At 46.6% G+C, this 142,555-nt stretch overlaps 4 protein-coding genes across 6 annotated transcripts in view; 2 read left to right on the top strand and 2 right to left on the bottom strand.

The window, feature by feature from the left end:
* LOC144271058 (cytochrome P450 1A5-like) overlaps window positions 1-1,829 on the bottom strand; it is a 5,218-nt gene extending 3,389 nt beyond the window's left edge. The window contains exons 1-2 of the mRNA XM_077828125.1: window positions 996-1,829; window positions 3-129 (exon numbers count right to left, since the gene is read on the bottom strand). Of these exons, the coding sequence (XP_077684251.1) occupies window positions 3-129; window positions 996-1,829 (961 nt within the window). The remainder of the gene's footprint in view (window positions 1-2; window positions 130-995) is intronic.
* A 34,497-nt stretch (window positions 1,830-36,326) lies between these two features.
* On the top strand, window positions 36,327-41,996 carry CYP1A1 (cytochrome P450 family 1 subfamily A member 1). The gene is made up of 6 exons (XM_077828123.1): window positions 36,327-37,172; window positions 37,743-37,869; window positions 38,413-38,502; window positions 38,594-38,717; window positions 39,664-39,750; window positions 41,690-41,996. The coding sequence occupies exons 1-6, from the start codon at window positions 36,327-36,329 to the stop codon at window positions 41,994-41,996; spliced, it is 1,581 nt and encodes a 526-aa protein (XP_077684249.1).
* Window positions 41,997-50,084: 8,088 nt separating this feature from the next.
* EDC3 (enhancer of mRNA decapping 3) lies at window positions 50,085-111,976 on the top strand. Of its 2 annotated transcripts, none has more exons than XM_077828570.1 (7): window positions 50,085-50,172; window positions 56,827-57,008; window positions 58,886-59,205; window positions 81,136-81,471; window positions 98,349-98,502; window positions 103,229-103,446; window positions 108,690-111,976. In XM_077828570.1, the coding sequence occupies exons 2-7, from the start codon at window positions 56,845-56,847 to the stop codon at window positions 109,022-109,024; spliced, it is 1,527 nt and encodes a 508-aa protein (XP_077684696.1). In that variant the 5' UTR covers window positions 50,085-50,172; window positions 56,827-56,844; the 3' UTR covers window positions 109,025-111,976. The 2 variants fall into 2 exon arrangements, with proteins under 2 accessions (XP_077684696.1, XP_077684697.1); XM_077828571.1 differs by lacking the exon at window positions 50,085-50,172 and adding an exon at window positions 50,706-50,779.
* A 1,524-nt stretch (window positions 111,977-113,500) lies between these two features.
* On the bottom strand, window positions 113,501-140,997 carry CLK3 (CDC like kinase 3). Of its 2 annotated transcripts, none has more exons than XM_077827744.1 (13): window positions 140,858-140,997; window positions 137,211-137,359; window positions 124,950-125,163; window positions 122,632-122,725; window positions 122,301-122,367; window positions 119,852-119,968; window positions 119,107-119,273; window positions 118,410-118,504; window positions 117,888-118,017; window positions 117,162-117,244; window positions 116,791-116,870; window positions 115,819-115,909; window positions 113,501-113,918 (listed from the first exon to the last, which is right to left on the bottom strand). In XM_077827744.1, exons 2-13 carry the CDS (start codon window positions 137,357-137,359, stop codon window positions 113,733-113,735), a joined length of 1,473 nt encoding a protein of 490 aa, XP_077683870.1. In that variant the 5' UTR covers window positions 140,858-140,997; the 3' UTR covers window positions 113,501-113,732. The 2 variants fall into 2 exon arrangements, with proteins under 2 accessions (XP_077683870.1, XP_077683872.1); XM_077827746.1 differs by lacking the exon at window positions 140,858-140,997 and adding an exon at window positions 140,688-140,758.
* Window positions 140,998-142,555: the final 1,558 nt, after the last annotated feature.

Below are 142,555 nucleotides of genomic sequence, written 5' to 3'. Positions count from 1 at the left end.
ACCGGCTCCGAAGAGGTCATTGACCAGATTGACAATTTTTCCCTTCGGGAGCTGAATGTTGGCATTGGCTTCCACTTTATTCTCCTGACTTTGCTCAATCAAGGAGTCAGTGATGTCTCGAATGTTGTCCTGAAAGAGGAAAGTCCAGAGGAAGATGGCATGAAATTCCAGATCACCAGGCAGGTAAACTGAGAGGTAATGAAGAGCAATCTACTACTGAAGGGATGCTGTGCTGGAAAGTCCAGTACTCCCATGTCACAGAAGTGCGAGTAAATTCCAGTCATGATAGGACAAGGAGGTCAGGAGAATATTTTCTTCCCCTACAGTCAGTAGGTAACATTTCACCGAGCCATAAAAATAAGGAGATGAGAATATACAGTTTGGAAGTGCAGGATGTCAGAATGATCCTCTTCTTGGAAAATACAAGACAAACGTGCTAAGCAAATTAACTCTTAATATGTGCCTAGGGAGAGAAACTTATTAATATAGAAACTAGGGTAATTTGGGTCCTAAGATGCTCCCATAATAGATAAGATGAAGATTCATTTGTAAAATTCCTAGAGATAATAAAATGCTATTTTGGCTAGGCAGGTTGTCAAAAAAGCAGCATAACATCCATTCACTGTGCACCTTTCCTGACTTTTATTTAGGTGGATGGTGGAATGAACAGGCTAGTGTGTGGACGCACCATTGCCCTCTGTTGATTGACATCAGTACTGTTCAACAGTGTGTCATAGGTACTAGGCCCTGTGTTGCTAACAGCTAATGGATGTTCTTCTTTAGCTCAGTTGGTAGGGACCTGTGCATTTGGACAAGGGTATAAATTCTATCCCAACCTTTCTATGAAGTTTTGAATGGCCATCATAGTAACACTGGTGAGTGCTTAGATTTGCTACAGGACAGCCTGCTGCAAGAGGAAAAGTAACTTGCAGAAGCTGAAGGACACAGCACAGAAGCTCATCTCAGGTGTGAGCAGATTCCCCCTAGGCTCTTACCTTCTCAAAGCTCTCGTAATGCTCTTTGACAATGTCCTGCAGGAGCCTGAGGAACCTCGTGTTGAATTCCATAAATTTCTTCATGGTGCGGTTCGGGAGATACTGGAGCACTGGGATGAAATCCACTGGATTGCCGGAGGCAGCCATATCCCCAAATTCCTCCGTCACATTCACTATGCTGAGCAGCTCCTGGTCATCATGGTCATAACGGTTGCCAAAGCACATGGCAGAGATGACATTGGCCACAGAGACCACCACATACCGAAAGGGGTCGAACCTCTTCTTCTCTTCCATCAGTTGCAGCAACTTTCTTATTAGGTAGTCAGATTCTTTGGAGACGTGCTCCTCGAGGAGGCAGGTGGACGAAGAGTTGGGGCTGGGCAAGGCAGAGAAGGTCTTCAGAGCATTCTGGGCCAACTTCCTGCGAGCTCTCCACACCTCCCCTGAATCAGTGCTGAAGGTCAAGCTCTGGCCATCTGTAATATGGTGAAAGCTGTAGAGATCAGGGCGCCCCATGAAGTCCTCCCCTTGCTTCACCAGGGCTTGTCTGATGGTGTCCAAACCACTCAGCACCAGCACAGGTCTGGTGCCGATCCGTATCTGCATCACATCTCCATACTTCTGGCTCATCTGAGTCAAGGTCAGGTGTAGATTGCTCCCCAGCTCCAGCACGTTGCCTATCAGGGGGTAACCCCTTGGTCCTGGGAGCCTCTTCAACCCCTTGGGGATCTGCTGCCGGAAGGATCTGATGACCATGAACGTCAGACAGAAGACAGCAGAGGCAATAAGGATCTCGGTGACTGAGATAATGCTCTGACTTCCCAGTAGTGACATTGCAGCCTTCCTCTTCAAGGGACTAAGAAGCCTGAGAAAATTAAACAAAAGGAGGGTGTTGGGTGTCTAACTTCCTCAGGCTGCTAAGGAAATGCTAGCCTTATACCTCAAGTGGACCAGACTCCACACAGGGCCATGACACACTCAGGCCTCCTTGCATTAGAACTTTGGGGGATCCTTTCTTCATAAACCCTTCCTGTGGGTTGGCCATTAGCGGGGATCCAGCCCTTTGACCCTAGAGCCTCTTACCTGCTGGGATATTCCTCCTACACTAGTTCTAGTTCCAAGAGCACAGGACAGGAGTCAGGAGATCTGGGTCCAAATCCTGGTTCTGCCACAAACTTCCTGGGGAACCTTGGGCAAGTCACTTCATCCCATTGTGCCTCTGCTTCCCATTGGCAAAATGGGACTAATCATACTTATTAGCTCAGGGGTGTTGTGGAGCTAAATTTATTAACAAAATGTTTGTGATGCTCTTGGGGATCTGCAGGTGGAAAGAGCTCAAGAACTGCAGAGACTTGAAGTGCCAATTAACATTTCACTTTTCTCTTTGTGGAGTTGATTGGTTTACTGCAGCCCTGCCATGGAATGAAGAGAAATTGACAGGGCAGTTTGAAATACACAAGACCCATCAGCATTATCTGAACCCTGGGAGACATGGGGGAGGAATCTACTGCTCCATCATTATCCTCTCTGGCCACTGATTGTTAGGAATCGGGACATAGACAGTCTGGCCTAAGGTCAGAGTCAGGAGCTGAGCCAATGATTAGAGAGGACATTAGCAGGCAATGATCAGGTGCAGGACATACGGGCAGGAACCAGAGATGAGGCAAGGAACAGGAGCAAGGCAGGAACTGGGAGCGAGGGCAGGAGCCAAGGACAAGACGGGAGTGGAGCAGGGTTGGATGCAGATTGCAGGAGAGAGGCAAGGAGCAGTGTCCAATGCAGATGCAACAAGGAGTCTACAGAGATGCTCAGACAATCCAACCAGCCATAGTGATTCGTGCCTCGTGATACTGGGGGGGGCACAATGTAAAGGGAGGGGTCACATGAGGCCCTGGTGTCGCCTCAGGGAGGAAATTCCAGCCACACCTCCCTGGGCCACAGTGGCCATTCCTGCTGGCTCCTGGGGGGCTGGGGCCACAGGAGTGGGGAACATATGTCTCTGGGCCTGGCTGGGGCCCGGAGACTCACAGCACCAGTGTCTCCCTGGAGCTTACGGACACCTCAGCAGGGGCGGTGCAGGGCACAGGCAATGCTCCTACCTCCAGCTGAGCAAAAACCAGGAAACCTTCTCCCAGCACCTTCCCCAGTGACCCCTGTGCCCAGCCCAGGGACCACCATGCTCTCCTCATCCCACCAGAGTTACCAGCAGAGGGGCAAGAGGTTCTGTCCTTCTTTCACTGCACCTCCCACTGGCAAGTTTAGGGCTCACTCAGCCACTCTCCCAGGCAACTGGACCTGGGTGGGGAGTAGAAGGGATGGGCTGCTGCCAAGTCCCCAGCTGGGTTCTTGCAGGCAGCCACCACACTGGACAGAGCAGTGACCCAGAGCCACCATCTTCAGCCAATGTGATAATCGACTCCATCCCACCCCTTCCACTCCCCGTCCGGGCCTGGCTGCCAGGAACAGGGGCCGAGTGTGCCAGGGGACAGGCACAGTGGGAAAAGGACGGAGCCCCTCTCCCCCAGCAGGCCGAGCAGAAATCTGAGGAGAGGGGGCAGGGACGACTTGACCGCACACACCCCACCACCCACATGTGTCGCCTATGCAGCCAGCTCACTGCCTGACTTAAGTAGTGGATGTGAGCCAATCAAGTGATCCAGGGAGTCCCTCTAGGACTTCCTGTGGGGCCCGACTTTGCAGGAGCAGTAAGGGGCTACTTTGTCTGTCTGTCTCCCATGGTGGCGATGCAGCAGTGTCTGTAACCCAGGGCCTAGGCCCTAGACCCTCTACAGCAGAACACTCAGATCCTTCCATTGATTGCCCTTAACAAGTTGGGGCAAGATCCTCAGCTGGGTTAAACCAGTTCAGCTTAATTGATTTAATGGAGTTGGCCCAGGATCTGGCCCTAACATTTACCCACAGTCCTACAGGAGACACAACAGTTATTCCTTCAAGCCAGGGTGCCACTGTGAGGCAACTGGTGGCTTTGACAGCGCTGCACTTCTGAAATGCATCCGATGAAGTGAGCTGTAGCTCACGAAAGCTTATGCTCAAATAAATTGGTTAGTCACTAAGGTGCCACAAGTCCTCCTGTTCTTTTTGCGGATACAGACTAACACGGCTGCTACTCTGAAACTTCTGAAACTGGAGATCCTGGGCTGGAGTCTCACTAACTGGTCTCTTTATCCTTCTCCCAGCTGGGAGAGGGACACCTGACACCTGGGAGAGGGACACCTGCTGGCTGAGTGAAAACCCAGAGCTCAGCTACGGGCCCTAGGGTTGTATGCTGCCCCCACAATTACTCCTTTTCTTATTCCGCTTCGGATACCATCACCCTACTGAAACCATTGCTCTGACCCAGCCCTTTTGCAGAGCTAATAGAACCAATATCGAAGGTGGCCACTATACTGTTGAGTTCAAAGGGATCTTAATCCAAGTATTTTCTGTGCCTAAATTGGGTGTCAGAGTAGCAGCCGTGTTAGTCTGTATCTGCAAAAAGAAAAGGAGGACTTGTGGCACCATAGAGACTAACAAATTTATAAATTATAACAAATTTATAAATTTGTTAGTCTCTAAGGTGCCACAAGTCCTCCTTTTCTTTTTTAAATCGAGTGTGTATTTCACTGTCGGAATTAATGCTAACGATTTATTATTTGCATTGCAGGAGCACCCAACAGCTGTCGTCAGGACCAGGGTCCCATTGTTCTAGTACAGAAAGACACAGGCCCTGCCCTAAAGAGTTGACGAGTTTGAAACAAGACGTAAATGTAACCAGATGAGGGAACTGGGGACAAAGCATTAGCGGAGCAATGAGAAGATCACACTGTGGCATAGACCAGATAGTGCTTACCTGAATCATTAACAAGGTGCATTGGTTGAAAAATGGAGGAAAGAAGGAAATTGCAAATCAAATCAAATCAAACAAATAAATCCAAGAAAATGGTCTCCGTTTTTGATCAACATTTTGAAGCCGTTGAAATTTTTCAGCAAGCTGATTTGTTTGATCTCTATAATCTCAGGGCTCCATGAATGTCAGTGACCCCGAGCCATCTAAAATTGGCTAGTTTCTTGAAGGTGGCCCAGGCTGAGAGGCTGAAGGAGGAAAGGATTGTGACTCAGTTCAGGGAGGGTGTTTTGTGCCTGGAAGGAATTGCAGAGATATTTGTGGGACGAGTGGAGAAATGTCTGGGTGACGGATGAGCCAAGCCCATGAAAACTGATGTTTTGTTGCGCAGCGTAGTGCATTGAACTGTATTGACTGATCTAGGATTGATTTCCTGCTGTCTAACTCAGGACTAAAAGTAAAACCTATTCTACCTCCCATATGGACAGATCCTGTCAACTGCATTATCAAATGATCTCCTTCCCATCGGTTTTGGATCATCCTCTAGAATTTAATCCAAAATGAGATCTCTGCTAGAGAATTCTGTGAGGGGGCAGTCCCAAAAACATATAGAAAAGCTCTCTCTGTTAAATTCTATTGGTTTTTACAGGGATTTTTATTGAACTCTCTTAGATTGCTATAGAATCCTATTGGTTTCTTCCCTGCTAAATTCTATAGGGATTTGCATAAAGGCAGGTCTGCTGAGTTCTGAATAAGTTTTGTCTTGAAAGAGCCCCAGTTATTTAGGCTATTTGATGCATAATTACAGCCTTCACATACGTTCTTTGAGCTGAACGGTTAGCGTTATTTGCACCCTTGTTATCAGAATACTGGCCAAGCTTTTCCAAAGTGACTAGTGGTTTTGGATGTGCCCTGGTTTTGGGTGCCCCGGAGGGCTGGTTTTCAGAGAGTGGGTGCTCAGCACTTTCTGAACATCCGACCCCCTTTTAAGAAGTCTCAGATTGGGCTCCTGTAAAATGGAAGTCCCCAAAATTGCTTTGGAATACCTGGACCAGCGATGCACACATACAACACATCTGAGAGAGACCAGCCCTGGACAGCCACTTCCCACTGTCCCCCACAAGTATTTAAACTAACCCTTGTTTTTTAATATATTACAAAGATAAGGGCTGTGTGAAGCAGCCTACAGTACCTGTGTGTCCCAGAGGAGGGATGGTGCTTAGGTTGGAGTTGCCACCTGTGGCGAGAAGTTCTTTGGTGACGGCGTGAGGAGTCTCTCCCCAAGGGGTCTGGAACTCGCTCTTCTGAACAGTGAACTAGGTTCTCCCCCCAGGCAGGTTGGAGGATCACTTTCAGACAGCTTTCTATGCACCTCCCCTGAAACCTGATTGGTCAACCATCCTCCTATCGCACTGCAAAAGTATCCTCCAAGCCACCTGTTTTGGAACTCCAGGCTGACTAAGGGTGAGGGGCTAGCTCAGTGGTTTGAACATTAGCCTGTTAAACCCAAGGTTGTGAGTTCAATCCTTGAGGGGGCCGTTTAGGGATACAGGGCAAAAATCTATTGGACTAGATGATCTCCTGTGGTGTCCCTTCCAACCCTGGTATTCTATGATACAAAATAATCAACAGAGTCTCCTCCTTGTGCTGGACCTGATCCAGAACCCATCAAAGAATTCCGCTGGACATCTTTCCATTGACTTTAGTGGGACAGACCCTTAGTCTCCATGGCCAGCCTCCAGCTGACCAATGCATATTTCACTCTCAGCAGCAAAGGCTGGATGGCAGAGACTGTGGTCAAGAGGACCAGAACATGCTCTTGCCCAGCCTGGCAGTTCTTTTCAGTAAAGAACTTCATTAAAAGACCATCTTCTCTGGATGTGGTTGTGAACTGATTCATAAAGAGTTTGTTCTCTCCCAACACAACTCTAGTGTCTGTGGTGCTGGAGGGCAGAGTGAGCATGCGGGCGGGGGTAGGCAGCGAGGGGGAGGTGAGGTCAGGATGTCAGAGACAGAGGGCAGGATGGTGCAGAGTGGTTTGTGGTCTGCAATCAGGACAGGAGATTGTTGCGTGTCAGGAGCCCATTCAGAGGCAGCCCTCCCTTGCCCCCAGCTCAGTATCAGGTTAAAGATTGCCCAGGTTCGCGTGAGAAGCCATTTGGCTGAATTTCACCACTGTTTCCCCTGCAGCCAAACAGAGTGAGTTTGGGAACAGAAGGAGTGGAGAGTTCAAGGGGGACTGGGAGGTGGGGTAGGGAGCAGAGCCATTCGTTCCTCTGCAAGCACCTTTGACACATGGCAGGATGTGATTTGCGTGAGAAGGCAGTAGGGCCAGATAAGCAAGAGCTGCACTTTGGGAAAGTCCAGGGCAAGGTGCAACCAGCAGAAAGACCCTGACTCCTCCATGCCTCTCACACACTGAGTGAAAACCCACTGCAGACACAGAAGCAAAAGAAGCCTACCTGACCTGTTCCTTATAGGAGAAAAAAATCCTCCAGAGCACAGGGGACGTGTGTTGACTTTGCAGCCTCCAGCTCCACCGAGGGGCAAGTTTTCAGCCCCAGTCTCTGGGCTGACTTGCCCACCCTGTCTGATATGGCTACACTACTACAGCCCCCATATAAATGAGTAGCTGTAATGTGGGGACGGAGAGGGGAGATTTCCCTTGCCTGTTAGATATAAGATACTTGAAAACCCTGTCTGCAAAAACTAGCTTCCACTCCTGGGCTTCTAGAAATTGGTTGGGCCATATGCTGTGTTTTGCGACATGGAATCAGCTGGGGAAAGGCCAGCGGAGGGGAGAACAAATATTGATTTTATTTGATGGAGAACTTAGAGGAAACGCAGATGCGAGAACTGCAGCCTGTGAGGCAGATTTCATGGGAGCGGCCTCTGGCTTTGAACATCTCCATATTTTGGTTGCTCAGTTGAGGCCATCTTGCGATTGATGTTCAGAGGTAGAGTGTAAGGCAGTGGTCCCCGAACTGTAGGGGGAACAGTAAGGGAGGCACAGTGGCACCCGGGACAGCCCGGACAGGGGATGGGGAGTGGGGCCACCCAGCCCCGCTCTGCCCCCAGCTCCGGTCCTGGCCCCGACCACAGTCCTGCTCCCGGCCGTGGCTCCTGGCTTCTGGTCCCCAGACGCGGCTCCCAGTTCCTGGCTCCTGGTTCCTGGACGTGGCCCCACTCCCAGTTTCTGGCTCCTGACAGTGGCTCGAGCCCTGGTCCCAACTCCCCACCGTGGCTCTGGTCCCACATCCGGCCCCGGCTCCCTTCTGCAGTTCCGAGGGACCTGGTAAGGGAGGTGCAGGAGCAAAAAAGCTTGGGGACCACTGGTGTAAGTGGTTTGGGGCAGGGACTGTCTGTGTTTGTACAGCACCTAGCACGGGGGGGTCAAAGTCCAGGACTGGGACCCCTAGGTGCTACCGCAATACAAATCATAACTAAATGCTGATCACCGGCAGCTCAAATTACTCCAATTAAGCTCCTTTGGGGGAAAATCTGACCCAAGATGTCTTACAAAATCAGACTGTTATTTAAGGTTTCTGCTTGGTTATACCTCACTGATTGAGCTTTTCCAAGTGGTACAGATCAGGCCCCACTCAGGTGCGCCCCCCCGCATAGCAGACAGGTGTCCCGCAGGCACCCTGCCACAGTCCTTCCCCCCCACACACACCCTCAAGGGTCCTGCCAAACACTCTTCTCGTACTCTCTCAGGCTGAGAATCTCACAGGTGAAAGTCCCCCGTCGCAACTCAGAACACTGCGGGCTCTGCCACCGTGCATCACTTTGGACTCTTCTCCAGCCCCCAACGTTCTTTCAAATGAAGGGCTCCTGTGCGTACCCCTATATCCCCAACAAGAACTCAAAGGCAGCAGTAATGCAAATCACATCCACCCACCATGAGCCTAACTCAAGTCTCACGTCCCTCCTGGGTTCATCTCCCGACTCCTGGGACAGTGGCCACATGACCGCTGACCTGGGCCTTCACCCCGGCATTCCTAGAGATTGGCAGGAAATGCCCCCACTACTACTGTGCAGGCCCTTAGCTGCCTTTAGCATCTGTTCTCTCCCAGTTCTCTGCTCCTTTACTGGATAGTGGCACCGCCTGGCCCTTTCTCTGGCCTGAGTCTCCAACACCCAGGCCTCCCTGCTCCTGGCCTGACTCTCCTTCTCCCTGGCTCCCAAGCCTCCTTATATATGTCCTGACCACAGGTGCTGCCCTGCCCCTAGTCAGGTCTAGCCAGGGCACCCCTTTGCAGTCAGGAACCCAAGTCAGTCTTTTGACATTTGCGCTTACCCTGGGAGGAAAGGAGTCTGAGTAACATGGAGGCCGAGGCTCCAACAGATGCTCTTCTACAGAGATCACAGGACTATAGTGGCTGGGTCATTACACATATTGAATCTATTTCCCCATGTTAAGTACCCTCACACCTTCTTGTCAACTGTCTAAATGGGCAATCTTGATTATCACTACAAAAGTTTTTTTCTCCTGCTGATAATAGCACATCTTAATAAATTAGCCTCTTACAGTTTGTATGGCAACTTCCACCTTCTTTGTATGTGTATATATATATCTTCTTACTATATGTTCCATTCTATGCATGCGATGCAGTGAGCTGTAGCCCATGAAAGCTGACGTGCTAATAAATTTGTTAGTCTCTAAGGTGCCACAAGTCCTCCTGTTCTTTTCACAGGACTGTATCAGTGAAGGAAACAGAGCCCAAAGGCGAAGAATGATTTGGTGCCCGTAGGGGCTTAAGGGGTTGCTGCTCAAATGTGTGATGTTCATGCCGGGCCTCTGAGCAGCAGCACCTAAGTTAACAGGTAACCAGATCTGCAGTGGGAATCAGAGCAGAATTGCCTGAGCAGCCAGTGTGAGGGCAGCTTTCACATGGCCCCTCTCTTGTCCACGTCAAGGGCAGAGAGGTGTGCGTGTGATGGGGTTTCGCGATCCCACACAGCGACTGAGGGAGGGAAGAAGCAGTGCTGGGCCCTTCAGCTGCTCCAAAGGGAAGAGCTGCTCCAAAGGGGACTCTGACAATCAAGCAGGGAAGGAGAGTGGAGAGGCTGGTTGAAGGGAGGAAGCTGGTTTGTAGCTTCTGGGGACAAAGCAATCCCCAGGAGAGGGTCTGGACCATGGGCAAGACCCAACCAGGAGGGTAGGGGTCTCCCCCTTTTTCCCCTCCCCCACTCCCTGCTGAGGGAGGATGTTGGGACATAGGAAGAGAGCTGGGGAATGCTCATTTGACAGACTGAGTTGCTGGAAAGTCTAGCTGTGGGGATAGCAGGCTGTGACCACTCCCCAGACTAAAGAGAGAGCAGAGAGGTAGGAAACAGCCCAGCTGATGGTCAGCTGCAGTGACCAAGGCACTCCAGGCCTCTCCCGCTTGGGTCCTGGGCTGAGACCCAGTGGAGAGAGAAGGGAGAGGGACCTACCTCCCTTTCCATACAGGAGAACTCTGGAGCACTGGGAACTGATGGGCCAGGGCCTGCCCCCCAGGCCAGCTGACCTCTGAGTGAAACCTGCCACAGGGTGTCAAAGCTTCTCAGAGACCCCAGTTCACTTTCTGCCCAGGCCCCAGCTCAGACTCAGGTTAACGATTTCCCAGGTTTGCATGAGAAGCCATTTGGCGGAGTTTCCCCAGCTGTTCCCTGGCAAAGGGGGCAGTGAAGGGGAGGAGGAGCAGCAGGAGGTGAGCTGGAGAGATAGGGGAGGTGAAAGGGGCAGCACAGGGAGAGGGCAGAAGAGTTCATTCTTCCAACAACCCTGCCTGAAACATGGTAGGGCTGGCCAGTGGGTGAGAAGGGAGCAGGGACAGATTAGCAGCAGCTTCACCCAGAGGGGAGGCTCAGGACAATGTACAGCCTTGACCATCCCCCACCCTCACTCTTGGTTGGCACTGTTAATCTCTCTGTGTCTTCAGTGGGCTTCCACAAGGGCTGGATTTTCCTTGCTCAAGCACAGTGAAACTCTGGGGGAAATTCTTGCCCCACTGAAGTCAACGGCAAAACTCTGGAGCCTGGATTTCCCTCTCCATGCACAGAATAGTAGAAGTACATTCTGTCATTTTCATTTCCCTAAGGGAAAAATTTACAGGAGGCAGGTGGGGTTTGGACTTTTCAGCTTCTAATCACATATTTTAAAAATCCCGTTCGTTCCAAACACCCTCTTGTTTCCATGTAGCTCTGTGTGCCTGGGATCCGCTCCCATCCGTGGGGCCTGATCCTCCAGTCCCTGCCCCAGATATGAGGGGCTCGTGACAAATCCTGTGAAATAAGTAAGAATTGCCTGAGTAAAAACTGCCTCAAGATCTGGCCTAATAATGATCATTAATACCAGCGAATAAATGAGTTGGCACTTGTGATTTTGTGAAGGCAAAGGAAGAATTGAATGGAGAGAAAAGCCAGAGGGAAATTCAATGCACTATTTCAATAGAAATATTTTCACTTGATCTAGCTGCAAAATGTGGCCCTGATCCTGCATTGGGATTTACTAGCACAGCCTGCTAGGATTCCATGCAGCAGATCCCCAAATAGGAGGTCTACCTTAAGCAAGGTAGATAGATGGCACCAGGCCCATAGGAAGAATGAAAGCAATAAAACAAGGAGAGAGGTGGGAGAATGACAGCCCAGGGGCTGTTACTTCCCAAGACAGAGAAAAAGTGAATAACTAGTTAACTGGAGAGTCCGGAAGGGGCATGAGCAGGGAGCCTGCCCCGGTGGAAAGAGATGTGTATTCCAGTGCCTTTGCCTCTCATTGCCCTGGGGGATTTGCAGGGCCAGCTGTCAGCTCCTTGGGAGGTGAAAGGGCAGCTTCTTAGTGTAGCCACCTGGCATTGGGGGACAGTGTGAGAAATGGCAGAGATGATTTAACTCTCTGGACAAACCTGCAATGTCCTGAGTATTTATGCTGTTGGAGAGATCTTAAAGGGCCAATGGGCTCTTAAGGGCAAACCAAACTAACTGAAAAGCCAAAAATTATCCAAAAATCAGTGACAGAAACATCAAAAGAAGAGGCAAGGGACTATGGGCCCAGGCCTGCAGCCTTTATTCATCTAAGAAGTCCCGCGTAAGTCCATTGAACTACTTGGATGAGTAAGGACTTCAGGATCAAGGAGAAGGACAGACAGGTAACACTGTATTATGAACAGACAATTCTTGGATTAATTCTTTGTGCATTACAGAATAGTGACCTGCTGATGGGAACAATTTCAAGGCCTGAACAGTTTATTAGTATATGAACAGTTGTACAAACTCATGGCAGGTGTCACTCTGTAATACCAGACTATGACTTCTTGTCTACAATAGGAGTTGAAGTAAAGTGCAGACAAGGCAGTGTACAGCTTAATATATGCTAAGATGGTTGAGTTAAACCCTAAGCTTTGACTTGGCCATTTTAGCACATGTTAAAAGCCGTGTCCCTTGTCTACATGAGACTTTTCAAACATGTGTTAGCTAGCATATTCTAACACAGCTTTTATCCCCATCTGGACAAAAGTCATAGAGCCAGAGGATTATGCCACATTACACCTGCTGAATAGCTGGCACAGAGTCTTCAGTGGAAAAACAAATCAACAACAACACAAACAAAAAGTAACCGTAACATTAAGGTTTCAGAGTAACAGCCGTGTTAGTCTGTATTCGCAAAAAGAAAAGGAGTACTTGTGGCACCTTAGAGACTAACCAATTTATTTGAGCATGAGCTTTCGTGAGCTACAGCTCACTTCATCAGATACATACCGTGGAAACTGCAGCAGACTTTATATATACACAGAGAATATGAAACAATACCTCCTCCCACCCCACTGTCCTGCTGGTAATAGCTTATCTAAAGTAATCGTCAGGTTAGGCCATTTCCAGCACAAATTCGAAAACCTGGATTTGTGCTGGAAATGGCCTAACCTGACGATTACTTTAGATAAGCTATTACCAGCAGGACAGTGGGGTGGGAGGAGGTATTGTTTCATATTCTCTGTGTATATATAAAGTCTGCTGCAGTTTCCACGGTATGTATCTGATGAAGTGAGCTGTAGCTCACGAAAGCTCATGCTCAAATAAATTGGTTAGTCTCTAAGGTGCCACAAGTACTCCTTTTCTTTTTGCGTAACATTAAGGTTGCACAGTTAGAGCCCAATCCTGATCCCACTGAAGTCAATGCAAGTTTGCTCATTTACTTAACTGGGATCAGGATCTTGCCCTTAAAGCAGACAGAGCCAGCAAATACTTTGTTAAGTCTTAATGGTTAACTAAACAACGTTGTGCCTATAAATTACAAATGTACAGTCTTTCATTTTAAAGGCACATGGGACTAGAGTTTGATCTCAGTTAAACCAATGTCAATCCAGAATAAGTCCATGGGCTCAAACAGACCCACACCTGTGTAAGTGACAGGAGAACTGGGTGCACAATGTTTTACAAGTCATACTTTATCGCAAGAGATTTTTTCCTATAATCTTAGTCATACATAGATTGATTTACATAAAAAGGAAGAATTTATCTTATAGTGATATTGATCTTATTGTGACAAACTCTCTTTCACATTAGTGTGCCTTAGTGCAATGGCTCTCAACCTTTCCAGACTATTGTTCCCCTTTCAGGAGTCTGATTTGTCTTGCGTACCCCCAAGTTACGCTTCACTTAAAAATCTACTTGCTTACAAAAACAGACATAAAAATACAAAAGTGTCACAGCACACGATTACTGAAAAATTGCTTCCTTTCTCATTTTTACCATATAATTATAAAATAAATCAATTGGAATATAAATAGTGTACTTACATTTCAGTGTACAGTATATAGAGCAGTATAGACAAGTCATTGTCTGGATGAAATTTTAGCTTGTACTGACTTCACTAGTGCTTTTTATGTAGCCTGTTGTAAAACTAGGAAAATATCTAGATGAGTTGATGGACCCTCTGGAAGACCTCTGCGCACCCCCGGGGTACACATACCCCTGGTGGAGAACCACTGCTGTAGTGCACTCGAAGTGCATTTTACCAACATCTTTTTATAAAAATGATGTGCATTTTCTTTTTTAGTCATAATGCGCCTACAGTATTGCACAGGAAGACAAATACAGCACATCCGTGTAGCTAAGACTGTGGGGGGAAATGTATTTTTCATTATTTGAGAAAGGGATGTGTTCACACAATTAGAGATTATATGGTAAGGCACAGGACCAAGGGGACCAAGCGGAAGCTGCATTTCCACATTGACTGCACTTTGAGGAGTTTGTGTGAATAACTGTGCAGCCAGTACTTAGCATTAACATAGGTTTCTTGGCATGGAATTTCCTTGGTTGATTCGTTTATTCTAAACGTAGAGAGAAAAGTAAAACTAAAGGAAACAAATGGTCCAGCGTGTGCACAGATACCAGGACAGTGCTGGGCTGGGAATACAGCTGAGGCCTCTTAATCATGTCCAAGTGGAGTCCAAGGGGGGAGAGACATCTGAAGTGGGCCGGGGGGGGGGGGAGGGGCTTCAGATTGGTGCCGATGGGTATGCATGGAATTGTGTCTGCAGGCAGGCTGTGTGAGACAGGATGTGGGGGGTTCTTCTCCAGTGAATGCGGATGTATGATTGTAAAGGATCACCAGGCATATCCCTTGCTCTGCCCACCCCATCACACTCACCCAAAGGAGCTGTACTCTTCGCTCCTTCATGCCAGCTGCAGCTGGGAGTCTCTGCTGAGCCCATATAGGCCGGGCTGCTGAGGTTTATGGGGGGAGAGGCCAAGAATCAGACCTGCCTGCCCTGAGCCTCGGTTGCCTGACTGTCTCCTCCCCTTGAGGCAGATTTCAAATGGAGACACCGCGCCTTGAAGAGACACTTTTGTTGCGTGGCACATTCCATCCTTCCCTGGGGCTCTCCTTTCTTCTGCAGGTCCCCCCTCCCAGGTTATATCACAAAGCACTGCTGGGATGGTCTGCTAAGGGTAGTGTGTATGTGGGAGACCGATCACTCTGTGTGTGTGTGTGTGTGTGTGTGAGAGAGAGAGAGACCAATCGCAGAGTGTGTGTGTGTTACTCCTGGGGGAATTCTGCACCACTATGCATGCGCAGAATGTATGATCCCAGCAGATTTCTTTGCTTCTCTGCAGAAAAATGACTTTCTGGTGGGGAAGCAAAGGGAAGACACAAGAGCACTCATGCGACCCTCCCCAGCAGTATGTTTCAGGTGCCCAGGGTAGCTGGCAGAGAGGTAAATCACTGTGGGGCAGGAGGCAGGACTGGGGAAGACCTGGCTGGTGCTCCCAGCCAGCACAGGGCTCAGCTGCTAGTCCAGGCTGAGCTGAGGAGGCTGGGACATCCTCTTCCCCTGCAAGGCATCCAGGGCTGGGTCAGACCAACCCCCAGATTTCTCCCCCAGCTGCAGGAAGCTCTGCAAAGTTCCCCATCCCCGCTTCCTGCACCCATCACTCCTCAGCTGTGGGGGGAGGGATCCCTGTACAGGAAGCTGCTCCCCCATCCACCCAACTCCCGTGCATCCAGACTCCCTCATACCCAGACCCTCCCACTGAGCCTCACACCCCCCTGCACCCAAAACCCCCCAATGAGCCCCACTCCCCTATACCTGCACCACCCTGATGAGTCACCCACACCTGGATCCCCACCCCACTGAGCCCCAACCAGTCGCACCTGGATCCCCACCCCACTGAGTCCCACTCTCCCAGCACCTGGACCCCCTACTGAGCTCCCCACAGCCAGACCTCCCTACCAAGCTCTATCCCCCTGACATCCAGACACCCCCCCCCGCTGAGCCCCAACCACCTTCACCTGGACCCCCTTGCAGAGCCCCATTACCCTTGCACCCAAAAAAACCCAAGAAGCCCCTGTGCATCCAGATCCCCTCTGCACCCAGATCCCCCATGGAGCTGCCCACACCCAGATTGCCCCACACAGAACCCTCTCAGCCCACACCTGGTTCCCCCCACACTAAGCCCCTCCACACTTGGAGCCTGCTTTGCTGAGCCTGCCTGCCCACATGGAGGGGCAGGGCCCTAGGGTGTTTCTGGGGCAAGCCTGGTCTTGCACTGTGTCAGGGTTGGGTGCAGCCTCATAGCTGAGTCGGTGTCTGGGGGTGGGGGAGCTGCACAGCCATCTCCTACCTCCTTGCAGCCAGTGGCCTGTGCGCCCCAGTGCCATGCTGGAGCCTTCGCATTTATTTGACAAACAAAATTTGCAGAATTTTTAAATATTATGCACAGAATTAATTTTTTTGGTGCAGAATGCCCTCAGGAGTAGTGTGTGTATGTGTGTGAGGGACCGATTGCAGTGTGTGTGTGTGTGTCACTGCGCGTGTGGGGCCAATCACAGTGAGTGTGTGTCACTGTGTGTGGTGTATGTGTGTCGGTGTGTGGGGGGGGGCGATCGCAGTGTGTGTGTCACTGTGTGTGTGTCGGTGGGGGCACGGATCGCAGTGTGTGTGTGTGTCACTGCGCGTGTGGGGCCAATCACAGTGAGTGTGTGTCACTGTGTGTGGTGTATGTGTGTCGGTGTGTGTGGGGGGGCGATCGCAGTGTGTGTGTCACTGTGTGTGTGTCGGTGGGGGCACGGATCGCAGTGTGTGTGTGTGTGTCACTGCGCGTGTGGGACCAATCACAGTGAGTGTGTGTCACTGTGTGTGGTGTATGTGTGTCGGTGCGGGGGGGCGATCGCAGTGTGTGTGTCACCGTGTGTGTGTCGGTGGGGGGCACCGATCGCAGTGTGTGCGTGTGTGAATACGTGTGTGTGTCGGTGTTGGGGAGGCAATCGCGGGGTGTGTGTGTGTCACTGTGTGTGTGTGTACCTGTGTGTGTCGGTGGGAGGGACCGATCGCAGTGTGTGTCACTGTGTGTGTATCTGTGTGTGTCGGTGTGTGGGGGCGATCGCGGTGTGTGGGTCATTGTGTGTGGTGTATGTGTGTCAGGTGTGTGGGGGGGGCGATCGCAGTGTGTGTGTCACTGTGTGTGTGTCGGTGGGGGGCACCGATCGCAGTGTGTGTGTGTGTGTCACTGCGCGTGTGGGACCAATCACAGTGAGTGTGTGTCACTGTGTGTGGTGTATGTGTGTCGGTGCGGGGGGGCGATCGCAGTGTGTGTGTCACCGTGTGTGTGTCGGTGGGGGGCACCGATCGCAGTGTGTGCGTGTGTGAATACGTGTGTGTGTCGGTGTTGGGGAGGCAATCGCGGGGTGTGTGTGTGTCACTGTGTGTGTGTGTACCTGTGTGTGTCGGTGGGAGGGACCGATCGCAGTGTGTGTCACTGTATGTGTATCTGTGTGTGTCGGTGTGTGGGGGCGATCGCGGGGTGTGTGTGTGTCACTGTGTGTGTGTATCTGTGTGTGTCGGTGGGAGGGACCGATCGCAGTGTGTGTCACTGTGTGTGTGTCGGTGTGTGGGGGCGATCGCAGTGTGTGTGTGTCGGTGTGTGGGGGCGATCGCGGTGTGTGGGTCACTGTGTGTGGTGTATGTGTGTCAGGTGTGTGTGTGTGGGGCGATCGCAGTGTGTGTGTCACTGTGTGTGTCGGTGGGGGGCACCGATCGCAGTGTGTGTGTGTGTGTCACTGCGCGTGTGGGACCAATCACAGTGAGTGTGTGTCACTGTGTGTGGTGTATGTGTGTCAGTGCGGGGGGGCGATCGCAGTGTGTGTGTCACCGTGTGTGTGTCGGTGGGGGGCACCGATCGCAGTGTGTGCGTGTGTGAATACGTGTGTGTGTCGGTGTTGGGGAGGCAATCGCGGGGTGTGTGTGTGTCACTGTGTGTGTGTGTACCTGTGTGTGTCGGTGGGAGGGACCGATCGCAGTGTGTGTCACTGTGTGTGTATCTGTGTGTGTCGGTGTGTGGGGGCGATTGCGGTGTGTGTGTCACTGTGTGTGGTGTATGTGTGTCGGTGTGTGTGGGGGGGCGATCGCAGTGTGTGTGTCACCGTGTGTGTGTCGGTGGGGGGCACCGATCGCAGTGTGTGCGTGTGTGAATACGTGTGTGTGTCGGTGTTGGGGAGGCAATCGCGGGGTGTGTGTGTGTCACTGTGTGTGTGTGTATCTGTGTGTGTCGGTGGGAGGGACCGATCGCAGTGTGTGTCACTGTGTGTGTATCTGTGTGTGTCGGTGTGTGGGGGCGATCGCGGGGTGTGTGTGTGTCACTGTGTGTGTGTATCTGTGTGTGTCGGTGGGAGGGACCGATCGCAGTGTGTGTCACTGTGTGTGTATCTGTGTGTGTCGGTGTGTGGGGGCGATCGCAGTGTGTGTGTGTCGGTGTGTGGGGGCGATCGCGGTGTGTGGGTCACTGTGTGTGGTGTATGTGTGTCAGGTGTGTGTGTGTGGGGCGATCGCAGTGTGTGTGTCACTGTGTGTGTCGGTGGGGGGCACCGATCGCAGTGTGTGTGTGTGTGTCACTGCGCGTGTGGGACCAATCACAGTGAGTGTGTGTCACTGTGTGTGGTGTATGTGTGTCGGTGCGGGGGGGCGATCGCAGTGTGTGTGTCACCGTGTGTGTGTCGGTGGGGGGCACCGATCGCAGTGTGTGCGTGTGTGAATACGTGTGTGTGTCGGTGTTGGGGAGGCAATCGCGGGGTGTGTGTGTGTCACTGTGTGTGTGTGTACCTGTGTGTGTCGGTGGGAGGGACCGATCGCAGTGTGTGTCACTGTGTGTGTATCTGTGTGTGTCGGTGTGTGGGGGCGATTGCGGTGTGTGTGTCACTGTGTGTGGTGTATGTGTGTCGGTGTGTGTGGGGGGGCGATCGCAGTGTGTGTGTCACCGTGTGTGTGTCGGTGGGGGGCACCGATCGCAGTGTGTGCGTGTGTGAATACGTGTGTGTGTCGGTGTTGGGGAGGCAATCGCGGGGTGTGTGTGTGTCACTGTGTGTGTGTGTATCTGTGTGTGTCGGTGGGAGGGACCGATCGCAGTGTGTGTCACTGTGTGTGTATCTGTGTGTGTCGGTGTGTGGGGGCGATCGCGGGGTGTGTGTGTGTCACTGTGTGTGTGTATCTGTGTGTGTCGGTGGGAGGGACCGATCGCAGTGTGTGTCACTGTGTGTGTATCTGTGTGTGTCGGTGTGTGGGGGCGATCGCAGTGTGTGTGTGTCGGTGTGTGGGGGCGATCGCGGTGTGTGGGTCACTGTGTGTGGTGTATGTGTGTCAGGTGTGTGTGTGTGGGGCGATCGCAGTGTGTGTGTCACTGTGTGTGTCGGTGGGGGGCACCGATCGCAGTGTGTGCGTGTGTGAATACGTGTGTGTGTCGGTGTTGGGGAGGCAATCGCGGGGTGTGTGTGTGTCACTGTGTGTGTGTGTATCTGTGTGTGTCGGTGGGAGGGACCGATCGCAGTGTGTGTCACTGTGTGTGTATCTGTGTGTGTCGGTGTGTGGGGGCGATCGCGGGGTGTGTGTGTGTCACTGTGTGTGTGTATCTGTGTGTGTCGGTGGGAGGGACCGATCGCAGTGTGTGTCACTGTGTGTGTATCTGTGTGTGTCGGTGTGTGGGGGCGATCGCAGTGTGTGTGTGTCGGTGTGTGGGGGCGATCGCGGTGTGTGGGTCACTGTGTGTGGTGTATGTGTGTCAGGTGTGTGTGTGTGGGGCGATCGCAGTGTGTGTGTCACTGTGTGTGTCGGTGGGGGGCACCGATCGCAGTGTGTGTGTGTGTGTCACTGCGCGTGTGGGACCAATCACAGTGAGTGTGTGTCACTGTGTGTGGTGTATGTGTGTCGGTGCGGGGGGGCGATCGCAGTGTGTGTGTCACCGTGTGTGTGTCGGTGGGGGACACCGATCGCAGTGTGTGCGTGTGTGAATACGTGTGTGTGTCGGTGTTGGGGAGGCAATCGCGGGGTGTGTGTGTGTCACTGTGCGTGTGTGTACCTGTGTGTGTCGGTGGGAGGGACCGATCGCAGTGTGTGTCACTGTGTGTGTATCTGTGTGTGTCGGTGTCTGGGGGCGATCGCGGGGTGTGGGTCCGTGTGTGTGTTTCCGTCTTCATCAAACGGCAGGTTTTAGTTTAACGTCTCCTTCCCCTCCACTACCCAACCTGCCCCGTTTCTCTCCATTGATTATCCGCCTCTTTGATCCAAACCCTCAACGAAACCCACCTCCCTCCCCAGCAGAAACGCGCGGGGGAGGCTTTACTCGTGGAAGACCCGCCCCGCGAAACGAAACGGGAAAGGGCCGCTACCAAACCCGCCCCCCGCCCTCCCAAATAGCGGCGCCCCGGTTCCCCGGGGACACGGGACACCTGGGCGCACTGCACCTGCCTCCGAAAGGGCGAGGGGTTGCCCGGGGTCCCTGGGAAGCCCCGCTCTGCCCTGGGCGTGCAGCACTTTCCCCTCGCGCCCAGGTGCACCCGGGCGGACTCTGGGTGAAGAAACAGGGTCAAACCCGGCCTCGCGTCGGTGACTTTCCGAGCCAAAATCTGGCCCCCAGCGCCCGCCGCGGTGCCAGTCAGAAAACCTGCCCGTTGGTCGCCGGAGCCCCTTGGCTGTTCATTCCTCGCCTGTCCCTGGCTGAGCCCCGGAGAGGGCAGGGGAAGGGGCGCTCAGCCCCGCACGGGATCGGGCCCTGGCTGGCTCTTCCGAGCCAGCTCGAAGGACTCGGCTCTCGCCCAGTGAAAGGGAGCCCGCGGTCCGTCTCCGGAGCTGGAGCTGGTTAGTAACCAGGAGGGCAGGTAACAAGGTACTTTGTCAAGCCGTTTGCCATGACAGGCACGGTAGTCATTCAAACATGACCCCTGCTGTACGCAGGAGTGATCTCGGCCTCCTGTGATCCCCCACCACCCAGGGAGCTTAGAGCCTCCAGGACAAAAAGCCATCTGAGCTCAACAATTACTCCTGGTGTCCCTCTCCTCCGCACACAGGCCCCCAAGAAGGGGTGGCAGCAGGAAAGCCAGGGTGTCAACAGACGTTAAAATTATTAGTCCCCACTCTGGGCACGTGTACTGTCACTGCACTCAAAGCAAATTGAATGTACTCTGCTATTGTGTCAATATAGAACAAATTAGCCCACTCTCCATTGTTTCTGGACATTTCAGTACAGGAAGATAGGGTTTTTAAAAGAAATTCTAAATTCCCTACTGTGGTTGCCATGACGTAGGTTTTGCTGCAGGTCTGTAACTACAAACTCCGTCCCCCACCCCCTTTTCTTTTCTTTTTTTTTTTTTGCAAAGGATAAGACTGGGGGAGATGTCGAATGTTATGCTAGACCCGTCTGCCCATTATTTGGAGACGTCAGGTAACTGGTGAATTTCAAGAGAAAGTGGGAATCAGTATTATTAGCTACAACCTGCCAAGAATGATTAAAGTCCTGACACACAGAGAGCTGAGTTTTGAGAGGCAGCACCATCTGCTCTTCCAGTGTCAAGCCACTGCTGAGCACAGGCTGGAAACTGGTTAGTGCCAGGTGGATATAGAAGTGTCCTTCCTTCAGACAGATCTGCCAGTGTAACCGCCCTGAACATGATTCCAATCTTGGTTACCTGAAAAAAGGCGGAGGAAAGGCATTAGAAATCAGACTTAGTTCTACTGTTAGGTACCCTTAGGTGAATTTCATACTCCAGAGCAGCAGCTGTTAAAGGCATATCACCAGGCGTCATTCTCCATCCTGGGACCTGGCCCAGATGACAGAACACCTGTTTTCCAAAGGCCCCTTTACTGATCTCACTGCCTACAATGAAGTGACTGCTGTAAAAGACAATCAACTCAAGGACACTTTAAAGGTCCTAACCTTTATTATATGTTTGATAAGCACATGGTACATTCTGTGTGCTTCCATAAGCAAAATGTTCATAAGTAATCATAATATAATTACACTCACAGATGCAAATGCCATACAAACATCAATGCATCTTCACAGTAAATAAACAAGTATAATTACCCCCATTTTACAAACAGAGACCTACAGACACAGCTCAGGCAATACTGGTGTAAATCCATACATACTTCAGTGGAGTGGAGATTTTCACCAAAGTTCAGGATCTGGCCCACAAAGAGGTTAGGGCCAGAATTTTCAACAGTTGGGTCTCGATTTTGGTTGCCTCTGTATTTAGATGCCCAATTCAAGACACCAGGGATCTGATTTTCAGAAAAAAGCTGAGTACTCACAACTCCATCAGAAGGCAAAAGGAATGGCAGGAGATCAAAGCCTCTGGGAATCTGGGCCAAAGTGTCTCAGATTGGTTGTTTCAGCATTGCCCTTGCCAGATAAGTGAGCATTTTTTGAAAGGATGTGAGCAGCCCAAGACCAAATAAGAAATTTATCAGAGCCAGAATTCAGCAGTTCCTGATTCCAAGCCTCATGATCTGTCCTCTAGACCAGGGTTCTCAATCATGAAGCACCATTCAAATTGGTGACACCAGAATTATATATAAAAAAAATCACATGGGAGACTGGGGTGGGGGAGTGTTGTTCTTGGGGTACCCAGGAGTGGGAGTCATCTTGTTATCCCTCCCTGCCTCCAGTGTGAGGGAGGCTTGCTTGTGCTTAACTGGGTACCAACTCTCTGACACCATCAGCCTATTAGCCCCTCAAGAACTCTCTCTCTGGGCTATGCCTTGCAGGTTACAGTAGAGGCATGCCAGTCCCCAAGTTCCTTTTAAAATGTCCCCTGTAGTGCTCAGCCCCTTATCCACTGAACACTCACAGGAATACCAGGTCTGCTGACCCAAAGGAACAGTGTACACACCAGCTTGAATGTTTCAGTTCAGGATTAGTACCTGGCTTATTATCACAGCACTGAGATATATTTATAATGAAAACAGCAATACATTTATTATTAAAGATTCAACATTCAGGTGATCATGAGTAAGGAAATGGGAAACAGAAGTGTTACATACAAAACAAAATCATAACAGCTTTCTAGAGATTAAACTTAATTTACAACATACTCTGCTGTCTAAAGAAGCTTCTCTCACCCAAAGTTTTCCGCAGCGTCTTCAACCAAGGTTGGTGATGACCCTGTGTCCATGAACGTAAATGCACTGCCTGTTTACATCCTAGAGGCAGGATAAGGGGGTGGCTTCTTTGCCTCCTACTATATGCCCAAAATTCATTGTCTGTATTCAGAGACTACATAAACCCCCACGTGGGTTATTTTTCCTGAGTGCTGCTTTCCTGATGACTTCACATCTTTTGATAATTTCCTATGGAAATGGGCATCCATTGTGCTAGTTTATAATGTTTACTTCACATCCAGTGGAGATACAGCTGAATAAACATCTCTTGTCTAACAGAAAACCTGTTTCTCCACCTCTGCTCTGTTAGAGAATCTAAGACAATATTTTCAGTAGACATACATAGCTCCTTACATAGCATCTGTGCATACATTTCACAATGATCAGTGTGACCTGGCTTTCATTTAAGACCTCATCTGACATTCTTTAATGAACCAGAATGTAGATTATAGTCTGGGATGGGGAGGAGAGAATCAGGATATTCTTGTAATCCCCTTACCAGTTGGCATTAAGTGGTTCTTAGGTCATGGGGAGGGGGCAAGTCTTGCCCCCGGGGACACGTGGGGGGAGGTTGCAGAGCTTGCCCCATACTCTATCCTGCAGCTGCAGCAGCTTCTGCAGCTCCAGTCCCATGAGGCCAGCTGAGTTTGGCTCCCCACTCCAGACACTGTGACCTGGTACACAGGTTTACAGTGACACTCGGTTTGGCACCGATGCCCCTCCATTGGGATGACAGGGGTCGGGCTAAATTTGAGTGAGTCGCACTGCAACCCCATACACAAGACTGCTATGCCACTCATACAAATTTGGCCCAGTCGGTCCTCCATCACAAGGTCCAGGACAAACCTGAGAAGTGCTGCAACACTGGAGGAGACAACACCTGGAGTGGGGAGCTGAGCCCAGCCAGCCATGTAAAACAGGAGCTGCCAGTATGGGAAATACCGTGTCCTTATTTGGTGCTCATTTTGTTCATATGTATAGCATATATCTCGGAGAAGAAATATTCAGTAAGCCAGACAGTTTTGCACTAAAGCTATTTACTGGGTGGCAACTGTCCTTGGCAGTTTACAAACGGCTCCTGAGCTCCCAAAAGGCCGAGAACCACTGCTCATGGCCATGATGCTCCTTTTCTCTTTACTCTGAAATGGGCCACTCTCATTACCACATCAAAAGTTATTTTTCCTCCCTTGGTATCCTGCTGTCAATTGAATTGTCTCATTAGACTGACCTCACACTTGGTAAGGCAACTCATATATTTTCATGTATTTATACTTACTCCTGTATTTTCCACTCCATGCATCTGACGAAGTGGGTTCTAGCCCATGAAAAGTTTATGCCCAATCAAATTTATTAGTCTCTAAGGTGCCACAAGGACTCCTTGTTGTCTTTTCTCTTCTATTATTTTAACAAAGCCTCTCACGACCAACACTTTGTGCTTTTATTTCCCCTTCCCTCAGAAGATTTAAAAGCTCTTCAACAGACCTTAATAAAATACAATTCCCTGCTCCCCTCCCCAGCCCAGACTATAATCTACATTTTACAGTGGGGAAAACTAAGGCATAGAAAGATTAGGAGAAGTGGCCAGGGTCACAAAGGAAATATGTGGCAAAGTAGGGAACTGAAGCCAGATCTCTTGAGTCCCAGTGGTTTGCTTTGACGTCTAGAGTTAACATGCTTCCTCCAAGAGGGGATATCTCAGAGGGGGACTCCTTTAAGAGACAGGCAGTTGGCCTTTCTCCCTTAAAGAGATAGGCCCCAACCAACTGCGGTCCCTAAACAGGAGAGAAGGAATGGCTCTGTCAGCCAGTGTAGGGCAGGGAGACCTTTGCGTGACAGTTTGAAACAGCAGAAGATTACAGAGCACGTCAATCAGCTGCCTGAGCCTTATGAAATTGCTCCCACCCCCTGCTATAAACAACCTGGCCTTTAATTTGTGGCTGTGGTGCAGCCAGCTCTACCCAAGAGGTGCCAGGTGTTTGGACTGGAGCAAGGGCTTGTAAATAGTCCTTCCCTCGCCCCAACATGTTGTAACTCGCCCTCTGCCTTTGTTAGCTCTGACCTGGGCCGCTCCCTCTATAACCCAGGGCTCCATGGGCTCCCAGATCAGCAGTCCAGCCGCCAAAGTGTAGGTGCTGGCCTCCTTTGGGCGCTTCTGGGCCTCGGCCTGAGTTCTGGACGTGCCTCGGAGGCCACTGCAAAGTGCGCTGCCCCTTTAAGAGCGCTCAGCGCGTGACTGAGTGACCAGGGAGTGAGCTGCAGGTTTGCCCGCGGAGTTCGGGCATCCCGGGCCCTTCTCACGCGATCCCTCGCAGCCAAGTGGCTGCAGCCAAGGGCTGCCGCGGCACGTCCCCCGGAGCCGGCCCGGTGCCCCCTGCGGACTCCCTGCTCGGCTCCCAGGTGTCCAGCGCTGCTCACGGGATACTTTTCAGACCCGGCGTCTCCTTTCACGTTGGGAGAACACGGATCGCACGGCTGGGGATCGCACGGATCGCCCCTTTGCCTGCCGAGCCCCGCTGAATCTCCCAGGGTGTGATCGGTGCCCCGGGAAGTGCCAGGGCCCGGGATGGGGTGGGGGGGATTCTCTGTGAGGAGAGCCAGGGCTTCCCTCAGGTTGCACATTGGCATCGCCCTTCCCGCAGCGCAGCCTTCTGCCCCTGCCCATCTCCTTTCTCACGCGATGCCCCGTCCTGCCAAGGTTTCAGAAAGCGCCTCTAAGTCTGGAGCAGTGACCTCCCTTGTCCTCTGCCCCTCAGCTGCCTTTGACTTGTGCCCCCCCCAGTCTCCCCTACACGCAGCGCCCCAGTCCTGTTTGTGCCTGCACGGGAAAAGCGGGGGAACGCAGCCAAACGACTTCGCACGCGAACCTGGGCAATCTTTAACCCGAGCGAGGACAGGGGCAGAAAGTGCCGCGACCTGATAAACTTTAACCCGCTGCCGCGGACCCTGCTCATCCCTCCGCTTTCCCCCTCCACTCCATCCCTCTCCCCTTCACTGCTGTCCGTCTGGCCTCCTGGGCCTCCCGCGCAGCCCCCAGCCTCTGGCACCGGAGTCCCCAGGGGGTGAGAAAGGGACAAGCCAAGCCTGGGGAAGAAGGGCAGCCCCTGGGACTATGCCCGGGGGTCTCACTCACCATTTCGAACTGCTTCTTTGGGTGCGGTTTCTCTGCGGACGTTATAGACAGAGGGGGTGAAACCCTGGCCCCACTGAAATCAATGGGGAGTTTTGAAATTGTCTTCGATGGGGCGAGCGTTTCACTGGCGGAGATTAGTGCTTTAGAGAGAGAGAGTTTTGCTGCCCTGGTTATTTTTGTTTCACAAACTGAGCAGAGGTAACTGTTATCCCATGCACTCGCCTATAGTCTATAGAAACCAGTGCATATTTAGCCACAGGAATCTCTGGTCAGGTTCACTCAGTTCTGCAAACGGGGGACCCAGAGTTTCTGCGATCTCGAGTTACATGTGACAGGGGAAATTCCCCTTTCTTGAGGCTCCTGCTCCCACCCCAAATCCAACAGGGTGAAATGCTGTAGGAAAGATTCCACCCCGTGGTACACCTGTGTGGTTTCTATGACGATGCTGCTGCAGATGTTGTCCGACACTGCCCCAGAATTCCGGATGGGTAACCCTATAAACTTCCCCCCCCCCCATCTGACAAAGTCCTTCAGAGTGGAGACTGGATTCCACCTCTCCCTGTAATAATGTAATTCCCATGCTGCTCTCCTGTTCTTTTACCTTCAGCGCAACTCCGGCTGCAATCTGGCTGTAAATTCGCCACAGCTGCAAATGTGATTTGGCCATTTCCAAGCAAGGGCACATTCTAACAGTCCCTGCTAGCAGCAGTATCTCCCCTTAGCAGCGGAGATGCCTGTCCTGATAAAAACTTCAGGAAGGGACATTTGCAGGATGCGGGGAGGTGGGGAGAGAGTAAACAGAGGAACTGTAGGGTCCTGATTCAGTCACCATTGAAGGAGAATTTCTGCCTGAATCCAGCCCTCACCCTCAATCCGCCGTCAGCCTGGGCCTCCGCCACTTTATGAAATAGAGTTGCTCCAGCTCCTTTGATGCTGGAGAGGTCAATGTCTTTGCATGGAATCCTGGAAGAGCTAATGGCCTAGGTCAGTGGTTCTCAAACTTTTTTTTCCGCAGACCACTTGAAAGTTGCTGAGGGTCTCAGCAGACCACTTAATGATCTTTCCAAATGTTGTTTGTATCATTAGCTAAGTATTGAAAAGTGCTTTGTATAAAAGTGCTATATATAAAAAAAATAATTAAAGCACACAACTCATATTTTAATATCAGTAGTCTTACCTTTCTAATGCAATGGATGTGCCTTCTCTTCCCAGCCGTGGCAGCCCCTGAGCTGGGGCTGGGAACGAGGGCTGTCTCTCCCTGGCATCTGCAGCCCTGGAGCTGGGGAAAGTCACGTCTTTCTCTGGCTGCCACAGCCCTGCACATCCCAAATTCCCCCCACCCTCTGCGTGGCTCCAATAATTAGGTGGGTGGCCCTTCATTGTCTCATGTACAGCCGCCCAGGCGCGCACCTTAGCGGGAACTATCCGTGGACCACCTGAATGGAGCTTGTGGACCACTGGTGGTCCACAGACCACAATTTGAGAATCTCTGGCCTACTTCATCCTTCGAGAGTTGCATCCCCCGCTTGTTTATGTCCAGGTCTTTCTGAAGAATGCATCACATTGGAGTTAGGAGTCAGCAGATCTTAATCAACCCGTTAAGTGTTGTGATCATCATTCCTTAGAACCCCCAGCACTGTAGTAAATAGGTGCAATATGGAAATGTTTTTAAAATCCAGGAATGTGCACAATGTATGAAAAAGTTTCTGCACATCAAGTACAATCCCTTTGGCCTGTGGAAGATGAGGATGAGATAATAACATAGTTCATGGGATGTGGGATGTAACCCAAATATAGTTTCTGGGATGAGGTACAGAGAAACCCAGCACATACATATAATCAGTTCTCCTGTTACTAATTGGTTGTGTGACTTTACAAATGAATGACATAAGAGAAACAGACAAAACCAAACTCAGCTCCAGAAGCAAGTGAACCAGACTGGAAGTGGAGCAAAGCAGCTTCTTCTATCTGTTTTGCCAGCCTTTATGTTCACTTGCTGTTTTTTTTTCAGGAATGAAGTTAATTTTAAGTCAAAGGGGAGAAAAGACTGAAGAGACCCTGTCCACACTAGAACTTGCACTGTAACTACCTGAGGTTTGCAACCATGTGCACATAGGATTTTAGGGCCAAACAGGCATAATATTTGCTTTCACATTCAATAGGGTTACAATGTGTTCATAGATTTTAAGGCCAGAAGGGACAATTATGACCCTCTAATCTGACCTCCTGCATGACACAGACCACAGAACATCCTCTAGTGATTCCTGCTTCTAGACCAGCAACTTGTGGTTGAAGTAGATCATACCAGATGGAGTTAGAACCATGTTAAGACCATGTTAGGACCCCAATGTGTTTTTTTTTTTAATAGTTCCCTGGCCACAATAGACACTTAAATCACCCTGGCTACAGCCATGGTTGAAAACAGTTTATCTGGTTTAGCACTTTCAGCTGTATTATAACAAATAGATCAGTCTGTTTGGGAAAAATGTGAGCCACTTCTGGATCCTGCTTGGATTAACTGACCCAAAAATGCATCCATTTTCTCAGCCAATACTTACATGGTTTTTAAAGACAGATCTAGGCCTTAGCCCTCAAGTCAATCTTAAACTTGAATTTTGCAGCTGTAACTTCTAAATGCTCCATTTTATATGCAGCATACATGTAACAAACTAATGGATTGTAGATTGTATTTTAGAAAGTACATCTCTCTCCTTTTTGTTTGTTTTGTTTTGGTGCATTCATTGTCTTTTACTGTATACTGCCTCATGGGATCAAGATGATCAGATAAGGCTACATGCCTGTGTTCTGCATGGTCTATATGGATGTATGTGTTTGAAACTCAAATGCTATTATGCACTTCCTGCATTTAGTAGTGATATGTCGATACAGTTACAGAAATTGTTGTGTGTCCGTATTCTAAATGTAATGTTATTCAAATGTGGGATTCATAGCAAATATATAAGCTAGCTATTACACTCCATAGTAGTCATACTAACTGATGGCAGATGAAGTCACTTGTACAGGCACAAATATCTGTGTGTCTTGCTTAGCTAAAAAGACTTGAGTGGGTTGCTGCATTCAGATGGCAAAGCTCTTTGAATCAGAGATCTTGTTTCCATACCTGTCCCTAACTCAGGGAGCAAACTGTTGTCACTGTACAAATAAATTGTGATTCATGCAGGTGTGAAACGGCTGAGATGAACTCACTGTTGCTGAACAAAGATAGGCATCAGTGTGAGAGTTTGCAGGTGGTGATGTCTGGACGTGTAGCTTTATGTCCTGTTTTTAACTACTCACAACGCCAGTCAGCACTACACTTTGAATTAATGACACTTGCTCTACAGAACAAAACCTCTGCAGGAGGTAAAGTGTTGGAGGACAGGGATTCAACCTTTTTCTTTCTGAGGCCCTCCCCCCAACATCAAAACTCCATGGCCCACCTGTGCCACAACTGTTTTTCAGCATATAAAAGCCAGGGCCGGTGTTACGGGGTAGCAAGCCAGGCAATTGCCTGCGGTCTCATGCCACAGGGGGCCCTGTGAAGCTAAGTTGCTCAGGCTTCAGCTTCAGCCCAGGGTGGTGGTGGGGCCCCAGGCTTCAGCACTAGGGCTTAGGCTTTCTGCCCTGGGCCCCAGCAAGTCTAACACCCGCCCTGCTTGGTGGATGCCCTGAAACCTGCTTGCAGCCCCCGCCAGGCCCTCAAGACCCCTGGTTGAGAACTGCTGCTGGAGGAGACACAGATTCTGAAGGCCCCAGGCTGATCAGCCAGGACTGGTCAGCTCTCCAGCCTGGGAGAGCAATAGTTTATAGGGGTCTTTGGGGGGGAATGAGATAAACTGCCCCCACACTGCCCCAATTCCACTCCAAAGCTGCATCAGCCCCTCCCTCCTGCTAGCTGCAGCTCACAGCTTCTGCCAAGCCCAGACAGAGCTGAGTGGCTCCTGGCTGCCAGGGTTAATGAGGACAAGTTCAAAGAATCAGCCTTGCGTGACAGGCACCCTCAATGGAGCCTCACGCACCTGAACACACCCTCACCCTGAGCCAATTTTCAGCCTGGGACCCTGCGCCTGTCTCTTCAAGGAGCAAATGCTTCTGCTGGGCCTTTTTGCCTTAGTGACTGCGCAGCCCTGGAGGGCTCCCTTGGTCCCTCCTGCCCGGAGAGGGTGCCCGAGCTCGTTCTGATGCAGCTTGTCTATGTCTCATCCCTGGCACAGCCAGCGAGCCCCTAGGGGGTGGCGTGGCAGCTATCTGCAGTGGCATCAGGTTATATGTTCCTTGCATGCTAAGCGGCAGTTTGGGCATTGGGTAATTGTTCCCCATCAAGGGTCATGGCTGGAGTGTGATTTGGCAGGTGCCTGTGTGCGGGGAAATTAGCTCAAGGGGTATTGACAGGATATTGATACACAGGGACTGTAAACACTCCCCCCTCCTCCCGCCCCCGCCCCCCTCCCCGCTGTTTTCTTGTGAGCACCTGGATCTGCACGCCAACATGCTTTAGCTCTTTAAAACCCTCCCTTCCCACCCCCTTCAGCATCCTGCCCCAAAGCCATCCATTGACAAACAACTGGGGAGAATAAAGAACACAGGGCGCTGTCCCTTTAAGAGCCCTCCCATAGCGTGACTGAGTGACCAGGGCGTTACAGGTTTGTCCGGAGAGTTAACTCACCCGAGGCCCCTTCTCACGCGAAGCCCAGTGGCTGCATCAGAGGGCTGCCCCCTTGTCCCCTCCCCAGCACAACCCCGGGGGGATAGGGAGCGAGTCAAGGCAGCTCATCCATCCCTCTAGGCTGCCCGCACCCGTCATGGGGGCAGGACCCCAGCCCTGCTGCCCAGGGGCCAGATCCTGCTCTCACGGAAAGCCAAGGGAGTTTTGCAATCGACTTAAAAGGGAGCAGGACCAGGTTCTCAAGGCAGCCAGCCAGGTTACTCTCCATTAGCGCAGAGCATCTCCCACCCCCAACTCTCCAGCCTCTCCCCCTCTTTAGCCGGTTTGGTGCTGGGACTTGGAGTGAATACACCGTGGGCCAGATCCTGCCCCCCGAGGGGTGTTTTTACCCAATGACTTCAGTGGGACCCGGATCGGGCTCTGCATTAGCTGGCAATATTGCCGAGGCACCGACCGTAGGTTCTCTCTCTTTCATTTCCCACTCGATTTAACTGCAAATTAAAAGAGACCTGGCTAGTGTGGAAGCAGCACCTGGCTGTGCTGTCAGTCAAAGCCCACCAAGCATGTCTCTCCCTCCACCCCCCCTCCCCCACGCCTGATCAGGGCTGCTGTGGCTGCTGGGAGCTTCCCGTGGTGCTCGGGGGCTTCCCGCAGGTTGCCCATTCGTGCAGTCCCCTGCTCCTGCTAATCTGCCCTGCCCTTGCTCCCTTCTCACGCGATGGCCCCTCCTGCCACGTTGCAAAAGGTGCCTTTGGAACAGTGACCTCCCCTCCCCCTGCTCCACCGCCTCATCCCCCTGCAGCGCCCCCTCCCCTTCTGTTCCCCAATCTCTCCCGGCTGGCTTGTTTGCACGGGGAAAGTGGTGAAACGGAGCCAAAGCGCTTCTCACGCGAACCTCACCAATCTTTAACTTGGCCCGGCCCAGGGGCAGAAAGCTGCTGCCCGAACAACGTTAACCCCTACGTTGGGCGCACAGCCCGGCCCCCTCTTTCCCGGGTCCCCCAACTCCCTGGAACCCTCTCTCCAGGGCCAGGGAAACTTTGCTCCCCAGTGATCAGGGATGACACCCCTACTCCGCAGCATGGGATGAAATGGCGCAGTGTTGGGGCAAACGAAAGAGGAGCAGAGCAGCGGGTCCCCTCCAGGGTGAGATGGGGGAGGGAGGAAGGTGTGTAAATGGGGCTTTCCTCCCATACCCCCACTATGAAACTTTCCAAGTACGAACCCTGCTTCCCAAGGTTACTGTCTGCGCCTGGGCATGCTACAGACGCATATAGAAACACACGGGATGCGGATCTGCCTCTGACTTTAATCTGTTCAGTGGCTAATTAGTGGTTATGTCCCAGACTTGGGATTTTAGGAATCCTTGGGACTGGCTATCAGACCCCCGATTTTCTAATAATAAAAGGCATTTTCACGTCGGTTTTCTGCTTAGCATCCTCCCCGCTCCCCAAAGGCAACCCGGGTCAATTCCGGCTGTCCCGTTCTTTACAATTGCAATGGTATGAATATTCCGTCCGTTCGGAGAGAAATCAAAGGACAATGCGGTTTCTCCTATCCACGGGGGGTCAGTAACTTCAGGGGAGGAGGCTACTTCTATGGCCACTGGCGAGTGGCGAGGGAGGACGAGAAGCGAAGCGCTAAGCTGTCTGCGCTAAGGGGAAGGATGTTTGCACAGAGATCGCCCGAAGAAGAGCTCTGTGTAAGCTCCAAAGCTTGACTCTTTCACCAACAGAAGTTGGCCCAATAAGAAGGTTACCACCACCTCTTTCTCTCACAGATCACAGTGACAGCCGCTGGAATGGCACCCCCTCGCCATGGGGGGCTAGTGACACCCCCCTCCCCCCAGAAGGACTGCGCCGGGCAATAGAAGAGATGACAGGGCACAGCTGGCGCCAGCCTCTGCCCTGGAAGCTAGTGTGTTGCTGTACAGGGTTGTTGGGGTGGAGGGTTAGGCCTGGTTGGGTATTTTGCGCACCAAAGCCACCAGGCGCATTCAGCACTCTCGGGAAACCCTCTGAGCTGAGCTCCTGAAGCCCTCACGATCCCGGGCACAGAGATACCCACCCGACCCGACCGCCTCCCCCTCTGCCAATAGAGACTCCCCAGAGCTAGTGAACTCAAGAACCAGCAACAGCCGAGGCCGGGGGATCCGGCTTTCCAGAAGCAGGATGGAGGAGTCGGGCTCTTGCATGGACTGAGCCAACCTCCCTTTCTCCTGCGCTTCCGACAGCAGGCGCAGCGGCCCCAGCGCTGGACAGCCCCTGCTTCTTGCACTGATATCTCTCTGCGCTGCGGCTCGGAGGCGAATCCCTGGCGCTCTCCAGGGATCCTGTCCAGTGCAAACCATAGCGGTTGTTGCGATGGGAAGGGAGCTGCTAGTCACTACTTTGGAGCTGGAAGCTTTGCGCACACTTTTGTCACGTGACGGGAGGATGCTCGGCCAATCGGGATGCAAGGAGGTGCATATAATCTTGGCAGAAAGTGGCTCTCCCGTCAAGTTGCTGGGGAGGAGCATCTTATACCCCCCTTAAGAAGCGACAGACCCCGGGCATCTCCGAGCTGCACCCACGAGCACCCTACTCCTTAGAAGAGCTCTCCAAGGAAAGCTGCGCCAAGCATCTGGGACGCACAGGTACCGCAGGCTGCTTTCCCCCGCTCCCCGTCTCTGCGGTGCTTTTCTGCAGATCCAGCCGCAGTGTAAACGCTTGTGGGGAGGGGGCTGATGAATGTGGCTGTCTGGTGGCTTTGCACATATAATGTAGAAAAGTCTTTCCCCCTCCCCCACTAGTGATAGAACTTATTAGACGCTCAAATTACCTGGAGTCCTGGACTGTCGTTTGATACATTATCAGGTCGACCTCAAACCTGTTTGCAAAAAATCAGAGTGAAACCTAATAGCTGGAATGATACCTTATCCCCTTGAGCATGTATCTTACAGATGAAATAACACGGGGGCAGTTATAACTCTGTCTCCCACGTTCACAAGCAAGAAGTCATGCAAACAGTCATATCCAACATCCTGCAAGGATATATCTTTGGCAATAATTAAGGGCCAGGGCTTGCTCCTGTCAAAATTATTAGCAAAACTTCCGTTCAACAGCAAAAGGATGGAGCCCTAAATCTTTTGCCACAGACTTATTTGCCTGGATGGGAATCAGTTAAGAGAACTCTAGTCAAGTGTGGGTGTACCAGAGGAGCTCTCCAAAGGGTTCCAATATTAAGGCTCTGACCTCTCTTCCTTAAGATTTGGATGAGTGAGCAATATAGGCTGCTTGTTGGGGGGGATGACTCAAAACCTAGAGATCTCCTACTGAAGCAACAAGAAATGGAAACAAGGGAAGTAAATAGTCTCTGGCAAAAACTGTTCTAAATCCCACAAAAAGTTGCTTTAGATCAATTCAGATGGTCCGATTTAAATGTCCCAGAAGATAGGACATTTAGAATGGAGGACATCTTATAGGAGACCCTTGTTTTCAGATCACCTCTGCCCATTGTGCCTTGGTTCTGCAGGGAAGATGTGTGTGCTCTGGGAATTGCCTGTCTTGCTTGTAGAGGTGGAAATCCGCCACTTAATGCTTTCCTAGTCTCTAATAATTTCCTTTCACTAAACAATTAGGAAGACTGTTCCTGTTTTTGCATGAAACAAGCCACTGTCCATTCAGTGATGGGCACAAAAGTCTAGTCTGGGCTTCCTGGTGACTTAAAAAAGCACCCCTCACCCAGGTAGGGTGATCAGATGTCCCAATTGTATAGGGACAGTCCCGATATTTGGGGCTTTGTCTTATACAGGCGCCTATTACCCCCCACCCCCATCCCGATTTTCCACACCTGTTATCTGGTCACCCTACACCCAGGAGAACTGACCCCTTTTAAAGAGTCTACCCATCATTTCCTCATTCTCAGTGAATGAACAGACTCTCTTCCTTCAGTGTGAACTAGGAGACGGAAAAATCTGGACTGATTTCCTCACTCACTAGCTTACATCTCTCCCTTCGTGGAAATGTGAGGCACTCCCTCTCCTATGTCAATCTTTAATGGGTGAATCAGTGACACTATAAACCATACAATGCTCTTTGGAACTGATAAGATCTAGTGTGTCGGAAACAAACACACGAAAGTAACTGGTGTCTAATCTATGTGCACTACTACACACAGGTGCTGTAAGTAGAGAGACCCTCATTCAACAGACCCTTCTGGAGAGAGGTGCACGCTGATTGTAACAGAGACTTTTGACTAAAGATGAACTAGACTTTGCCTTCAGATTACACTTTTTTTTCTGGCATAAAGAAATGTGATGTGGTCATACTAAGAATCTTACAGAGATCTTGGTAGCCCCATCTCTCCCTTCTGCATGTGCATATTCCAGGTGATCTTAAACTGAGATCAAACACTTAAGTCCTGCATCCTGTGATATTCTCAGCAAGACTAGGACCGTCGGACCCGGTGTTAGGGCCAAATTATAACTTGGGTAACTACATTCTGTACCTCAGAATTTCCCCTTGGTAGCTCCAAGTCATTAAGGCACCTTCTCTTCATTCCCCTAGTAAATGCTGGTATAATGCTGCCACAGCCTGTTAGGGAACCATGATGTTCTACTCCAGAAATTGCAACATTTCAGCAATGAAGTTCTTGGCTATTCAAAGCAAAACCCTGCATGAATTCTTTAGATGAGCTGAGGTGCAATGCTACAGGGCTGGTGACTCCTAAATAATCAATGGGACTCACTAACCATTTGAACAAGATGAGGAGAATTTGGCCCTGTAAGCAGGTCCCCCTTCAGTTCCTGGAAACCCTGCCTGGGTGAATTAAACAGCATACATAATCCATCAGAGCATCTGTATTATTTCTCCCTTGTGTGCCAAGTATAACACCAATTGAATATAGCAGCAGCTAGGAGTCCCCCTCCTGCTCCCTGGCTCAGTCTTGTATACTGTTTGCCTTCTTCTCCTAGCTATCCAGCTGATGAGCTAGTTACCTCATTAACTTATCAGGTTCTCTACAGGTCCAAGCAATCTCTTCTAACCTTCCAAACCTGCTCAAACTACCTAACTCCCTCATACTCTACACCACGTACCCTGGGTGCTCTGTCTAAGGGTATGTCTACATAGGGATAAAAACCCCACAGCTGGCCTGGCTCAGCTGACTCAGGTTTTCAGGGCTCTGGTTCCAGAGCTAAAAATGTGCTGTGTAGATGTTTGGATTCAGGCTGGAGTCCAAGCTCTGGGACCCTGCAAGGGTGGATGATCCCAAAGCTCGAGCTCTAGCCCAAGTCTGAATGTCTACACAGCACGTTTTAGCCCCACAAGCCCGAGTCCAAGTCAGGTGACCTGGGCCAGCTGCAGCTTTTATCCCTGCGTAGACATAACCTAAGTGACCAGGGTGCTAGCTTCCAAAAAGCTCTGTTTATAGCTGCTTAACTGCACACTGTCATAGGCATATAGTATGAAAAACGTTTTTGGATCCTTTTAATGGCTTCTATATAAATGTAAGGTATTATAACTCTTGGGATGAAAGGAGCAAGATCTCTGGTCCTGGGGTCATTAAGGAGTAAAATCAATGTGGCAAGTTGTTTCACTCTGGTCATTTAAATAAATGTGGTTCAAGTAGAAATAGTCTCATAAAGCAAGTGCCCCAACCAAAATTAGAATGCAGGTTTCCTGACTGCTAGCTTTATGAAGTAACCATCAGATAACACTGCCTTATAACCTGAGGTGCCTCCTGGACTTGACCTCTTACCTTTCTTTTGTTTAATCTTAGGGTTCTTAGTCCCTTGAAGATGAAGGCTGCAATGTCACTGCTGGGAAGCCAGAGCATTGTCTCAGTCACCGAGATCCTTATTGCCTCTGCTGTCTTCTGTCTGATGTTCATGGTCATCAGATCCTTCCGGCAGCAAATCCCCAAGGGGTTGAAGAGGCTCCCAGGACCAAGGGGTTACCCCCTGATAGGCAACGTGCTGGAGCTGGGGAGCAATCCACACCTGACCTTGACTCAGATGAGCCAGAAGTATGGAGATGTGATGCAGATACGGATCGGCACCAGACCTGTGCTGGTGCTGAGTGGTTTGGACACCATCAAACAAGCCCTGGTGAAGCAAGGGGAGGACTTCATGGGGCGCCCTGATCTCTACAGTTTCCGCTACATTGGAGATGGCCAGAGCTTGACCTTCAGCACTGATTCAGGGGAGGTGTGGAGAGCTCGCAGGAAGTTGGCCCAGAATGCCCTGAAGACCTTCTCTGTCTCACCCAGCCCCAACTCTTCGTCCACCTGCCTCCTCGAGGAGCACATCTCCAAAGAAGCTGACTACCTAATAAGAAAGTTGCTGCAACTGATGGAAGAGAAGAAGAGATTTGACCCCTATCGGTATGTGGTGGTCTCTGTGGCCAATGTCATCTGTGCCATGTGCTTTGGCAACCGTTACAACCATGGTGACCAGGAGCTGCTCAGTATGGTAAACCTGAACAATGAGTTTGGGGATGTGGCTGCTTCTGGCAACCCTGCAGATTTCATCCCAGTGCTCCAGTATCTCCCTAGCCGCACCATGAAAATTTTCAAGGATCTCAATAAGAGGTTCAACTCCTTTTTGCAGAAGATTGTTAAGGAGCACTACAGCAGCTTTGATAAGGTAACCGGCTTGGAGGCGATTCATTTGCATCCATTTTCCTGCTCTATCCTTCATTGTCTGCTTTTTGTCTTTTCTCTTTTGCTTTCTGGCTCACAAACAAATATCAGCTGAAGCAGAGGTTAGAGAAGAGGTAGTGGAGATCGTGCAACATCTTCTCTCTAGCCAAATAGCATATTTCCCAACAAAACATTACAAATTAAAACCCAATTATTTCTTATAAACAGACTATTTAGAGGCATTGATTTCTATATTTTGCTATAACTAGTAAATGTTTTCAATTGATTATAACTCTTTAATTAATCTAAGTTTCATAGCTGCTGTAGGAAGCAATATAGTTCACTCTATTATCATAACTTGGGAAAAATAGCATTATCTGTTGGCTAATGACTGCAGGGGAGAAAAGCTTATTTGCACATCTGAACCTGCAATGTAATCATGCTTCGGAGTTCACACACCTGTGACAACGAGGCACTAGACTTTCCTCCCTCCAGCAGTGGACTGTTCTTGTTTAACTGCCTTAGTGTTTTGGAATTTGGTACCCTTTCCAACCTATGGACTTTCCTATTTCAGGACAATATTCGAGACATCACCGACTCCCTGATTGAGCATTGTCAGGAGAAGAAAGTGTATGAATCTGCCAACATTCAGCTCTCTGATCAGAAGATCATCAGCATTGTCAATGACCTTTTTGGAGCTGGTAAAAATACTTGCATTCAAATCCAAAGCAATCCCAGAGCTTTCTGTTCCAATTTATCTCCAGGCCTTTGATTCATGCAACTCTCATTCTCTGAGGCATAAAGGATACTTCAGTTGGCTACTGTTAGGAGCAGAGCAGTTAAATTTTTACAAACTGAAAGCTTGAAAGTTCTTAAATCAAGAGTCTTTGGCAATTCAGTCCCCCTGAAGGACTTTGTAGGAACAATAACCATGAAACAAGTTCTCCAGAGACAGTTGTGTACTGCTGTTTAGTGCTGTCAATCCAGAGTTGGGATGATAAAACTACTAGAGATGGGCCTGAACTAAAATTCCAAACACCCTTGAATTTAAGTTGTGGCACATCCACATTTTTGATTAACTTTACAGAGTTGATAAAAAAAAAAAATTGCACTACTACTAACATTAACACCTTGCAAAATTGGCCAAGAAATGAGGAAAATCTAAAGTCATGGGGTTGTAAATTTCCTTTGACTTGTCTTCAAGTGATGACTAAATGCTTTGCTTTTCCTTTGTCTCTATCCAGGTTTTGACACTGTGACAACTGCGTTGTCCTGGAGTCTCATGTATCTTGTGACATATCCAGAAATTCAGAAGAAGATTCATGAAGAATTAGGTAGGTTCATGCTTTCAGGTATATACAGTTTCAAGGCCTGTGTCTCAAAGGCTGGGTGCCAAACAACCTCTTCCTCCACTCTAACCTGTAGATCAGATGATTGGCAGAGAGAGGAGACCCAGACTATCAGACCGGCCCATGCTGCCCTATACAGAAGCTTTTATCTTAGAGATGTTCAGACATTCCTCCTTCCTGCCCTTCACCATTCCTCACTGGTAAGTCCTGTAACTGTCAAGGCCAGTTTGTGCCCTTTTTTTTTGGTGCTCTCTATGAGAATGGTCTTCTGACTCAGCCCCCTTCCTGTGCAGACTAACACAGAATTCTTTACCCTGTTATCACCTTCACCACCTCCTGATATGAAGCCAAGTAAACCATACTCCTCTGGGGGAATAGTGCAAAAGGCACCCTCCCTCCTCAAGTTGAATGGGGGGGGGTGAAATATTCAGCAGCACATTGGGGGAGGGATAGCTCAGTGGTTTGAGCATTGGCCTGCTAAACCCAGGGTGGTGAGTTCAATCCTTGAGGGGGCCATTTAGGGATGGGGGCAAAAATTGGGGATTGGTCCTGCTTTGAGCAGGGGGTTGGACGAGATGACCTCCTGAGGTCCCTTCCAACCCTGATATTCTATGATTTGAATTAGTTATTCAAACCCTTTCTCTTGCCTTATCTATACATAGGATTAGCTCCAATTCAGCAACTGACGTAGCTGTATTGATGTAAAGGGTGGCTTTAGTTGGGGTTTGTACCTGTGTAGCTGCACTGGTTGTTGATCGCAAGCTGCTCAATCCCAAGTACAGTTTCACTTCAGACCCTCCAATTCACCTGATGCAGGGCCATTAAGAGCTACAGCATTGTGTCTTAATGTTTTCTTCTCTTCCTTGGGAGAAACCATATCACCTGATCACTTCAACAGGCATTTGTTTCCAGTGACAGGAACTTTCTTTGCTAGTAACATGAGTTTGAAAATTCTCCATTTCCCAGAAATGTTCACAATTAACACTGCAAATACAAAAAAAGACGGGCTATCACCTAACACAAGTCTGAGGAATGCAAATAAGATGTACAAAACAAGACACTTCTCTAAAACTGTCATCTCACTTTGATTCACCTGAAAGGGGCCTTGCAGCTTTTTAAATTTAAGACCACCTCTGTTTCTTTCAGCACAACGAAAGACACAGTACTGAATGGCTACTTCATCCCGAAGGACCTCTGTGTGTTTGTCAACCAGTGGCAAGTCAATCATGATGAGTAAGTTCAGTCAGACCAAATATGATGGGTTGGTGCTAAAATTGTTCCAATGCCTTTGTATCAATAAGACAAATCTAGATGAGTCCTAAATGACTGTACAGGATTATTGGGAACATGCTGCAGACATTATTTCTATAGAAACCCTGTAAACCGGTTGAAGTCTCTGTTTTGGGGTGCGGGGGAGGAGCGATCTCACTGAGGATTTACTGTATGACTGGTAAACTATGGGTCTTATTCTCTTCACTTACGCTAGTAGAATTCCATGGATTCAAATGGAGTTCTGACTTTCAACCTTATGAGAGGAGAACTGGGACCAATGTGGCTTTTAGATACTAAAGTTTGAGCCTTTCCCCACACCCATATACCACAGTAACTAATGTTGTTCGTACTGGGCCTGCTGGGATCCAGTATCTTGCAGGTAGACTAGGTTTAACCTAGTTTAAGGGAAGTCATGCCTCACTAATCTTACAATTTTTTCAGGGAGTCAACAAACATTTGGATAAGGGTGAGCCAGTTGATACTGTACACTTGGATTTTCAGAGCTTTTGACAAGGTCCCTCACCAAAGGCACTTAAGAAAACTAAGTAGCCATGGGATAAGAGGGAAGGTCCTCTCAAGGGTCAGAAACTGGTGAAAGGGTAGGAATAATTGGTCAGTTTTCACAGTGGAGAGGTGAAGAGTGGGTCATCCAAGAATTTTTACTGGGATTTGTGCTATTCAACATATTAATCTGGAAAAGGGGGCAAAGTGGCAAACTTTGCAGACAATACAAAATTATTCAAGATATATGCAAAGAGTTAGAGGTATCTCACAAAACTGGATGAATGGGCAAAAAAATGGCACATGCAATCCAACATTGGTAAGTGCACAGTAATGCATATGGGAAAATCCTGTCTCTCTCTCTCTCTCTCTCTCGCTAAATTAGATGTTACCACCAAACAAAGATCTTGGAGCCACCACAGGTAGTTCTCTGAAAACTTCCATTCAATGCACAGCAATGATCAAAAAGACTAACAGTATGTTAGGAACTATTCAGGAAGGGATAAAAAATAAGACAGAAAATATCATCATGCCACTATATAAATTCATGGTGCACTCCTTCCTTGAATAGTGTGTCCATTTGTGGTTGCCCCATATCAAAAAGGCTATTGTAGAACTGGAAAAGCTTCAGAGAGGAGCAACAAAGATGACAAAAGGGTACGGAATGACTTCCATACCAGAAAAGACTAAAGATTAAGGCAGTTCTGCTTAGAAAAAAGATGGTTAATGGGGGAGGATATGACAGAGGTCTGTAAAATCATGAACGGTGTAGAGAAACTGAATAAGGAAATCTTGTTTATCCTTTTACACATCACAAAAATCAAGGATCTCCCAATGAAATGAATAGACAGCAGGTTTAACACCAGCAAGTGGAAGTACATTTTCACACAATGCGCAACTAACCTGTGGAACTCATTGCCATTGGATCTTGTGATGGCCAAAAGTATAAATGAGTTAAAAAAAACTGGATAGGTTTATGGAGGATAGGTCCATTATGGATGGTCTAGGATGCAATTGGTTTTCCCAGGAAGATTTCAAATTATGAAACCTCAAATCATCATTTTTAATAAAAAAAATCGAACCCATTAATGACTTGTTTTCCCCTCAGCCGAAACTATATTGCCTTTGGTCACAAACATAAAGGGTTAAATTCATCCCTGGTGTAACTGCATAAACTTTCAAGTAAGCAACACTAGAGCTGAATTTGGCACAGAGGATTTTGTTGCTGCAGTGCTAAAGGTGAGAGCACGAATGAGTAGTAAAAGTAGCTGGATGTGAGGTTGAAAACTGTTGCCATGTTTCACACGAGTCTGTTCTGATGCTATTCATGCTGAAATGCCTGCTTTCCTAGTAATCCTTCAGATGATGGTACAACTGTGGTCTTCTCCTTCCATTTCAGGAAGCTTTGGAAAGATCCATCTACCTTCAACCCAAAGCGTTTCCTCAGTGCTGAAGGGACTGAAGTAAACAGGGCAGAGAGTGAGAAAGTGATGATGTTTGGCTTGGGGAAGAGGAAGTGCATTGGTGAGTCCATTGGCAGGTGGGAGGTCTTCCTCTTCTTGACCACCCTGCTCCAGCAATTGGAGTTCAGCATATGTGATGGTGAGAAGGCGGACATAACACCTCAGTATGGACTGACCATGAAGCACAAAAGGTGTGAGCACTTCCAGATTAAACCGCGCTTTGAAGTGAAAAGCTCTGGGTGAGCTGCAGATTCTCATTGCTAGGACATGGAGGGGAAATGCCACATCACAATATTTTGGCTTTTGGGAACTACCACCAAGACTGCTTTGAAGGCTGACATGCTATAGAGTCTAAGATAATAGAAGCCATGTTGACTCTGCATCTGTACTGACATCGTGGAGGCTTGCTCATATCTGATATGTAAATGTACTCTATCTGCTGCTGCCTATTGGCATTCAAAGACTGTTTTGTAACTGACTCAAAAATTGGCAAAGCCTACCAAGTATACTCTGAGGAGCATGCCCTATAGCAGGGGTCGGCAACCTTTCAGAAGTGGTGTGCTGAGTCTTCTTTTATTCACTTTAATTTAAGGTTTCGTGTGCCAGTAATACATTTTAACGTTTTTTAGAAGGTATCTCAATATAATATATAACTAAACTATTGTTGAATGTAAACAAGGTTTTCAAAATGTTTAAGAAGCTTCATTTAAAATTAAATTAAAATGCTGATCTTACGCCACCGGCCCGCTCAGCCCGCTGCCAGCCTAGGATTCCATTCACCTAGGCTGGCAGCAGGCTGAGCGAGGGCCTGCAGCAGGGACCCTGGCTGGCAAGGGGCCAGCAGCCAGAACCCCAGACTGGCAGCGGGCTGAGCGCGGCCAGGACCCCAGACTGGCAGTGGGCTGAGCGGCTCAGCCCGCTGCCACTCAGCCCACTGCCAGTCTGGGGTTCAGTCCACCGGCTCCTGCCAGCCAGGGTTCTGGCTGCCGGCCCCACTCAGCCCGCTGCCGGTCTGGGATCCCGGCCCTGCCCACTTAGAGTAGGTACCTACTTTCTCCCTGGTTCTAGCCCATTCTCTTCCTCTCTCTCTGCACTGAGCTGAGGGTGGGAGTGCACTGAGCACAGGGCTGGGGGTGAAGGAGCAGGCTGGGGGTTGGGGTGCAGGGTCTGGCCAGGAGCTAGAATGAAGGAGGTGGTTCAGGGTTGGGGCAAGAGGTTTGGGTGTGGAGTACTTACCTGGGCAGCTCCCATTTGGTGCGAGGGGTGCAGGTGGGAATGTGGGAGGGTGCAGGAGCTCCTGTTTGGTGTTCAGGGTGGGAATGTGGGCGGTGCAAGAGTCAGGACATGGGGTGTGGGGGGGCTGGGTATGTGTGGGGGGTACTGAAGTCAGGGCTGGGGTCGTGGGGGGGTGCAGGGGTCAGTGCAGGAGGCTGGGTGTGTATAAGCAGGGTGCAGGGTTCAAGGCAGGGGCCTGGGGTGTGGGGGCGATGTAAGGTGCAGGGATCAGGGCAGAGGGCTGGGTGTGTGTGAGGAGGGTGTAGGGGTCAGGGCAGAGGGCTGGGGTGTGTGGGGGGGTGCAGGGATCAGGGCAGAGGGCTGGGTGTGTGGGCTGGGGCCATGGGGGTGTTCCCAGCCCCCTGCTCAGAGCAGCTCACGGGAGGGGGCTGGAGGGGATATGGCCTGATTCCACCCCCCTTCCCCAAGGCCCCGTCCCCACCTCATCTTCGTCTCCTCCCCGGAGCAGCGAGAGCACTGCAGCTCCTCTTCTCCCCATCCCGGTGCAAGGGCCATCAGCTGATCAGCAGCAGAGAGGGAGAGGAGGAGGGGCAGGAACCCAGCATGCTGGGGGAAGAGGCGGGGGAGAGGGGAGCTTTCCTGCCCTGCAGCAGCAGCTGGCAGGACCAAGCTTCTTCATCCTGCTGGGGGGCAGGGGCGGAGAAGAGCAGGTCGGGGCGGGCAGGATTTTTAATGGCACGCTGCTGCCTGCCGGGGTCCAGGCCTGGGTTCGGCAGCGGGCAGAGCGGGGCCGGCGGCTGGGACCCGACAGGCAGCAGTGTGCCATTAAAAATCGGCTCACATGCCGTGCCATAGGTTGCCGACCCCTGCCCTATAGTGACATCTGACACTTCAATTAGCCAGCTCCCTCATTCTTACCTGTAGAAACAACAGCATCGGGCAACATGCAGCTACCACTGATCTTGTGAGAGGTTTTACACTGAGTATCTTGTGTTCTCTGCTGAACTTCCCTTAACATCCCTGAGGTGTAGTCCTTTTATGACAGGCACCCAGGTTTTTTTGTGTGCCCTAGTTTAGAATAAGCGACTTTGGCCTAAGATTATCTCTGAAATGTAACCAGCTGGCTATGGCTGTGAAATATATATTGAATATAGAATCAGATGTACAACATGTAAACAGAACACATTTTGCAGCCATTATTTCTAATCTCATTGACTCATCTCAGTTGTCTAAAGGTTTTGAGGAGAAACATAACCAGCCTTCTCCTAAATGGCTGGGATGAATAATTTGCAGATTACGAGTTTGTGAAATTTCACGATCTATTTGTGCTGGGTGAAATGCACCCTTATGCAGAGAGCTAGCTAAATACCCATGCACTACTTAAGTCCTATTTTGAAGGCTTGTGTGAACTTAAGCGTTGCATTGAGGAATGTCACCCGCTGTGTGGCTGGTCAGCTAAATCACATGGTATCCTTCTCCCTGAAATATTTTAAAGAGGAGAATATGCAACATGCTTATCTTGTAAGAAAATTCATAAAACTGCTGAGATTTGTGAGCATTTCCTTTAATACTTGGCAATTGTCTGGATACTTGTAAATAACCCATAGCAAACAACTTGATACTGTTGTACATGAAAATAATATTAAGGCAGAGGTCTTACTAGACCAGGTCTATTCATCTAACAAAAACCTTTTCAAAGTCACAAGTTAAAATGGGTGAAAACAAAGGACAGACAGTGAGAGGGGAAACCAAAGACATTATTTGCCTTCAAATTGTGTATTGCTGCTCTTTAAAACTAGTTTTTAGAGGGAATTAGTAATAGATTTATATGTTCAGTCTAGTAAAAGGGTTATGGGGAGGAGGGAGGATAGTTTAAAGGAAGGGGGGTGACTTACTTGAGAGTCCAACAGATCCTTTGTTGTTGCCTAGGCCAGCGTCCTTTGTTCCTGTGAGGCTAGGCTGGGTTTGTCCCATACATGCCCTGATGAGGCGTGAACTGCCCCTCTGCTCTTGGAGAGTTTTTGTCTGAGCTTGCTTTAAGCCATGAGAACACATTTTCTGCCTCATAACTATATACATGAAATTATAACCTATAACATTACTATAACAACAATTACTAAAACATTACCATAACAACAATGCTCAGTACATCATGAGCCTGACATGATAAACTTTGCATTAGATACCACACAATCATATTATAAGGATGAACATGGGGGTGTACGGTGTTCCCACGAGGTACAGAATGTCACAGGGCCACAGTTTGCCACTGCGGTGAGAGGCTGGGTGACGGACTGCTGATTTCCCCCACAAAGGGGAGACAACGGAGTTGGGGCACAGCTAAAGGGCTGTGCCCTGAAGAGGACACCATGGTCCAGGAGTGACGCAGGTCCCCACAGACCGCAGAGACTGTGGAGAAGCAGTGACTGAAAGTGAGACACCACAAGAGGAGGGTGCCCGGCTGATGGACAAAGTTAATTCCAGGAGCAACCAGCAGTAGGTGCCACAGTGGTGAGCACAACCCGTGTCATAAATATAAAGGGAAGGGTAACCACCTTTCTGTATACAGTGCTATAAAATCCCTCCTGGCCAGAGGCAACAACCTGTTACCTGTAAAGGGTTAAGAAGCTCAGCTAACCTGGCTGGCACCTGACCCAAAGGACCAATAAGGGAACAAGATACTTTCAAATCTTGAGGGGGGGGGAGGCTTTTGTTTGTGCTCTTTGTTTACGTGGTTGTTCTCTCTTGGGACTGAGAGAGGCCAGACAGAAACTCATCTTTTCCAACCCATCCCAATCCAAGTCTCCAATATTGCAACCAGTATAGGTAAGCCAGGCAAGGCGGATTAGTTTATCTTTTGTTTTATGTGAATTTTCCCTGTGTTAAGAGGGAGGTTTATTCCTGTTTTCTGTAACTTTAAGGTTTTGCCCAGAGGGGGATCCTCTGTGTTTTGAATCTGAATACCCTGTAAAGTATTTTCCATCCTGATTTTAATGAGATGATTTTTACCTTTCTTTTTTTTTTAAATAAAATCCTTCTTTTAAGAATCTGACTGATTTTTCCATTGTTCCAAGATTCAGGGGTTTGGGTCTTTGATGATTTTGTAACCAATTGGTTAGGATATTATTCTCAAGCCTCCCCAGGAAAGAGGATGTGTAGGGCTTGGGGGGATATTTTTGGGGGAAGACATCTCCAAATGGTCTCTTTCCCTGTTCTTTCTTTAAAACGCTTGGTGGTGGCAGCATACTGTTCAAGGACAAGGCAAAGTTTGTACCTTGGGGAAGTTTTTAACCTAAGGTAGTAAGAATAAGCTTAGGGGGTCTTTCATGCAGGTCCCCACATCTGTACCCTAGAGTTCAGAGTGGGGAAGGAACCCTGACAACCCGTTACACAGGGCCAGCATTAGGGGGTGGCAAGCAGAGGCTCAGCAAAGCTAAGATACATTCTGAAGCTGAAGCCTGAGCCTTGCTGCCCTGGGCCGAAATCAGACTCGTGAAAGGGGTACAATAGTCTGGAAAGGTTGAGAGCCACTGTACTACATCATATGCATCATGTGGTCACTTCACCAGATCAGTTGGTGGCTCTATGGTCACCTCTTTAAGGTGGCACGTGAAATGACTTGTCTCTTCGAAGAAGCTTTCCTTCCATAATGACCTTTATTGTTCCCATTGTCACCTTTAGCTACTGTAATTATTTTGTTCTTTATATTGTCATAAGCACAGACTGCAGTTTAAGTTGGCCAGATCAGCAAGTTCACAGATGAAACACAGTCTGTTCCCACCACTGAGTTAGTAGCAAAACAAAATATGGCCATTTTCCTGAGTCATCCTGGGCTTCTGGTGGAGAACAGCTAGGTTCAACAGAGATGGAGGGAAAGTGGGAAACATCATGGTATCTTGAAAGTGAGAATCTGATATAAAGAAGAGATATAGATGTCCAGGTTAGATGTGGGCAAAAATTAGAGTTGATTTTGCAAGTTCATCAGTTGGATTTTAGCTTTCCAAATCAAAATCCAGACATGATTAAAATCTGGATCCCATTTAGCCCAAACCCCCAAAATGTGAGATGGGGAAGGAAGTTAAATCCTTCTGATTTTGGCCCATCTTTAGTATTGTTATGTGTGGAATGAGTCCTGTGGCCCCAAGCATGGCTGCTGGGCACATTTTGGCATTCTAAGAAGTCCCTTTCTGTTTCTTATTGTTGAATGAGAAATGATTGCAATGTACTTTCTGATTTCGCTCTTCTGTCAGTGACTCAGAAAGCGCAGCCAGATGAGCTGAAATAATTAGACCCAACCCATGCGTGAGAGCTGGCAGATCTGCCCTGTACCAAACTTACACGGAATTCTGCTACACCTACTTATTATATAAGGTGGGAGGTACCAGCCATATGCTCTTATTGCCATATTTTTCATAAAGGAAACATTGGGTGGAAGAGAATCCCCTGTAAAGATGAACTGAGAAAAGTCATTGAGTGCATCTTTGACATTAACATCAATGATGATACAGGGCTGGGCCAATATAGCAGGTCTTGTGCTCATCAGGGCAATAAATACAGCTGTGAAATCAGAATCTATAATCATAGGCAATGATGTAAGCTGTTATAAAAGATGAATCTTTGGACCTATTTGGACTGTATGAAAGTAAAGAAAATGTGTAGACCACCTTTCATCGTGTTCAAGAAACTGAAATACAATAATAAACACGGATGTTCTTGACTCAAAAGCTCAGGGCCCCACGTAAGCATACATCTTGTGCTAAAAGACATCCCAATCCAGCCAAAGAGAATTCCAAAGGTGGTGAATATGTATTGTATTTCTAATGCATGAGGCACTGAAATTCCCCTAACTGGTAACAGGCCATATTACCCAGGAAGATAAATATGTCCTCTTGCTTCATCTAAGCTCCCTAGATCACACCAGTTTGAATGGCACTACGAAGCGACCTATGTCAAATGACAAGGATGTGATTAGAGAATGATTCCCTTTAATTGCAAGATGTAGCAAGGACGGTAACCCAAAAAGGAATGTTGAGATTCATGAGCTCTAAGGAGCATAAGGAGGTAGAGGGCAGTCATTTCTTGAATGAATAATGGAATATCTGAATTATGTATATCTGAACTCCCTGCTCGAAACATGGTGGCTCTCTAGTACTGCTAATAGTAGTGTGCTACGTAATCCCTAGGGCTTGCTCAGACCTCCATCTTTCCAAGGTACAGAAGCATTGACCTCCATGCAATTTATCCAGTTGTGGCTCTTTTGATAAGACCATAAAACGCAAGGTCTTGACTGTTCTGCAGGGACATTGCCCTCCCCCTCCATGACATTTAAGTAAAAGCAGAGGCTTGCTTGGGTTCTTTTGACTGACCCTCAGCGGATGCTATTCCCCTTGGTGGATGGCCTAGAAGGCCCTCGTCCTCCATCTGCATGTGTCAGGCCTGTCTTTCCTCAAGGGAATTTGCATCAATGGGGCCTCCTCCTCTCCCTGCAATGGGTGTTGTGGGTTGGGATGAAGGGAGAGGAGGAGGCCCCATTGATATGCGCCTACCTCCCCATAGCAGGTGTTGTGAGTGGGGCTGTGTGACTCAGGGACCTCTTGGTGCCAACATAAGGTTACAGGGATCCCCTGGGTCTGGTATCTACATACTAATTCGTCAAAGGGTGTCCCGTAAGGTTTCTACAGAAAGTCTGTGTCACACTGATCATCATAATCATTGCAAAATGTATGTACAGATAATATATAAGGAGTTAGGTACATATGCTAAAGATTATGCTCTTAAGGTCTGCAAGCTGGGCCTGGTCATCAAAAGGTAATAAAATTTCTTTCAGGCAGGAAACGCTTGTCCACCTGTCTGCCTATTTGTAAATTTGAGTATTGCATACTTCACAATGGATGCCTATTTACAGACTGAGCAAAATGCTAATCAAAAGATTGCAAAGTCTCCAGGGAAAATTCTCTCCTGTTTACAAGTAAAGTCAATGGAATGTTGGAACTATATCCAGAGGTACAGAGGTAAACCGAGACATCCTTCACCTAGGGGACAAGCAGCCAACCTGGTTGCTGAACACTATCAGGGAAGCTTTGGATAAACTAAATGTTATTATGAAAATGTCATCTTAGTTAAATTTAGACTCTAGAAAGTGTGTTATTTTATTTGCTATTTAACCATCTGTTTCCATTCTCCTTGTTTCTTCTTGACTCGCTATTCTTTGTTAAATAAACGCAAGTCTGATTTCACCGTCACCCTAAGTGCTGTGAGTGGAGCCTGAGGTGTAACTGCCAAGCTGGGGTGCGCTGTTCCTGCAGCAGGAGCTGGACCTGTGAATTTGGCGCATGGCATGTGCAGTGGCCCATCACTGTCCTGCAAAAGGGACAATGGTGCCCACATGCTGGGAAAGGGTCAGGTCGTGTTTTAACCCCAGGAATTGAAAGTAGTGCCAGGGCTCAAGCAATTAGGTGCTGAGGCTCAAGGAATTTTTTTTACATTCATAACTGATGCAGCAAGCCCAGAAGTGCGGGGGCTATGAACTGCCAACCAGAGGTGCAGGGCTGAGCCCTAGCACAAATTAAGCAGGGTGGGAAGGGCTGTGCTGCCTGTGGCCGGGGGGGGCAGGGAGCTGGCTGGCAGGCTCCCTCTGGCTGGAGGCAGGTGGGAGCATGGACAGGGTGCAGGAGGCGGCCCTGCCGAGCCCCATGGCACGCTGCGCCCGCGCAGGAGCGTTCCAGGCTGCCCGGGGGCGGGGTCTGGAAGCTCCTGGAGCTTCGCTCTGGGACCCCACTGCCCCGCCCTGGAAAGGGGACTCTACCTGAGCACAGAACTCCTCCTCGGCATGAGGCACATGGAGCATGCGCACCAGCGGCACGTGCCAACAGGGTTTACACACGCGCAACCCCGGAGGGCACTCTGCGCAGGTGCATAGCCAGTTAGGCGGGTTCGGTTTGCACGGCGCAGGGCCGCAGGAGGTCCAGTTGTCTATGCTCCTAGGGGTGGGTAGAGCGTCGTCTTGGCACTGAGGCAAAGAACAGGCCTCTATGACTGGAGGCGGGTGAGCGTGGGCTCCCCCCCCACCGAGGCGGAAGTGACGGCAGACGCACAGCGCCGTGGAGGCGGTGGTTCCCGTGTGCGTCGGGGTCGGTGTGCAGAGTAGCTCCAAGAGAGGCGGAGAGCGAGCCGCGGGACTCAGGTGGGGGCGGCTCCCCTGTCCCTCAGGAGTGGGCAGCGCGGGGCGGGCACGGCCTCGGCCTCGGCCTGTGGGGCGCCAGCCGCGCCGGCAAGGAGGGGGGAGGCTCCGGGGGAGGAGCTGGGGCTCCAGCAGGGGCGGTCCGTGGGAGGGGCCCCACTGAGATGCATGGGGGAGGGGGACCCCCATTCCTGGGCAGTTCCCCTTCCCGACTCTGCCCCCGTGCACGGGCGCAGCCCCCTTCTTTAATTCGTTCTCCTCGTGGCTCTTCTCCCTGTCAAGGAGTCGGACAACCTGGTGCATTTCAGCGGGGCAGCTGTTCTGCCTCCCCCTCCCTTTCGCCTCAGCAGCCCCAGAGCTGCTGCTCCGGGGGGCGGGGGGGAGTTGAGTCCCTTTTCCTGTTTTTGATGAGCGCCGAAGGCTCCTGTATTTCCCCGTGCCCGTTTGAAATCTCCCACCGTGAGTGATCATAGACCCGGGCCTGAGTGCATTTTTTTGCTTTCAAGGGAGAGTGATTAAAAACAGGCCTGTCTTCTCCTGGATGAAGATGTAAGTGAGCATCCACCCATGAGATCCTAGTCCTCCATGCTCATAACACACACATAATGAGGTATCCTGAAAGCAAACCATCTCCGTTAATGAGAAGCACTGATCTTTAACCTTTGTAAGCAAGCTGGAGCAGAGTTCGTGTCTTGCTATGCACTTGTATAGTGGCTTGTGCAATGAATTCCTGCTCCTGATTGGGCTCTCTTGCCATTACCACAATAAGAATAATAAATAGAAACTTTGCTGTTTCATCTGGTAGGCTGTTCTCCTGAATGCTAGGAGTAACTGTGTTCCCTTGACGACCACAAGACTGTGCCTACACTGGCACAAATTGCCTTTTGAACATCTTTGGGAAAAAGGCAGGACATTTCGATGTGAGTTTTGGATGAGGCCAAGAGTGTAGCAAGATTAAAAAAGGGATTGGATATTTATAGATATCAGGAATATCCAGAATTGTTCTAATTATTACCATGATTTTGGAAGGCATATTAAACTGCATGCTTCAGGGTTTATCCCAGTGCCTGACTATTAGGTCTCATCCTGATCTTTATGTAGGGGACAGGTTATTCCCCACCTACCTACTGTGCAGTTCTTACACCTTCTGTAGCATCTGGTACAGATCGCTGTCAGAGACAGGATATTCTACCAGATGGACTTTGAGCCTGATCCAGTATTGCAGTTCCTATAAGCTTAGATTTACAAGTATTCTTGTTCTAAAATAATAGGGTGGAGTAGACCCGTGGTTTTCAGATTGCGGGTCGCAACCCAGTACTGGTTCGCGGAATGGAAGACACTGGGTCTCGGCGGCTCTGGTCAGCACTGCTGACTGGGCTGTTAAAAGTCCCGTTGGTGGTGCTGCCTGGCTAAGGCAGGCTAGTTCCCACATGTTCTGACACTGCGCTGCGCCCTGGAAGTGGCTAGCAGCAGATCTGGCTCCTATGCAGGGGGGGCAATGGGAGCTGGGAGGGATCGGTGCCTGTGGGCGAGAGCTGTGTGAAGCCGCTTGCATGCCTCTGCCTAAGAGCTGGACCTGCTGCTGGCCACTTCTGGGGCACAGCGTGGTCCATGGTGCCAGGACAGGCAGGAAGCCTGTCTTAGTACTCTCGCGCTGCTGATCGGGAGCTGCCCAAGGTAAGCCCGAGCCCCTTCCTGCACCCTAAACCTCTCATCCCTGGCCTCAGCCCAGAGCCTTGACCCCCCTCCCACACTCCAACCCCTTGCCCCAGCCCTGAGCCTCCCCAAACCCAGAGCCCTCTTCTGCACCCCAAACTCCTTATTGCCAGCCCAGAGCCCTGACCCCTCCTGCACCCCAACACCCTGGCCCAGCCCATAGCCCCCTCCCACACCCTGAACCACTCATTCCCGGCCCCGCCCCATGCCCCAACCCTCGGCCCCAGACCTGAGCCCGTACCACACCCCGAGCCCCTCATCCCCAGCTCCATTGGATTGTGGGCATTAACAATTTTCTTCAACTGGGTTGCCAGAAAAAAAGTTTGAAAACCACTGTAGTAGACACTTGAGCCCTACTTATAATGGGAAAATGAGCTGTTGCGGAAAATAACTTTGTGATGGGTCCCCCTGAACTGGTATTGGAAACTGCTTTAGTGCGAGTTTAGATCACAAAAAAACACTTCCAGATTTATTTTTGAAAGCTGATTGAGGCTTGGAATTTTATCCTAGTCTTTAAACTGTTTTCAGTTCCAGTTGAAAGAGAGTTCTTTGCCTAAAATCATTTGTAGCAACAGTTCAACTTCCAACTCTAGACAGGGCAGCGAGTGGCTTTGGTGCATCTACACCGCACCTGGGAGCGAGCCTCCCAGCCAGGGTCCACAGACTTGTGCTAGTAGTCTAAAAATAGCTGTGTAGACATTGCTTTGACATTGCGGCTTGCGCTGTCAAGCTCATGCCCCAGGAGTCAAAGCCCAAGCTGCAGCATCTACACATCAATTTCTAGAGTGATGGTATGAGCCCCACAAGTACTAGTTTGTAGACCTGGGCTGTGCGTGTTGCTCCCAGATGCAGTGTAGAAATGCCCTTACTGGCTCTTTTTCTCAAAAGAGCTCAAAGTGCACAGCAAAGATTTTTTTTTTTTCCCCCATGTGATAATTTAGCATTTAAAAAATATTTATGTACTAATCACCTAACGTTTTTTGCCAGCTCAGAGCACTGTATAAACATTAAGTAAACTAATCTGCCAGACCAACCTGATCTCCTTCTTTGAGAAGATAACTGATCTTTTTAGATAGAGGGAATGCAGTAGATCTGATCTACCTGGGTTTCAACAAGGAATTTGATACAGGTCCACTTGGGAATTAGTTAAATTAGTTAAATTGAAGAAGGTGGGGATTAATATGACAATTGAAAGATGGATAAGGAACTGGTTAAAGGGGAGACTACAATGGGTCGTGCTGAAAGGTGAACTGTCACGCTGGAGGGAGGTTCCTAGTTGAGTTCCTCAGGGAACGGTCTTGGGGCCAATCTTATTTAACATTTTTATTAGGGCTGTTGATTAATCGCAGTTAACTCATGCAATTAACTCAAAAAATTAATCGCGATTAATCGCAGTTTTAATCACACTGTTAAACGATAGAGTACCCATTGACATTTATTAAATATTTTTGGATGTTTTTCTACATTTTCAAATATATTGATTTCAATTACAACACAGAATACAAAGTGTACACTGCTCACTTTATATTATTATATTTGATTACAAATATTTGCACCGTAAAAATGATAAACAAAAGAAACAGTATTTTTCAGTTCACCTCATACAAGTACTGTAGTGCAATCTCTTTATGGTGAAAATGCAACGTACAAATGTAGATTTTTTTTTTTGTTACATAACTGCACTCAATAACAAAACAACTCAAAAGTTTACAGTCTACACATCTACTCAGTCCTACTTCTCCTTCAGCCAATCACTAAGACAAACAAGTTTGTTTACATTTATGGGAGATACTGCTGCCCACTTCTTATTTACAGTGTCACCAGAAAGTGAAAACAGGCATTTGCATGGGACTTTTTTAGTTGGTATTGCAAGGTATCTACGTGCCAGATATGCTAAACATTCATATGCCCCTTCATGCTTCAGCCACCATTCCAGAGGACATGCTTCCATGCTGATGACGCTCGTTTAAAAAAATAAGGCGTTAATTAAATTTGTGACTGAACTCCTTGGGGGAGAATTGTATGTCTCCAGCTCTATTTTACCCACATTCTGCCATATTTTTCATGTTATGGTCGTCACAGATGATGACTCGGCACGTTGTTCATTTTAAGAACACATTTGCTGCAGATTTGACAAAATGCAAAGAAGGTATCAATGTGAGATTTCTAACGATAGCTACAGCACTAGACCCAAGGTTTAAGAATCTGAAGTGCCTTCCAAAATCTGAGAGGGATGAGGTGTGGAGCATGCTTTCAGAAGTCTTAAAAGAGCAACACTGATGCAGAAACTACAGAACCCAAATCACCAAGAAAGAAAATCAACCTTCTGCTGGTGGTATCTGACTCAGATGATGAACATGAACATGCATCGGTCCTCGCTGCTTTGGATCGTTATCGAGTAGAACCCATCATCAGCATGGAAGCATATCCTCTGGGATGGTGGTTGAAGCATGAAGGGACATATGAATCTTTAGTGCATCTGGCATGTAAATATCTTGCAACGCCGGCTACAGCAGTGCCATGCGAACACCTGTTATCACTTTCAGGTGATATTGTGAACAAGAAATAGGACTGAATGGATTTATAGGCTCTAAAGTTTTACACTGTTTTATTTTTGAATGCAGATTTTTTGTACACAATTCTACATTTATAAGTTGCACTTTCGTGATAAAGAGATTGCACTACCGTACTTAGGTGAATTGAAAAGTACTATCTTTTTTTACAGTGCAAATATTTGTAATCATAAGTAAATATAAAGTGAGCACTGTACACTGTATTCTGTTATAACTGAAATCAATATATTTGAAAATGTGGAAAACATCCAAAAATATTTAAATAAATGGTATTCTATTATTAACAGTGTGATTAATCATGAATAATTTTTTTAATCACTTGACAACCCTAATTTTTATTGATGATCTTGGAACAAAATGTGGGAGCGAGCTAATAACATTTATGGGTGACACACAGTTGGGAGGTATTGCCAATACAGAGGAGGACCGGAATATCACACAAGAAAATCTGGATGACCTTGAAAACTGGAGTAATAGAAATGGGATGAAATTTAATAGTCCAAAGTGCATGGTCATGCACTTAAGGACTAACAACAAGAATTTTTGCTATAAGCTGGGGACTTATCAGTTGGAAGCGACAAAGGAGGAGAAAGACCTGAGTGTATTGGTTGATCACAGGATGACTATGAGCGGTTAATGTGTTGCAGGTGTGAAAAAGGCTAATGCAGTCCCAGGTGAAGTATTTTCAGTAGAGACAAAGAAGCGTTAGTACCAGTATACAAAGCACTGGTGAGACCTCATGTGGAATACTATGTGCAGTTCTGGTCTCCCATGTTTAAGAAAGATGAATTGAAAGTGGAACAGCTGCAAAGAAGGGCTACTAGGATGATCTTAGGAATGAAAAACCTACTTTATGAGGGGAGACTCAAAGAGCTTGGCTTGTTTAGCCTAACCAAGAGAAGGCTGAGGGGAGATATGATTGCTCTGTATAAATACATCAGAGGGATCAATACCAGGGAGGGAGAGGAATTATTTAAGTTAAGCACCAATGTGGACACAAAAACAAATGGATATAAACTGGCCATCAACAAGTTTAGCCTTGAAATTAGACGAAGGTTTCTAACGATCAGAGGAGTGAAGTTTTGGGACAGTCTTCCAAGGGGAGCAGTGGGGGTAAAAAATCTAATTCACTTCAAGACTGAGCGTGATAAGTTTATGGGGGGGAGGGGTGGGGGATGGTATGATGGGACTGCCTACAATGGCATGTAACTGATCTGCAACTGCTAGCAACAAATATCTCCAATGGCCAGTGATGGGATGCTAGATAGGGAGGGCTCTGAGTTACTTCAGAGAATTCTTTCTCAGGTGTCTGGCTGGTGGGTTTTGCCCAGATGCTCAGGGTCCAACGAATCACCATATTTGGGGTCGGGAAGGAATCTTCCCCCAGGTTAGATTGTCAGAGACCCTGGGGGGTTTTGCCTCTGCAGCATTGGGCAGGTCACTTTGCAGGTTTAAACTAGTGTAAATGGCAGATTCTGTTACTTGAAGACTTTAAATCATGATTTAAAGACTTCAGGTAACTCAGCTGGAGGTTAGGGGTCTCACATCTCCACACATGGAAAGGCATGTACAGTTACTTCAATGTGTTGATTGAAAGTTGCACTTCCCTGAGACTCTAGAATTATGAATTGAGGGGAGACTCATGGATCAAGTGTTTAAATAAACACAGGGTATGTATTTATGAGAATGTTTACCCTTTGAAATATACGCAGTAACTGTCAAACAAAGTAACTTACTAGTTACTTTTGAACTTTGTTTTATGTTAAAACTTATCAATTAGCTAATTGTGGGATTGATAATAGTATTTTATGGGTGAAATTCTGGCTTTAGTGAGGTCAGGATTTTACCCTATATAGCTATAGCTCCATCCTTCTGTTCCACTATCACTACTCAAGTGTTTAGAATGGGAAGTGAAGACAAACTTATGTGACTGAAGCTCCAGGGAGAATGTAGGCTGGCGGAGCTAGATTCTTGAACTGGAATTTAACCAGAATACCCCTGGAAAAGTAGTTAGGGTTGGAATGCGTTACAGAAAATTACTGGTGTTTTTTAGATTACAGCATTATATGGAATCTGGTTGTGTGAGACTAAGTTTTAGCAAGTATTATTTATGTAGCAACAAAACTGTGCTAGGTTCTTTACAAACAAGCCTACAGGCATGGTCTCTTTTAAAGGGTCTTACAATCTAAATAGGATCTTAAAGTACGTATAGGTATTATCCCTGTCCCACTATGAAAAGACAGGCCACCAAAGTAAGGGCCTAAGATGTGGTCTAGGACCATGGCATGGGGGGATATAGCTGATGCTAATTAGGTTTGTCAATCTCCTGATTTCTTTTTTTCCACCTAATCCTGTCTTCATTTTACAGTGATCACGTGTCAGAAATATGGCTACAGACTGGCTTGGAAGCATTGTGTCCATTAACTGTGGAGACAGCCTGGGAGTCTATCAGGGACGAGTGTCAGCTGTGGATCAGATCAGCCAGACCATCTCCCTGACGCGGCCTTTCCATAATGGGGTCAAGTGCCTTGTGCCAGAGGTCACCTTCAGGTAAGTGTCTGCTTCTTCCAGGCAAACTTTACATATGACTGAAATTGGAGCATTTTGCTTCAAACCTCATTACTGCTTATCCTTGGCTGTAAAGTGCCTCTATTGTTAGGCTCTATACAGAAAGCAAGAGATGCTGTCTTTTGGGCTTTTTTTTGTCTGGGTTACGATGTGAACACAGATGTTGATCACAATTGGAACACATTGGTAGGAGCAAAGAAAATGGTCACTGTGTATTACCTGTCATCCAGTTTACAGTTAGATCAGACATTTGGCAGGAATTTTTGCCAATGGCAAGTTTAATGTTTGTGTTTGCTAAAGCATGATTGAAGTGAAAGTGGAGCTGTTAATCATTTAAATTAGATCCTTGCCCTGAATAAATCCGTTTTATGGCTCCAACTGCATATTTATCTTCAGATCTGTCTTATCTTCTGCCACTTTCTTTTCCTCCATCTAGATAGCTCTTGATATTCGTCTGGCAAGATCTCTTTTCTCTTTGGCACAATAATCTTGTTCTATAATTCTGAAGCCAATTGGTGCAGATTGGCCTTGGAGACACATACCAACAGCATCCGAAACTTCCTACACAGCAGTAGGCTTGTTAGTATTGCTGTTCTTGTACTAAATTAGCTGCCCTCCAGCTCTGCCCCCAACTCTCCTGTTACGTTATTGGAGAAGAGTAAAGATTAGTCACCAAATATTTTTTTCTATTATCAGTGCAAATTGGCAAAGTTAATACACAGATTTAAATGATTTCCACAAATACACAGATTTAACTATTTTATTACTAAACAAAGGTTAAATAGCTACCTTAGGGAGTCTCTCTTCCTTAGGGCTTGTCTACATTATTCGCTGGATCAACGGGCAGCTATCGATCCAGCAGGTGTTGATTTATCGTGTCTAGTCTAGACTAGATGCAATAAATCGACCGCCGAGCACTCTTTTGTCGACCCTGGTACATGAGAGGCTCAGGCGGAGTCAACGGGAGAGTGTCAGGCATCGACTTACCACAGTGAAGACGCTGCGATAAGTAGATCTAAGTATGTCGACTTCAGCTACGTTATTCATGTAGCTGAAGTTGTGTAACTTAGATCGATCCCATCCCCAGTGTAGACCAGGCCTTAGAGAGTTGAAACAAGGGGCGGAGGGGGAGAAATAGAGAAGGAAGGATTCATGTAATGCTGATAAAGGTATTGAGGTCCATGACGCATTCAGTCTTGGAAACAACATTATTTTTATATCCCAGTATAATAGATTCATTCTGAAGTTTGATTATTCTTCATAAATCTAAAGTCAAAGACTGTATCTTATAACCACTCTTTCCAGAGTGACTAGTTTACAGCTTGCACCCACTCCTTTATTACATGAAAGTGTGGATTATTTCCAGTACTGCACTGTAGTTTTCATGACCTTCAAAGGAGCTTTTAAGTGCCATCTCTCTGAGTTTCGCTATTTTAGCGATTGCTCTCAATAGAAACAGACTATGGTAAAGGTAAGTCACCTGAAAAATAAGATTAGTCATAGCACCTATACTCTTCTAGAATCTATTAACTCAAGCAGATTTCTACCCAACCATTTCCCCCCCACACTTCTGACTAGGTACAGAGCCAGTGGGATAAATTGTTATTTGGGGTTCAGTTCTTTCCAGGACCAGAAGAGTCAGATGTATTGTCTGAGGAACATAGCCTTTAAGTGTGTGTGTTCCTAATAGGCACTGTAATCCATGTTAGTGGGTTTTTCCCCCCTTGGATTCCAGTGAATTAAGAGAACAATGTCATTCTGATGCTGCTTTAGTCTCTAACTTACTACGGGCTTGATTTCTGTAGAGCTGGGTGCCAATGTTGAATCCCACTTTGTTTTGTTCTCTTTCCTGTCTTTAGGGCAGGTGATATTACTGAGCTAAAGATTCTGCAGATCCCAGGTCCTGGGGACAGCAAACAGAGTGGAGACCTGCAGCATACCGAACTGGGCATTCCTGGCGTTGGGTGCCAAGTGGGTACCAATCAAAACGGCACTGGCAAATTGCTAAAGAAGCCTACCTCTTCCAGCAGTGCCCCCCAGGCTATCCCAAGGAGAACGGACATGAAAAATCAGGAAGTTGTCATCTCCCCACAACAGCAACAGTGCTCTAAGAGCTACATGGACCGACATTTGGAATCTGTGAATCAGTCCAAAGGTTTCCGTCGTAGACACAACTCCTGTGAGTATATTGCCCATTCAGCAGCTTTCCCTTCTCTTTAGCCCGATGTTCGTGGGCTCTGTCAGTCTAGTCCACTGCTTCATTGACTGCTGTTCTCAAATGGGTATTTAATATAGCAATTAAAATGGTGCTGGAAAGACTTTAAAAAATAGTTTGTTACTGGTATTCTTGTTTCCACACCATTAATTTCTCCACCCTGTTAAGATATTTGGGAAAATGCTACAAGCTGTCAAATATTTTTTTACCCCAAAAAGTTTGATTAAATGTAGATCTTAAAACTGCCAGCCACTTGTCTTAAATCAAGTGTGATTTAGTGATGGCTTTTAGCTATATCAGGGGTCGGCAACCTTTCAGAAGTGGTGTGCCGAGTCTTCATTTATTCACTTTAATTTAAGGTTTTGTGTACCAATAATACATTTTAACGTTTTTTAGAGGGTCTCTCTCTCTGAGTCTCTATATTATATAACTAAACTATTGTCGTATGTAAAGTAAACAAGGTTTTCAAAATGTTTAAGAAGCTTCATTGAAAATTAAATTAAAATGCTGATCTTATGCTGCCAGCCCGCTGCCAGCCTAGGGTTCCGTTCACCTAGGCTGGCAGCAGACTGAGCGGTGCCGGCGGCCGGGACCCCAGACTGGCAGTGGGCTGAGCGGCTCAGCCCGCTGCCAGTCTGGGGTTCAGTCCACCGGTTCCTGTCAGCCAGTGTTCTGGCTGCCGGCCCCTCTCAGCCCGCTGCTGGTCTGGGATCCCGGCCCTGCCCACTCAGAGTAGGTATCTACCTTCTCTCTGGTTCTAGCCCACTCTCTTCCATCTCTCTTTCTCTGCACTGAGCTGAGGGTGGGAGTGCACTGAGCACAGGGCTGGGGGTTGGGGTGCAGGGTCTGGCCAGGAGCTAGAATGAGGGAGGGGGTTCAAGGTTGGGGCAAGAGGTTTGGGTGTGGAGTGCTTACCTGGGCTGCTCCCATTTGGTGTGAGGCATGCAGGTGGGAACGTGGGAGGGTGCAGGAGCTCCTGTTTGGTGTTCAGGGTGGGGGTGGGAATGTGGGGGGTGCAAGAGTCAGGGCATGGGGTGTGGGGAGTACTGGAGTCAGGGCTGTGGTCATGCAGGGGTCAGGGCAGAGGGCTGGGTGTGTGTGAGCGGGGTGCAGGGCTCAGGGCAGGGGGCTGAGGTGTGGGAGGGATGTAAGGTGCAGGGATCAGGGCAGAGGGTTGGGGTGTGTGTGTGGGGGGCAGGGATCGGGGCAGGGGGCTGGGGTGTGTGTGGGGGGGGCAGGGATCGGGGCAGGGGGCTGGGGTGTGTGTGGGGGGGGCAGGGATCGGGGCAGGGGGCTGGGGTGTGTGTGGGGGGGGCAGGGATCGGGGCAGGGGGCTGGGGTGTGTGGGGGGGGGCAGGGATCGGGGCAGGGGGCTGGGGGGTGTGTGGGGGGGGCAGGGATCGGGGCTGGGGTGTGCGGGGGAGGGGGGGGGCAGGGATCGGAGCAGGGGGCTGGAGGGGATATGCCCTGATTCCACCCCCCTTCCCCAAGGTCCCATCCCCACCTCGTCTCCGGCTCCTCCCCGGAGCAGTGAGCGCACTGCACCTCCTCTTCTCCCCTCCCCCCCCCCCAATAAGGGCTATCAGCTGATCGGCAGCAGGGAGGGGAGGAGGATGGGTAGGAACGAAGCCTGCTGGGGGAAGAGGCGGCGGAGGGGAGAGCTTGCCTGCCCTGCAGCAGCAGCGGGCAGGACCAAGCTTCTTCATCCTTCCCCCGGGGAGAGGGGGGAGCGGGCCAGGGCTGGCAGGATTTTTAATGGCACACTGCTGCCTGCCGGGGTCCTGGCCTGGGTTCGGCAGCGGGCTGAGCGGGGCTGGTGGCTGGAACCCAGCAGGCAGCAGTGTGCCTCCTCCCACCCCACTGTCCTGCTGGTAATAGCTTATCTAAAGTGATCATCAGGTTAGGCCATTTAGATAAGCTATTACCAGCAGGACAGTGGGGTGGGAGGAGGTATTGTTTCATATTCTCTGTGTATATATAAAGTCTGCTGCAGTTTCCACGGTATGCATCCGACGAAGTGAGCTGTAGCTCACGAAAGCTCATGCTCAAATAAATTGGTTAGTCTCTAAGGTGCCACAAGTACTCCTTTTCTTTTTATCTTAAACCAGTGGTTCTTAACCAGGGTACGCAGAGGTATTCCGGAGGTAATCAACTCATCTAGATATTTGCCTAGGTTTACAACAGGCTTCGTGAAAAGCACTAGTAAGTCAGTACAAACTAAAATTTCGTACAGACAATGACTTGTTTATACTGCTCTATATACTGTACACTGAAATGTAAGTACACTATTTATATTCCAATTGATTTATTTTATAATTATATGGTAAAAATGAGAAAGGAAGCAATTTTTCAGTAATAGTGTGCTGTGACACTTTTGTATTTTGTAAGCAAGTAATTTTTAAGTGAGGTGAAATTTGGGTTATGCAAGACAAATCAGACTCTTGAAGGGTACAGTAGTCTGGAGAGGTTAAGAGCCACTGTCTTAAACTATAGTATGTGCTATCCTCACATGCTGCTATAAAGCATTAGAGGGAACAATAGGATGCAGACATTCTTAGAATAAAAATCTGGGGCCTGCTACATTTAGCAGAGTTCTTAAACACATGCTTAACTTTAAGCATGTGCGTAGCCGTATTGATTTCTGCGGGGCTGCTTATATACTTAAAAGTTAAGCATGTGCTTTGTGAAATCTAGGTCTGAAAGGCTGCTTGTATGGCTATTAGTATTTACACAATGCAACCAATAAAGTTTAAGTCTGCAGGCATCCTTTGAGCTGGCTTTTATGATGTCATTGTTTGACCATAAAGGCTTACTAACACTTACAGGGGTTGTGGACAGACATTTCTGTTTTCAAAGTGCAACTGCCCAGAGCAGCTTTCAGAATCTACATCGGCATAGATGAGAAGAGGCTAAGTATGAAGTTTTATGAACTATATGCTACAGTGCAGGACAACTTCTTATGGAATGGTGGTAGCCTCCCTAGAGTTAAGGTTGAAACTAGCTTCTTGCTATAAATCTGACTTTAAATCTTTTCTCCAAAAGAGTGCAAAAAGAAACCAGTGTCTCTAAAACTTTTAAATGCTGCATCTTGTCTCAAGCTTTTCTTGTAGTCTTAGTAGAATTCAGAAAAGTTAAAAATAATTTTCCTGTCATTCACTTGCAATCACCCAAAAGTAGTTAGAGATTTTTTATTTTCAAGATGGTTTGGGCTACATCAAATTCATTTTGATTTTTGTTCACATTGTTGACAAATGCCAATTTTGCGTGGGGGGGGAGTGTACCATAGGGGGAGCATTTCACTGAAATAGTTATTTTTAAGTGTCTATAGAGCAATATTTTAAAAAGTAGACTGACCTCATCCTGGCTTCAGGTTCTGCTGCTGTTGTCACTGACCTTAGCCAGAGGTGAGAGGTAGGACAGGGATGAGAATTTAGGAGGTGGCATGGAGGTGTACCTGCAATGAGTATGGGGAGAAAAGGAGCAGCAAATGGCAAGTTGAAAGCAGGGAAGAGTTATGTAGGGGTACTAACACACAAGTGTTGTGTGTGTAAGGATCTGGAAGACATATGAGGGGGCTTGTGCAGGGGACTATGGAGGTGATGGAGAATTCTGGGGAAGATAAAGGGGTATGGAAATGAGTGCAAGGTGTTGGAGGGCATGGAAAGCAGGGTCCACGTATGTGCAGGGGACTGGGTTGAAGTTATTCTGACTGAGCTATAATTCCTCTACATTCCACTTTTTAAATATAGGTACTGTATTTGCCCTTCTCCAGTACTCTGGATTTCACCCATCCTCCGTGAGTTCTTGAAGATAGTAGCTAATGGTTCTGAGATTGCTTCATTTGGTTCCTTAAGTACCCTAGGATGAATTTCATCAGGCCCTGCCAACTTGAATACATCTCACATATTCTTTAATCTGTTCTTTCCCTATTTTGGCTTGTGTGTTCCTTCCTCTTTTTTGATAATATTAATTGTGTATCTAGTCACCATTAACCTTTTTAGTGAAGACTGAAGCAAAATAGGCATTAAGCACCTCAGCCTTCTTAAGTAGAGGATCTTTGCTTTCCTTCGTCTTTCCGTTGCTACTAGTGTATTTAAAGAACCTCTTCTTATTGTCTTGTATGTCCCTTGCTAGGTGTAACTCATTTTTTCCCTTAGCCTTTCTGATTTTGTCCCTACATGCTTGTGCTATTCTTTTGAACTCCTCCTTAGCAATTTGTCTGTTTCCTTTTGATTTTAAGGTAAGTAGAGCACTCCTAATGGAGCCATATTGGCTTCTTACTATTCTTCCTATCTTTCCTTCACTTTGGGATAGTTTGCAGTTGTGCCTTTAATATTGTCTCCTAGTGAAACTGCCAGCTCTCCTGAACACCTTTATCCCTTAGATTTTCTTCCTATAGGACCTTACTCTGACGGGTTGGACCCCTGGGATGTCACCTGGTGTGCTGGGCTAGGCACACTGAGGCAGACTATTCTGCCAGCCTGGGCCCCCTTTTATCTGGTGTTGCTCAGCTAGGCTTTCCAGCCAAGCACACAGTCAGCACAGAGAGACAGAGATCTGTTCTGAGAAGGCTCAGCCTAAGGGGCTTGCCACAGCACCCAGATGTCTACTCCACCTTGGAGTACAAACCCAAAATTATATGAAATGCGCCTTTTCCCTCGATGTGGAGGAGGGTATGCACAACTTCTTCCCCCCCATTAGAAATCACATAAACTGGGTTATATTGTAAACCAGAAATAAATATATTAACTATAACAGGTGTATTTTAAGTAGTTAAGGAGGTAGCAGACAGAACAAGGCAGATTAGTAAGAAAATAAAACAGAGCACGCAAACTAAGCTTAATATGTACACTAAAGAAACTGGTTAAATGTAACTTCTCACCCTAAATGTGGTTCTAATAATCTTTTTCACAGGCCAGATGTGCTTCCAGCATGGGTCCAGTTCTTTTCCCCAGTTCAGTCTTAGTTGTTTCCAGCAGTCATCTGGGGTGGGGTAGGAGGGGAGAACTGATGACCTGGATTACCTCACTCCCCACCCTTAAATAGGATTTGCATAAGGCGGGAGTCCTTTTTTCCCTAATTTGACATGCTCTTCCCCACCCCTGCCCTTGTGGAAAAGTACAGAATTCAAGATAAGTTCCAGTATCAGGTGACATGGTCACATGCTTCTGTAGGCGCCCCCCCGCCCCCCCCCCCCCCGCCATTCTTCACAGGTTAACCAGCACATGCGCAGGAAGACTAAGCTCTTTTACACTCCATTGTCTCTTGCTGATGGGCTATCAGCAATATCAGGCTTGTTTGTTGTTGTCCCTGAAATGTTAGCAGGGGGGCTTCACCCAAAGTAACATAGTTGAAATATAGATACATAGTCAATATTACTAGCTTCAGATACAGAAATGATACATGCATACAAATTGGATAATCACATTCAGTAAATCATAACCTTTCCAATGATATCTCACATGAGCCATCTTGCATAAATTATGTCTGTTATGTCATATTCATATCATAAGCATATTTTCATAAAGAATATGGAGTATAATGTCACACTTACCAGTTCTGAGTTTGTCTGCTTTTTTGAAGTCCATTGTCCTTATTCTGTTGTTTTTACTCCTTCCTTTCCTTAGAATAATGAAATCTATCATTTCATGATCACTTTAACCCAAATTGCCTTCCACCTTCAGATTCACAACCAATTCCACCCTGTTGATCAGAATCAAGTCTCAAAAGGCTGTCCCCATGGTTACTTGCTCCACTTTCTGAAACAAAAAGTTGTCCCCAATAATTTCCAATAAATTCTTGAAATGTGTGTGTAAAGTCCCAAATTACTACCAGGTCTTGTGTTTTGGGTATTTGTTGTTTGTTCTAGAAATGCCTCATCTGCCTCTTCTTCCTGACATCACTCTGTCTCTCACCCCCTTTTTTTTTTCTTTTCTTTCTTGACCCAGAGACTTCCAACTGGTCTGTCTCTTGCCTTCTTTTGGACTTCAGCGCAAGTGTATATTTTCTTGGTGTATAATGCAACACCATCTTTCTTTTTTCCCTGCCTGTCCTTCCTGAACAAGCTCTACCCCCTATAGCAATATTCCAGTCATGAGATTTATCCCACCAAGTCTCTGATGTCAGTTAAGTCATAATTTAGCTTGTGTACTAATACTTTCAGTCAGGGTTGGCAATTTCCCAGGAAAAAAATAGTTTAGTTCAGAGTGCTGGTAATCGTGATTTAATCCGGGAAAGTGGAAAGAATAAAATTATTATTAAAATAAACTAATGAAAATTAGGGACAAATATTGAGCAATTTGATATTAGTTTTGCAGTAATATGGTCCTTTTAATTTTAATTAAAGGAAATAAAATAAAAACAAAATAGAAGTTGTATGCTGTTGCCTTGGCTACCTCAAACAGAAACTGAAACTTCGGAACTGGGGAATTCCCCTTCTTTGTTCAGCAATGAAAATGAAGTTTGTTTAGCAAACAATGAAGGGGAATTCCCAGATTCAGAAGTTTGTTTCTGTTTGAGGTAAACTGCCAAATAAACTGTCCAGTCCGATACTTGATCTGATTGGCTGGAGGGGCAACTGAACTCGGTGTCTCAAGTCAAAATATTTCAATATGAACAAATGTGAAAAACCACTTGATCCAATTCATGGCTATTTTGAGAAAGGTTTCAGAGTAACAGCCGTGTTAGTCTGTATTCGCAAAAAGAAAAGGAGTACTTGTGGCGCCTTAGAGACTAACCAATTTATTTGAGTATAAACTTTCATGAGCTACACCTCACTTCATCGGATGCATACTGTGGAAAATACAGAAGATGTTCTTATACATACAAACCATGAAAAAATGGGTGTTTACCACTAAAGGAGAGTGATCACTTTAGATAAGCTATTACCAACAGGAGAGTGGGTTTGTGGCGGGGGGTGGGGAGAAAACCTGGATTTGTGCTGGAAATGGCCCAACTTGATTATCATACACATTGTAAGGAGAGTGATCACTTTAGATAAGCTATTACCAGCAGGAGAGTGGGGTGGGAAGAGAGAAAACCTTTTGTAGTGGTGAACACCCATTTTTTCATGGTTTGTATGTATAAGAACATCTTCAGTATTTTCCACAGTATGCATCCGATGAAGTGAGCTGTAGCTGACGAAAGCTTATGCTCAAATAAATTGGTTAGTCTCTAAGGTGCCACAAGTACTCCTTTTATTTTGAGAAAGTTCATGAAGATGGCAAAGAGAGTCTTAGATGCAGAAGTTGCAAAGAAAAAGTAAGTGGGAAGGCAGACTGTACGAGGAAACATTTTGCAAAATGCCGTGAAAAGAGCAAAGAGACACCGGAACCACTGACTTTGGCTAGATGTATGTGAGTTTTAGAATCAGACTGAAGATGAAGGTACTTGCCATTACCAAGAACGTCAAAAGAAAGCCGCACCCAGGTCAGCCAAAGACAACGAGGAGGAAATGTCACAGTTTTTCATCCACAAATGGGTGTGTGTGTAACAAAAGCAACTCCAGAATTGAAACAAAATGTAGACTTAAAAATTGCAGCATTTTTTTTTTTGGATGTAAAATTCCCTTTTCTGTTATCAAGCATCCAGTTTTTCAAGCAATGATCATCTTCCTAAGGCCAGACTAGAAAGCACCCGTCGAAAGCAGGCAGCAGGTGAACAGTTAGATTCAGTTACTAATGGTTTAAAGGTGGAAGCACTCAACAGATTACATGGAAAAGCAGTTACATTACTTCAGTCATCTAGTATTAATATGCACAATGATCCAGTGATAGCTAACTGTGGTTTCTGTATCAGTGATTGATGCTGGAAGCAGTAAGAAAACTGGGAAGTACCATGCTACACTGGAAAGAGAAGCCAAAGCATTAGCAAATGAACTGTCATTGTGTTAAGAGCTACCTGACCGACAATGAGAAAAAGATGCGAAGTATGAGAAGTGATTTGGAACAAGATGGCAACACTTAGATTATGTATGTATGGATGTGCATCGCATTTGTCGAGGTAGATTTAGCCAGACCTTTCATGAAGTGCTTTGATGAAACGTGCTATAAATTTGCAAAGTATTTTCGTAATACTGGTTAAAAGAATGCCAGGTTCTGTTAAGACTCAAATCATGGTGACAGACAATGGAAAAGTCAAATAACATGTCTGGAAACACAGAATTGTAGGACTGGAAGGGACTTCGAGAGGTCATCTATTCCAGTCCCCCACACTCATGGCGGGACTAAGTATTATCTAGACCAGGGATGGGCAAACTTTTTGGCCCAAGGGCCACATCGGGGTTGCAAAACTGTATGGAGGGCCAGGTAGGGAAGGCTGTGCCTCCCCAAACAGCCTGGCCCATGCCCTCTATCTGCCCCCTCCCACTTCCTGCCCCCTCAGAACCCCCGACCCATCCAACTCCCCCTGCTCCTTGTCCCCTGACTGCCTCCCCTGGGACCCCACCCCCTATCCAACCCCGCCGCCCCCAGCACCCTGTCCGTCCTGACCCCATACAGGCCCCCTGGGACTCCACCTGTCCAACCCTCCCCTCCCCCCCCCCCCAAATCTGTGCCCCATCCAACCCCCACCCCCTTACCATGCCGCTCAGAGTGGCAGGAGCTCGCAGCTGCCTGGCTGGAGCCAGCCACGCCACCCAGAGCACTGGTGGCGCAGTGAGCTCAGGCTGCGGCGGGGAGAGGGGACAGCAGGGGTGGGGTTGGGGGCTAGCCTCCTTGGCAGGAGCTCAGGGGCCGGGCAGTACAGTCCCATGGGCCGGATGTGGGCCGTAGTTTGCCCACCTCTGATCTAGACCATCCCTGACAGGGACGACTGTTCCTTCATATTTAGCTTGTGATCCACTATCACCCCCAGATCCCCTTCTGCAGGACTCCTTCCTAGGCAGTCATTTCCCATTTTGTGTATGTGCAACTGATTGTTCCTTCCTAAGCAGAGTACTTTGCATTTGTCCTTATTGAATTTCATTCTGTGTACTTCAGACCATTTCTCCAGTTTGTCCAGATCATTTTGAATTTTAATCCTATCCTCCAAAATACTTGCAATCCTTCCCAGCTTGGTATCGCCGTAAACTTTATAAGTGTACTCTCTATGCCATTATCTAAATCATTGATGAAGATATTGAACAGAACTGGACCCAGAACTGATCCCTGTGGTTCCCCACTTGATATGCCCTTCCAGCTTGACTGTGAATCACTGATAACTACTCTCTGGGAACAGTTTTCCAACCAGTTATACACCCAACTGATAGTATCTCCATCTAGGTTGTATTTCCTTAGTTTGTTTATGAGAAGGTCATGTAAGACAGTATCAAAAGTCTTAAGCCCTGTCTACAGTGGCAAGTTTCTGCACAGTAAAGCCACTTTCTACGCTGTAACTCCCAAGGTGTACACACTGCCAAGTTGCAGCACTTTAAAAAAACCACCCCAACGAGAGGCATAGAGCTTTCTGCTCCAGGGCTACAGTGCTGCGGTGCCAGTGTAGACACTGTGGTGATTCCAGCGCTGGGATTGGCCTCCGGGAGGTGTCCCACAATGCCTGTTCTCGCCTCTCTGGTCATCGGTTTGAATTCTACAGCCCTGCCCTCAGGTGACCAACCATCATCCACATCCTGTAAATTCCTTTGGAAATTTGAAACTCCCCTTCCTGTTTGCTCGGTGACGTGTGCAGTGGTCTCAACGAATCTTTCCAGGTGGCCAGGCCTGCTCCACACACCAGGTGATCCCCAGTTAAGAGCAATGTCGAGCTGCTTGACTTCATCAGCGTTTGAGGAGAGGAGGCTGCCCAGTCCCAGCTGCACTCCAGCTGTAGGAATTATGATACCTACAGACAGATTTCACAACGCATGACCAAAAGGGGCCATGACCGGGACACACTGCAACGCAGGGTCAAAGTGAAGGAGCTGTCGAACTCCTACCACAAGGTGCAGGAGGCAAACCGCTGCTCCGGTGCTGCCCCCACGAGCTGCCGGTTCTACAAAGAGCTGGACGCGATACTCAGTAGTGACTCCACCTCCGCTGCGAAGACCGCTGTGGATACTTCGGTGGCTTGCGTGCCAGTCGAGAGTGGACTGAGTGAGGAGGGGGAAATCTTGGACAAGGATGTGGAGGGGGAGGGGAACCCAGAGGCAGAGGATGACTCAGAGGCCAGAGATACATGCAGCCAGGAGCTCTTTTCTGCCCCAGAGGAGGCTGGTCAGTCACAGCTGTCAGAGTTTGGCAAAGCGCAAAAAGGAGGGGAGGCCCCTGGTAAGTGGATCTGATTTTGGGAATCAGTGAAGTGAGTTGTTGGGGGCAGGAGGGCTGCAGAAAGCAGGCTTGTCCCCCGCCGTGTGCCTAGTCTGAGCTGTGGAACAGGCTGTTGATTGACTCCCTCACTTCATGGGAATCTCCCTCAGAGATCTCCAGGAGACTCTCATGGAGATACTGGGCAATCTGCTGTCGCATGTTCTTCAGCAGAGCTGCTTTGTTTCTTGCCCCATTAATGGTAACTTTCCCGCGCCACTGTGCTGTCACGTGGGGGGGCATTGGTGCCAAAGGTGAGCAGCATAGGGGCCAGGGCAGAAGCCACAGATTTGGAGAAGACCCTCCCTTGATTCCCTGCTCATCGTCAGCAGCGAGATATCTTCCATAAGGATCATATCCTGTGGAAAGTGTGGGGACAGGAATGATTATCAGGCCCCACCTGCGGTGCTGGCTCTCCCCAAGAGCCATGTGCCCAGTGTACAGCAGGGTCAGGGAAGAGTGATTTACCCTGCCCCTGCAGCTGCTCACCATTTTGGGGGTCTTGTGGCTCGTGTGCTTGCTTGGGGTCATCCAGTTCGTAACAGGTGTATGAGTACTGGCTGTGTTTTAAATCACTGAATCAGTGTTCTGTGTTGCAAACAATACTGCTTCTGTAAAATGTTGCGTTTAAACTTCACAGAGATGATCTTCGGAGCCCAGCCTCCCCTTTTTTTATTGGCAGCCGAACAGCTGCACAGAATTAGAAAGCTACCATAAAGAACTAAGGAGGACTTTCTGCGTGAGGTTATGATGCACTCAGCCACTGAGAAACAGGAATTGAAAGAGTGGTGGGACAGCGAGAAGAGGGACCGAAAGGAGTATGCAGCATGCCAGAATGAAGCCATGAAGTGGCACTTAAAGATTATGAAGCGCCAAGCAGACACGCTGCAGGTGATACTAGCTCTTCAAACCAAGCAGCTCTGCGCCCACCCTCCCCTGCAGCCACTGTTGCAAAACTGTGTCCCATGTGCCCCCCAGACGCTTCCAACACACTCTTATCAACTTCCTGGCTCCAGTCTATACCAGCGACATTCCACTCCTCTCCCCTCACAGTCCAGCACTGTGGACTCCCACTACCGACTGCACTCAATACCCATCCCTCTGCAGCTTGGCCCTCCTGAAGTACAGTACCCACTGCACTGTACTCCAAAGGAGAAGGTTGGATATAATCCCTGAACATACACAAATCTTTAGCTGTCCTGGAACCCCTCCTCCTCCTGAGACCTTCCCTTCCCCCATCCCCCTCACTGCTGATGGCTTTTTTATTTGACTCTCTCCTCCAGTTGTTATCTTTTAATGAAAGAATTGTGTTGGTTTGAAAGCAATCTTTATTCTATTAACTGAAAGCAAAAAGAGCCCTGCAAAGCAACATACAATTATGTTAAACCCACTTATTGCACTGTCTGCACCAATCACCTCCTAGTATTACAAGCACTGCACTCCCAAGCATAGCAAAAATATTAGTGGCTTTCAGCTTCAACTTGCTGCCTCAAGGCATTCCTGATCCTTATGGCCCCGCTCTATGCCCCTCTAGTAGCCCTGATCTCTGGCTGTTCACACTCAGCCTCCAGGTGCTGAACCTCTGAGGTCCAGGCCTGAGCGAAGCTTCACCTTTCCCTTCACAAATATTATGGACTATATAGCACATGGTTATAAGTATAAGAACGTCATCATTGGCCAGGTCCAGCTTCCCATGGAAGCAACGCCAGCGGGCCTTTAAATGGCCAAAAGCAAACTCAACAGTTATTCCGCACTTGCTCAGCCTGTTGTTGAACCACTCCTTGCTGCTGTCAAGCTGACCCCGTGTATGACTTCATAAGCCACGGCATTAAGGGATAGGCGGGGTCTCCCAGGATCACAATGGGCATTTTCCCTACGGTCTGGGAAGAAAGTCCCTGCTTGCAGCTTCCTGAACAGGCCAGTGTTCCGAAAGACGCGTGCATCATGCACCTTTCCGGACCAACCTGCGTTAATGTCTGTGAAAAGCCCACAGTGATCCACAAGCGCATGGAGAACCATTGAGAAATACCCCTTGCGATTATTGTACTCGGTGGCTAGGTGGCCTGGTGCCAGAATTGGAATATGCATGCCATCTATCGCCCCTCCACAGTTAGGGAAGCGCATTTGTGCAAAGCCATCCACAGTGTCATGCATGTTGCCCAGAGTCAGGGTCTTTCAGAACGGGATGTGATTAATGGCCCTGCTCACTTCCTTCAACACGAGTCCAATGGTAGTCTTTCCCACTCCGGACTGATTAGCGACCGATCGGTAGCAGTCTGGGGTAGCCAGCTTCCACAGTGCAGTCACCACGCGCTTCTCCAACATCAGGGCAGCTCTCATTCTCATGTCCTTGTGCCGCAGGGCTGGGGCGAGCTCATCACACAGTCCCATGAATGTGGCTTTCCTCATCTGAAAGTTCTGCAGCCACTGCTCGTCATCCCAGACATGCATGACTATGTGATCCCACCACTCAGTGCTTGTTTCCTGAGCCCAAAAGCAGCGTTCCACTATGGTCAGCACATCTGTGAATATCACAAGCAATCTCGTGTCGTAGCTGCTACGTGTGGTGAGATCAATGTCACACTCCTCTTGCCTTTGCAGTTTAAGGAATAACTCTGCTGCCACTCATGACGTGTTAGTGAGAGTGAGCAGCATATTGGTCAACCGTTCGGGATCCATTCCTGCAGCCCGAAGAGGCAGGGCACGCAGTACACAAATGGTTGAAAGATGGTGCCAAACATGGACGGAAGATTGCTGCGATGTGAAGCAATGCATCATGGGGCATTGGGACAAGACCCAGGGTGCCCCGCAACCGCTTCTGTTTTCCCACAAGTCAGTGGCAGAAGAGAAAGAGGTGCTCTGTGGGACAGCTGCCCAGAGTGCACCACTCCGAATACCGCTGCAAGTGCCACAAGTGTGAACATGCTATTGCATGGGCAGCTGACAGTGTGAACACCCAACAGCGATTTCTCTTCAATGCTCTCTGAGTGGCTCTGTAACTGCCAGCGCTGTAACTTTGCCAGCGTAGATGTGCCCTTACTAAAGACAAGATATACCACATCTATCGCTTCCCCCCATCCACAAGGCTTGTTATCCTGTCAAAGAAAGCTATTAGGTTGGTTTGACAGGATTTGTTCTTGACAAATCTATGCTGACTGTTACTTATCACCTTATTATCTTCTAAGTATTTGCAAATTGCTTAATTATTTGCTCCATTATCTTTCTGGGTATTGAAGTTAAGCTGACTGGTCTGTAATTCCCCCGATTGTCCTTATTTCCCTTTTTATAGATTGGTGCTATATTTGCCCTTTTCCAGTCCTCAGGAAACTCTCCTGTCTTCCATGACTTTTGAGAGATAATCACTAATGGCTCAGCTATCTTTTCAGTCAGTTCCATGCGTAGTCTAGGATGTATTTCATCAGGCCCTGGTGACTTGGTGATATGTTTAATAATCAGCCACATTATCTCAGGATTGTGAGTGATCATGAGGCAGAACCTGAAGATAGGGTGGTCAGTATAATTGATGATCAAAGTATTTACCAAGAGGGAAATAACTTGATAAGTCAATTGAAACCAGTTGCAGTGGCGCTTGACGGACTCCAAAGGAACACATCAATAATTGCTGCAGTGTGCAAAGTATAGCTGGGTCTCCTGATAAATGAAGATGTTGCACCATGCAAAGTAAAAGTGCAAAAGAGATTTCCTGAGGCATGGCCAACCTCCTTCATGCAAAATATGCAGGAAAGAAATTTGTCAGCTGAACAAGAAGAAATTGCAAGACAGTGGTTGCTCAGCAAAAATCCTGACTTTCTGCCATATTTACTTGCATTTAAAATAGAAGAATTGCTGTATCCAAAATCAATCTTTTCTTCTGCCATCAAGGAAAAAGCTTTCCCTTTAATATAGTGGGAAAAATCTAAAGAATGCTGATATTCCATCTGACTTCATAAAACTGGTAGTACAATTGCATGTGTCTCAACTTCAGCAAGCATAGAACAAATCTTTTCAACTTTGGATACATCAATGTGGGGGGAGGGATAACTCAGTGGTTTGAGCATTGGCCTGCTAAACCCAGGGTTGTGAGTTCAATCCTTGAGGGGGCCATTTGGGATCTGGGGCAAATACTGGGGATTGGTCCTGCTTTGAGCAGGGGTCTGGACTAGATGACCTCCTGAGGTCTCCTCCAACCCTGATATTCTATGATTCTATGAATTCAAAACTGAGGAATCGGTTCAGGCTATCTGCTTCATCAAATTTGGTCTTCTGCTACAGAATGCTGTGTGGCCAAATGGACCTGGACTTGTAGTCTACAACTCTGCATGTTTCTGATTGCTTAATGCTTCAAACCTACTGCTCTGGATTATTGTCATTTTCATATAATTGAATGCTTTTGACTCTTGTTTACATAATATTGAAAATATGAAGTGAGTCATGACGTGCAACTTCCTTGGAAAAATATCCAACCAAAATGTATACAGACATCCTGACATTCAATATTATAACAACATACATTAGTATCACGCTCACTGCAGTTTTACTTTTTATTTGTACAACCCTGAATTAATCTCTTGATCTATTGCCAGGTAACCACAACTTGAATATGTAACTAAAACTAAGTGTAATGTGTGTGTGCATTAATGTAACAATTTTTAAACTGGAAAATGCCTTAAACTGGGCCTAGCTGGTTTTTCCTGAGGTGGTAAAAGGCGAGATTTTACATGGTAAAAACCACCTCTGGAAAATACCATGCCACCCTTGTTTCCAGTTCTTCCTGTTTGTTCCCAGTACTCCTTGCATTTGGGTATAAACATTTGCCATCTTAATCCTGTCTAGTTTTTAAATGTTTCATTTGTTGGTACTTCCATCATGTCCCTTCCATAGTCTCTTAAATCTCACTTAATAAGTTTCCTGAATTTTCCTTAATTACATCCAACCACTCCAAGTTATATCCCCTTGGGCGTCTCTCTCTGAAAGTCCTTCTTTGAACTTCCCAAATATAGATTTATCCAGCTGTAATCTGAGATCTACTTTGCTTTGATCTCACTGACTGAAGCCTGTGTGCCAGTTGCACTAGTTAACAGCACTTCGCTAGCCTTTTTGTAGCTCTGTAATTAGCAGAGTGCTTTAAACCCCTCCAATTAGTCTTTAAACACAAGAGACAGAAAACAACAGTTATTTTGGGTTTTTTTTCAGAGTATGTCACTGATTTGACTTAAAACTGTCTGAAATCTTTGGAAACCAATGAAACATATGGCAGGCTTGAGTTTGAGAAATCTATAGGTATTGGATCTACGACTTTATTCAGTCATCTTCTCAGTCCCCCACAGTTTTGGTGGAGAGGTCTTGGACCCTCTCTATTAAATGTTTGTGAGTCCAGTGCATGACAACTTGGATTGTAAACAGGTCAAAACTCCTAACCTCTCTGAAATGTGTAGGTTTGGGGGATGTGTGAATCTGTCAGCAGTGGGATGCAAGAGATGCAAGGGGTGGGGGGGCGATTAAGAAGTCCATGGAGGAATGCTGGAGCTTTCTCTCATAAAGTATAGTGGCTGGGGTTAAAGCAGCTGCAACTGACCTTTCAATGACCTTTAGCGTGTTAAGTCAGGGATATAGTTCTCCCTTTACAGTGCTTGTGTGACAGCAATCAATAAGCAACAAATGGCAGTGTGGGTTACACAACAATGAGTTATGTGCAATGGTGGCACTGTGCTCATGCATGCTAGGGTTGGTAGTAAAAGCTCCCCGAGGGATCTTACAGGAAGGCAGCCAACCCACTGGAGACTTTATACTTGCTTGAGTGTTTATAATTGAAAGGTAAAGAAGTTTGGGAATTATTGTTTATCTTTTCCAAAGGAAGTGCTTTTTTTTGTGTGTGTGCGCCATGGCAAACTCCCAAGTTGATGCCAAGCCACACATCTTTCACTTTAATAAGCTGAACAGACAGACACAGGAGGCTGGCTAGCAATGACTTTTCTGGTGTGTTGGGAGAATGAATGGGCTGGGAGGGGAGAATTTGCTTGTGTGTGTGTGTGTGTGTGCGCACACGTGTGACAAGAGTGAGAGAATTGTATGCTCATGAATGAGCTGGATTGAAAGCCCTGAACACGCTGTCTTCTGTTTATCCACAGAACAGGTATAGCAAAGGCAACAGCAGTATATGAACCGCCATCAGTTAGGGATCTCGGGCACTACTGATCTGCATTAGATTCAAGCCAGTGCCCTAGAGGGGAACAGCTCTGCATCCTATTAGTCTTCTGAGTTAACCATTTCCCTCACCTCATCTTTACTTTTTTTTTTTTTTTTCTTATACTCCCTCCTTGTTTTCTTTCTTTTCCCCTCGTCTGTGTGGTTTATTACCCTTTTGCTTTATTCAGATCACAAACCATCCACAGAAAAGGCTCTGAACAACTCTGTGACTGAAGGTCCTGTAAAGACACAACTCTGATCTGCTTTGGCGACCATGAATTATGCAAGTTTTGTTGTTGGGGTTGTAACGGACTCATTACACAAGAGCTAACTCTGGTGGTCAGCAGTATTTCAGAGCTGGTGACCATCAGTGTGGATTAAAGGGCTGCCCTCCACAATTGTGTGTGTTTAATTTTGACGGGGCATGGTCTTGGCTCCCATTCAATATGTCTGCAGGGGAGCCTGGGGGAGCTTTCCCATCATTGTTCTCTCTACTTCTCTAATGCAGTTTTCTATTCTGTCAGCATTTACACTCCATTCACTTCAGTGCGCTCTATCCCCTGGAACCACCACATGGGGATGCTTCTATGTCCATGTTTGTTTTTCAGGGCAACTGAAGAGTAGAATGCCGTTGTTTTCAGAAGAATCTGGCAATGAGTCTAAAAACACTCATTTGGTAACAGGAACAGACTGGATTGGAGTAACAGCTGACACTGACGTGAAAGGCAGAATTCTCTTGACACTGTTCAGCGTAGGCTCTGTGGCTTATTGAGCTAGGCTCTTCAGGAGTGCTGCAGGGAATTATTTGCCTAGTTTTGGGTCTTTGAATGCTTTCCTGGAAGCTCTCTGCAATGTTACTGTATTGATCTAAGCAGAGAGATTGGAAGTGAGGTGTAACTGAAACCTTTCCCTCCCCCACAAAACTATACAGATAAATGACTGCTAAGGGGGTTGGCATGCACATTCTGTATGTTGCAGTTCCAGGTGTTACAGTTCTTCTTGCTTGAATTCCTTATTTATTCCTGTTTCCTAGTCTTTTGCATTTGCATGTCATCTGCCAATTTTTTTGATTCCTTTATCAGTGTGAAAAATATATTCCTCCTCTCTCTGTAGCTTCTTTAATGTAGAAAAATCTCTTGGTTCATCTCATTTTCATCTTCCAATTGCAGTAAGATGACAGCTTTAAAGGACACTATCAACTTGAAAGTCACACTTGTGTCTAAAATCAACTGCCTGCTCTAGTTACAGATAATCTTGGATAGCTATACTGGAAAGAAATTGAGTAGAAAAATCTTTTTTTTTTTTGTACAGGTAACACTGTGTATAATCAATTTCACTGTCCCTAGTGAGCACCTGTATACCATTATGCATCCATGCTGTGTGTTGTGTTTGTACAGTTCCATTAAAAAAATCATATCCCTAACCAAAATGTCTATAACTGTACAAGAATTGTGTATAGGTCTGACTTAGATTTTGCTGGAGCTGCCATATAAGTAATAGTATTATGTAATTAATCCTTTCCCTCTAGTGTGGCATACAATTTTTTACTTGCCCAAGATGAAGAGAACTTTTTTGACAAGTTAATAAATTTCCGTTAGTCTCCATCTGGACAGGCAACTAGATTTTGTGCTTTAGCTGGTAAACTTTCGTGGCAAGTTTCCACAGCTGTGTGGCAGTGTCAGGCTAGAAGAAGTCTTGTGGGTGGGGCAAACGAGACTTAAGTGCTCTGATTTTATAGAAACCTTTTAACAATCATGCCGTTTCCACAATCACTTGTTCAGAATGGCTTTTATAATACAAAGAAATAAATGCATTTCATTTAAAAACAAAACAGGTTCTTCTCTGACAGTAAAATTCTCTTACGTCATCGCCACTTTTGAATTTTTTAAAGACAACCTATAATGGAAAAAAATAGTGCCCTTTTCCCTTGTTTGACTAATGAAGAAAATTCAAGGGTATCTGCTTGTTTTTTTTAATTTTAGAAATACCAGGCCTTGACTTTCCTGTGTTTGCTGGAGAGGTAGTGTGTTCAATGGGATACTGGAAGCTGAGCAATTGTGGAGAAGAGCCTTTTAGTCAGAATGCTTAAAACTATTTGGTTTAACTCAAACATCTGACGCATACTTAAGAGGAAAGTTTTGTGAAAGAGTCAGCATCCCTTTCAGTGGAGCGCTGGGAAAGCACTCTCACTCAATCATTTAGACTAGTTCTCCCGCAAAAACAAGGAACTCACAGATTTCTAAAATAAAAAGTAAGCGAGAACCTGTCTCAGGGTATGTGCCTTTTTACATAAACAAAGGGCAAAATCAAATGACGCCTGTCACCACTAGCACCCCCCAATAAGTCAGACTTGTTATTCAGTGAGCTCGTTTGTTTTCTAGAGAAAACTGTTTAAGACGCAGCTGTCTGGCGTGTCTCAGCAGAACTTTCTCTATCCAGAAAAGGAGTACTTGTGGCACCTTAGAGACTAACCAATTTATTTGAGCACAAGCTTTTGTGAGCTACAGCTCACTTCATCGGATGCTTATGCTCAAATAAATTGGTTAGTCTCTAAGGTGCCACAAGTACTCCTTTTCTTTTTGTGAATACAGACTAACACGGCTGCTACTCTGAAACCTTTCTCTATCCAGTGAGCCTATTGCCAGGGAGGGAAAGGGGATAGTTTGCTTTATGGCCATCTATCTTCCTGGAGGCTATTCTGGGATTAGCCACTGGAGCTTAAATTGTAAACAGGTTGAGGCACTTACACAGATCTCTCCATAGATATTAACTTCGCCTTCTGAATTTATGGATTCTGTTCATTGCTAGCTTGGCTAAAAATGGCTCGATGTTCTTAGCTGCTTCTGAGTAAATATAGCAGTTGACAGCTGTAGTGAATTAATGCACATGTAGAATCAGCCTAAAATTTGATGTTCTTCCTCTGCTAAACAGGAACCTGTACTTTTTAACGGAAGTGTTTAGTGCTATGGTAGGGGAGTGGGATTTCTGTGAAGGGAGTAGAGGATCCAACACACAGCACGCACAGAGACTTTAAGAAAGTTCAAACTTTCTGCAGATTGACCTTGTCAGGTAGAGCTTGACAAAGTCTTTGATCCCAGGTGACTAATTTGTCTGTCCAGACAGAAAGAACTTGCCTAGACAAGTCTGGGGACAAGTAGCTTTGCAACAGCTCACAACAGCTTTGCAACAGCAGAAAATTCTGCCAGTTCTGTAAATCCTGTTACCTCTGTAACAGAATCATAGTTATTCGTAGCTTGTCTTGTATTTCCCGCTAGTTGCAAATGGGAATTGGGGTACAATAGGGTAATAGCCAACTTTATAATTGGCTATTCAAGGGTTAATATATTGTATATTTTCATAGCACTTCTCGCCCCAAAGGTTACAACAGCAGCTTACAAGATACAGTGATGTATGCACATACAGCACCCCTGAAATGTGGACACATTTGTCTTGGAAAGCAACAACCACCTCAGCAACTAGTATACTGCACAGCAGTATGCAAGGATGAAAACGGGTTGACTGAGGAAAGCAGGACAAAGCCCTCTTCTCTTAAAATGCCTTGGCATCCTTTGTGTCCACACAGACCAGACTGGAATTCCTGTTTTGTTTTTGGGGTTTTTTTTTGTAAATCTTTCTGAAAGCTCCCCTGCACTCGCGTTCTGTCAAGTTTTTAATGTTGTGGCTGGAGCATGTTTAGACTAATCTGTAAGTGAAGAGATTTTAAATTCATAAACAGTGGAACCATAAATTTCATAACATGATGGAAGAAAATAATTGTGAGAATATGGCATTTTGGAAAGTGTTCCATGGAGTCTGATTGGTACAAGTGTACAATCTGGGGGCTGGACTTTGCCCACAAAGACCAGCACATACAAGTCCTATTAACAGTAATTATGGCACTTTGGGGTGCTTGTTTCAGTGGGTTGCAGTAGTTCTGTGAACTACCATTTCCAAGTGTCTCATACAGTGAATTTTTCTTCATACAAGAGCACATAGTGTCAATCAATCTTGTCATCTTGGATGTGGTTGCAGTGCTACTTCCAAATAGGAAGAGATTCCCAAAGCAGGACAGACAGTCTAGAAGGGAACTGGAATGAGCTACCACTAGCTTATTCAAATAAACAAGTAACTCTCCTGTGAGCAAGCCAGGTATGGTCTGAGTTTGCCACTTCCCTGCAAAGAAAGCACTGCTTTACAGATTAGTTAACCTCTGTAACTAATCGGCAGTGGTGATGTCAGCATGTCTCTTTGCCAACTTGGAATCCCAACTTGTCCCTATCAATTGATTATTTTCTGTTTCTGTAAGGACTCAGAGGGGTGGTAGCTGTGGCTAATATCACGATTGTGTTGAGCACCGGTAGCATGCTTAGAATTGTCCAAACATAAGATGCTCCTGTCTCATAGAGTGTGCAGTGAACTAGTCTGTTCAATGAATAAGTGTGAGGCCATTGATGATAGGGGTTTAATGCAAATCTTTTTCCAGATCTGGAACTCTAGCTTCAAATCAGTCTGGTCACAGTGCAGGGGTGCAGTTGAAACATTTGAGCTGAGGGTCACTGTACTTTCTCTTGCTGGAAACAGTGATAAAAATGGAGGGATGTCTCTTTGTGGGTGGGGCAGCAGGAGATAAAGGGGGAAATGAAATAGCAATCTGAGGTACTGTTTCAAGCTTTACAATGTAAATGCAGAGGATAACATTTTGTCTGCCATTTTGAATACCTTACATACGGACATACGGAAAGCCCCACTTTAAATGCTCTTTATGTGACTCTTGCTGCCCATCAGCAGCTCAGTAATACTTCTTAACCCTTAACTTTTTCACTCTGTCCAGGCCAACTTTCCAGTTCAGCCATGTGGAGCCAGAAGCCTTTGATCAGATCAGAGATGAACACCCAAATTCCCTGTATTGGTCGCTACATTGCTTTCAAGGAGGCATGTAGTCACCAGCACAAAGAATTCTGAGGTACTTTTGTGATGGGAAGTCTTGGTGTTGCTCTGTGGGAAAGAATTTCTACCCACAGACATAAGGGATAACGGGGAGGCAACCCAGATGAGGCTTAAACGATTTTCAAGGGGCTGTACAATAAATGTACGCACACTACTGCTGCATAGCTTGATTTTTCCTTAGAACTGGGTGAATGGGAGCGTCTGCCTAGTCTCCAGTGGATTTTTGCCTACTGCACAACTTGCTGTTTTTGGCAGTCTGTTTGTAAGAGGGAGTAGCAGGTCAGCAGGATTTGGAGGTGCACTAAAAGTGCTGTGTGGGAAAGCCAGCACAATGCCTGTCTACGCCACCTGGCAACATGCACTTTTGCTAATCATTCAGTATCTTGAACACCCAACTTAGATAATTGTACAAAAGGAGGCATCTGAATGAATGTTTGTGCCACTTGTGACTTGGTTTCAACCTGTTTTATTTTTTGTTTAGGGTCATCCAGTAGCCGCCACCCAAACCAGGTGACTCCAAAGAAGAGTGGCCTGAAGAACGGTCAGATGAAGAGTAAAGACGATGAGTGTTTTGGAGATGACATTGAGGAAATCCCAGACACAGATTTTGATTTTGAAGGGAATCTGGCTCTTTTTGATAAGGCAGCAGTGTTTGAAGAGATTGACACTTATGAGAGGAGGAGTGGCACTCGCTCCAGGGGTACCCCCAACGAGAGGCCAGCTCGCTACCGGCATGACGAGAATATCCTGGAATCAGAGCCCGTTGTCTACAGACGGATCGTCGTACCCCAAAATACTAACAAGGAATTCTGCACTGGTATGCTGGTCCTTTTACTTCTGAGGATGCTTATTCCATGGCTCCTCCAGGAGATAACTGGGAAGTGTTCCCACAGGGGGCATCTGTCACCTTAGTGCAACAAGCATGGCTATTCATTTACAGAGACTTGGATCCATGCACTTTACCACAGTATTTACATTATAACCCTCTTTATCTGCCATGTTTCAGACATCAAAAGCATAAAGGTAAAAGGGGATAAGCTTACAGTAGGGAACAAGGCCAGGATTTGGAGAAAAGGAGTTACAGTGGAACAGAGTTGTCTTGTGAACTATCAGACTAGGTTCATGTGACTTGTGACAATTGGAACCAAGGCTTAGCTCTCAGTAGCGTGGAGAGCCTGTGTGGATTGACCCCTAACTCTCAAGAGGGTTTTTCTCAGGATTCAGTACGAGACCATCTTGGCACTTTTGGTATGTTGCTTGTGATATGAGGCAGTACAGTTCATGAGCTTCTGATGTTCTGCCTGGGTTTGAATAGCATCTGCCAGTAAAGCTGCTAACATGCTTTATTGTTTAAAATTTGAAATCTAGTCAATTTAAAATGATGAGTTGAAAGTAGTTTCAGGTACTACATGTATTCCTGAATGTCCATGTCCAAATGTTGTAGTTTTACAGTCATTCTCTTTTTTTAACCACTTTTGCCTGTTGCTGTGTGAAAGGTCCAGACAAACAGGAAACTGCATGTAGTGCTGTTAGGGGCACAAAACACATTTTGATAACTAGGGAGATACATCCCTCCCCCCTCACGTCCTCCCCATTCTGTTTAAAGTAATCTGAGCTGTTACAAGAATGTAAAACTTGATTTTTTTTAAGCGGTGACTGTTCCTTTAACTTGAAGTTTTCATCATGTAAAATCCTGTTGACGAACCTATTAATTCCTTAAGTGGCCCAAACAGTGCATCTCAAAACTACCTGTAGCACTCCTACGCTTTCCGGTCCTGTGCAGAGGTTAATAGCACTGTTTAGTGCAAAGCATAGTATAAGCAGTTATTGTGCAAGTTTTCCCCAACTGTGTGAATGCACCCCTGCAATTCCAGTACCAATACCTTCCTAGCAGACAGCAAGCTGTCAGACTGAGGGGTTAGTGATGTATGGGTCAGTGAGTTATATTTGATTGTTAGTAGTTGTGGAATCTAAATATAGAAAATGTTTGTGTTAGGCCATCTAGTCCATCTCCCTGAGGCAAGTGTAGGATTGTTCCCTACTGCACAAAGCACTAGTAAGTGTTCAACTGGTTTTAAATACCGCAAGTGACGGTACTTCCAGCACTACCTCCGGGAACCAATTCCTCAGGCTAGGAGATTTCACTATTGGGAAGCTTTCCTGATAATCTACCCTTATTTAGCGATAATTTCAACCCATTGTCACTCTTAGTTATACCCCCTTTTACTTATATTAAATAGTTTCTTTCCCTTTTTGAGTGTACACACTTCAAACATGTGCGGACAGAGTCTTCTATACCCTTAATTGATGCTTAGCTAAATGATACATAGTTATAAACGTCTTAATCTTATTTCCTCCAACCTCCTAATCATTCTTGTAGTTCTTCCTTTAGTACATTGGTATTTTTCTGGTGACGTGTTTTAACAGAACTGAACACAATATTCAGAGCCACCTAGACTATTACTTTCCTGTGGTTTGCCATGCCTTTGGATTTGTGGCCCAAAATTTCATTGGCCTATCTTTGTTTTGCTATCGTGTTACCCTCCAGATAAACTCTGTCCCCCCGAGTCTGAGTATTTGTTTTTAGGGATATCAGGAGCAGGCCACCTACTGCTTCCATGTAGGGAGTCAGTTGTTGGGGATGGAGAGATTACATGCAAGAGCAGTGTTAGGTGGGAGGTGCCATGGCCTGAATCACTTCTTGCTGCTGGGAATGAGTCTGCCAAACCTTATCTCTTTGTCTGCCTAATATAAACAAGTGGAGGATGGAGAGAATTTTCTCTTTGCCTGATCAAACTGCTGACACATCAGCTAGCCCTCACCTCTAGCATGAAACCAGTTAATCACAGAACTCAGTTTCAATCAACAAACTTGTGGTTTAAAAAAAAAAAAAGCCTGAAATGAATGTGCTGGACCTCAGCCAAGAAATTGGATCAGAGTTTATTTTGGAGCTGTAACCTAATGTGAAAGTTAATGTGAAAGTAGGGAGTATGTATAAGAGACATATAATCTAAAGGCCTGAATTTGAAATTGACAAAGGTTGGATAAACAGTTATTCTAACATACAGAGCTTCTAATACAGGAGGTCCTTGTTTCTTGTTGTGCGGTTTATTTCCTTCCTTATTTCTACTAAGATGTGTACAAACAAGACTTGTATTTATATTTGTCCTGGTGACATCTTTTAATTCAACAAATGAGGTAAATCTCCCACATCTTTTGTAAGAATTGCATCTCCTAGAAGGCTATATCTTCATAACCTAATACTCGAGGGAGAAGGGTGGGGCGGGTAAAAAGAGAGCAAAGCCAGAGTTTGGAAATGAAATCCTCTTCTCAACTTGGCACTCTCCTACCTCAGAACTGTTTTTGGCTCGTCAAGTGCTCAGTATATTAAACTAAGTAATGACTGAAAGGGGATCAGAGCAGTAAATTAGCTGCTCTTTTTGTTGCAGTGTGGGGCAGGGGAGAGGATAAGTGATTCTTGTCTGTATAGTTTCCATAACGCCTTAAAGTCTAGGATGAAAAGTAGTGTATAAAGCTAAGGGATGGATCATTCTGCGGGGTCTTCCTAGCCTATATAGCTAACTTTCTGATGAGTCTTCCAGATGGAATTCTACCTTTGCTTGCAAAAAAAAAAAAAAAAAAGAAAAAAAAACCTGTCACTATACAGTAGGAAATCAATCAGACATTGAATTCCCTGTTTGTGCTTACTAGGGCACATCTGCAGTCCCTTGGGGGGTGATAGAAAAGTTCCACTTCTCAGGGGTGGCAGGTTTGTAGAAATTTTGGTGGTGCCCAGAACCCGCCCCCCACCTGCCTAGGGCTCTGGGAGGGAGTTTGGGTGGGGGGAGGAGGTCTAGGGTGCAGGCCTTGGGCTGGGGCAGGGGATTGGGGTGCAGGCTGTGGGAGGGAGTTTGGGTGCAGAAGGGGTGAGAGGTTGGGCTCTGGGAGGGAGTTTGGGTGGGGGGCGGGGTATGGGATGCAGGCTCTGGGATGGAGTTTGGTTGCTGGGTGCAGGCTCTGGACTGGGGCAGCAGGTGGGGGTGCAGGAGGGGGTGAGGGGCGCAGGCTCTGGGGCGGAGTTTGGATGTAGGCTCCGGGCTGGGGTGAGGGGTGCAGGCTCTGGGAGGGAGTTTGGGTGTGGGAGGGGGTGCAGGGGTGAGGGTTGTGGGGTGGGGCTGGGGATGAGGGATTCATGATGCAGGAGGGGGCTCAGGGCTGGGGCAGAGGGTTAGGGTGCAGGTGCTGGGGAATGAGGGCTCTGGCTGGGATGAGGGGTTTAGGAGGGGCTCAGGGCTAAGGCAGAGGGTAGGGATGCGGGGGGGGTGAGGGCTCTGTCTGGGGCTGGGGATGAGGGGTTTGGGGCGTTGGAGAGGTTCAGGGCTGGGGCAGAGAGTTGCGGTGCGGGGGGCAGGTGGAGGGCTCTGGCTGGGGTTGCAGGCTCTGGGGTGGGGCAGGGCTGGGGATGAGTTTGGGGTGCAGGCAGGTTGCCCCGGGGCCGGGGCCAGAAAGGAGGACTCCCCTCAGCCCTCTCCCCGCTGGCAGCAGTGAGCTCTGCCTACAATCCTACAATTCCCCTTCTCCCCCACCCAGCAGCACACTCACCCCACACCACTGTCACTGCACATGCTCCTAGGGCCTCTTTCAGGCCCAGGAAGCCCCCTTGCCTCCCCTGTGGTGGGTGCCGGGCAGGGGCGGGGGGGCTGCCATCACATGTGCACTTACTCCCCTGCTGCTGCCCCTCACTGTAGCCTCACTGGGGTGGGGGGTGGGGCTGCCCCTTGCCCAGTGTGGGCAGGAGCTGTGACTGCGGGCAGGGGGGCGCCCTGTGCAGGTGGAGGGTCCCACCGGAAAAAGGAAGGGTCCGAGGCAGAAGGCAGGGGCAGGGCAGGGCAGGCTGGAGGGGGGCGCACTAGGACTCTGCAGCGCAGCTTGGAGCTGCAAGGAGAGGCAGGATGCTCCGGGACCCGGGGGAGGCACACGGGAGCAGCAAGTGGGGGCCGGGGGACACTTGGGGGAGGAGTGGGGGGCGGCAGGCGGGGCTGGGGGAGAGACCTGGCCCCAAACATTGGTGGAGCTGGGCCTCCGGGCCCTGAATATTGCTGGAGCCAGTAGCATAGCTGGGGGGGAGCGGGGCAGCGGCCGCTCTCCCACAGAGCAGAAGTGGCGCCTTTCAAATTTTTTGGTGCCTTTTTAATTTTTAGTCACCTGGCAGCTCTCCGGGTCTTCAGCAGCAGCTCAGGCGGAGTCATATGGGTCCTTGGTGCCTGGGCTCCAGCCAGTGGCATAGCCAGGTGGAGAAAACGGGGGGAGCGGAGATAAAAAAAGGCGCCACCCGCTTGGACTCACCCGGCGGCTCTCCGGGTCCTTCACTCGCTCCAGTCTTTGGCAGCATTTCAGTGGTGGGGGGTCTTTCAGTGCCGCCGAAGACCGGAGGGTCAACCCTCTTGATCTTTCTGCAAGAACAGTGGATTTAGTATCTTTGGCCTCTTCCCCTCTCTCTCGGCACAGATACAGAGTGCTCTGTGGGTAATAACTAATTATCTATTTAAACAGTTGTGATTTCCTTCTGTTTAACTTGGTAACTTCTTTCTAACGATTAAAGGGTAGCAGCTGCTGGAGTAACAGGAAAGGAGGGAAGGTTCAGAGTGACAAACCCCTCATTAGTGTTAATGGGACTGAAATCTATTATTTCTGGATATCTGTAACAAAGAGAACCTGAGTCGTCGTCATTTTCTCTCAGAAAGGCTCTGTCTGAACTCATTAGTGAATCTCTAGTTGGGAAAGCAAACTTTCTAGTTATACAGGAAACCGCTACTTTTTAGTCATTTCTTTAATCTAGTCCTGTCTGTCTTGGATACGGATTGCCTTGTCAGAGCTCAGCATTGACTGACAGTGATTGGTCTGTCTGATGAATGTAATAAGAACACAGTCACAGTTGCTGTGTTGATTGACAAGTAGTTAATGTCCAGCTCTTGCCATGCCTGAAGCTGGGAAGCTCAGCCATTTGGGTGTGAATCCCTGCAGGCTCCTGCCTCTTACTCTGACACATGGCCCAGGGAATAACTTGGAGTTTTTTGAAGTGGTATCATGACCGCAAAGATCAGGGGACTGGACAGCTGTGTGATGGCACTAATTCTTCAAAAGAAACTCTAGGTCTGTCAGTGCATTTTATTGTCCATTAAATAAGTTCATCTCTATAATGGGGGTGGTTAAGCACTGGAATAAATTGCCTAGGGAAGTTGTGGAATCTCCATTATTGGAGATCTTTAAGAGCAGGTTAGACAAACACCTGTCAGGAATGGTCTAGAATAGATAATACTTAGTCCTGCCATGAGTACAGGGGACTGGATTAGATGACCTCTCGAGGTCCCTTTCAGTCCTATGGTTCTGTAATGAACACAAGGCTGGACAAATCCATTTGTAGCAAAGCAACCCAGTGGACTACTAGGAAGTATTGTTTGGTAGCCCAACTATTATTATAGTCAACTGTATGTTTCAGATAAATAGTCTTAAATCGACCCATGACTCCTAGATCTTTTATTGCCTTTGATTCAAAATCCAATACCCCGAAGGCTAGATGAAAGTGGCTGATGTTCCATTGTCAGTTCTGGTCTCTCCTCCATGGTTATGCTCACCTATTTTTTTTAAAAGGTTAATTCTATTAACCTGTCTCACTAAAGGACAGGAGGATGCTCTGAATCTAGCAACCTTCACCCAACAGAGAGGAGCTTTTGAGATTGTTAGGGCCCAGCTCTCCAAACACTGTTCTCTTAGGGACTTGCAATATTTTATTCACTGGTTGTTCCCTGACCATTCACGTTCTGCTGAGTTTCTTCTTCATTTCTGCCCTCTTTGATTAGACAGCAGGTGAAATGAACAGATTGGGTTTTCTCCTTTGTCTCCGAAGTGACCATCTCTGTAGACTTTGGTTAAAGTAATTGTTTTGAAATGCAAAATACCCTGGCAGCTGTTTGCCTCCTGTATCTCATAAATTGTTGAAGTGAGACCTAAAGGCGGTCAGGTTGTCATCTGAGGTCAGAGGAGAAGATGATGGACTTCCTGGGTTCTTCCACCTCCACTCCCAAAACAAAGATGGTCAGTCTTTCAGAAAGAACACCAAGCATGGACATGGGTGTCATTTTGTGATTGTTAGTGTGAAAATCTGATTCAGTTCAATTCAAGGGGACTTTTTTGGCATGACAAGCTATACTAATATGACCAAAGTATAAGAAAAACACTGACTGTTAGAGGCGGCTGTGCTGTGTTTTATTATAACTTGTGCTTTTATAGAGGCAGTAGGACTTCTGGGGGGGGAACCAAGAATGATAGTGGTGAAGAGGTAGTATATTTTCTTGTAAGCTCTTCAGAAATGTAGCAGGAGCATTAGAGTGGAGAAGGCAGACTGCAAAACTGGGTCTGTTCCAGAGGAAAAACGAACACTGAAGCTAATACAGTGCTTATCATGTCTTCGATCATCACTTATTTGAATCCATCCCTGGGGCTCTGCATGTGAATTACCCCCCAAATATATAATTAGCATTCACTCCTTCTGGCTGGCTTCTGTTGATCTTCCTCCTTTTGTTCCCAATTATACAATACTTAAAAAGAAAAGTTAAGTGTTGACAACAACAAAAATCTTGACTACCGAGAAAGCCTAGATGCCCTATTTATGAGAACAGGGGAGCAATTTGCGTGCTTTCTACCACACCTGCCCATCTGGAGAACTGAAGTGCACCAAGAATTTGGAGACCACTGTCATGTCCCCCCTCCTTAATCTCTTCTTTTCCAAATTTAATGTACCCAGTTCCTTCAGCCTTTGCTCATATGGCTTGAATTCCATCCCTTTGGAACCCTTCTGGATTCTTTCCAGTTTCTCTATATCCTTTGTATACAGCGGCGGCCTAAAATTGGACACAGTACTCCAGCTGAGGCGTAACCAGTACTGAATAGAATGGTACTATCACCTCTGTTAATGCAACCCAAAATTGCATTTGCTTTTTTTTGCAACAGCATCACATTAGCTATCCTCTAGTCACCTGATAAAGAGGCTGATTTGAGTGACGATAGGTTATATACCACAGTTAGCTCTGCAGTTTCATATCTGAGTTCCTTAAGAACTCTTGGGTGAATACCATTTGGTCCTAGTGACTTATTGCTGTTTAATTTATCAATTTGTTACAAAACCTCCTCTATCAACACCTCAATCTGGCAAAGTTCCTCAGATCTGTCACCTAAAAAGAATGGCTCAGGTGTGGGAATCCCCCTCACATCCTCTGTGAGGATGAAGACAGATGCAAAGAATTCCTTTAGCTTCTCCGCAATGGCCTTGTCTTCCTGAGTGCTCCTTTAGCACCTCAATTGTCTAGTGGTCTCATTGATTTGTTTGTTAGGTGTCCTGCTTCTGATGTAGTTAAAAATGTTTTTGCTGTTAGTTTTTATGTAGAATTTAAGCTTTAATTTGTAGAAGAATTAAGGTTTTTTGTTTTTTTTTAGTTAAGGTTCTGAATCAAGTGTAAACCAATGTAGTACTGTCTTCCTGAGTCTACAGACAGATGTCTTGAGAGCCTCTGTCCCTGTTCATAGCTTTACCAGCAGCAGAATGAAAAACAGAGTCTGGTCAGTTTCACGTTTGCTACTCACAATCCTTGTGTCCTACATGAAACTGACAAGAATTATACAGATTTCCTAAAGCTGCTCCTGCTTAGGAAAGCTGAGCAGCAACAGAGGTGGAAACTGAAGCGATTCATGGCGGTGGAGGAGCTAAAAGTAGAAGCTCTGGAGAAGGAATAGAACAAGACAAAATGCGCTCTCCGTTGCAGTTGTCAGAGGCTCTGGAAAGGGGCAGAGAATTAGAGAATTTCCCTGCGCACCCCTGACTGCAGCCAAAAGGCTGTGGATTTTGGGGGTGGGGAAGAGACAGCTTGTCTTTTGCTTTCCAAGAGCTAGACTCTAGAGGGTGTGTGTGAAATTTCATATGTCAGACCTCTACTAGCCAGAGGCCTGTACAAAAGGTAGGGCCCAGGAACAGCACTCTGGTAGCAATCCCATCACCCTCCGCCCTTCTCAGCGGTTGAGTAGTAGAGGTTGGGTAGTAGGACTTCTCATCTGGACATTGCTCCTGGACCTTGCTTTTTAAAGCCACCATCCTCATTTCTTGTATGTACTTCTGATTAGTGAGCTTAGCCCTTTGGGTAGTGGATATCAGGTTTTTTCCAGCCCTGTGTATCCTTTGCATATGCTGTGTACTATAGTAATTGATTTGAATGGGTAACTTGTTCATAGGTCTGTGCCCAGTATGGAGTGTACTTTAGAAATTATTTCTACATTCCTTGGGTTAATGAGGATTTAGTGCTGCTGTGCATGTTAAGGAATAGTTAATTATATCTGTCTTTTTTTCATGGGCAGCTATAAAATATATATTAATATTAAGGCCTAAGCTGACCTATTTTATTATCTTGATCGCTGAACAATAAAGATCCACCTTCCAACCCAAACATAATTAAGCTTGGCTGGAGTTCAATTCTGGTTACAGTAGTGTTATTGTTTGTGGGTTTACACGCTATCTCCTTGATTGCTTTCCTCCAGAGTTTGTTTATCTCCATCAGCTTGTTTTAGATAAACCAGTCTGACTGGTTGGACCTTGCGTGAGTGCTAAGAAGGGAAATTTTCTTGGTGCTTGCACGCTCCTCGCCGAGAAAGAGCAATTAGGACAAAGTGTAATACTGGTTCAGGCCTTGCTGTTTGCATGCTATGATGCTGTGTAATCTTACCATACCTTTCTGTCAGCTCCAAGTAATGTCCCTTGCATTAACCCATTAAGGGTATGTCTACACAACAATAAAAACCCCAAAGCACTGAGTCTCGGAGCCCACTTCAATTGACTCAGGCTTATGGAGCTTGGGCTGGAGAGCTAAAAATTGCAGTGTAGATGCCAGGCTGGAGCCCAGGCTCTGAGAACTATCCCCCTTGGAGGATCTCAGAGCCCGCATTCCAGCCCAGGCCTTAATGTCTATGCTGCGATTTTTAACCCTGTGCGCCCAAGCCCCACTAGCCTGAATCAGCTGACCTGGGCCAGCTGCGGCTGTGTCACAAGTCTTGTATTGCAGTGTAGATGTACCCTAAGTGTTGATGGTTGCCAGAGCTATCAGACTGATGGAGTAGGCACGCATTGTAACTTCCAGCATCTGGAGAGGGTGCTGCTGGCTTAGCACCTCTTTGGTTGTAATATGCCAAACTAGGTTGGTGTGAAATGCAGACCTGGTGTCCCAGCCCTCTGGTTAGTGAGAACGTTGTGTAAACAGGGAATCCAAGGACCCTGTCCTCCAGCTTAAAAAGATCTGCATTGTTTAAAAGCAATTTGGGAGTCACAAGCCCCAGGTCAGAGAGGGGAGTGTATGTGAAATAACAAGTTTGGAGAGACCCTGAACTGAGGTCACTCAATCCTACCTCAGGCTAGAGAAACAAGATCTGATGAATGAGCAAAGATATGAATGGGAATGAGCTGTGGCTGAACCTTGTATGACTTTGGAGGGAAAGAGGGTGTGTGAACACTGACAGGTGCGTGACTAGTTTGACAGGTTTAAGATCGTTAGTGGCTTAGGACTCTGAACGTTCAGCTTTTTGAAGTTGCTGCTATCAACTGTTTTAAATTACTTCTGATAATACACATGTTTGCATATATGCTGCATATAATAAAAGCTTGATTACAGAAAAGTCTTTTAATCAGCTGTTAACATGCAAGGTCAAGTGGTCAAAACTGTTTCACGTCTCTGTAGGACTAATGTGTCCAGTTTGTTTCAACACATTCCTAGATGTTAAGGCCGAAAAGGACCATTAGATCATCTAGCCTGACCACACAGGCCATTGAATTTCCCCAAGTTACTCCAGCATTGAGCCCAATAATTTGTTTGACTAAAGCATATCTTCCTGAAAGGCATCTGGGCTTGAAGATCTTGAGAGATGGAGAATCCACCTGTTCTGATGGTTTGTTCCAGTGGTCCATGACAAGGGCTCGTGGATGCTACAGGAATACAAATGATCACCTGCACTGTTAACAAATTGTGCCTTGTTTCTAATTTGAATTTGGCTTTAACATCAAGCCATTGGTTCTTGTTTTTCCTCTCCACTAGATTAGAGCCTTTTAGTAGCTGGTATTTTCTCCCTTTGAGAAGGCACTTATAGACCGTGATCGAGTCACCTCTTGAGCTTCATTTTGAGCTCGATCTGTTTAGGTTAAGTCTCTCACTGTAAGGCATCTTCTCCAGCCCTCAAATAGTTTTTGTGGCTCTCTTTGCACCCTGTTTTTCAACATTTCAACATCCTGTTTATAATGTGGATATCAGAACTGTACATAATATTCCAGTCCCCTCTTTGTATATCTACGAATTGCATTTGTCAGTTTTGCCATAGCATCGCACTGGGAGTTCATGTTGAGTTGCTTGGCTACTGTGACGCCTACATCCTTTTCAGAGTCACTGCTGTCTAGGAGATAGTTCCCCATTCTGTAGGTATGGCCTGCATTTCTTGTTCCTTGCAGTTGTGGCTATATTGAAACCATTTTATTTGCATGAGCCCAGCCCACCCAGGAATCCAGATGACTCTGTATGATTGCCCAATCGTCATTATTTACCACTCCACCAGTGTTTGTGATCTGCAACTCCTTAAGGATAGACAAGGGCAAACCAGGGGGTTTACATTGACTGAGCTAAGGGGAACCTGAACTAGCTTTCTTGGTGCAAACTCTGACTTGCCCATGTTGGTGCTTGGGAGTCGGCACCAGTGCAGCTGCACCACTAGCTGAATTGACGCTGTTCCTGAGTTCATATGTAGACTACATCTGTAACTGATACATGTGTGAAAATGAATCAGAATTGATGTTTGTGACTGATGCAGAAGTAGGACAACGTTAATGAAAGTACCAGATTTTTTGGCACTTTAGTCAGGCCCCCTGCCTGGCACTTCATGCCATGCCTAAGCTGTGAAAGAGAGCTTCATCTTCTCGTGAGCGATGTACATTTTTTTTATCTGTAATGTATCCTCAACATGCTTCCTGTGGCTCTCACCTGCCAGTCCCACAAAGTGACAACAGACAGAATGTTCAACAATAAATCCCAAAGCCTTCACCCATTTGGAGGCTGCTGATTGTTCCTGAATGCCTCTGGGCACTGCTTATTCAGTTCAGAGCAGTGCATCTGAATTAGCCAAACAGAAGTGAGCCAAGAACTTGCCTGCCTGCAGTCATTCCCCCTCAAGCTGTGATTATCAAATATCACGAGCTAAGCAGAATTGAGCTGTGCTGGTATGTGGATAGGAGACCTCTAGGGAAATCCGGGTACTGCAGGGTGGAATATTGAATGAAGAGTATCCTATATCCCTAGAAAAACAGCAAGGAGTCTGGTGGCACCTGAAAGACTAACAGATTTATTTGGGCATAAGCTTTTGTGGGTAAAACACCACTTCTTCAGATGCACGGAGTGAAAATTACAGATGCAGGCATTATATAATGACACATGAAGGGAAAGGAGTTACCTCACAAGTGGAGAATCAGTGCTAACAGGGCCAATTTGATCAGGGTTGATGTAGTCCACTCCCAGTAATAGATGAGGAGGTATAAATTCCAGGAGAGGCAAAGCTGCTTTTGTAATGAGCCAGTCACTCCCAGTCCCTATTCAAGCCCAAATTATTGGTGTTAAATTCGCAAATGAATTTTAGTTCTGCTGCTTTGAAGTCTGTTTCTGAAGTTTTTTTGTTCAAGTATAGCTACTTTTAAATCTGTTATAGAATGTCCAGGAAGATGGAAGTGTTCTCCTACTGGCTTTTGTATGTTACCAGTCCTGATGTCCGATTTGTGTCCATTTATTCTTTTATGTAGGGACTGTCCAGTCTGGCCAATGTACATGGCAGAGGGGCATTGCTGGCATATGATGGCATATATAACATTAGTAGATATGCATGTGAATGAACCTCTGATGGTGTCGCTAGAGTAAATATGGGGACAGAGTAGGCAACGAGGTTTGCTATAGGGATTGGTTCCTGGGTTACTGTTTCTGTGGTATGGTGTGCTGTTGCTTGTGAGTATTTGCTTCAGGTTTGGGGGCTATCTGTAAGCGAGGACTGGCTTGCCTCCCAAGCTCTGTGAGAGTGAGGGATCGTTTTCCAGGATAGGTTGTAGATTGTTGATAATGTGCTGGAGAAGTTTTAGCTGGGGGCTGTACGTGATGGCCAGTGGTGGTCTGTTGTTTTCCTTGTTGGGCCTGTTCTGCAGTAGGTGATTTCTGGGTACCCATCTCACTCTGTCAGTCTGTTTCCTCACTTCCCCAGGTGGGTATTGTAGTTTTAACAATGCTTGATAAAGATCTTGTCGGTGTTTGTCTCTGTCCGAGGGATTGGAGCAAATTCGGTTGTATCTTAGGGCTTGGCTATAGACAATGGATCGTGTGATGTGTCCTGGATGGAAGCTGGAGGCATGTAGGTAAGTATAGCGATCAGCAGGTTTCCGGTATAGGGTGGTGTTTATGTGACCATCACTTATTTACACTGTAGTGTCCAGGAAGTGGATCTCTTGTGTGGACTGATCCAGGCGGAGGTTGATGGTGGGGTGGAAATTGTTGAAAACCAGGTGGAATTCTTCAAGGGCCTCCTTCCCGTGGGTCCATATGATGAAGATGTCATCAATGTAGCGCAAGTAGAGGAGCGGCACTAGGGGACGAGAGCTGAGGAAGCGTTGTTCTAAGTCAGCCATAAAAATGTTGGCATTCTGTGGGGCCATGCGGGTACCCATAGCAGTGCCACTGACTTGAAGGTATACGTCGTCCCCAAATCTGAAATGGTTGTGGGTGAGGACAAAGTCACAAAGCTCAGCCATGAGGTGTGCCGTGGCCTCATCAGGGCTACTGTTCTTAACAGCTTGTAGTCCATCCTCATGTGGAATATTGATGTATAGGGCTTCTACATCCATGGTGGCCAGGATGGTGTTTTCAGGAAGATTACCAATGAATGCATTGTAGTTTCCTCAGGAAGTCGGTGGTGTCTCGAAGATTGCTAGGAGCACTGGTAGCATAGGGTCTGAGGAGAGAGTCCAAATAGCCAGATAATCCTGCTGTAAGAGTGTGGATGCCTGAGATGATGGGGTGTCCAGGGTTTCCAGGTTTATGGATCTTGGGTAGCAGATAGAATACCCGGGGTTGGGGCTCTGTGGGTGTGTCCGTGTAGATTTGTTCCCGTGCTGTAGCAGGGAGTTTCTTGAGCAGATGGTGTCATTTCTTTTGGTGGTACTCAGTGGGATCAGAGGATAGTGGCCTGTAGAATGTGATGTTGGAGAGTTGCCTGGCAGCCTTCTGTTCATAATCTGACCTGTTCATTATGACTACAGCACCTCCTTTCTCAGCCCCTTTGATTATAATGTCAGAGTTGTTTCTGAGGCTGTGGGTGGCGTTGTGTTCTGTACGGCTGAGGTTATGGGGCGGGTGATGCTGTTTGTTCACAATTTCAGCCTGTGCACGTCTGCGGAAGCACTCTATGTAGAAGTCCAGTCTGTCATTTCGACTGTCAGGAGGATACTTAATACCATATATTCCCAGAGTTTATACTGAGCCGTTATTCTAGCACAGCGCTAGAAGGTGCTGTATTATTTGAGAACTTTTGGTTGAGATGTTAAAGGTCTTGACCTGTGTGGTCAAAGATCCAATGATATTTTGCAAGCACCTTCTTCCTACCTGATTATCCATTCCAAACTTCCTATCCTAAACAGTTATGCATTGCTGTTGTGTGCCGTTTTATAGCTGTTGTGTTCCAACTCAGAGGGGTTTGCCTTTCTGTGGCAGGGAAGTGGATTTTCCAAAATTAGTAAAGACTGTAAAATTCTAGGGGTTCATTGCATGAAAGGTGCCCCATTAGTGCAAGATAATTCTTGCTTAGAGTTGGAGAGGGGTAGAGAATTGGGTAGTCATAGCTCCAAATACTTCAAATAAAGAATCTGGCTTGTTTTACCTGTTGACTTCTTGGGATCTCATTGTAGAAGTGAGAAAACATCTCTGCGTTGCCATCCATCACAGCAGGGTGTTATTTTCAACACTCCAGTCCTGCTGATCCAGTCTTTTTTTCCACTCGAGAGTTGGAGCAAGTCCTGGTGTGTTAGAGAATGGTGTTGCCAAACAACACACAAGTGTCTGAGAAACTCTGAGAAATACATAGAGAAACACTGAGAAATATATATTATTCTTGCGCCCAGGTGATCCTGGCAGAAGTTCTGTCCCTCTGGGATTTTGCTGTGTGGAGAACCAGAGCAGATCCTGTAATGATACAGTTCTTGTTGGGCCTTGGTGTTCTGTGACCAGATTTCTAGAGCCCTGCATGGATACAAAATTTGTATCCGCATCCGATCCGCAAAAATTGTTCTCGGATATTCTCATCTGCGGATATCTGCATATTTGCAGGGCTCTACAGATTTCCCACAAAGGGCATAGCTGAAGTGACTGTGACATTTATCCTCCATTAGCTCAAAGATATTTGTTTTTATGTGACTTGTGTTAGGGATAATGAACTTTAACAGATAGTGAGGATGGATTGAGCAAAATGTGTAGAGGTTGGTGGTCTCATCCTTTAGAGCCTCAGGATCCTTTAGTCTGGCTGGTCATTATTGTCAGGTGAAGGTATAATACCTTACCTCTCCGTGGGGTGCTTCTAGGTCACAGTTTCTGTTCCTTGGCTTCCAGTGCCACTAAAGTCTGTCACAGCCATGTGCACATCCCTTGTAATGAGTTTGGAGGTGGTTTCTTTGTGTTCAGTGTGTCATGGAAGCCCCTGGTAAAGAACCCAAGTAATCTAAAGAATAAGAGTGGAGTTTGCAGACTATAAGATCTTTTCCCCGTAAAGGAGTTCTCTCTGGCCAGAGAAACCTAAGGTTCGTATGATCCTTCCCACATTTATGATGATCCTCAAAGCCATGGGCTGCCCTTTGGATGGATGTCTGCAGTATTATTCTAAGCCCAGATGCCCTATGGGCTGTCTGGTGCTGTGTAAGTACTTGAAGGATGGCTCTCATGGACTTGCAGAAGATGAGAGCTGTTAATAAACAGAACTAAAATAACTGCAGAATGCAATTGAACCATTTAAATTTCTCAGCCACACTGCAAAGGGCTGGTTCTTAGATTGAGATGTGCCATGGTAAAACTGCCAGTCACCAATCAGAAGCCTTTGAGCTGTTTGCTGCCTGATCTATGGCTGGATTATTCAAAGGGTCTGGCAGGAGGTAGGTCCACAAATACCATTGCAAAAACTCTTGAGAATCCCACCCTATATAGTTACAGGGCTTTAGTTGCTATCTTTCTGAGTTTAGAGGTATGGATTCCTGGCCAGGAAGCCAGCACCGCCTGCTGAGTTCAGATCACTTCAGCCAGAGAAGACATTTGGGGTCTTTTGGAGGTTGCATAAAGTCTGAGTTGGGGTGGCACAGTAGAGTGGGATTGTGGGAGACACCCTTTCATTTCTTCTGGTGGTGATGTGAAGCCGCTAAGATTTAGGGGATTATAGGTGATGTGAGTAACATGGTGCCCTTGCCAGCTATATGAATAAGAAGTTAGGTTGATGGAGGAAGAAAGTTTTGTTTTGAGACTTGTGAAGTAGGAAACTGGCTGGCTTTTATACACTATTTGCCCTCACCAATTTATCTATCCATGTATTCCACTCGCTGCAGGGGGCGATTCCACCCTGTGATTCCAGGGCAGTCTTCAGGCTCTGGGGCACTTTATCCTAGAGAGTCTGTTTAGAAACAATGGGTTTCAGAGTAGGAGCCGTGTTAGTCTGTATCTGCAAAAAGAAAAGGAAGACTTGTGGCACCTTAGAGACGAACCAATTTATTTGAGCATAAGCTTTCGTGAGCTACAGCTCACTTCATGCATCTGATGAAGTGAGCTGTAGCTCACAAAAGCTTATGCTCAAATAAATTGGTTCGTCTCTAAGGTGCCACAAGTCTTCCTTTTCTTTTTTTAGAACCAATGTAACTGCTGTCTCATTAAAGAGGGAAATGCTAGTGCTTGTGGTAGTGGTAATCAGATAGCACTGGGTAGGACATGGAGTAAGCAGGAGTTTGGGGAAACCTCCTTCCCAAAGACTCCTCCATCTAGAATTCCCACGCTCCCCTTGCTATCCTGTTCTTGAACGGAGGTTGCTAGTTGGCGAGGAGAGGGGTCTGCTAAGACGAGGTCACTTCTGCTGTTGAGCTTCCAGGATTAAGCTACTTTCGAAGAAACCTTTTTTTTTTTTTTTTTCTTTTTCCCCACGTTCTGGGCATGCTTGCAGTAATAACTAAAGCCAGGAGGCCCCTTTCCCAATTAGTAATTGTGGTTTGTCCTCCAAATTTGTTTCTTAGGAGCCTAGAGGAGAATGCAGGCTGTAGTGCAGCAGCCATTCTCACACCCCTTAAAGAAATAGTTTCTGTGGCAGCATGTGGAGTAAGTGCTGCAGATGTAGCTAGCTAGTTGAGAGTCAAATGGCTGCCTCTTGAAGGGAGCTGGAGCCTGCTGGGAGCACAGTTGCTGATCCAGCCTTTAGAGATAAGGGGACCTCCTGTAGAGGCAAGTAGCCTCTTCGTTATATTCATTTAGGAGCAGTCTGTCATTTAGTTTAGAACAGATCTTAACCCTCTGGATGTGAATGATTATTCTGTCCTTCCTTCCCCTTCTCTTTGAATTGCAGACTCTGGGCTAGTCGTCCCAAGCGTCTCTTATGAACTGCACAAAAAGGTGCTTTCAGTAGCTGAGAAACACGGCCTGACTCTGGAGCGCAGACTGGAGATGACTGGGGTGTGCGCCAGCCAGATGGCATTGAGTCTGCTCGGAGGACCCAACAGGTAAACAACCCCTGCTGTGAATCTCCCCATTTGCCTTGTGAATGGAGTTTACAGAAACCAGCTTGTTCATCAAAGATGTGGCCAAATTAAATTGTATAAAATAATCTCCAGTGAAAATCTTCGTAACTGTCACAGTTCAGGACACTGCACCTGTCCAGCAAGGGCACCTGCTCTCAGGTGTCTGGCTCCCAGCCAGTGCCTTTCTTTGGTAGAGCCCTGCATCTCTCCCTTCTGACCCAGGTGCATCCAGGCTGCACTGTTCCCTGCCTTCATTGTTCTCCCCAGCAGAGACAGGCTGCCCAAGCAGACAGTTGACAGGTGTAATTGTTAACAGCTATGAGGTACCACGCAGCATTTCCTATGCAGGCCTACTTCATTCTTAAGATAAAACTCATTAAAGAGAAAACATTAAATGTAATAGAAGAACCTATACAAATGCTAATAAATTTACCAGAGTTAACCCCAACTCTAACATGGAGTAGTCCTTCAGCCCCCGCTTCCTCCCTCCCCAATCCAAGGATTATAAATTCATCACAGCTTCAGCTCAGAACAAACACTCTCATAGCATTTTTAGTCTACCCTCTGTACAGTTCAGGGGTCTTTGATTTGGAGTTTCCAGGAGAAGGTAATTAGCAGACAATGGGTTTTCCCCTCCGGGCATAATTTGAAAAGGGAGGATTTGAAGTGGGTCATTTGCATTCCCCAGGTACTTCCTAGGAAATCCACTTCACACCTATTTTTCCCAAAAATCCTTTGAAATTCCTAATACCTTTCAGAGATTGCATTGGTCTGTCTCCTAAAGAAGGTACATACATAGGGCCTGTCTACACCGGCAACGTTAAAATGCTTTACAAACCCCCACCTCCATGAGGGGCGTAGCTCCCAGTGGTTGGGCACGGTCTATACTGGCATGTTACAGCACTGAAACTTGCAGCGCTCGGGTGTTTTTTCACACCCCTGAGAGAGAAAGTTGCAGTGCTGTAAAGACAAGCCCATACAGTTCCATGATAATACATACACCATTGCATGTTTAATATAATGGACCCCAATAATGTTAAACTTAATTCTATAAAGTTTCATTTAATTCAGAAAATTCATTCAGGATATTGCAGGGTATTGTCAATTTATCACAGTAACTACTATGTAGTACATATAGGGCCCTGCTAATCCAGATGGCCAGATGTGGCTTTGTCTCGATGCTTGCCCTCCTACTCTGGACACAGAAGCACTATTCTAGCCTGTTATGCAAACCCCACACTATATTCATGAGTCAGTCCTCAAATGACCATGAAAATGAGAGAGTAATCCAAATTACCTAAATGCCAACCAAAGGAAGAGTTTTGCCTATAGCCTCACTTCCTTATTGTCTCTCCCTCTACATTGTATGTATATAGAGAATCAGGAAACCCTCTTGGAGAGACTGTCCTTGTTCCAGTACTCTGGATGTATTGATTTACTCATGGCTTCGCCTGGGTTTCTATATCCCAGAACCAGTAATGTCCCTCGGTCAAATACAAAATCAACAGAGGAGGGAATAAAGAATAACTCAATTCCTGGTGGAAACTTTTTCAGAGATCTCGGGGAAGATGTAACCCAAGAAAGATGAAAACACTTTATAATTTTGGATTAGCTGATCCTTTGCATGAATAACTAAACCCTTCTTTTGGTATTTATTTTAAATGTAATATTTTTGAAGGCAGATGCCAATAAAAACAAAACTCAAGAACTAAGAGGAATTGCACCATCTAGTCACAATAGCACTTAGACTTTTTTTTTTTTTTAATACTTAAATCCCATTTGGAAGTCTTAATCTTTCCCTGGGGCCTGATTTGACAAGAGGTCTGATATGCAGTTGGTGCTGTCTGCATGTGTGTATGCACACACCCCTTGTGTGAGCAAAACCTGCCTTCAGTGTGCAGTCACTAACTAGTCAAGTAGACGCACAATTGCGATACACTTTTAAGCCTGATTTACCTGACCCTAATATTTTAAGGTATCTTCATCCCACTGGAGAGAGAGAGAGCATTAATTCCCTCTTCTGTTGTGTAGATAGTACTGCACTTCAATCCAATGTCTCACAAAACATTGTCTACACAGCAGCAGCGCTTTCCCTAACAATTTCTTTTGATGCTTGCTTATGCCTTGAGATAATTCATGAGGCTGCCTTGCTGGATAGAAAGTAGACGCAGCCACTTAATCTGTTATTGTACGTGAAACTGGTGGTGCATGGAGGTAATGGGAGGGCTTTAAAAATACAGGAGTATGAATTGTTTTCTACCTTTAAATGTATCTGATCGGTCTGAGGTGAACCCTAAGTTCATGGTGGTATTACTATGCTTTAAAAAGCTCTTATTCATTCATTCCTTTCTTGGGTTCAAAACAAGACCATTGGAGAGGAGCAAAATGACTCTTTTAGAATCATAGACTTTAAGGTCAGAAGGGGCCACTATGATCGTCTAGTCTGACCTGCACAACGCAGGCCACAGAATCGCAGCCACCCACTCTTGTAACAAACCTCTAACCTATGTCTTAACTACTGAAGTCCTCAAATCGTGGTTTAAAGACTTCAAGGTGCAGAGAATCCTCCAGCAAGTGACCTGTCCCCCATGCTGCAGAGGAAGGCGAAAAACCCCCAGGGCCTCTGCCAATCTGCCCTGGAGGAAAATTCCTTTCTGACCCTAGATATGGCAATCAGCTAAACCCTGAGCATGTGGGCAAGACTCACCAGCCAGACACCCAAGAAATAAATCTCTGTAGTAACTCAGATCCCATCCCATCTAACATCCCATCACAGGCCATTGGGCATATCTACTGCAAATAGTTGAAGATCAATGAATTGCCAAAATTAGGCCATCCCATCATATCATCCCCTCCATAAACTTATCAAGCTTAGTCTTGAAGCCAGATATGTCTTTTGCCCCACTGCTTTCCTTGGAAGGCTGTTCCAGAACTTCACTCCTCTGATGGTTAGAAATGTTGGTCTAATTTCAAGTCTAAACTTCCTGATGGCCAGTTTATATCCATTTGTTCTTGTGTCCACACTGGTACTGAGCTTAAACAATTCTTCTCCCTCCGTGGTATTTATCCTTCTGATATATTTATAGAGAGCAATCATATCTCCCCTCAACCTTCTTTTAGTTAGGCTAAACAAGCCAAGCTCCCTGAGTCTCCTTTCATCAGACAAGTTTTCCATTCCTCGGATCATCCTAGTAGCCCTTCTCTGTACCTCTTCCAGTTTGAATTCATCCTTCTTAAACATGGGAGACTAGAACTGCACACACTGTTCCAGATGAGGTCTCTCCAGTGCCTTGTATAACAGTACTAACACCTCCTTATCTCTACTGGAAATACCTTGCCTGATGCATCCCAAGGCTGCATTAGCTTTTTTCACGGCTGTATCATATTGGCAGCTCATAGTCCTCCTGTGATCAACCAATACTCCGAGGTCCTTCTCCTCCTCTGTTACTTCCAAGTGATGTGTCCCCAGTTGATAACAAAAATTCTTGTTGTTAATTCCTAAATGCATGACCTTGCACTTTTCACTATTAAATTTCATCCTATTACTATTACTCCAGTTTACAAGGTCATCCAGATCTTCCTGTATGATATCCTGGTCATTCTCTGTATTGGCAATGCCTCCCAGCTTTGTGTCATCTGCAAACTTTATTAGCACATTCCTGCTGTTTGTGCCAAGGTCAGTAATAAAAAGATTAAGATTGGTCCCAGAACCGATCTCTGAGGAACTCCACTAGTAACCTCCTGACAGTTCACCTTTCAGAGACCTTGCAGTCTCGCCTCTAACCAGTTCCTTATCCATCTTTCAATTTTCATACTGATCCCCATCTTTTCCAATTTAGCTGATTCCCCATGTAGAACAGTATCAAATGTCTTACTGAAATCGAGGTACATTAGATCCACTGCATTTCCTTTGTCTAAAAAATCTGTTACCTTCTCAAAGAAGGAGATCACGTTGGTTTGACACGATCTACCTTTTGTAAAACCATGTTGTATTTTGTCCCAATTACCATTGACCTCAATGTCCTTAACTCCTTTCTCCTTCAAAATTTTTTCCAAGATCTTGCATACTACAGATGTCAAACTAACAGGCCTGTAGTTACCTGGATCACACTTTTTTCCCTTTCTTAAAAATAGGAACTATGTTAGCAATTCTCCAGTCATATGGTACAACCCCTGAGTTTACAGATTCATTAACGCTTTTATTCTCGCTGTGTTGCATTGTATGCTACTATAGACCAATGGTCTCACAGCAAAGCCTCAGAAAAAGAGAGCCAAACAAAGGAAAAGGTGAAACCATAGAACTCAAACCTGCTTGAACTGCAACACCTTCTAAGCATCCAGTGGAAGTGCCCCTTGTTTTGAAACAGAGCCCTTGTGGACAGCGTATTGATGAGATGAATAGAATAGTGCTGCAAGGTTCCAGAGTTTTGCTGTCTGTTTTACCTTTTGAGGGAAACCCTGAAGTGGAGCAGGTAGGTCATCAGTAATTTCCCAGTGCTTAAGTGCTGGACAGATTGAGATGCTGTCACCGCATATATATGTGTCTTTCCAGAGCAGGAGGACTCTGGGTTCCTCATCTTCAGATTGTTAAACAGCTTAGGGAGATTTCTGGGACCTCCATGCTTTAGATTCCATTGTCATCACCCTCCCACGGAAAGAATGCAGAAGACGCTTGGGTTTTAATGGTTTCCCCCTCTCTGTGTTTCAGGTTGAATCCTAAAAATGTTCACCAGCGACCCACGGTGGCTCTGCTGTGCGGCCCCCACGTGAAGGGGGCCCAGGGAATCAGTTGTGGACGGCATCTTTCCAACCATGACGTTCATGTCATTCTCTTCCTGCCCAACTTTGTCAAGATGCTGGAATCCATCACTAATGAGCTGAACCTCTTCAGCAAGACCCAAGGCCAGCAGGTGTCCAGTGTCAAAGGTAAGCAGTGTAAGGCTTTGGTGAAAGCTGGGTCTGAGCTGAGACGCTGAGCAACGTGCAGAAGCTCATGCTGAAACGGGTCCCACTTATGAGAGCAGCACTGAAGGCCTGCACCATTGTAGCATCAAGTTTTCCTTCGAGTGATTGTGCACAGAAATGTTCCGCTTTAGGGGTGTGTGCATACAATGCACTCACGTCTCAGTGGAAAGTATATGTGCACAACACATCCCGAAGAACAATGGTAACTGTACAGGTGAGTAACCCATTTTTCCTGTCTGTCTAATTGAGCGTGTTTATTCTAACACTGTCGTGTATTCTTAGTCCAGTGGCACCACTTGGTGGTCACCAGTGGCATTCCCTCCTTTTACATACCTATGGATTATTTGTAGGGCTGTTGATTAATCGCAATTAACTCACGCGATTAACTCAAAAAAATTAACTGCGATTAAAAAAATTAATTGCGATAAATCGCACTGTTAAACAATAGAATACCAATTGAAATTTATTAAATATTTTTGAATGTTTTTCTACATTTTCAAATATATTGATTTCTATTACAACACATAAAGTGAGTAGTGTACACTTCGTATTCTATTATTTTTATTACAAATATTTGCACTGTAAAAATGATTTAAAAAATCGTATTTTTCCATTCACCTCATACAAGTATTGTAGTGCAATCTCTATCATGAACGTCTAATTTACAAATGTAGATCTTTTGTTTGTTACAGAACTGCACTCAAAAACAAAACAATGTAAAACTTTAGAGCCTACAAGTCCACTCAGTCCTTACTTCTCGTTCAGTCAGTCGCTAAGACTAACAAGTTTGTTTACATTTATGGGAGATACTGCTGCCTGCTTCTTATTTACAACGTCACCTGAAAACGAGAACAGGTGTTTGCATGGCACTTTTGTACCTGGCGTTGCAAGGTATTTACCTGCCAGATATGCTACACATTCGTATGCCCCTTCATGCTTCAGCCATCGTTCTGGAGGACGTGCTTCCATGTTGATGATGTTTATTAAGAAAATTATGTGTTTATTAAATTTGTGACTGAACTCCTTGGGGGAGAATTGTATGTCCCCTGCTCTGTTTTACCTGCATTGTGCCCTCTATTTCATGTTACAGCAGCTTCGGAGGATGACCCAGCACATGTTGTTTGATTTACGAACACTGTCACTACAGATTTGACAAAATGCAAAGAAGGTACCAATGTGAGATTTCTAAAAATAGCCACAGCACTAGACCCAAGGTTTAAGAATCTGAAGTGCCGTCCAAAATCTGAGAGGGACGAGGTGTGGAGCTTGCTTTCAGTAATCTTAAAAGAGCAACACTCTGATGCGGAAACTACATAACCCGAACCACCAAAAAAAAAAAAAAAAAATCAACCTTCTGCTGGTGGCATCTGACTCAGATGATGAAAATGAACATGCGTCGGTCCGCTCTGCTTTGGATCGTTATTGAGCAGAACCAGTCATCAGCACGGACACGTCCTCTGGGATGGTGGTTGAAGCATGAAGGGACGCATGAATCTTTAATGCATCTGGCATGTAAATATCTTGCGACGCCGGTTACAACAATGCCATGCGAACGCCTGTTCTCACTTTCTGGTGACGTTGTAAACAAGAAGCAGGCACTATTATCTCCTGCAAATGTAACCAGACTTGTTTGTCTGAGCGATATGCTGAAGTAGGACTGAGTGGACTTGCAGGCGCTAAAGTTTTACATTGTTTTATTTTTGAATGCAGTTATTTTTTTGTTCATAATTCTACATTTGTAAATTGCACTTTCACGATAGAGATTGCATTACAGTACTTGTATGAGGTGCATTGAAATATACTATTTATTATGTTTTTTACAGTGCAAATATTTGTATTAAAAATAAAGTGAGCACTGTACACTATATTCTGTGTTGAAATTGAAATCAAAGTATTTGAAAATGTAGAAAACATTCAAAAATATTTAAATAAATGGTATTCTATTATTATTTAACTGCACAATTAATCGCGTGATTCATTTTTTTGATTATTTGCCTTAGAGCCTATCCTGTTGATACTGGACTGATGCATCTATGTCAGCGTAACTATGCTGGTACAAATATCACCAGTATAGACATGCTCTTACTAGAGTCATTGTGAATCTGCATCAAATCTTTAGTTCACTTCAGATCATCATCATCTTTTTCTTATTCATTACACCAAAGTTGCAAATAACTGAAAATAAAGTTAGCCTGAGTGTTGGTCGTAACAACTGGAAGCTGAATGGTCTCAATCATCTTACCCCTGATGTCAGCTAAGTGCAGGCCTTTTAGTTTCCTCTAATATTATCTAGGGCTGTCAAGCGATTAAAAAATTAATGGTGATTAATCGCACAATTAACAAAATTAATTGCAATAAATCACATTGTTAAACAATAATAGAATACCATTTATTTAAATATTTTTGGATGTTTTCTACATTTTCAAATATATTGATTTCAAATTACAACACAATACAAAGTATAAAGTACTTACTTTGTATTTTTTATTACAAGTATTTGCACTGTAAAAAACAAAAAAAATAGTATTTTTCAATTCACTAATACAAGTACTGTAGTGCAATCTCTTTAGCATGGAAGTTGAACTTACAAAAAACTGCATTCAAAATAAAACTGTAAAATTTTAGAGCCTGCAAGTCCACTCAGTCTTATTTCTTGTTCAGCCAATCACTCAGACAAACAAGTTTGGTTACACTTGAAGGAGATAATGATGCCCGCTTCTTGTTTACAATGTCACCTGAAAGTGAGAATAGGCGTTCGCATGGCACTGTTGTAGCCGACGTAGCAAGATATTTACATGCCAGATGCGCTAAAGATTCATATGTCACTTCATGCTTCTACCACCATTCCAGGGGACATGCGTCCATGCTTTTGACGGGTTCTGCTTGATAACGATCCAAAGTAGAGCAGACTGATGCATGTTCATTTTCATCCTCTGAGTCACCAGCAAAAAGTTTTTTGTTTTGGTTTGGTTTTTTTTGGGGGGCGGGGTTAGGTGGTGGTTCGGGTTCTGTAGTTTCCGCATCATTGTGTTGCTCTTTTAAGATTACTGAAAGCATGCTCCAAACCTCATCCCTCTCAGATTTTGGATGGCACTTCAGATTCTTAAATCTTGGGTCGAGTGCTGTAGCTATTGTTAGAAATCTCACATTGGTACCTTCTTTGCGTTTTGTCAAATCTGCAGTGACAGTGTTCGTAAATCAAACAACCATGTGCTGGGTCATTCTCCGAGACTGCTGTAACATGAAATAGATTGCATAATGCAGGTAAAACAGAGCAGGGGACATACAATTCTCCCTCAAGGAGTTCAGTCACAAATTTAATTAATACATTATTTATTTAATGATCATCATCAGCATGGAAGCATGTCCTCTGGAGTGGTGGCTGAAGCATGAAGGTGCATACAAATGTTTAGCATATCTGGCATGTAAATACCTTGCAATGCTGGCTACGAAAGTGGCATGCAAATGTCTGTTCTCACTTTCTGGTGACATTGTAAATAAGAAGCTGGCAGCAGTATCTCCCATAAATGTGAACAAACTTGTTTATCTTAGCAATTGGCTGAACAAGAAGTAGGACTGAGTGGATTTATAGGCTCTATAAAGTTTTACATTGTTTTGTTGTTGAGTTATGTTATGTAACAAAAAAAAATCTACATTTGTAAATTGCACTTTCAGGACAGAGATTGCACTACAGTACTTGTATGAGGTGAATCGAAAAATACTATTTCTTTTGTTTATCATTTTTACAGTGCAAATATATGTAATAAAAATAATATACACTTCAATTTCAGTTACAGCATGGAATACAATATATGAGAAAATGTAGAAAAACATCCAAAATATTTAATAAATTTCAATTGGTATTCTGTTTAACAGGGTGATTAAAACTGCGATTAATCACGATTTAATTATTTTTAGTTAATCGCATGAGTTAACTGCGATTAATCGACAGCCCTAATATTAACTGCTTCAACATATTGTTTCAGGGATCTGCTCGAATCTAGTGGGGGGAAATTGGATTTTCAGTGGTATTGGCTCTAAGGACACAAGTTTTTAAAATTTATTGTGTGGTGGTTTTTTTCCTCTTCTGGAAGAAACAAACCCTAGAACGAAAACCATCTGTGAAATTATTTATATTACTGTAGCACCTAGGGACCCCTGCCATGGATCAGGTCTCCACTGGGTGCGTGCAGCACCTAACGCACACATGTAACAAAGAGCTTGCAATCCAAGTTTAAGATGAGACAACAGGTCAATACAACAAACAGATGATGTGGGAGGAGTACAAGAAAACGACGAGGCAGTACTGATCAGCGTGACAAGCAGCGGTTGCAGCACACCCGCTGCCTAACCAATGGCAGATTCTCCAAAATGCCCTGCCCTTCCCTGTTTTCTTCTTCTCTGGCTGGTAAACCAACCCCCCCCCCCCAGTTTTTTAATGGATCGTTAGTGAGAATGACATACCACTGATACCTGCAGAGCTGTGGTGGCTCAGCTGAGCAAATCATATTTTTGGGGTAGGGTTTACAAAAGCGTTGGTGGTTTTATAAGATTTCCTGGCAGTAGTTTCAATTAGAATCCAGGGAACTTTCCCCACCAAATTAAAGCATGTTTAGAGCTTGACAAAGGTTAGACCTAAAACTCATTATGTGGGGCCCTAGCGGGCAGGAGGAGAGGAATAGTGGCACACCAGTCCCCAGGCCAGGCTTTACACAACAAGACACTCCACATTAGAACCTGGTGTTACACTGCAGATACTACCACGTAATCAGACGTTCAGTGATAGAGCTGTTCTGGAAGGTGGCCTCTTCAGAGGGCCAACTGGTTCATTGAAGTGATGTCTCTCCGGAGGCCTGGGTTCAAAACTGATCAGTCTCAACCACGTCCATCCCAAAGTGCCACACTTCAGCATGATGAGCAGAAATTGCCAACCTGCAACTCAAGCCTTTGAGTTCCATTGGCAGACGGCTGTGGGAGAGTCTATATCTAACTGGCAAAGTCTGTTGTTACAGTGCTGCTTCTGAGTGCTAAAATGGGCCACCTCTAGGCCTCTTGCTCTGTAGGGAGATTGGAAGAATTCTCCTGGAGATGCAGGGCGGGAGGTGGGAGTACAGTTCTTTGTAGGCCGCTGCAGTTTCTGTGGAGGGGAGGTTCTCTCTTACGCTGGTCCTGGATGCACATTAAAACACACATGTTTCTTTCAGATCTCCCAGATACCCCTGTTGACCTGGTGATAAACTGCCTGGATTGTCATGAAAATGCTTTCCTGAGAGATCAGCCTTGGTACAAAGCAGCTGTGGACTGGGCCAACCAGAACCGAGCCCCTGTCCTCAGCATAGACCCTCCTATGAGTGAAATGGAGCAGGGCATTGATGCCAAGTGGTCACTGGCCTTGGGCCTGCCCCTGCCCCTGGGTGAGAGGGCAGGGCGAGTATATCTGTGCGACATTGGCATTCCGCAGAAAGTCTTTCAGGAAGTGGGAATAAACTACCACTCACCCTTTGGCTGCAAATTTGTCATTCCATTGCATTCAACATAGAGCAGACCCTGCAGTGTATCAGCCCTGGAGGGGGAGATGGGGCGGAGTCCTGCCTAGCAAGCTGTATAAAGGATCCTGACAAGTAAACTCTTGATGCCTTAAGGATGTGAAGTGCTGGAGTTTTCTTCCAGAAGAAATATGCGTATTAAAAACAAAAAAAAAACTAAGGGAGCAAATGTTACTGCAAGATGCTTTCTCTCTCTCCCTCATGCCACTGGATGAAGGAATGTGGAAGAAGCTGGTATCTAACACTGGGAAAGGCAGCACCTGCTGCCCAGCACCTAGTCACCAGCCAGAGAATGGTTAAAGTGGGTGAGAGGGTTTGTTTACAGATGCAAGTGACTGTCCGACAGCTTGGAGGTTTACAAGATGATGCTCTGTTTTTTTTTAGTACTTCTGGGGGGGGAATTTGTGCCCAGCAGGGGGCCCCTTTCAGGAGCAGTACCCCTCAATGATAATGTAGAAATGTCTCTGTTGCAGTTTTACTGTTTTGATTTTGTTCTTTATTTTCTTTTATGTTCATGAGAGCAATTATAGTTAAATCTCTTCCTGGAGCTGCCTGGCCCTTGTGGATGGGGCTCCCTATTTAGAAAGCGGGTGTAAAGCTTTTGTTCCTTGACTGCTTGCTGAGTGAATGCTGCCCGGAGTGAGGTGTTTACCATGGTGTCCTTCCACCAGACAGTGCTTTGGGAAGGGCATTTTCCTAAGGTGGGTTTTATTTCTCCAGCGAGCTGAGTAACCGCAGTGATTCAGAGAAGATGCGAGGGGAACAGGCAGATGTTACCCTCTTTTCTTTAATACCTTGTGCTCAGCACAGGTAGTGTTTGGATATATTATTGTAGAGCCTCAGTGGCCACCCGCAGCACACCCTGCACCTGAATGCCATGCTTCACAAGACATATAATAGTCCAGTCCCTTTGGGAGCAACAGCCACGTCTGGGGGAGGATTCTCCCTCCTAAAAAGCATATGTGCTTTGTTCTAATGCACTGTTCCACATGGATCTCAATGGAGTCAGTGGAAATCATAGGGCACTTGCCTCCCCTGGTTATGCAAACTGTAAAGATGAGTCAAATGCTGTTTGTCTTAGTATGCAAAGACAGCCGCGCGCGTGCTCTGCGTTAGGGGTGTTATGGAAGGCTTATGTTAACTCGTTCGTGGAGGAATCTTCCTCCAGGCCCGCTTGTCAGCTCCGTGTAGCACTACTAACTGTAGGGCCTCCTGGGCCCAGATGATGATGGTAGTACTACAGCGAATGCTACTGTGCTTGGCAAGCTGCTGTGTTAGGCTGTATTGCCCCTGCATGCACTAGTGCACTGAAAGCTGGGCCCCTATACCCCAGGCATCACCACTGGTAGTGACCACTGTTGTATCATGCGGCTTTCAGAAAGCTTTAAGCTTTCCAGCGACATCACACTTGAGGGGAAGGTCAGAAAACTCTGACCTGAATTACTGTAGGTAGTCTCACCCTGTTTATTTTGCTACCTGGTTTTGGGCGGCCGATTTTTTTTCCTGTATGCTGCAAGGAAAGCATTTGTCTTCATGGCACTGCCTCGAGTAAGAAGTGATTTGATGAATCTTTGGGTGGCTCTGTAGATCTATCACGCTGGACCTTTTCTTGTCTCTAAAAGTGCCAAACTATCAGGGGCTAGTGATGAGAAATATTAAACTTGGACCGAAACAGTGCTCTCTGCCTGAGGGTTTCCTGTAGAGGCAGAGAAGAGAGAGGTGAGGAATCCTTGAGTCCTGTCCTAGCACAACAGAGCTAAGTTCCTCTGCTACTGTTTGAACTTTAAGCACAGCCTATGCTCCCAGCAAAGTTCTGCCTTCAGCATGGGACTCTACTGGCATGGTAGGTCTGTCTGGCACTGACAGACTTCAAAGCTTCTGCTGGTGCCTTTCCCAGGGGAGGGAGATCTTCTTTTGCTGAAGTGTAGAGCAGCTGTTCTGTGTGAAACAATTGCAGCTGCTGCTTGGGTATTCAGTAACTGAACTCATGAAGAAACTGCATGCAGAGCACCCTATTCAACCAGCTGGGTTATGGGGGGATACAAGTCTGGCACTTGAATAGTGACAGGATTTTTAACATAAATCATAGAAGAGCTGAGTGCACCAAGCAAGGTAAAAAAAGAGGGTGGCTGGGAAGAGACTTCCAAAGGAAATAAGATTGTTTACCTGAGCAGTGTTCCAAGTTACTGAAGTATGAGAAAATACACCAGCCTAATCTGCAAAGCACTATTGAATGGACCCTGGGGGAGGTGGCAAGCTTTCATTTCATCCCACAGGGTTTGGGCAGGGGCCTCGGAGAATAGCCCTGCTCTTATTCCCTGGTACGTTTGGTATCTAGGCAGCTCTCTGCTGTATAAGGTCTTGTTAAAGGACTTCCCATGCCAAACAGCACAGAACTCATCTACCTCATGAGGATAAAGGGCCTGTGGTTCAGCACATTTCTCAATGCGGAGGGTTAGACTACTAAACTGTGTCCACTGGTTTATGCTTAATGGCCTTAGTGCTAACACAGATTCTCAATGACTAAACTCTTCCCTAACATAATTGGGTGTAACAGGCTGTAGTTGTGTGGGTTTCTCTGCAAGGCTTTGAGCACCTATGCCTTAGGTAAAACACTAGTTTCAGCTTAATGCAACAGCATTTAATAAGGGATGGCACTTGCCTAGCAAGCAGTGCTGGTTAGTGACAGCATGGTGAGGGGTTATCCTTTTAAAATAAACACAACCCAAGGTTTTTCTCTGCCTTTCTCCTGTAGATCAAAGAGCTGCTGCAGCCAGCTTTAGTTTAAGGTACTGAGGAGGTAGCAACTGCCTAATCCCTGTACCTACCTGTACCTGTAACTAACTGCCTTGTTTTCACTTTCCTTTATAAAAGCAGAGCTATCACCTGTAAGAAAACAGCCTGCTGTTTGTCTCCTCTCCTATATTAAACTTGTCCAGCTTGAAGGTTGGTTATTCAACTCTCCTTTGTGAGCAGGGTATAAGTTTTGAAGGGGGTAAGAAGCACTTAATTTTTTCTTTGAAGTGTGCATCAGTGGCTAAGGTCCTACCAGCCATATTAGAAGGGGTAGCAAGAATTGCTCAAAGGTTATTTTTTAAATAAAGAATTAAAGTAGTCATTGTTATTGCTGCCACAGCACTTGATGCCTCTGGGCAAGCAACAGGATTTTAAGTAAGGGTGCGGGCATTGACAGATTCTAGATTGACTCATCTCAAGCACAACTAAGCAGCTTTGGGACAAGTCTTGTGTGTTACTATGCTAAACTTAATAATACATTCTCCCTTTTAAGTAGCACAAGGGTAAGGGTGCTTGCTTTTCTTCTGACAAGCAGAGCTGTATTCTTGCTAGAGGAATGAAATCACTGGCCTTGTCCTAGACCAGATGCATTTTGTTGCACATCCATGTGATCAAGTCTTTAGGATTCTTGGCCCTTTTATTGTCACACAGCTACTGCAGACCTGGATGCAATAGACAACAGCAGGAAGGGATACAGCCTCCCCTTGCCCCATTTGTCAGAGCTCTTCGTTAAGATGCAGGCTTTAAGGGATGTTAACTTTTTTTTTTGTTTGTCACGATGTGACCATTTCCACCAGTGTGTCAGGACCCAGTGGAGTAAATACTCAGGAGCTCACTTCCCAGGGCCCAGGAAAAGCAGCTGCCTGTAAATAAGCACTGGAATGGACTTTGCTTTTCCAGAAAGCAGAAATGCAACTTTCACTGCTCTGTGGTAACCAGCAGTAGATTTAAGTTCTGCATCATTCCCTCACAGCTTGTCATAAGAAAACATGCACCCTCTTTTCAGCAGCCATGGAAAAAGCCCTGGCTTCAGGCACCCAGTTCAAAGACAACTGCACCCTAACTCTGTGTAATCAAGTCAATGCTTCAGTCATATCATCATTACAAACACTGTTGTTTCATAATTCATGCAGCAGCTGGGGTAATACCAGCCTTGAAATAAAGTGCAACTATTCCCATGTGTTCTGTGACTTATGTATATGGGAAAGGTTTGCCCCCACCTGTAAGAAAGAGCCATTCTGCACAATTAAGCCAAACCCAACATGCATTCTACTAGTTACTTCTGAGTAAGGTGCTTCAGGACTCCAGCCAAGCACAACAGAAGTTACAAGTGTTTTGAAAAGGGATTTATATTTCCCTGGCAGTTACTGAAGGACTAGCAAACCACCAAAAAGTTGCCCAAATCCTCCCCTCCAATACCACAGCCAGATGTGAGATTAACAGTGCAGTACCTCTTTCTTACAACCTGCTACACACTTGCTAATGGAGAAGACAAAGCAAGGTTAGTCCAATCCATGCTTGGAAATGAAGGACTACCTGGAGCCAGCAAAGCAGTAATGTCACATTCATAACAATGCCATTTTGTGGAGAAATATAAAACCACTTTTTATTTAACAGAAAAAATCTGGCAGGGTGGGATCAAAAAAATAGCTGGACACATTCATACAAGTAAATTATCAAACAATAAGAAACACTTTATTTTAACTTTACAACATATAAATATGAGACATCTGTGCTTTCCTTGTAGCTTTCTCCTCCCCCCTCCCGTGCCCAGGGTCCATATCACATTGCACCAGTACCTCTGAACTCTCCGCTACAGGAGGGCTGCGTGGTGCCTCTACAGCAGAGGTCAAACTGATCCAGGAATATGTTCAAATCCAGCAGGCCTCACCACCCACCCATCTGTCATCTGCTCAGGTCACGGTTTGAGACTCGACTACACAGCAGCCTTTCCTCTGGAGACAGGCCGCTAAAGAACGGATGCAGCAGAGCATCAGAGAATGTGATCCTCTTGGAAGGATCAAACTCTAACATCCTTCTCATCAAGTCAAACAGCTGCACATGGTCCGGTGAGTCATACAGCATGTAGCTCTGAAATAGAATAGTACAGATTCAGCTGTGGAAAAATGCAGGCAAACATCTGGCAAAAACTAGACACAACCCTCCACACTATGTATCTTGAGAGCTGGCAACACTGCTACAGATAGGGTAGGGTGCTACACCATCAGACCTTTATTCCTGAAAAAGCCAAGGGAAGTTAAGAGATTTTGGGCATTTGAACAAAGTTTCAAAGGTTGTCCTTTACTTCCTCCACGAGCAGACAAAGCTAGGGATGGTAGAACCCTGTGGCAGTGGCGAGTGTCTCCTCTATTGGCTACAGCAGCAGCTCGAAGAGAATGCCGAGGGAAGCGTCACTGCTCCCCTATCAACAGTTCCACGTTTTTTACAGGGGGAAAGGAACAGACTCATGTGATTGTCTGCCAAACTGCAGGCCCTCCTTGCAACATCTGTTGAGGTGAGAGCCACCTCTGGCCTGATGTGGCCCATCTTGAAGCCCCTTCCATCTCTCCCACATTCCTGCTGCATCCTTGTCTATTAGATTGTTATCCAGTAAAAACACCAGGCAAATCTCTGATGGTCTCCACTGGGTGAGAAGTCATAGGATGCCCAGTCCCGCCTACATACTACTTCCCCCTTGTAGGGAGAAATCCTTGGAGTGGAGGCTCCATGTAAGGGTACATATGATGGCTCCCATCACCACAGTATCTGAGCATCTCACAATCTGTACTGTATTTATCATCACACCTCTTGGGAGGTAGGGCAGAGCTATCACCCTCATTGGGCAGAGGAGGAACTGGGGCACAGTGAGGCTAAGTGACTTCTCCATGTCACACAGGAAGTCAATAGCTGAGCAGAGAATGGAATCCAGCTCTCCTGAGTCCCTGTCTATGGAACCAATCTTCCTCTGCCCTGTGATGGAAGGTTGGGGTCCAGCTTGTGCCCACAACAGACAAAGCCAAGGCTGCCATGCCCAGATGCAGTCCTGCACGGATCCCCTCAGCCTTCCCTGCCTGGAACAGTTTGGAAGATTAGATTCCCTGTAAACTGAGGGTTCTCCCCAAGTCCTTTCAGTGAGCAGCAGCCACATGAGAGGGTTCCCTGTCCTGCCTCAAAGGATAAAACTAACCAGACATGAGACAGACATGTCCCCAGCTTCCCTTAAGAATAAAGGCAGAGTAAAAGTAACCAGCACATCTTTCTATGATGATTTTCACCATCCCGGTCCCTATTTCACAGCTGGGGAATTGGAGGCACCCAAAGAGACTTGCCCCAGGCCACAGCAATCCAGTCACAGATCCAGTACAGAACCCAGGGCCCGAGTTTCAGAAGCGAAGCGCATCCACAGCTCACACTGAAGTCAACTGAAGCTGGAGTGCTCAGCACTGTTAGAGATCAGGCTCCCACTCCTCATCCCATCTATGGGACTGTGCTACCACCATGGAATTCTAGGGGCTTGCTCATCTATAGAACACAGCGTATGGAGCAGTGCTCAACTGGCTGGAGGAGGAGCTACGTGGCCTAACAATTCCATCCCTAATTTCTGATTCTTACCACACCACAGTGACACAAAGTGAAGTCTTTACTAACTGCGACTACAGCGGATTTGGGAACAGGATCTGGACTGACTGTAAAGCATTGGTTAATAGGCTCTGTAAAAGCTAATACAGCTTAAAACAATTCTGTTGGGACAGACCAGTCACTCTAGTCTCGGCAAGGTTTTGTTTTTGTGCCAAGGTGCTCCCTGCATATACGGAATGAAGCTATCTATGTGTCTCCCATGTCATTTAGATACTGACAGCAGCACCCCCATTTCCATCCAGTGTCATCTCACTCCAAGAACGTGCCAGGTGACACTGTGGAAGCTAGGAATCTCAGCATCCACTGCAGAGCTACCTAAGCTTTCTATATAAATCAGAGCAGCGTCTCATACCCGCAGTGGTTTGCAGTTCTCTTGGACGTATCTTCCATCTGATGTGTTCTCATCCCATACCAGTCCCCCCTTGTGGAAGTACTTCTGTTTCCTGTACAATAAAAGGAACTATTCAAGAGTCCTATCTGCAAGAGACATCTGGGGGCACACACGTATGGGGTACGCGTAGCCTCACTGCAAGGCAAGACATTGGTACTAGGACTCAACTACATTACATATAAGCCAGCCAGTGCTATCAGAGGACGCTGTACCTCTTTTCCAAAGCACTTCAGAAAACTATATGCTGGGTATTCTACCAGCCCAACCAGCAATCAAGGTGGTCTTTAAAAGCTGAGCCTGGTTAAAGCCAAGCTAGATGATTTCTAGCAGCCAATACTTGGGGTTTGAATATAAATCTCGTATATAGCACTTTTCATCCACGGAATTTCAAAGCACTTTACAAAGATACTGAAGTATCATTCCCATTTCACAGATGGGAAAAACAGGCACAGAGAGGAGAAGTGACTTGCCCAAGGTCAAATATTAGGGTCAACGGCAGAGCAGGGAACAGAACCCAGGTCACCTGACTCCCACTGTAGTGCCTTAGCCACTGAACCATGCTGCCAGAAAACGACAGACGTTTCAGATTTTGATGCTGTTTGCATGAAAGTTCACTGTCAGGAACGGTGGCCCTGTCTCCGCAAAAGCATGGAAGAAATCCTAGGCAAGGCCCTCTTAGTGGTATAGAGCAACAGGGTTCCATTATCTGTAGGCTGCTTGGCCATTTTTCCCAGCACCTGTACTCAACATTACTTTTATTTCAAGTTCAAGTCTTTTCTTGACCCTACGACCTCCACCCAGAACTACAACCCTAGCGTTAGGATTCTGATGCATGGCCTCTCTGCATCAGAAATGGTATCCCGCCTACTCCACCATCACCAGAACAATGCAACAGCCAAGTCAGCTGCTCAGAGCTCAGAAGCTGGTTCTTACCGGGTTTTGTGGATCATCTGAGATGGGATTGGCCCAAGGATTTTTTCCATCATTACAAGGTGCTCACGATTCTCATGAGTCTGCAGAGGAAGAGCGACTAGGTTATTTTCTTAGCCTTGAACCAGTTACACAATGAAGACAGGAAGGCCTAAACCCACCCTTCCAAGGATGGACTAGTAGGATAGTCTCCTCATGGTACCCAGAAAAATGTAGGCCCAAATCTACAAAGGTATTTGGGCTCCTAACTTCCAATGAGTTCAATGAAAATTAGGAGCATAAATTCCATTGTCGATTTGGGTTTCACAATTTAAAAAGGAAGGCTAAAGCTTACACAGTTCAGTCAAGGGCATAAAGGCATTACAAAAGTGTACCTGAAAGAGTGTGAAGCCACGGTAATACTCAAATAGAATGCAGCCAATACTCCAGACATCACACGGCTGTGCCCAGCCCAGCTCTGCAATGAAGAGGAGAAAAAATGACAGCTTCCAGTGACAAACATGGAGCTTGCACAAATTCCTTGCTGGTGGCCTCTAGTTTCCTTTAAAACTGGAGAGACCTAAAACTCAACTACACGCCCAGTGGATTTCTGTGGTGAGATGACTGCTTAGTCCTCTGGGAGTCAGAGTCCCGGAACAGAGAGATGCCCCCTTTTCAGTCTGTGCGCTGAAGTGGTTATTCTCTGATTAACTCAACTGCGATACCTCACACAAGCATCTCAAATCTCTGCCATCCCACATCTCTGGGCCGAGCACTCCCCCAAAGTTCTGGGCACATATTTACGGACAATATTTTGCATATAAGAAAGCGTCGTCTTTGTTCCAGGCTTTGGACGTGATGCAGATCAGGTGTGCTGCCTCAGCAGTCCTAATGCCCCATCTGCAGCACCATCCAAACCTTTGCTCCCAAGAGACCCATCATAGCAGCAGGTTTAACTTTTTGTCTAAATAGGCCAGTGTAGATTGTCCCCTTTCTCCACTCCAGAATCAGAGATTTTTCCAGTCTGTTCTCTCTTGTGAAGCCCAATTCTTACCCTAATGCATCCCGTGGCCCATGCCCCAGAAAACCATCAGTAAAGACAGAAACGTAACTCCACTCACCCAGAATCACCTCTGGCGGGCGGTAATGCCGAGTAGCAACAATAGTAGTGTGATGCTCATGGTCAAAAGTGGCACTTCCAAAGTCGGCCACACGGATGTTTGTGTTCCTAATAGATTTCTCCTCACAGTTCTGCAACACAAGAAATAGCTATAAGGAACCTGGAGAGGGGGTTTCAGAATAGAGAGGGCTTCCAACAGGATCCCTCTATCCCAATAAGAGTTCCTTGCCCATGTCATTAGCAGTAAAAATGGCCACAAAATACAGAAACATTGCACTTGTATAGCACCTTCCATCACAGATCTCAAAGCTCTTTAACCCAGGTAGCCAAGTACCCTTCGTTTTATAGATTGGAAAAGTCAGGAATAGAATGCAGGCCTCCTGACTTTGTCTCCCATGTCCAAGCCACTGGAGATGATGGCCCTCATGCTCAACCAGAGAATGGGAAAAAGGAAAATCTTTTTCTTGCAGAAAGAGGCAAGGAGTTCAATCATTTCACCCTCTTTCTCAGAGGCACAACCTACCTTGGTCTCATTGTACATGGTGTCGAAATCAGAATTCACAAAGAGGATGTTTTCAGGTTTGAGGTCAGTGTGAGTCAGCTGGTTGTCATGTAAAACTGCGGAGAGGGGTGGGGAGAGAAGAGAGAAAAGTTTAAGAATCAAGCGCTGGACCTTCCGTACAGTTATGTCTGTTACATAGGCCCCCTGCGAACACATGCTCCCTTGCCCCAAAGGACGGTACTTTGAACCAGAGTGCAAGGTGCTGCACCATGGCCCATGTCAACTGTGTATCAAACAGCTTCATTAAGCTACACAGAATTATCTTATTTGAAGCCAGGTTCTTCACTATATGTCATCACATTTTAACTGTTAAATATACATTTCAGTCACCCCATCGCATTCGCCACATACAGGCAGTAAGTCTCGTCTGTGTGAAGCTTACAAGGTTTAGTTTCCCCCCTCTTTCAGGAGGAAACTGAGGTGAATCTAGAAGCCATGTCCTCAATCCACCTCCCTTCACTGTTCTCCAAAAACATCGGAATCGCTCACCTGATTTTAAACTCTTCAGACTGTGAAAAGTGAGACTAGCCAAAATGTTCAGACACTATTAACATGCATGTAAAAACAAACTGACATTTCTCAAAGAAAACACTAGCTGGCGAGTAGAACTCACCTCATTGCTGCAGACAACCGTGGCAAAGGAATCTGGGTAACTTACATCTCAAGGCATGGCAGAGCTGGTATGCCATGTGCCGGATCTGGGGGAGGGGATATGGCTGAAAGTTATTCTCCTTCAGGAATTCAAAAGTGTTCTTGCCCAGAAGCTCAAAGGCGATGCACATGTGGCCATGGAAATTGAACCAGTCGGACATCAGGACACACAAACTGGACAGAATGGATAATAAGAATGTTTTTGGCCACACAACAATCTTCCAAGGAAGTAGTATTTCCATCCCTCCTTCTCCTCAAGTGACTAGCACACAAACACTCAGTTTTCAGACACAGCCCAGCCATGCTTCTCCCTAAGCAACCTGGGATTCACCTGCTCAATCATCCAGAGATGCCAAGGACATAGATATCCTAGTGTAAGCAGCAAAATTCTTACACTGAAGGAGGTGAGAAGGGGGGAATGTTTCACTATAAAGAACTGTGTTTAGTTAATAGGGAAAGATAAATAAATCCAATTCCCAGATATTTAAATGGTCAATAATTACATATTCAGGGACCTAGGAATAAGTCACAATTCATACTAAAAATAGCCCTTCTATATTCCCAATCCCAGAGGGTGGACGAAGGAGAAGACACCACCATTTTCTAGGCAGACGGAAAAGACAGGCATTACGTTTTCATGCTCTTATCTCAGGCTCTCCCTCACACTACCTTGCACCGACCACCCTCCTCTCCGAGTAGATACGTTGACAGCACTAAGCAGCAACAGCTTCTATACAAGATATCAAACTTACTATTTGTTGTCCTTGTCTCTCTCTCTAATTTTCTTTAGGACATTAATTTCCAGTCTGGCTGCTTCTCGGTACTTTCCCACATTTCTAATAATTTTCAGCGCCACCTGGGATTTACCTCTGCAGAGGGGAAGATGACACAGGAATGGGTCAGAGGTGGAGTGGCCCAGACCACCTCAACAAATAATTGTCCCTAGGCAAAAAACAATTCCCAGTTTCTGAGATTCTTAACCCAATTTCTTTTTGGATGGAGAATGAGAAAATGTCTTTACAATAAATCCTGGGATGAGGTAGGAGACACTGGCCATTTTTCATCCCCTCCCCAAATTGGCCATGCAGTGGGAGCAAACCACAGCTGCCTATCACTGTATTAGTAAGCTATGCCCTGCTGTTGACTGTAGCATGAAACTGGGAAATGCAGCTTGGGAAAAGCCAGGATCAAGGAGAATCCATCACCCTCGCTTCATCTGCATATTCTTCCACCAGAGGCAACTAAAACCACTTTGTAGGAATGGTCCCCAGTTACCATCCCAAGGCTTGCTGGGGGCTAAGGCACTTATCCAAGTGACACCTTACTCCGCAAGTACTAAGGACTGGGGAGCCCCTCATATATCCACAGGATGGGAGAGGTGGAAATAATCCCCATATGTACTGCTGGGCACACCCCTTTGCTTTCCTCATCCTCCTCACTGGCCTCTGAGGGATTATCTCCAGTGCACCTCCAAAGGACTTAAGGAGTGGGATTTCCCTTCTCCATATTTTACAGTGCACAAGAGAGGGACTCCACCCCCACAGACCTCAGGAAGGGGAAGAATGCTTTCCTCCTAAAGTCCTGTGCTCTCTTCAGCCCCATTTATGACTAAGCTCTTTGAGGCAAGGACTGTAGTTCAGAGAAGTTTCTAAGTAAACACAGGGCAGTCATATAGCAGAAACACTGACAGAAAGAGGATAAGATCACTTTGGCAAACCCAGGATGGGCATATAATTGAGTGGAAAACAAGGCCAGCAAAGTAACAGCTTGGAATTTGATGATGATCTGCCCATTCTTGTCTATAGCAAAAGATGATACTGAGTGGAATCCAAGCTGAGGCAAACTAATACTGAATAACTGTTTCTAACAGAACTGCAGAAAGCCACAGAATACAATGGCCTCATGTTGTAACCAAGAAGGTCACTCAAGCATATCTCTTCTCTCCCCTCCCACTTTGCTAGGGACTTTTTTTTGAAGGGATAGGAAGAGCACCGGGTAGCGATCAACAGCTCCATGTCTAGTTGGCAGCCGGTATCAAGTGGAGTGCCCCAAGGGTCGGTCCTGGGGCTGGTTTTGTTCAATATCTTCATTAATGATCTGGAGGATGGAGTGGACTGCACCCTCAGCAAGTTCGAAGACAACACTAAACTGGGAGGAGTGGTAGATACGCTGGAGGGGAGGGATAGGATACAGAAGGCCCTAGACAAATTAGAGTATTAGGCCAAAAGAAATCTGATGAGGTTCAACAAGGACAAGTGCAGAGTCCTGCACTCAGGACGGAAGAATCCCATGCACCGTTACAGACTAGGGACCGAATGGCTAGGCAGCAGTTCTGCAAAAAAGGACCTAGGGGTGACAGTGGACGAGAAGCTGGATATGAGTCAGCAGTGTGCCCTTGTTGCCAAGAAGGCCAATGGCATTTTGGGCTGTGTAAGTAGGGGCACTGCCACCAGATTGAGGGACGTGATTGTTCCCCACTATTCAACATTGGTGAGGCCTCATCTGGAGTACTGTGTCCAGGTTTGGGCCCCACACTACAAGAAGGATGTGAAAAAATTGGAAAGCGTCCAGCGGAGGGCAACAAAAATGATTAGGGGACTGGAACACACGACTTCTGAGGAGAGGCTGAGGGAACTGGGATTGTTTAGTCTGCGGAAAAGAATGAGGGGGATTTGATAGCTGCTTTCAACTACCTGAAAGGGGGTTCCAAAGAAAATGGATCTAGACTGTTCTTGGTGGTAGCAGATGACAGAACGAGGAGTAATAGTCTCAAGTTGCAGTGGGGGAGAGTTAGGTTGGATATTAGGAAAAACTTTTTTCACTAGGAGGGTGGTGAAACACTGGAATGCATTACCTAGGGAGGTGGTGGAATCTCCTCCCTTTGAAGTTTTTAAGATCAGGCGTGACAAAGCCCTGGCTGGGATGATTTAGTTGGGGATAGGTCCTGCTTTGAGCAGGGAGTTGGACTAGATGACCTCCTGAGGTCCCTTCCAACCCTGATATTCTATGATTCTACCTAGACTAAAACAGGCCCACAGACTCAGCACCAGATGCTGAGTGTGGAAGAGCTGGGGAATGTGTATCAGCATCTAAGAGAAAAGCGACATCTGAAGAGGACAGGACAAATCCACCCCACCTCATCCATGTCTGAACTGACTGGTACATGATAGGTAAATCACTTGGAGACCAAGGATAGCATACCTGGCATGGTCCACACACTCCACAACTTTGCCAAAAGTGCCTTCACCTAGGCTGCCGACAATCTCATCTAGGAGAGAAAACAAGAGCTGATGTGAGCTTCGAGAACCTGAAGGGCATGAGGTCCTGCAATTTCACAGCATTCACATCTCAAAAAGGTATCTCCCTGCTACACTCTTTAAAACAGAAATGTCTATTGTCTGCTTCAGGCAATTACTGGTCAGCCCATTTATAAGCAATAAACACTAGAGACCCCTCCAGTACAATAAGAGAGATCTTGTCTAACATGGGGATAGAAAGTAGAGAGGTAAAGTTTTACGAAAGGTGGCTGTACATCGCTCTTGGAGCCAATCGCCGATTCTGCACACCAGGTGACCTTCCTTGTCATCTTCCACGCTCCTGCTGCGTTTACTGCTCTGTTGGCTTCTCTGCACACACCGCCCCCCGAAACGCCATCCGACCAATCGCACACAGCGGGCAGTTCCGATTGGCAGATTGAGTTGTCATTCAAAGGTGGAGACGACGATGCGTCGGTGGTTGGATTTTCCAGATCCCCGCATTTCATAAGGCACACAGCATATATAACGATAGGGATATTGCAAGGGACACGTCAAGACACAAACTAACTTCAAAACAGAAAAGTAAAAACAGCTACAGGTATGTAAAGAACTGTCTCATTAGCTACAGTGTCTGATGAAGCTGCCTCTTAGCGGGAAGTGCCACCCTCTTCTCTGGCAGGGAGCAGCAGCTGGGATGCTCCAGTCACTGGGTTCGTACAAGCATTCCCCCCATGTTTTGCCACAGAGGAGCAGATTCCTCTATGTGAATAGAGGATGCTGCCAGTAGTGCAAGAAGAGCGAGTGCTTTGCCAGTCACGTCACTTTCTCCAGTGGCAAGTGTGCCGATGGGTAGAGTACACAAGTCAGGTTGGTCAGGCTGTCCAGTAGAAGCCAGATTAGCAGTTCCCCCTTTGTGGAGTCTGGCCCGCTTTCCTTTGTATGTTTATTAATAAACATCTCCAGGTATCCCATGGTCTTGTCCCACCCTTGACTCGATACTACTCAGCCCTTCCCATCCTGATGGAACCAACAACAGAATTGATCCTATATCTGCAAGCCTGATTGGACCCATATAGGGCCAGTGTCGTCGTCCTTCTTCTGCACAGATTTAAAACTTGAAAGAATTCTAGGAGCAGGAGAGTTAAGTCCCTCGAGAGCCTTACAGCTCATAGCTCCAGGTGTGCTATAGGTAAGAGCTCACAATCAAGCCCATTGCTACTAGCTTCTACTGGAAAACCAGCCAAACATTCCTGGAGGTTCCTTCCCGCCAGCAGAAACACCCCCACCAAAGCCAACAACTCTTCTGTCCAGTGACTGAACTTTTCTATTTAGTCCCTCAAACAAAACAAAGTGTAAAATTAGTTACATTCTATCTAGTGAGAGATTCCGTAACAGGGCTCTACAGTTCCATGTCTGAACTTCCTAATATGTGCTGCGCCATATTCCTTTCCCCAACAAGTCAAGAAGAATGAACTACAGACAAAGTTTAAGAGATCGTCTGAACGGAGAAAAAGTTTCAGAGAGCACTTGAGATAGCTGCGGTGAGACTTCACAACACAGAGTAGAGATCACAACAACCAAAACCTGCACAGTACCACCACACACGCACAGTTGTTATTGGAGCATTTCAATCATTTAACCTTGGCATTAAAACTCAGATAAATTCGGCTGGAAAAAAAAGAAGGAAAGTGATGGGCCATTAAGAGTTCCAAACCATGCAAGTATCCAGTATAACCACAGGGGTTAGGAATCAATCACTTTGTTTAAACTATATGAAAGCAACAAACTTGAGAACTGTGAATAGTAATGGATCCTTACTAGGGTATGACAGAGGCGGTAAAGTTAAGACATTTGGATGAGTACCTCACAACACTTCCAAGTCACTCCATTGTCCTGGGATAACCCACCTCCCTTTTGCCACAAGTTGATTATTAATCATCACTAACTAGGAGAGGGAGGTTGTAGTTCACTCCAGTCAGAGAGAGAACAAGGACATTCTCAAACAAAACTTCAGTCCAAGGAAACTAGTGACAACAGGGCACCTTTCCCGAGTATTGTGGGGAAGTGGTTGATAACCAGAGTGCTAACAGTTCTGAAGAATGGATTTGACACAGCTGACTCGTCCTAAAGGGTACAAGATTCTGACACAACAAACATGGAGTATCTACATTGGAGTATCTTATGCTGTCACAATGTAGCAGTAACAACTCAGGCAGAAGTTTCAATATGCAGCAGAAGTGGAACCTTCAAGCGAATAAAAGAGGAGGACACAACCACAGTGGATGCTGCAACAGTGCAGGCCTGCATCCAGGAGTTCCCCTTGTAATTGTGCAGACAAGCATTCCATCTGGTTTCGCTGCACTCCCCCTGCACCCCCCATGCCTTGGGAAGCTAGGCTTTATTTCCAGGTGCTAGGAATGGTCTGTCAAAATTAACAACTATTAATGCTTCCAGTTTAAAGACACAGTGAAGTGGAACAAAATCAAGAACAAAACAGAAGAGGGATTAGAGGTACTCACCCAGTGTTTTCAGAGCTACAGAAGGTAAAAAGTTAAAACCTGAACAATCCTGAACTCATCTGGATGCTACTCACCGATGAGGCACTGCTACAAGACCTGGTCTTGCGCTTCCGGCAGCGATGCTGGTGCTTCCTTGTTCGGTGGTGCTCTCTGTCCCGTGATCTCCGGCAGTGGTGTGAGCGGGTGGAGTAATAATCCTCTCCAAAAGAAGGGCTTCTGTCTTCAAACCTGTAGTTATCACTCTCCCGTCTGTCTCTATACCTCCTTTGGTAAGGCATCCTCTCGTGGCTGCATTACAAATAAGAACCCACTTATAAACCTGGGAAGGCAGAGCACACTGCACAAACAACGGAGCACTGCTGCATGCAAAGGCAGCCTGACTACACATGTTCTTGTGCCCTCTGCAGGGCAGCGAGGAACAATGGAAGCAGATCTAGTTCTGAACTGAATCCTGATCTGGGAGTTTGCACCATATCACAGGACTTTTGGCCAAGTAGTTCAAACGGATCAAATGGAAGGGATGTCAAAATATGTGGTATTCTCTCCTTTATGGGAAAGGAGGCTTAACGTGCAAATTTAGATCTGGGAAGGACTAGATTCTATCTTTGTGCCTCATCACCACAGTATGCGAGTACTTTCCTCACAACCTCTCACTTCCCCTATGCAGCACAGAAGCTTTTTTGTTGTGTATTTTTAAACAGATGGGGAATTAAGGCCCAGAAAGACTAAATGATTTGCCCAGGTGAACAGAGAATCCCAGGGTAGCACAATGGGAACTTAAGTCCACCATTGCCTTAACAACCACACCATTCTTCCTCTCATTGACAGCCTGAAGATTAGAGTCCTTCATTTAATTACAAAGCAGGTGCTGCGTGTTCAACACAAGCATCCTCCGTGTTACTGCACATCTTGACCAGAAAGGATTACCTCTGTGGGCCAAAAGGACCATTCAGTCTCTATAGTCAGTCCCTGGTCTCTGATGACTGGTCAATAACACCAAAGTTATACCTAAAGAAGAGCTATGTGTGGCTCGAAAGCTTGTCTCTCTTACTAACAGAAGTTGGTCCAACAAGAGAGATTACCTCACCTACCTTGTCTCTCTAGTCTGGGACTGACCAGTTATAACATTACATAAAGTTATACCATGTTTAGAGTAAATTTTAGGCCAATTTAGTAACATAAGTAGATTTTTATACTAAGTGCCAAAGGATGCTAGACCTTCCACCTTTATCAGCTATAAACTTCTCTTCCACAATTATTTTTTAATTGAAGCCTCAACCTCAATACCAAGTGCTTCTGTTTTTAAATATAAATGATGTTACTACTTTAAAAAAAAAAAAGGGGGGGGGGGGATCCACAAATCTGGTCAAGCTTCTCCTGTTAGATCAGACCACTGTGATCCAAACAGTGAATCCCACTGTGATCCGGGGCCAGAAAGGATTAAGGAACTTGCAGGCTAATTGACCCAGATTCAACCTTTAGAAACACTGATAGATAATGTTTGTGTTTTTGTGTGTTTACTAGGGCTGTCGATTAATCGCAGTTAACTCATACGATTAACAAAAAAATTAATTGATTAAACAAATTAATCACAATCGCGCTGTTAAACAATACCAACTGAAATAAATATTTTTGGATGTTTATCTACATTTTCAGATATATTGATTTCTATTACAACACAGAATACGAAGTGTACCGTGCTCACTTTATATTTTTTATTACAAATATTTATACTGTAAAAATGATAAAGGAAACAGTATTTTTTAATTCACCTCATACAAGTACTGTAGTGTAATCTCTTTATCGTGAAAGTGTAACTTACAAATGTAGATTTTTTTTTTGTTACATAACTGCACTCAAAAAACAAAACAACGTAAAACTTTACAGCGCACAAATCCTACTCAGTCCTACTTCTTGTTCAGCCAATTGCTAAGACAAACAAGTTTGTTTACATTTACGAGAGATACTGCTGCCTGCTTCTTATTTACAATATCACCTGAAAGCGAGAACAGGCGTTTGTATGGCACTTTTGTAGCTGGGGTTGCAAGGTATTTACGTGCCAGATATGCTAAACATTTGTATGCGCCTTCATGCTTCAGCCACCATTCCAGAGGACATGCTTCCATGCTGATGATGCTCATTAAAAAAATAATGCATTAATTAAATTTGTGACTGAACTCCTTGGGGGAGAATTGTATGTCTCCTGCTCCAGTTTACCCGCATTCTGCCACATATTTCATGTTACAGCAGCCTCGGATGATGACGCAGCACATGTTCGTTTTAAAAACACTTTCACAGGAGATTTGACAAAACACAAAGAAGGTACCAGTGTGAGATTTCCAAGGATAGATACAGCACTCAACCCACGGTTTAAGAATCTGAAGTGCTCTCCAAAATCTGAGAAGGATGAGGTTTAGAACATGCTTTCAGATGTCTTAAAAGAGCAACGCTCTGATGCGGAAACTACAGAATCCGAACCACCGAAAAAGAAAATCAACCTTCTGCTGGTGGCGTCTGACTCTCATGTTGAAAATGAACATACGTCGGTTCGCTCTGCTTTGGATCATTATCGAGCAGAACCCGTTATCAGCATGGACACATGTCTTCTGGAATGCTGGTTGAAGCATGAAGGGACACATGAATCTTTAACGCATCAGGCACGTAAACATCTTGCGATGCCGGCTACAACAGTGGCATGCAAATGTCTGTTCTCACTTTCAGGTGACATTGTAAACAAGAAGCAGGCAGCATTATCACCTGCAAATTGTAACCAAACTTGTCTGTCTGAGCGATTGGCTGAAGTAGGACTGAGTGGACTTGTAGGTTCTAAAGTTTTACATTGTTTTATTTTGAATGCAGTTACTTTTTGTACATAATTCTACCTTTGTAAGTTCAACTTTCATGATAAAGAGATTGCACTACAGTACTTGCATTAGATGAATTAAAATATAAAATAAAATATTTTTGTAAAATAAAATTTCTTTTGTTTTTTACAGTGCAAATATTTATAATAAAAATATAAAGTGAGCAGTACACTTTGTATTCTGTGTTGTAATTGAAATCAAAATATTTGAAAATGTAGAAAACATCAAAAATATTTAAATAAATGGTATTCTATTATTGTTTAACAGCGCAATTAATCGTGATTAATTTTTTTAATCGCTTGACAGCCCTAGTGTTTACCTATATACTGTTAGACAAGAACTGTTTGATTACATTCTATCGCTGGATTCTCTTAATTCAGAGATTAAAAAACGGTTACCTACCTTTCGTAACTGTTGTTCTTTGAGATGTGTTTCTCATGTTCATTCCAAGTAGGTGTGAGCACGCTGCATGCACAATCGTCGGAAGGTTTTTCCCCTAGAGGTACCCGTCGGGTAAGCTGTGGAGCCCCCTGGAGTGGCGCCCTTATGGCCGTGTATATAGGTCCCTGCCGACCCGCTGCCTCTTCAGTTCCTTCTTGCCAGATACTCCTGGGTGGTTCTTGGAATGGACATGAGAACACATCTCGAAGAACAGTGACAAAAGGAAGGTAACCATTTTTTTCTTCGAGTGATTGCTCATGTCAATTCCAAGTAGGTGACTTCCAATAAGTACCCCAGACGAGGGGTCGGAGTTCACCGAGTTTCAGACTGAACCACTGCTCTACCAAACGCAGCATCATCTCTAGCCTGCTGAGTAATGGCATAGTGCGACAAAGGTGTGAACCGATTACCACATCGCCACCTTGCAGACGTCCTGAATAGGGACCTGAGCCAGAAACGCTGCAGAGGATGCTTGAGCTCTTGTGGAGCGTGTCATCAACGGTGGAGCCAGAATCTTTGTCAAGTAATAGCACGTCCTGATACAGGTCGTGATCCAAGAAGAGATACTTTGGGATGAGACAGGAAGACCTTTCATCCTCTCGGTAATGGCCATGAATAGCTGCATCGACCTTCTAAACAGCTTTGTCCACTCAATGTAAAAAAATAGCATGCATCTAACATCCAGGAAATGGAGCGTGAGTTCCCTGCTGTTAGCATGTGGTTTGTGGCAGAATACCAGCAGAAAGATGTCCTGATTCACATGAAATTGCGAGACTGCCTTTGGGAGGAAAGCCAGGTGTGGTCGTAACTGCACCGTGTCCTTATAAAACATGGTACAAGGGGGCTCAGATATCAGAACTTTGAGCTCAGACACTCTTCTGGCCGATGCTATAGCCACTAGGAATGTTACTTTCCATGAAAGGTACAGGAGAGAGCAAATTGCCAGGGGCTCAAAGGGAAGGCCCATCAGCCTAGAGAGCACCAAATTGAGAGCCCGGGGGGTGGGGGGGGGGGGAAGAATCAGTTGTCGTACTTGAGAGTACAGTCTGCCTAGACCAGAGGTGGGCAAACTATGGCCCGCAGGCCACATCTGGCCCATGGGACCGTCCTGCCCGGCCCCTGAGCTCCTGGTCTGGGAGGCTCAGCCCCAGCCCCGGCCCCTCCCCTGCGCAGCGCAATGCTCTGGGCAGTGGGTCTGCAGAGCCCGGCCTGCCAGTCACTGGTGCTCCAGGCAGCACAAGGGGGCAGGGAGTGGGGGGCTAGATAGAGGGCAGGGGAGTTCAGGGGGTGGTCAAGGGTGTGGATAGGGGTCAGGGCAGTCAGAGGGCTGGGAACAGGGGGGTTGAATGCGGGAAGGGGGGGACAGTCAGAAAGAAGAGGGGTTGGATGGGGCGGCAGGGGACAGGGAGCAGGGGGGTCGATGGGTCAGGGGCAGTTGGGAAGGGGGGGGTTGGATGAGGCGGTGGGGGGCAGTTAGGGGCAGGGGTTCCAGGGGCAGTCAGGGGACCAAGAGCAGGAGCGGTGGATGGGGCAGGGGTCCCCAGGGGGCTGCCAGGGAACATGGGGGGTTGGATAGGGCAGGAGTCCCGGGGGGCAGTCAGGGAGCGAGAAGCAGGGGGCGTCAGAAAGGGGGTGGAGGCACAGTCATGCCTGGCTGTTTGGGGAGGGACAGCCGCCCCTAACCGGCCGTCCATACAATTTCAGAAACCCGATGTGGCCCTCAGGCCAAAAAGTTTGCCTGTCCCTGGTCTAGAGCTTTGAGAAAATGGTCTATGCTAGGGTTAGGAAACACTGAGTGGCCCACTGACCCAGGGTGGAGAGCCAAAATGGCAGCCAGGTGAACTTTTATTGACGATACTGTCAACCCCTGCAGTTTTAACTGGCATAAATAGCCCAGGGTGAAGGGAATCGACGTCTGCAATGGAGGAGTGCCCTTCTGAAGCAACCAAATTGTAAACCTCTTCCACTTAGCCAGGTAAGTGGCATAAGTGGAAGGTTTTCTGCTGCTGAAGAGAACCTTCCTAACTGAGTCTGAGCATGCAAGCTCCAACGGATTTAGCCACAGAATTTCCATGCCGTGAGGTGGAGAGATTCCAGCTTAGGTTGCTGGAGGCGGCTGTGGTCCTGGGTGATCAAGTCCAGAACCAGGGGCAGAGTTAGATGTGTGTCCACGGAAGGTCCAGCAGCATGGTGAACCAGTGTTGACGTGGCCACGCTGGAGCTATCAAGATTAATGATGCTTTGTCCTGTCAGACCTTGAGAAGGACTTTGTGGATGAGAGGGAATAGTAGGAATGCATACAGCAGGCACCCTTTCCGGGAAAGGAGGAAGACATCTACAAGCGAGCCCTGGCAGTGATTCAGGAAGAAGCAGAACTGCTGACACTTCCTGTTGTGTTGTGTCACAAACAGGTCTACCTGGGGAGAGCTCCAACTTTGGAAAATACTGACTGGGACAGCCAGGCAAAGAGACCACTCGTGGCCATGATAGGACCTGCTGAGGCGGTCAGCCAATTTGTTCTGCGAACCTGGAAGGTACGAGGCCTCCAAATGTATTGAGTGGGCGATGCAAAATTCCCACAGCTTGAGGGCTTTCTGACACGGGAGAGGAGCAAGCACCACCCGGTTTGTTTATATAAAACATGACTGTGGTGTTGTCTGTCAATACTGACACACATCTGCCCTGAAGATAGGTTTCAATTGTCTGGCAAGCAATGCGCACTGCATGCAGCTCCTTGATGTTGATGTGCAGCAAAAGTTCTGCCTAGGACCACAGACCTTGAGTCCTGAAGTCACCTAAGTGTGCTCCCCATCCCATTGCCAATGCATCTGTGACTAGTGACCGTGTCATTTGAGGTTTGGAGAAGGGTATTCCCGCACATACTGTTTGTGGGTCGAGCCACCACTGGAGGGACTTGAGAACCGGAAAGGTAAGAGTGACCAGTTTGTGCACGTGGTCTTGGTTTGGCCTGTAGACCAGGACCAGCCAAGCCTGCAGGGGATGAAGCCGCAGTCTGGCATGCTGTACCACTTACGGGCAAGCAGCCATTGGTCCAAGTCATTTTAGGCAATTCCGCACCGTTGTGGTGGGGAATCTGCTGAGATAATTTATGATAGCACTCATGGCAAGGAAACAAACTTCCAGAAGAAAAGCCCTGCCTGGGAGGAGTTTAGGGCTCCGATAAACTCTATCCTCTGAGTGAGGGCTATAGTTGACTTTGCCACATTCAGAATGAGGCCAAGCTTGAGGAATGTCATACGCACCAGGCTCACATGGTTCTCCACTTGGGCCCGAGATTGACCCTAGATTAGCCAGTCATCCAGGTAGGGAAATACCTGCACCTGCTGTTTCCATAGGAAGGCTGCCATAACCGCCATGCACTTGGTGAACTCCTGAGGAGCTGCTGAAAGATCAAAGGGGAAGACTGAACTGATGATGGATACTGTTTATCATGAATCAAAATCTTCTGTGGGACAGAATTATGGAGACTTGAAGCACGCATCCTTCAAGTCGAGGGCGGAATACCAGTCCCCCAGATCCAGAGAGGGGATGATGGAAGCCAGGGAGACCTTGTGGAACTTCAACTTCTTCATGAATCTGTTGAGGTTTCGCAGATCTAAAATAGGCCTGAGCCCACCCTCGGCCTTGGGAATTAGGAAATATGAGTAGACCACCTTGCCCCTGAACTCCAGAGGGACCTCCACTACCGCCCCGAGAAGTAGGAGTGTTTGCACCTCCTGCACTAGAAGTTGCTCATGAAAAGGGTCCCTAAAGAGGGACGGGGAGGGAAAAGAATATCCCAGTTGTACCGTGCTCAGGTTATTTGAGCCCAAGCACAGTAGAAATGGGACAGACAGTTCACAAAAGGTGGGAAGGATCCAGGATGTGGACTGGTGTGCCACCCATGAGGTGTGCCTTTTAAAAAAAGTTCTCTTAGAAGCTGGAGACTGCCTTGTTGAGCCATGGCTCTGATTCAAGGAGTAGTGCGGAGGCCTTTGCCTATTACTCCTACCTCGTCTCCAGCTATAGTTCTATCTCTGCTGAGAGGGGTAGAAGTGAGGCGCGGGATGAGGCTTAAAACTGTTCTTCTGCAGGGCTGGCATGTGGAGGCCCAGTGACTTTAAGGTTTCCCTAGAGACTTTTAGGCTATGAAGCCTAGAGACTGTTCTGTTCTGTGAACGGACCCGAGCCGTCAAACGGCGAGTCTTGAATGATCTGCTATACCTCTGGTGGGAGGCCCAAGACCTGCAGTCACCAGCTTCAGCACATAACAATGGCAGCGGACATTGTGCAGGTGGCCAAGTCCACCGCATCCAACGCAGCCTGCAAGGAAGTCCTTGCAATCACCTTACCCTCCTCGATAATAGCTCCAAAATCGAAACGGGAGTCTGTTGGAAGGAGCTCCTTAAACTTGGACAGAGGGAGCAGCTGAGCACCGCTTGCTGACTACCATTTGGAAGCTGAAGCCCCCTGGTGGAACAGACCTTATGGCTGAAGAGGTCCAACTTCTTTGGATTTTGACACAGGGCCTTGCTGCCCTTGCCTTTCCTTGGTATTGGCCACATCCACTACCAACATGCCCAGCTGAGGGCACGTGAAGAGGTATTCATACCTCTTGGAAGGTACAAAGTATTTCCTTTCCACCCCCTTTGCCATGGGAGGAATGGAGGCAGGAGTTTGCCAGAGGATCTTTGTGGTATTATGAATGGTTCTGATCAAGGGACAGGCCACACTTGACGGCCCTTCTGGGGGATGGCCCACCATGGGATCTGTGTCTTCTGACACTTCTGCTGCCTGAAGACCTAGGTTTTGAGCTACTCTTCTGAGCAGCTCTTGATGGGCCCTATTGTCCACGGCTGGGAAAGAGGTAGACACTACTGCCTCGTCTGAGGAGGAAGATGAAGAAGCCCCCATGGGCACAGGTTCCTCCTGACCCTCCAATTCACAAGGTTCCTCCCCCCAGTGATGCCATCTGCGTGGTGGCTGGCAGGATACCAGCTGTGGTGCTGGGCTCCGATCCTTTAGGGGGTTCCCTTACCATTGAGGCAGATGGGGGGTTCCGCCTGTCTGAGGCAACGGACAGGGACCTGGAGCTCAGCCCCTGGGCTTGATGGTATGCTCAGGGGGTCCAGAATGGCCATTGCGTTGGAGCTTGCCATTGAGGAGGCCAGGGCATCATAGGGACCTGGTGTGCCTCCTCCTGCTGGGAACGATGAGAATGGTGCCGGCTCTGCCTGGAGATATATGACTCCAACTTCAAGGCTGAGTCTGACGTTGGGGACCACGAGGGTGCTGGAGAGCAATGCCCCAATGAGGGGGACTGCTGCCGAAGCATGGCCGGTTTGCCCTCAGAGAGAACTGGCCCCTTGTGCGGTGCCAGTTCCAGAAACTGCTGTGCCACCATCTCCATAAGGTCCCTTGTGGCCTCAAAATGTATCTGGGGTAGATGGCTTGTCCAGCTCCCCCACCTGGCTCTCTTGTGCTGGGGAGTCCAACAGGACTGGACTCAACGGTTCCGCCTGTTCGGCCGGAGTCAACAGTGCCGGTGTTGCTTGAGAAGGAACTGAGTGTCTCTGCGAGCCCCATCGCGCTCCACTGCTCTGTTGGCGAACGCCCCCTCTCGGCTCTTCTTTGCTTCTTATGCGGCACCGGCAAGCGTGATCAGTGCCAAGAGGCCGCTGAAATTGTCTTCAGTTCCGGAGAGTGTCGGTGCCGTGAGTCCCTGGGTGCCAGGTCCTTTGCCAGCACCGCAGCATCCCTTACGGGGGCCAGTGTGCTCCGCACCAAAGTGCTGGATTTCGGCGCTGACACAGGCTGTGCCAGCTGTGGGCAAAGAGCCAACTGCATAAGAAGAAGTTTGAAGTCCCTCTCCTTTTTTGTTCTTGGGTGGAAGCTCCTGCAGATTCTACACTCTGATGGGCTTCCCCCAAGTACTTTAAGCAGGAGTTGTGAGGATCTCCCCTGGGCGTAGGCTTTTGACAAGATCCACAGGATCTGAAGCCTTGACACCGAGGCATTCCCCTGTCCCCAAAGGTGAGAGTGGGGGGAAAAGGGGGAAGGCCCTACAAAGTCTTAACTAACTGAACTAAAAACTATAAATACTATGCTAATAAAAACTATTTACAAAACAAAGAAAGGGAATGCTAGGGAATCGCTTGCCCGAGGCAAGAGAAGCTTACTGACCCGGACAGTAAGAAGGACCTGAAAAGGCGACCGGTCGGCAGGGACCTATATACACTGCCATAAAGGCACCACTCCAAGGTCCACAGCCAACCTGATGGGTACCGCTAAGGGAAAAACTCTCTGACAACCGTGGATGCAGTGCGCACACACCTACTTGGAATGGACATGAGCAATCACTCGAAGAATAAAAAGATATTAACATTTAAATGAACTATAAATATAGGGATATCACTGTCTCAACTTCTCTTTGAAGTATGTAGCAAATCACCTGCAAATGGCGGGAGATAGGCAACTGCCTTATGTTAAACCATGTAGCTAATTACCAGTGAGAAAATAGACGGTTACTTCAAAAGCCTATTGTTCACCCAAGGACTGGTGCTGTCAATAGGCTGCAAAAAATCTTTATACAAAAACTCTTAGGACCAGATCCTTTCATCTCAGATCTACTTAAGCTTCATTCAGGGGAAGTTTGAGGTGTAAGACTGAGGTCTCCAGTCCCATCTGGACCACCCAGATATTGAATATTTGGACACTGAACTATAATATTTGATTCTGAAAAGGACTCTTTGCAACTCTGAAGCTCACCATCTCTACTATAAAACTGACCTAAAAACTATTTATACCTGTATGTATAATGATCTTTTAACCAATACATTGTTTTATTTTTTAATAAATTTTAGCTTAGTTGATAAGAATTGGCTGTAAGCATGTATTTGGGTAAGATCTGAAATATTCATTAACCTGTCCAATCTGTTGGGACTGGCAGAACTTTTTATATGATGAACAAGATTTTCAGTAAGCCCCATCATATTTGACTTGGCTGTCTGGGTGGGAGCCAAAGGCTGGGTTGCTTTAAGGGAACTGTGTTTTTGGCGTCTGGGTAACCAGTACAGATTATGGAAGCTGTTTTGTTGCTGGCTTGGTAAATCTAAGTATCAGAATAACCACCAGTTTTGTCTGTCACATTCTTTACAGTTTGCCCAAATTGAGCAATCTCAGTGTGGCTCCCCTAGGACCTTGGTCAAACGCACATTCCTTTAGCTAGCTGGGGCTGGGCAGAGTTTAGGCACTGACCCAGGCTCTACGCACATACTCACGATGCAGACCTCATGTTTGATATCCCTTTTGGCAGAGGCGATGCCATGGTCCAAATGCCTGCTAACCCCCACTCCCACAACAAAAGCAAGACCATCTCTTCTCTGGCCCTTGTGTCTGAGTCCTGAGTTTAAGTCCCCTACCAACACCTGTTCTGCTGGTGATGATTTTGCACCCTCCACTTCATCAGCCCCCCTGAAGAGAAATTTGGTCAAACTGGTTTTCCTGCTCAGGCAACCTCCTTAGCACACCCATTGTCAGATTAGAGCACAATTGTGAAGGTTAACAACTCCATTTATTAGGTCTAGGAAAGACCTGCTATAGTACTGTCAGCAAATGTTTGCTTCCATATTCACACAGAGGAATTCCATGATAACAATTTCATATCAACCAGAATTCATAAGCTGTACATACAAATTCCCCATATGGTCACAGTGGTGTATGATACTGAATGAGAAGGCAGTGTTTATGTAGCAAAGCCTGTAGTTCATAAAGACAAAGGTCAGTTTATTGCCCTTTCACATTCAAAGTGAGCGTCTTATATTTTAAGATTGTCTGAAGTTTACTTTATACATTTATTTTTGATGTGCAGTTAACCACAACTTGACGCCATTCAATAGTTACATAAGAGCAACCAGTCATATCTTTAATCAACATTTTGGGAGCTGCTAATGTTCCAGTTTGTCAAGTCTCGATTTTCTTCATTTTTCTCCCTCTTTGCCAACCAAGGGGCCAATTGTTGCCAAGCAAGATAGTGATTTCACTTGATCCATTAGATGCTGGGCCAAGACCAACTAATTTAACACAGGCTGCCAAACAGATAGCAGCAACTGTAGGTCACTACTGACCTTGGTTGAAACTGAAATATAGATCTCAGATTCCTAGACTTTAAGGCCAGAAGGGACCATCATGTTCATCTAGTCTGACCTCCTGCACATTGCAGGCCAGTAGGCCCATTATCTCTGGCTGAATTACTGAAGTCTTCAGAACTTGATATAAAGACTTCAAGAACAACAAAAAATAAAAACCAACAATGGAAAGGTTAAAGAATGTAAGGGTCAGCTGGATACACTTTTTATTGCCTTTGCACTAGCAAACTGCAGTTGCAAGTTGAACCACGCAGACAACACCTGTGCAAGCTGCTATGCTGACTAGCTATCCTGTTTCAGATGCACAGCGTACCACATCGGCATGCAGCACTACTTGCAAACGTTACAGTTCCCAGCACAGTTCCCTGAAGCAGATGCTTAGTGCCTATGCTAAATTTATTTGCACCTATGCATTATTTGGTTTGTTCCAATGGATGCTTTGAACAAGGCTGGAATTTAAGCAGGGTCAAATTAGGAAGGATCACATATAGCTGAACTAAAAACAGCTCTCTTTTTTAAAATATTAGGGTAACACTTTCACTCTACCCTAACTAACTAAATCTGGGCAGCAATTTCAGAAGACAACTTGGTTTGACATTAGAGATTTAATTCACTCCTTGATATCAGTACTGAGAAACACTGACTCCAGGGCAGGGTATTTCATCAATACTTAACGTATCTCAGTATTTTAGAAAGGAGACGTAGTCGGATATGGAGTCAGAGATTTAACAAGAGGCTCAGAAACAAACCCATTATTTCCAATTTTGAAGCTATTAGCCATGATCAGGAAATGCTGATAATGTTATCACCACCCAATTCTATCCCTGAAATCTGATTAGAATCTTAGAGGAGAATCCCAGCCTCCGATTAAACCAGCTCTCACCTTCTAGACCGTGATCTCCTTGGAAGATCCCTTTGAGGCTGGTATCGCAATCTTCCTTCATATTCTCTGCTGTGAGACCTCCTTCTCTTCCATTTGTGACTCATGTAGGTCTCCTGCTCAGGGGATTGATATCTCTTGCAGTGATGCATCTAGGGACACAAGAAAGGCACTTCAAGTAAAAACTGTCATTTCCTCTAGGGGCAAACATTTCTAGTTTCCTACACCCAGGTCCCCACCAACTTCTACACAGAGTTCAGGAGCGCCAATATTCTCTGAAACTTATTGTTCACATTTTACTGACTTTTTGAAAGCCTCATGCAGCTCACTGCATAGTAAGCAAAAAGCATGAAAACAGAAACCATGCCCAAAGAGTTGGAGGAAATTCCCATAAAAGCCATCCATCACCAGCAATATTAATAATTAGAAGTTATAATTTTAAAAAGGCTTCACAAAGCAAGCAATGCATGTAACCAAACCCCAAAAAACATTACAGGGACACCATCAACATAAAAACCATTTTTTTTCTAAAAAGTTTTATACCCTCTTTTGTTACAAACACCTAAAATTATTGTAACTGAAAGAGGCTAGGAAAAACTTTTCCCTGTATTTTTTTTTCCAGTTTATTTGCTTTACAATAAACTGGAATCTGTTTCACTGTTTCCTCTGTATACCAGTTAGTTTACCCTGTTTCACAAAAGCAATAAGGATGAGAACACACTGTTAACAGGAAAAGTGATTGTAAAACTACAGAAACTGGCAGGGAGACTCAGGAGCAGATGTAAGACTTGACACTATTTTAACTTTTTAAACACTGACTATATTAAATAAAGTGTCCCTTTAATACAAAAGAGCACTGATGCTCTGTTTAAAAAAAAAAAAAGATAAATGACACCTAACTAATCAGACACAAAAGAGACGTGGATGGCTCAGAGTATCTGTAAGTAGAGACAGAGCCTTTCACTTCTTGATCATAGTTAGAATCCAGACTATATTAATATGGTGTGAAAAAAATCAGTGCTTCCAAACAGCTTTTCACTGACATGCAAAATGGTGTTCTTGGGCCAGTTTCTAGTGGACTGGAGTCCTTATTTGCAGAACAAACAGATTTCAACGGTATCTGTTAGGGAATCTTCCACACACACGTATTCAAAAGACAAGTGAGATTTAAGAATGCAGTGGCCAGAGTAGAGATTGATTATCCAGTTTCCTCTCACTGCTTTGCCCTGCTCCAGTGCAAAGCAGCCATAAATCCTGGTTTAAATGGCCTCAGGAGGATTCCCTGGCATAAGGAAAGCCTCTAGTGGCATAAAGCAGTCATAGCAGTTCTTACGCCCCTCCCACTGGGAAAGAGGCCCGGACAACCTGCACAATGACACTAAGCTCCTCAAAAATCCTTGTTGGTACTTCATGTAAGACAGTAGCCTGAAGGCTACTCTAGCTTGGATCACCCTGGGTGCCAGCTCCAGGATCAGGGAGCATCTGAGGACAACTTGGCCAGTTTAGAGAACAAGGGCCAGATCATCTTTTAAGTTAACAATGAAATTAACTATCACTGTTACACTGGAAGCTGGAACAGACTATAAGCCTCTTAAAAGGCCACCATCAGATCAATTTAGGGCCAAAGTGTAAGTTATAACATTTTACTGTTTTTAAAAAAGCAAGACCAACCATTTCCATTTCATCAAAGTGATTTAAGTCATCAATTTTAATCTTGTTTTGCATTTGTATTTTTTAGTTATTTTTCTAAAGAAAGGTTCATTCACATCAATTGGTATAATCATGAAAATGAGCTGATTTGCGACCAAATATAAAAATTTAGTGTAAGGGCAATACTACTTTTTGCTATCCAGGGAGATATGCTATATCTATTCACATTTATTTAACCAATTATACATCTTAACATACATTTATTCAGATTCTTAATTTCTACACATTCCTCTTGGTTCTGTATATAATTTTTTAAAAAAGAGCACCATTTAATGCATTAAAATTTGAGGAGGGCTCATTGATGCAGCATTTGGGTTTATTTACATGATTTTAATAGATTAGAATAAGTTTAAGTATTACCATGGTTAGTAATTTCTAATTTAATTTCAACCATATTTTAAAAGAAAATGTATTTTAAATAAAATCTGATTTAAATAAAAACAATTTTTTAAAAATTAAAAATAATTGATTTTTATTCTCTCAGTATCCCTTGCAGTATTCACAACTCAAACGCCACAGAATTGGACTAATTCATGAGAGCTAGAAGAGAAAATTAAGTCTATTTTCTTTAGTAGAGAAAGGCAAAGTGTAGATATAATTGTGGAAAGCCTGTCAGATTTTGAAAGCCCTCAAGTCTGGTTAAAAAAAAATAAATCAAGTTTAAAAAAAAAAGCTGATCTTGAACTAATAATGCCCTAGAACAAAGCACTCATTCCTGATTTCTCCCTCATCTTGTATGGATTTTCTAGATCTCTTCTGCTGCCTTATTTCTACCTTATCTCCATTTACTGTCTGGAGACACCTTAAGTCCCATTCTTTTGGGGTGGAAAGCCTTAACCAGCGGCGTCAATGGTTCTCCTACCATATTCTACCATCCCATCACAGTGACCTCACATCTACCTGAAGAGATCTAGACAAAACTTCAATTGGACCCATCAGCACAGCTTGTTTCTTCAGACAGTGAAAATGGTGGCTAGGGAACAATGCAAAACACTACTTCCCTGAAGGTGTCAGCCTCGTGATTGAGACACTAAAGTAGAACCCACAAAGTATTCAGCCTCTAAGACCACAGGTGAACATTTCCCCTCCCTTCATCCGTCTGACTCCCCAATCTGTGTATCCACTTCTCTCATCTGCCAATCCAGCTAGACACAGAAACAAAACATCTCCCAAACCACTCTGTGACAAAGGGGTTTCCAGTTTCTGCTTTAACAAAACCCCGTAAGAAACACAGTGTTGTTCCTCAATGCAGCATATTACAAAGAAGGGCATTGGTCATTATCTCAGAGTTGCAAAAAAGGACTTTGGCCCCTTTGCATCCTTCATGTGATCATAGCAATGAAAATTTTTAAATGGACATAGAAGGGTTTTAATTTTGGATTGTCAGCTATCTCACCCAATACAATTATATTATTTCTACATCATCTTCATCAGCAGACTTTCCAAAACCGGGGCTCAGCTGTGAAAATATTTGTAAATTTCAAACCCCCCCCCCCCCATCTCACAGGAGCCAGCAGAGGAACTGGTTCCAGACAAACACCCTACAGCATAAACAAAACAGGCCCAGAGGCGGGGGCAGGGAAGGGGGGCACCCCGGGACCCTCGGGGGGGGGGGTCAGCCCCAGGGGCGGGGGACAGGCGCCCCAGGACCCTCGGGGGCTGGGGGGGTCAGCCCCAAGGGAGGGGGGCAGGGAAGGGGCGCCCCGGGACCCTCGCGGAGAGGGGTCAGCCCCAGAGGCGGGGAAGGCCCACGGAGGGAAGCGCTCAAACCTGGCGTTGGCGAAGCGCGTCTCGGCCCTCAGGCCAAGCCAAGCCAGGCCAGGCCCGTCCCGTGCCCCATCCGGGTCTCCCCCCTCCCCCACTCCGAGTTCCCGGATGTTCTGGCCCCGCTCGCGCTCCCCGCCTCCAGGGGCTGTCGCGGCCGGGCGCCCAGCACTCACCGTCCCGCACCCCCTCAGAGCTGCGCTCGGCGGCTCCGCTCAGGCCCTGCACCGCCGCCACTGCTTCCGCTTCCGGCTAGACCTGCGGCGCGAGCGGGCACCCTGCGGCCACCTCCTCCAACCACGACACGAGCTGCGCGCGCACCGCCTTCCTACTGACAACCCGTCACGCTGGCAAGAAGGGCTCCTCCGAGCTCTACCTATGCTCCTGGTTCCTCTAGCCACCCGCTCTATGCTCTTGGAGGACTCCTGTGCGGAAAACCCGCTTCTTCCTGGGGCACGTGGCGGCCGGGCGGGGGCAGGCAGGGGCTTGGCGTACAACAGGGCACCTGTGCAGCGTGCTCGCGCAGAGAGCGCAAAGCCCCGGGGTATTGCATTCGCTTTCCTTGGTTAACAGCCATGAATGAATTGTATTTGTTGCCAGGGGGTCGCTTGGCACAAGCTCAGCCCAGCCCCTGCCACGTCCCCTGCATTCGCACCCCGCCTTCTGGAGCGCTCCACCTGCCTTTAGCCACAGCCCTGCTGCAGGTTTTAACTGCACCGTCCAGGCCGTGCCTCGCTGCAGGGCTGCGGAGTCGCACCTCTTAGGGAAAAGCCATGAAGCGCTTCGGCCCTTAAGGGTCTCACCTGCAAGGAGCAGCTTGCGGGAGCCGGATCATCTCTGTGGAATTTTTAAGAGATCCTCTAGAATTAATTAATAAAAAGAACAGGAGGACTTGTGGCACCTTAGAGACTAACCAATTTATTTGAGCATGAGCTTTCGTGAGCTACAGCTCACTTCATCGGATGCATCACGAAAGCTCATGCTCAAATAGGTTAGTCTCTAAGGTGCCACAAGTCCTCCTTTTCTTTTTGCGAATACAGACTAACACGGCTGTTACTCTGAAACAAATTAATTAATAGCTCACCTTACCTGATCACTCTCCTTACAGTGTGTATGGTAACACCCATTGTTTCCTGTGTATATAAATCTCCCCACTGTATTTTCCACTGAATGCATCCGATGAAGTGAGCTGTAGCTCACGAAAGCTTATGCTCAAATAAATTTGTTAGTCTCTTAAGGTGCCACGAGTCCTCCTTTTCTTTGTCCTCTAGAATTGTGTATCAGAGATAGAATTCTCTCTTAAACGCCGTAAGGAGGTTTAAAATTCCATGCAAAGGATCTCATCTATACTAAAGGGACTCTTTTAACCCCAATCTAGCCTACTGAAAAAACAAAACAAGAAATTTAAGTTGCTACACTTGCCCCTGAGAACCCCTGCCATTTTTTGGCCTACATCTTTTCCTCCCAAGGGATTCAACAAGGATTCCCTTGCTTTGTCTTGTCAAGTGGGTCGGGGTTTCCCTCACCCCATATACAGGCAAGGATGGTGGGTCCCCAGGATTCAAAGCATCTGCAGGCTGCTGGCTGTCTTGACAACTGCTATGCCCCCAACTTCTGCTTTTGTCAAGACCTTCTAGCAATTGTTCCCCTGATCTGTGAGTGGGATCAGGAAAGAACCCTAAGTGTGTATAGTACAGTATCTAATGCTTGAGACAGGAACTTCAGTTTAAAGGGCCTGGGGCTCCGGCCACCGCTACTGCCCTGGGGTAGTGTCGGTAGCCGGGGCTCTGGCGGTGATTTAAAGGGCCCGGGACTCCCAGCTGCCGCTATCACAATGGAGCCCTGGACCCTTTAAATCGCCGTCCGAGCCCCGG

The sequence above is a fragment of the Eretmochelys imbricata genome, chromosome 10, assembly GCF_965152235.1.
Source record: "Eretmochelys imbricata isolate rEreImb1 chromosome 10, rEreImb1.hap1, whole genome shotgun sequence".
In the NCBI taxonomy this organism is placed as follows: Eukaryota; Metazoa; Chordata; order Testudines; family Cheloniidae; genus Eretmochelys; species Eretmochelys imbricata.
This window is presented reverse-complemented; position numbering and strand designations above follow the sequence as displayed.

What these genes read in the sequence shown, in the direction of transcription:
- CYP1A1 (XM_077828123.1), top strand. Translation starts at nt 36,327, where the DNA reads ATGAAGGCTGCAATGTCACTGCTGGGAAGCCAGAGCATTGTCTCAGTC. An exon ending in CCCTTCACCATTCCTCACTG is followed by an intron (nt 38,718 to 39,663) that starts GTAAGTCCTGTA and finishes TGTTTCTTTCAG; the next exon opens with CACAACGAAAGACACAGTAC. An exon ending in TGGCAAGTCAATCATGATGA is followed by an intron (nt 39,751 to 41,689) that starts GTAAGTTCAGTC and finishes CTTCCATTTCAG; the next exon opens with GAAGCTTTGGAAAGATCCAT.
- CLK3 (XM_077827744.1), bottom strand. Translation starts at nt 137,359, where the DNA reads ATGCATCACTGCAAGAGATATCAATCCCCTGAGCAGGAGACCTACATG. An exon ending in AGAGACAAGGACAACAAATA is followed by an intron (nt 119,274 to 119,851) that starts GTAAGTTTGATA and finishes CATTCTGTCCAG; the next exon opens with TTTGTGTGTCCTGATGTCCG. An exon ending in CCATGTACAATGAGACCAAG is followed by an intron (nt 118,018 to 118,409) that starts GTAGGTTGTGCC and finishes CTTGTGTTGCAG; the next exon opens with AACTGTGAGGAGAAATCTAT.
- EDC3 (XM_077828570.1), top strand. Translation starts at nt 56,845, where the DNA reads ATGGCTACAGACTGGCTTGGAAGCATTGTGTCCATTAACTGTGGAGAC. An exon ending in CCGTCGTAGACACAACTCCT is followed by an intron (nt 59,206 to 81,135) that starts GTGAGTATATTG and finishes TTTTTTGTTTAG; the next exon opens with GGTCATCCAGTAGCCGCCAC. An exon ending in CTGCTCGGAGGACCCAACAG is followed by an intron (nt 98,503 to 103,228) that starts GTAAACAACCCC and finishes TCTGTGTTTCAG; the next exon opens with GTTGAATCCTAAAAATGTTC.